At 41.0% G+C, this 122412-nt stretch overlaps 3 protein-coding genes across 10 annotated transcripts; 2 read left to right on the top strand and 1 right to left on the bottom strand.

The window, feature by feature from the left end:
- Nucleotides 1-17269: 17269 nt before the first annotated feature.
- DIRAS3 (DIRAS family GTPase 3) lies at nt 17270-25203 on the top strand. Of its 3 annotated transcripts, none has more exons than XM_089518691.1 (2): nt 17270-17500; nt 23909-25203. In XM_089518691.1, exon 2 carries the CDS (start codon nt 23975-23977, stop codon nt 24569-24571), a length of 597 nt encoding a protein of 198 aa, XP_089374817.1. In that variant the 5' UTR covers nt 17270-17500; nt 23909-23974; the 3' UTR covers nt 24572-25203. The 3 variants fall into 3 exon arrangements, with proteins under 3 accessions (XP_089374817.1, XP_089374819.1, XP_089374818.1); XM_089518693.1 differs by lacking the exon at nt 17270-17500 and adding an exon at nt 19860-19930; XM_089518692.1 differs by lacking the exon at nt 17270-17500 and adding an exon at nt 23545-23720.
- Nucleotides 25204-49681: 24478 nt separating this feature from the next.
- Nucleotides 49682-108814, top strand: GNG12 (G protein subunit gamma 12). Of its 6 annotated transcripts, XR_016280486.1 has the most exons (5): nt 49684-49879; nt 72903-73004; nt 100520-100637; nt 103133-103333; nt 104108-108814. XR_016280486.1 is itself a non-coding variant. In XM_089515412.1 (4 exons), exons 3-4 carry the CDS (start codon nt 100542-100544, stop codon nt 103256-103258), a joined length of 222 nt encoding a protein of 73 aa, XP_089371538.1. In that variant the 5' UTR covers nt 49682-49879; nt 54486-54802; nt 100520-100541; the 3' UTR covers nt 103259-108814. The 6 variants fall into 6 exon arrangements, 5 of the variants coding, with proteins under 5 accessions (XP_089371538.1, XP_089371534.1, XP_089371537.1 ...); XM_089515412.1 differs by lacking the exon at nt 72903-73004 and adding an exon at nt 54486-54802 and having other exon boundaries at nt 49682-49879; nt 103133-108814; XM_089515408.1 differs by having other exon boundaries at nt 49685-49879; nt 103133-108814.
- A 5276-nt stretch (nt 108815-114090) lies between these two features.
- Nucleotides 114091-120409, bottom strand: GADD45A (growth arrest and DNA damage inducible alpha). Its single transcript, XM_089518690.1, has 5 exons — nt 120394-120409; nt 118602-119032; nt 117197-117298; nt 116163-116382; nt 114091-114788 (listed from the first exon to the last, which is right to left on the bottom strand). The coding sequence occupies exons 2-5, from the start codon at nt 118643-118645 to the stop codon at nt 114675-114677; spliced, it is 480 nt and encodes a 159-aa protein (XP_089374816.1). The 5' UTR covers nt 118646-119032; nt 120394-120409; the 3' UTR covers nt 114091-114674.
- Between the last annotated feature and the right edge of the window lie 2003 nt (nt 120410-122412).

Below are 122412 nucleotides of genomic sequence, written 5' to 3'. Positions count from 1 at the left end.
TAAACAAAATCTTTGTGGCACTTTAAAGATTTGCACATTTTAAAGAGTCTTGCAGCACCTTAAGGCCTCACATATTATAATTTTTCTGACATGAACTTTTTAGACTACAGCACGCTTCAGAAGCATGAAATGTTATTCAGAGTCTCAGATAATAAATACATTACATGAGGTAGGGGAGTGTAAAAAACAAGGAAATTAAATATGAGCAGTGATAATTTCTTATCAATAGTAACCACTCACACAAAACACATCCTTATATTGCTGACTGCATACAGGCCTCAATAATAATAATTTCTTACTCGCCTCTCCCTATGGATGGTTATTACAATCCTGTTATTACTGTCAACTAGAGTAGACCCACTGAATCAATGGGATTTGCCTATTTGTTGACTAGCCATGGAAGAATTGGTTTAATAGGTCTAACATAGAGTAAGCAACAGAATTCTACCCATAATGTGGTTTTAAATTTGTTAAAACTTTGTTCAAGCCCCAGGAGGTGAAGTTGAACTTCGGGAAATTGCAGTTCATCTGTTTCACATTGCAAGCTGTCTTTGAAGTTCCATGTAAGAAAGGCCATTGTAATGTCAGAGACAAAGTGTTCTGGGAGGTTGGTTTTTTTAAAAAGAAAAATGCTATTTCATATGTCACATTTGTGTCTGTTTATTTTTTTTTCCACAGAGAACAGCCTGTTAGTCTGGTGTAAACTGCAGTTGGGGCATTGCTGGCAAAAGATGGCATATCTCAAATGAAAAGATCAGCTGCAGTCCTAGTAGTTAAAGAAGAAACCTAACTCCTTTTTCCTAGCACTAATATATGGCTACTTGCTATCCCTATTCTAACTGAAAACATTTGGGGATGGTTTGCTGCTGAATGGGCAATGAAGACCCATTAGCTTTACAAAATATACACACTTAGTGGAAATGAAAGCTGCTTGAACTGGTTCGTTAATAAAGAGCTGCCTGCATTTTGCTTTGGGGACAGTCTTGATGCCCATTCTCATGCTATAACTGCAAGGCAGTCCATGCAGAGCTTCCTGTATTTTTCCAGAGCAGTAGATGCATGACCTCTTGCTGCTGCAGTAGCAGCAAAGGAATAACAACAGTCTGATGAGCACTTTTATCTGTGTCTGTTTTAACTTATAAGCTGTCTTGAGTCCCAGCACTGGGGGAAAGGTGGGATATAAATAAAACAAGAACATTCCAGTGCCTTAGTGGCTCACAATAATAGATCTGTTAGTCTTTAAGGAGCCATCGTACACCTTGTTCCTTACCCCTACAATCTGCCTAAGCTGGACAATCGACAATAAATGTGTAGGTTCTTATAGGAAGTTACGGTCACTTCTCCACTGCATGTTGGGAGGCCCCTAGTACAAATCTAATTCTGGCATTAATAAGACATCTCTCAGTCCCTTTCTAAATAATCACACAAGAATAAATTCATTAGAACAAGCCTGTGTTTTTCTCAAGCATGTCATCTTTCCCACATCAGTTTGGACTGGCAATGCAGCAGCAGAGCTCGAGTAAGTTACCGTTTGTACTTCAACTTAGAGAACTTATTATTTATTATTATTATTATTATTAACCTTTATTTATGAAGCGCTGTAAATTTACACAGCGCTGTACATGCAATCTTTTTAGTTAGACGGTTCCCTGCCCTCAGGCTTACAATCTAAAAAGACATGACACAGAAGGAGAAGGGAGAGGTGACGGGAAAGGGTAAGAAGTCCAGCAGTTCCTCTCAACCTCCGAGGCCTGGACCAAGGCAGATGGACAGGAGGGAGGGCTTGGCTTCAAAATGGAAGGTTAATCATTATCCAGGGAAAATACATACTCACAAGTAGGATAATACATATACAGTACATAGCAATACAGGAAATGGATCGATAAACAGTCAACAACAGAACATCAGATAGTAAGCGACAATTATGCGATGCCTGGGAAGGCTTCTCTGAACAGGATGGTTTTCAACTCCGTTTTGAAGCTGCTTAAAGAAGTGATGACTCTTGCTTGTGGAGGAAGAAGGTTCCAGGAGTGAGGGGCAGCAAGTGAAAAGGGGCGAATCCGGGATGGGGCAGAGGAAATCTTGGGCTGGGACAGGAACCCTTGACTACCAGAACGGAGGGCCCTGGTGGGAAGGTGAGGAGAAAGAAGGTCTGATAAGTAAGGAGGGGCCAGTCCATGGAGGGCTTTGAATGTCGACAGCAGGAGCTTATACTGAATGCGGAAAGGGAGGGGGAGCCAGAGAAGGGATGCCAACACAGGAGAGATGTGGTCAGAGCGGTGGGTGGAAGTGATAATGCGTGCAGCTGAATGCTGGACAGAGATTAAAGGACGGAGGTGAAAAAGAGGAAGCCCAGCCAGGAGGACATTACAATAATCAAGTCGTGAGATCACTAGGGCATGGACAAAAAGAATCTACAAGCCTTGGCTGTGGTCTGGATCTGAGGGATACACGACAGAGAAGAGTCAAAGATAAAGCCAAGACTGCGGGCTTGCTGGACTGGTTGAATGGAAATGTTGTCCACAGAGACAGAAAAGGAGTGTTGAAGGTTGGGCTTAGGAGGAAAGACAAGAAGCTCCGTCTTGGACATGTTGAGCTTCAAACGCCGATGGCGCATCCACTGTGAGACAGCTGTAAGGCAAGACAAGACTTGCTGTTCAAGCCTTGGAGAAAGGTCAGGGGCAGAAAGATACAGCTGGGTGTCATCGGCATACAGATGGTAGGAAAAACCAAAAGCTTCCCATCCAGCATGAGATCCTGGGAGTTGTAGACTGAAAAGTAACTATCCAAGCAATGGGAGGGGGACACCTTCACAAGTCCAAGGTGGAATTAGTACAAACTGTCTCTCTGGAGAAAGCTGTCAGCTTCTCAGTTGGTGAAGATGCAAAGACTCCACTTGCCTCAAAATCTGTTCCCTGCAAGGGAGGCCTGCACCAGAGTTGATAAGCAGCTTCTCCATCATTATTATCTATTCATTTATTGAATTTATATCCTGCCATTTTCCCAAATGGGATTTAAGTCATCTTACAAAGATTTAAAAGGTATAGCTAAAACATTAATGTACAAAAGTTTAAAAGGAATTAAATATCATCATCATCCTAGAAAAGCTAAAACACTTAGTTGTTGCTGTTGTGTGTTCCTTCAAGTTATTTCTGATTTATGGCAAACTTACCATAGGGTTTTCTTGGCAAGGTTTGTTCAGAGGAGGTTTGCCATTGCCTTCCCCTGTGGCTGAGAGCATGTGATTTGCCCAGTGGGTTTCATGGCTGAGCTGGGAGTCGAACCTAGTCTCTAGAGTTGGAGTCCAACACTCAAACCATTACACCACACTGGCCCTTAAACTTAACCTAAATTTAAATTTAAATGTTTTAAACATATTTAAAATGTGGTTTCAATTAAAATAAAACAAAAGGGTTAGAAAACATCACACACACACTACAGCTCCATCATATTCACAGTTTAAAAGCCTGCCTAAATAAAAACGCCTTCTTTTGCCAGTAGAAAGACAGTAGAGAGGGAAGCCAACTGAACCTCCCATGGAAGGGGGTTCCACTGTGGGAGCAGCCATGATGAAGGCTATCTCCTGAGTCTTTATCAGTCATGCCTGCAAAGGTGGTGGGACTGAGAGAAAGCCCTGCCCTGGAGATCTTAAGGCTTGCACTCCTTTATATAAGGAGATACAGTCTTTGAGATAGCCATCACAAGAACCTTAACACCCTGATATAATCCTGTCTTTACAAAGTGCAATCATTTTCTCTTAAGTGGAGATTCTTATGCACCAAAAGGAGGCACTGGCCAGCAGATTTTAGAAACCAGAGTTTAGAAAAGTATAACAACGTTTGACAATACATTTGTTACTTACACAGTATCTTACTTATATCTATGTATCCTTCCCTCCAGTAAGTTCCTCACAATGTGAGGTAGGTCTAACAGAGAGTGTATGTGTGCTTGGGCCAGAATCCATCACCAGGTTTTTTTGGGTCAGCAGGAACTTGATCCTGATCTCCAAAGTTCTGGCTCTAATCTCTACCCTCTTCACTCTCAAAATATATTTAGGAACAGCTCTTTCCTCCCATTATACCCTAGTGAGGATCAAGCATGTCCAGTGAATACATAATACTAACTGGTGTGGGGTAGGGTATTGCAGGAGCTCTACACACTACAACATCATGTTACAGATCCCACACTTTTTGCCCTAAGAATGTAAAGAAAGACTGCAGGATCAGAGTGAAAGTCTATCTACCCCAGCCTCCTGTTCCCCAGAATGGCTAGTTAGATCCCATAGGTCAGGCTTGAGGAGCAATTTGTGGGATTCAGAGAACGACTGTTGCTGGATTGTTTTTTTCATTGCAGCTTCCAGAATTCTCAGTTAGCATATAGTCTAAAAAAGCTCTGCACATAGCATCACTAAAAACCCATTAATGGCAGTTCTAGGAAGGGAATTCTGGGAATTCTCTACCTGTATATTCTGCTAATAAACTCAAGAATATATTTTAAAACTTAATAAGAAAGCAGCCCTGGAGTTTTCTAGATAGCCATTGTTATTAACAGCCATTGATAGACCAATCCTCTATGAATATGGCTAGTTCTCTTTTAAAGCCATCTAAGCTAATGTCCATCATTATGTTCTTTGACAGCTGAAAAATGCCGGACATATTGTGGTTTGTACATTTGTTATAGTCACTTTCTTTTTAGTGTGTTCCAAAGTTTTTACAAAACATCAAAATGCTCCCATTAGTGCCAAGACTCAAGAAGCACTATTATTGCTACTGAGCCCAAGGGATGGAATACACTATGAAGGGAAGTAATAATCATTTTATCCCCCAAATATCACAGGTAGGTAAGCCACCTTCCATGTATGACACAGCTCTTAAAACAGCGACTTGACACCATTATGGGTAAATCGCTGTAGGCTTTAGAAAACTATAAATGAGATCTGAAACAATATGTTGTAGCATAGAGTGCTCCTGTTCAAAACAAATTCCAGACAACTGTGCCCCTTTCCAGGGTACTTCCTTCCATTTCTTTTCCACCCATTTTATGTCCCCATTCTGCCCCAGGAGTCAATCAGTCTTCCATGTCTATTGAGCATCCATCCATCCATTTCTACACTTTTTCTATTTCTGCAAACCTTGGGCTCCCCCAGACATAATAATACTTCTGTCCTGTGCATGGGATTGAGGCCTCTTTGGCTACATAAGCAGTAACACTCACCGTATGAACCCCAGAAGTCAAAGGAAATCACATTCCATTACTGATGATAGAGAAGATGGGGGCAAGATACCAAGCCTTCATTATACACATATGATTTTATTCTTTCTGGTACATAGAGAAAAATTCTAGGACCTACAGAGGGATTCTTAACCTACAGAAAGATCAAGCTCCAGTTAGCAAGCTGCCAAAGAGGCTGTGCAAACTGCCCCTGAAGGGTGCCCTCAGCCACCTCCAGCTGTACCAGATTGTGGCCACAGCGCCAGATCAGGGCTGCAGCAATTGCATGTCCCGGCCCCAATCTGTTCTTTCCAGGGCACAATAGCTGCAGCTTGAAGGTGTTTCTTTGGGGCTGCATCATGTAAACGCAGCATCAGAGGAGTGGCACATGCCACCATAAAGGTGGAGTCAGGCCATCATATGAATGCTACACCTCGACTCCAACCCCAGCCGGCCTTAATGGCCAGTCTGCACAGCCCCTAAGTTTCCCAACAGTGTATTTGCACCAGCCAACAGGATGGGGAGACTGATCCTTCTTCTCGTTTCTTTTCCAGCTGTGCACCAGCAGCTGGGGTACTCCAGGTTGCAGCTCTGTCTCCCAGCCATCAATTGGCCATGGGGGCAGAATATTACCTTTTCTGAAGGTAGTAACCTCAAAGAATTATATCCTGGTACATTAGCTCCTGCTTGTTAAAGTTTCTCACTGCAGCAAAAATTTGTTTGGCCATGCAGCAAAATACAACAAAATCCAAAAACCCCAAAATAGCAACAAAACTCTTTCATTTGGAGGACATGGTCAAGTTTTATTTATACAACACCTAAACTTTTTTCTAGGTGCAAAAATGCAAAGACTACTTGAGAAATTAAATATTTTCTGCCTAAGAAAGGAGCGGTCAACCCACACAGGATGTACTGCCCTTTCTCCCTGGTCCCAGCATGGCCAAGAAGGGAAGTGGCATCTGCTTGCATTGAGATCCCTCTAGGAAAATGGAGCAGATAATGCAGTAGGGGAAATGCAGCACAGAATAAGGAAAGAAGTAGTACAGGAATACCTGGTTAATCTAAATGAATTCAACTATCTAGGACCAGATGAACTACATCCAAGGGTATTAAAAGAACCCTCAGAAGTAATCTCAGAGTCACTAGCAATAATCTTTGAGAACTCCTGGACGACAGAAGAAGTCCCAGCAGACTGGAGGAGGGCAAATGTTACCATTTTCAAAAAAAAAAAAAAAAAGGGGGGGGGAGAAGATCCAAACAATTACTGCCCTGTTAGTCTGACATCGATACCAGAAAAAGATTCTGGAGCAGCTCATTAAACAGAAAATCTGTGAACATTTAGAGGGGAATGCCATAATCACAAAAAGTCAACATCAGTTTCTCAAAAACAAGTCATGCCAGACTAATCTTGATCTCGTTTTTTGACAAAATTACCAGCTTGGCAGATGAAGGGAATGCTGTGGATAGAACACATATTTGTTTCAGTAATAATAATAATAATAATAATAATAATAATAAATTATTTATATCCTGCCCCTTTGAGGTCAATCGGGGCGGCTAACAATAATAAAATACAATATATATCAAAATCTACTTCCCTCCACCCCTTAAAAAGTTATTAAATCAATTATAATTAAAACCAACAAATTAAAACAACATCAACACATACACACCATTACACTAAGTAAGGCCTTCAACAAGGTCCCCCATGATATTCTTGCAAACAAGCTAGTTAAAATGTGGGCTAGACAATGCAACTGTTGGTGGATTTGTAGTTGGCTGAAGGGCCAAATCCAAAGGGTGCTCCTCTTTATCTTGGAGAGAAGTCCCACAGGGTTCTGTCCTGGCCCCAGTGCTATTCAACATCTTTATCAATGATTTGAAGGAATAGAGGGCATGCTTATCAAATTTGCAGATGACACCAAATTAAGAGGAGTAGCTAATACCCCAGAGGAAAGGATCAGAATTCAAAATGATCTTACTAGATTAGAAAGTTGGGACAAAACTAACAAAATGACCTTCAACACAGAGAAATGTAAGGCACTATAGTTAGGATGAAATAAATGAAATGTACAAATATAGGATGGGGGACACCTGGCTTGTCAACAGTACATGTGAAAGGGATCTACGAGTCCTAGTAGACTACCAGTTGAACCTGAGTCAACAGTGCGATTCTAGGCTGCATCAATAGAAGTATAATGTCTAAATCAAGGGAAGTAATAGTGCCAATCCATTCTGCTTTGTTCAGGCCTCACCTGGAATATTGCATCCAGTTCTGGGCACCACAGTTCAAAAAGGATGTTGACAAAGTGGAATATGTCCAGAGGAAAGCGACCAAATTTTTAGCATTGAAAAGAATGGAATATTGAAACAGTTCACACCAAGAACTCTGATATTTGCTGTGTTCACACTCCCTTGGTAGCTTTGCTGCCCCTTTTCTTTGATGCTTAAAAATCTATCTTCAAATTATCAACTAAAGTTTTGAGTTACTACGATGCTAGCAATTTGGAAACTGAAGGAAACTTTATGGGAGTGGGGAATTCCTGTGTTGAGGAGCAATGCCCTCACTTTGTTACCTTCTCCCCAAGACCACAGCTTGGAATATATGTTCTGACTAACTGTAGTGGCACAGGGAAGCCAGTGATGTCTGATTTGTCTTCCTGTTGCGTACAGCAAGGTAGAACTGTGGGGACTAAAAGCAATTAATCAGTGACTCAATATGGATGGGTATGTTAATACACATGTGTGTATACATCAAAAGAATGGGATATGCCAGCAGCCTGCTGCCAACAAATAGAGATGTTCTCTATTCCAAGGGCAGGCGAGACAGAGGCTTTCAGTCACCATGGTTATGTACGTCAGTCCTCTGGGGAGAATGCCAGCAAGTGCATTAATCTGCATTGATCATGAGCAGACTTTCAGAGCTCTTGCTGTCACACTCCTTAAGCCAGCCGATCACAGGTGCTTTCCGCCATGGTCAAAAGAGGAACAGGAATGAAGATGAACTGGAAATGTAGGTCCCTTCTCATCCCACTGGTGAAGTTCAGGTCTTAGCCCTGTGACACATTTATGGTCCATGGAGGCAAATCCCAAATCTGTTAGAGTAACTGCTCAGATACCACCTGTTGGTATCTCTGAGTTTTCAATCTCTGCTTTATGAATGAACAGTAACAGCTGTGTTTATCCTAAAGAGGAAAACATCAAGAAAGTGTTTTGAAAGATTTTTTTCACTGCTAGTTCTCTCATCTGAATATTTTCCTGGTGTCTGCATTATGACAAATACTCTGAACTGCTTGAATGGTGGCTCTTATCTGTGTTGAACTTCCTCGTGATGTGTGTGGCTCAGAGCTTGGAAAAGCTATTTTTGACTGCTAGCCCCAGAATTCCCAAGAAACATGGCTGACTGGAGGATTCTGGGAACTGTGGACCAAATCAATACTCCCCCCCTCAATTCAGATGTAGCTCAGGCAGCATCTGCTACCCATGATACACTAAGGCTGACTACTTTCTACAACTATGTTCTTTGAAACCGTATTCATCTGAAGGGTGTAAATCTTCATTTTAATGCCACCTTTGTACATGAAAAAGGAGGAAAGGACTGAAAAAGGAGGGAGGAGATCAAGGTCAATCTGGCTGGCTTCAGCTCACTCCCACCATATGTGACTCTGGGTGCAAAATGCTTGTTTGGGATTAACATGCAGTCACTGAAGTTGGGAAGTTGATAATTCAACAGCATCTGGAGGGCCACACATTGCCTATCCCTGAGCACTTCCCTGTTAGGTAAAAGGATCTGTGGCTGATTTAGCCAAGAGCCTCTCTGCCTTCAGTTTAAATCCCACTGACATTGATGATGCAGTTCCCGTGGGCTTGAATAGATCTGAACAGCCCCTCTGGCACAGACTGATTGCTAAGATCAGTCTCTGGTGATGACTACCTTCTATTCCTGTTCCAATATGAGCTGGGAGTTGCCTCTGACTATCATGTTGCCTTTGATGAAATTATTCTCAGCTGCTGGTGCTTTGCGACATTTGGAGAGGGACCAGGAAATCTTGCAGTAGGTGGGAACCTCTTTGCCCATGCTATTAGACAAATAATTTATTTTTAATTTGAAGATATATGAAATATAAAACAGTGCCTATGACTTCATCCCTTTCTGTAGATCTTTTCTAGAATCTGTTATTTAAAGCCAATTAAGCCTTTTCAGAGTTTGGAAAAGTTGTCTTTGAGAGTACAAGGGTTTTTTAGATGCCATTTCCCACAATCATCCAGTCTATGGTAATACTTACTGAGGGGGTCTGAGAATTATATCCAGTGGGTGCTGATAGCTTCCATGTCAATGGTGCTGTGAATCCACTCTAGGTTTTAGTCTGAAAATTTAAAGGGATTACCCATGATGCTAACCCCTACTCAGTAACTTGGATAACACCTTTCAAATGTGGACTAAAGTTCAGAATAGACTTACTGCCCCATTGACATGGAAGATACTCACCTGCCTTAGATGAGCAATTCTCACTAATAAGCTCATTGAGAAGATGTGGACTCTACCTCACTTTAGGCCTGTTCTCTGGCACTCACACTCACCTAAGTCAAGGTATATAGCAGGGGTAGGAACTGAGTGGTCCATCAGAAGCTGACGAACTGTAATTTCCCAGCATTGCTCACTATTAGCTATGCTACTAGAGCTCCTAAGAGATAGAGTTATATACAGAAGTACGTTATTCCCATCCCTGATCTAAAGCAAGCTGGATGTTTTTGGCACTTAAGACCTAAAATCCCAGGTGAGCTAACAATCTGCTACCTTGTGAGGACATCCAAAATCTCTGCCTCAGGCAGATACCAAACTCTCCCCAATTGTAGGAACAGTCCTGGGTGACTGCCTACTTGGGAACGGCATCCTATGGCAGTTTACAGACTGCCCCTTTGGGGTGGCCTGTTCCCACCCCTTTCCCCACTGGATCGGGGCCTCAGCTGCCACAGCAGCAGCCTCTGAGGCCCCAATCCGCCGCTTTCCAGGCCACAGGGAAGTGGCAAAAGGCCACTTCCCTGCAGCCTGGAAAGGGGTGTCCTTGGGGCTTCATGCCCCAAGGACACCGGAAGGCAGCGGGGACAAAAAGAAAGGGGCCGCTTGGCCCCTTTCTGAATTGCGACGCTGGCGCAGCCATCTAAAGGCTGCGCCCAGCGACGCAAAGCTGGAAGGAGCTCCATTTCAGAGCTCCTTCCAGTGCCGCGGAAAGGGTGTCCCAAACACCCTCGCGCGGCACCAGCACATCACTTCTGTGCCGCTCCTTTTGGTGGCGGGGTGGTCGTGATGTCCCAATGGTGGCGCCCATGTAGAATGTGCGCCACCATTTTGTACGCACTAGGTACGTACTAGGGTTAGGGCGTCTGGAAAGGACGCCCTTTCCTAACTCTAGTACGTACCTAGTACGTACTTTGCGCATGTCTGGAACGCGCCAATGTTAAGAAAAAAATGAAAATGTCCTTGTGAACATTCTTAGAAGAGATTTGTGCCTCCTCTGGAGTAGCTGACTACTCTGTGTAGTCATGCTACACTTTTGTTTTCCAACAAAAGGCAACAAACTTTGATGGTTTCATTGTAATAACATTGTTTTTCTCCACTTCATTCCCTTATGACTATACAACAGGGGAAGGATGCAATAATGCACTAACGATTAAGTGCTCCTGCTCAAGACTCCACACTGATGCACTTGACTGTGGTCTGGTGAAAAAAGCAGATTTCTTTGAGAAACAGTCAGTGCTGCAAAATATAAACAGAAGCTTTCCATTTGTTCCCCAAGGATAGACTTGCACTCCTTTTTGTGTGGGATGAGTGTGAAAGTCAACTACCAAGCACTGCTTCCTCTCAGAGGTATAATTAAGTAGGTTCCTTCCTTCATTCAGGGCAATTATTCTGCACTCCTCCATCCCACAGGCACTCAGAATGGCTTTTGTATCAATAAACACAACACAAGCCAGTCCCTTTCTTCAGACATGCAGACTAAAAACACAAAAGGAGAAGGGGTGGAGTGGAACAGGAAAGCAAGAAAATTCAGGCATAAAATCTTAACGTTCATGCCTTATGAATCTTTACTGAGCATACATTGGCCACAATTATTTATGTTTGCTGGCTTGCATTCTTTTTCAAAAACAATTCAATGAAGGGTACATTTGTTACCCTTATGTGCTACACTTGCTACTGCATTCCTGATACCTTTCAAACCATAAAGTTTATAGCAGACCCCTGAACCCATTGCTTAAGGACTAACCCATGACAATTTGTTGCCAGAGGCAAAAGCCAAGATGGTACTCTTTCCTTTGTTGTGAATGGAGGCATACTGCTTTGATGTATCTGTCTCTTTAAAAGAAAGCTATTAAAGCTGACTTGTTGCTCAGCTACATTCTCTCGATTTCTCCCCATTCAGTCACACAGACTGGTTAGCTGGTAAATACAGTAATTATAATTATAATCCTCTTGAAGCCCTCTTTCAACTCTAATCATTTGCAAGCAAGATGATAATATGCAACTCTAGATTCATGACAACTTGGGTAAACATGTACTGTACATTGAAAATGTAGAGGTGAATGTGCATCCCCATTTAAAACAATACAGCAAAGGTCATGAATTGCATCAGATTTGGTCATATTTAGAACAGACCCATTGAAATAAATGGAATTTAAGCTAGTCATAACCAATTTAAGTCCCATTAATTTCAGTGGGCCTGGTTTAAGTATGGGCTGATTCCTGTCTGTATTCATCAGAGCTGGCAAGTAACTTTTTTTCCAAAATAAGGAGTTATCTATAATTGCTTTTTTTAAAAAATTAACCGAGTGATATTATGAGTATAAAATGAGGGGAAACATCACTCTTTCACAGTATAACTGTAAATATTTTAGTCACTTACTACTTAGAAATATTTTGTGCTACAGGCCCGCACTTTAGAGCATTCTGATATTCTTTTTCTTAAGTAACTGCTTAGGTATTTTTGATAAGAAAGCAAAAAAAAAAATACTTTTAAACAATTGCAGCTGTAATAGTAATTAATTAAGGAGATACTTGGAGGTGGGATAAATTGCTTCTTAAAAATAGTTTTCCTAGCTTTTATCCTTGTATCACCTGAATGTACACTCAGCACTGGTGTATCCCAGTCCTACACATTATTTTCATGCTTTCCTTCTTTGCTGGATCAGGGTGTTTCCTTGATTTCTTCATGTGAAGGCAGTTTCTTGGACATTGAATTACTAGAAAATGTGCTTCCTGAATTCAAAAGTGACTGAAAGGCTACATATTTTCCTCTCGCAGGGCTTTTTAAAATGAGACCATGGTTCTGTTAAAGACTTTTATAAGATGGTGTAGCTTTTTTTATGTGAATGTGGCTTTCAGGCTGTTGAGTAACCAAACAGGCTCTTTAACACAGCGCTTCACAGTCATTCCTAGCAGTTGCTCCTGAATAGGGCTGCCATAATTGTCCACTTTTACCAGGGACAAAATGTAGGACAAATTCAAGACCAAACTGTAGGGCAACTGTAGGACAAAACTCAGCTCAAAATGTAGGACATTTAAGGTCCACCATTTTTCTTCAATGTCCTACATTTTGGGCTGAGTTTTGTCCTGCAGTTGTCCTACAGTTTGGTCTTGAATTTGTTCCACATTTTGTCCCTGGTAAAAGTGGACAATTATGGCAACCCTACTCCTGAATCATCTTTCCAAAGCCATCTATGAATATATTCTTTAATATAAATCATTATGACCTTGATGTGTTTCTGTCTTTCAGGCCTGCTTTGCTGAGAACATCATCATGAAGATGTTGAAGTCTTGAGTAGTAATGTTCAGCTAAGAAGAGAGGAGCTTGGTACTGTTTATCAGCGAGTAAGACTACTCCATTGAAATATTTTAAACTTCTACCCAGGACTAGTGCTTCTATTCTGCATAGTAAGGCAGCCACATCACGGAGGGGATATGAGGTCAGAAATTGTTCATTCTTTACTATCTTACCATTTAAAAAAAATTATAACATCATCCTTGCTCCCCACCCCCAATATTGATACACAAAATTATTTATCAATTAAAGAGCAACAGGATAATACCAAAATAAAAGATGTCAAAAATATTTCTTTACACCAGCCACCAAAAAGACTTCAATGACTTTGGAAATCCAACATTATTTCTTCCCCCTCATATAGTCAAAAAAGCAAGTCCAGTTCGCAATAATATTGTGTTAATCTTTCTTCCCTTTAGTTGTTTGAAGTTGGTTAGTTAATCTTTCAATCAAAGCTAGTTGTCATACCAGGTCATCATAGATATTCCCTTGAAATCTTTCCAAAATCAAGCAGTGACCAACCTGAATAACCAGTTAGAAGTCTGTGGGATACTTTTGTATTGTCTCCTTGAAAAAAGCTGAGGAGTGCCAGTTCTGAGTCCTTGTATGCCACTAGTTGGCAACATTATTTGTTTCAGAGAAGAATGAATCCCAGAATGTAGACACTTTACTATGGAATCACCATAAATGTTGACTATATTTTTACTGCCAGGAATGGGGAGAAAAGTGGAGGTTTGGATTTCCAGAACTCAAATAACTTGGCTCATTTTGGGTTGTCCTTGGTGGGTAAAAGAAGGCATTTGTTATTCTGCTAGGCGGAGTTCGGGAGAGGTACTTTTTTGGACCACAACTTCCAGAATCTCCTAGCCAGCATGGCTACTGGCTTGCTAACTGGGGGCATTCTGGGAGGTGAAGTCCAAAATGTAATTTTTCCAAGCTCTGTAATGTAATTTTTCCAAGTTTGTCCCTCACCAGGATGATCTATCAGGCTCACACAAAACCATCTGAAGTTGCCCCACAAGTAAAAACACCATGGTATAAAAACTGCTGCCTATTGCCCTGGAGATGAGTGGGATCAGCTGTATGAAAAGATTCCTGTTTCCTAGCCTATAGATCTAGATATCCTTAGATATGGATACTTGGATATGAATACTGCTACCTTTTGTCCCAATGGACAAATTTTTTTGACACTCCCACTTTCTGAGGTGTTAATGTCTTTGGACTTCCTTTGGGTGGACTTGGAGCTACTTTCATTGTCGATGATATTTAGATTCCGAGCATTTCGGAATAGGCTTCTCAGTTGGTGCAAAATAAAATACGTTGCCTTAGCTTGATTGCAGAAATCACCAGCATAAAGTCTGTGGCACAGGGAGGAACCAGGGCTGGCGAGTCTGATTTCAAGAATCTTCTGCAAGTGTGACACTGCCCCTTCTGTGCCAGCCTTTGGGTATGAAAAGAGAGAGAGAATGAAGGAGAGAGAATGGAGTAGCAGAAAGAGGAACGGGGAAGGATGTAGCCCTCTTGCTATGCCCAACACTGGCTTCAGCCATCCCAATCACTGCTGGAATATGGGTCCCAACAATTGCCCCTAAGAACCATATTCCTCAGCAAAGAAAGGAGATTCACTATCGAAACTGTAGCATGACATCAGCACAGCTTGGCAAAGTTCCTTTTTTAGACAACAGAATCCCACAAGCAGAATACAGTATAAGCCTGGGAGATTCAGGACCATTAGACATGTTGGAATCCAGCTTTTTAAATGGCCTTTGGTGTGACTGTCCCTGCATAGACTTGGGAGTGAACACTGGAGAACACCTTAACTGGAATCTCATTGAATTAAAAAATCCATAGGATCTTGTATTTCCCATTATTCTTCTTTTCCTTTGATCTTTTGGTGATGGAAAAAGTTAATAGTTGCCCTAACTCTCTCTTACGCACTACATTTATTTTTATTATACCAAATCATGTTGAAAGGAAGTGCAAAGAAAAGAAATAAAGAAATAAAATTATGGGGGAAATAATTATTTTCAATACTTGGAAGCTGTCTTTATATCTACTCAGATCATTTGGCCCACATAGCTCAGTATGGCCTGTACCAAGCATTGGCAAAGTTGTTGATTCAAGTGTCTTGTGCCAGCCATATCCACAATAATCTGTCCATGTCAGGGTGCTCTGGAAGGCAGAGGAGAAGAGTCAATTAGAAAGGAAGCAATCTGGACAAGACATGAAACATGGAACCAAGTTTAAAAATAAGGACAAGGACTGAAAAAGGTAGATGCAGCATCTCTGTTTTGAAATGAAGTGGCTAGATTCCCTTTGCAGTATGTAAGTTGCTCCATACTGAATGATTCATCTTCTTGAAATGATTCATTTTCTTTCTTGTATTGTGGTTTTGGGGGGGAGCATTTATATATGCAGCATCCCCATTCTCTAGGGAAAATATAACCAAAATAACTGCTTTTAGCCACTGCAAAAGTACAGCTGGACTAAACAATACATGTTGAAGACATTTCAACATAAAGTCAAGTTATGGATCTGTAATTAATTTGTCTTCTTTTTAGATATAAATAACCATGAGTATGAGTCAAAGGAAAATAAGCTTTCCAGCACTGGATTCCCATAAGTTCAGGAGAAGAAAAATATATGCCTTTTGATTTTACAGTCGGCACCTGTCTCCACGGATTCAAGGCTTGAAAATATTTTTTTTAATTCCAGGAAGAAAATCTTGATTTTGCCATTTTATATGGGGAACACTATTTTGATTCACCATTGTACATAATGGGACTTGAGCAGCTATGGATTTTGGTATCCATGACAGGTCATGGAACCAAAGCCCAGTGGACCCACTGTAATACAGAACTGTAACAACCTCCTTTCTTGTTGGCTTATTAAGAAAAATTGAACTAATGAAATAAAGGAGTCCCCAGTTAAACTGCTTCAGTCTGGATGGGATTTAAAACAGGATTCTACAGCATGGAGCCATGGCTGTTAAAGAAGTATCAGACTGCATTATTATTTGCAGTGTAGGTGCAGCCTTTGTTCAATGCCTTTAGCAGCAGAAAACAATGAGGAGATTCAACAAGTGCAGCACACATACATAAGTAAGCCTGGAAACAAGAAAATCTAGATTCCCTAATTTCTCTGTGAGTGTCAGCCACCTGTTTGTTGAGACTACACAAACATTTCACTACTTCCACCCTTAGCTTTAAGGTGCAGCGGTTTGAGTGTTGGACTAGGACTCTGGAGATCATGGTTCAATTCCCAGTTCAGCCATGAAACCTCTTGGGTGCCCTTGGGCAAGTCACACTCTCTCAGTCTCAAAGGATAGCAATGGCAGGCCCCCTGAAGAAACCTGCCCCCAAAAAAACCCCAACATAGGTTCGCCTTAAGGTTGCCATAAATCAGAAATGACTTGAAGGCACACCACAGGGTGACCAGATGCCCATTCTCCTTTTGCAGGACATGTCCTCAATTTCCACCTTCTGTTCAGGAGGAATTCCAAAATGTCCTCTATTTTGAGCATGACATGTCCTTAGTTTTTCTTGATGTCCTCCATTTTGTGGTGTTTGGTCCTCCTTAGTGGTGAGGACCGCTGGGCACCCTGGTGGGGCAACATTTGGGTCTAGGGGACTGGGGTGCTTGCCTGGCCTTCTGAGTCACCCCTGTGCTCAGATTGGGATAGTCACCCCTATGCAGAGCTCCTCCTTTTCCAGGACATGGCCTACATTTCATGACTTCCTGTGCAGAGGGAATTAATCCCAAATCTTCTCCAGTTTGAGCATGACTAAGAAGCACGAATTTCTATTTCTAGGAGCGTTTTAAGTTTTGTTTTTCTGTCCAGGTCCAGGAGGAATTTCAAAACCACCTCCATTTTGAGCAGGGCCAAGAAGCACGAATTTCTATTTCCATCAGTGTTTTGAGCTTTTATTTTCTGTCCAGGGGGAATTCCCAAACGTCTTCCATTTTGGGCAAGGCTAAGAAGCACGAGTTACTATTTCTTGTTTTGCAGGTTTTATTTTCTTCTCCAGGAGGACTTCCCAAACGTCCTCCATTTTGAGCAGGACTTTCTATTTCTGTGAGGGATGTCAGCTTTTATTTTCTTCTCCAGGAGGAATTCCCCAAACCCTCCTCCATTCAGAGCAGGGCTAAAAGAAGCAGGGATTTCTCTTTCTGGGAGGGAGCTTAGCTTTGCTTTTCTGCTCCAGGAGGCATGTGGAGCAGGGCTAAGAAGCAGGGCTGGCCATTTCCAGGGGGGTTGGGCACCTTGCCTTTGGCCATGCCCTGCTGCCTGCCTCCCTCTCGCTGGCCCTGTGTGGCTGGCCAAGGGACCAGTGGGCTGGGCTGCAGCTGGCAAGGGCTGCCGAAAGGAGGATGCTGCTGCTGCTGCTGGTGCTTGGCAGCCTGGCAAGGGCTGGGAGGAGGAGAGGCGGCGGTGCCTTGGGCAGCCTGCGCAGGAGGAAGACCTACTCCAGGTGAGTAAAGATGGGATGTGTTTATGGGGGGAACAGGGGGACCAGGCACCACAAAATGGAGCCCCTTGCAAGGAAAAGAAAGAAAGAAAGAAATGGTCGGACGGGAGCCAAGGAAAGCCACCCAAGATTCCTCGAGACATGGTCCATTCCTCCTCCTTAGTCCTGCTCCACATGGAACTGGGCATGCCTCCTCCTGGCCAGGAGGGACGGAATGGAGGACACGCCCTGCCCAAGGAGGACCTGGCTGAGCCCCCACTTTGGGCGGGAAAAGGGGGCCAGGCCACCACCTCCTCAGGGGGGCTTTCCTGGGGCTTGGAGGGGCCTTTGGGGCTCTCTGGCTGCTCCCCAGAGCCTGGGAGGAAAGGGGGGGGGGAGGGTGTCCCTAAGAGTTTTCAATACCGTTTAAATTTGAATGCATAACTTTTAACTTTTTCTTACTGTTAGGTTTATACATTGCAATGATTTTTAGATTGTTTTAAATTGTATTGTTTCAAATTAGCCATGCACCGCTTGGAGTCCTTAGATTGAGAGAAATATGTCATATAAGTTAAGAATAAGAATAATTGTTGTTGTTGTTGTTGTTGTAGGGGGAAAGGCATACTTCACACCGTTTTTCTCTTGGTCGGAGAAGCTGGTGGAAGGAGCCTGCAGGCAACTTTACCTTTCCTACACAGGAGTACGGCTGCATCCACACTGCAGAAATCATCTATTTTGACGCCGCTTTTACTGCCATGGCTCAATGCTATGGGATTCTGGGAATGGTAGTTTGTTTTGGCATGGTGCCACAACAAACTACCATTTCCAGAATCCCATAGCATTGAGCCATGGCAGTAAAAGCGGCGTCAAAATGGATGATTTCTGCAGTGTGGATGGACTCAAGAATGTGAAGGTGCTGCCTTGGCGATGCTGTGGTTATGGTCCCTCTTACCTCAGGACACGGACTTCGGAGCTGATCCAGATGGTATCTGTGGCTCTCCAGAGGTCCTTGGACTCCATCACTTTATCCCAGTTGGACTGGGTCTGATGGGAACTGGAGTCCAATTGCACCAAGAGGGCAACAGGTCTCTCCACCTCAGATAAGATCACCCATTGTTGTTGGGTGCCTTCAAGCCATTTCTGACTTACTGTAACAATAATGGTGTTTTCTAGGTAGGATTTGTTTAGAGGATTTTTGCCATTGCCTTACCCTGAGGCTGAGAGAGTGTGACTTGCCTAAGTTCACCATGTGGGTTTCCGTGGCCAAACCAGGATTGAAACCCTGGTCTTCCAGAGTTCAACACTCAAACTCTACACCATGCTGGCACTCTTATGGTAACTCTATCATAGGGTCTTCTTGACAGGTATTAGAGGTATGCCATTATCTTCTTCTAAGGCTGAGAGAGTATAACTTGCCCTTAGTCATCCAGAAGGTTTCCACGACTGAGTGGAGATTTGAACCCTGGTCTGCCAGAGTCCTAATCCATCACTCAAGCCGCACTGGCTCTAGATCACACAAACACACAAAGCTTTCGGATTAGCAGCATTTCTGATTAGTGTGTTAAGTGAGAATGTGTGTGCCCTATGAACATCTTTACATTGCGTCCTAAGCAACAGTTACTTTGGAAAAGATGCTTGTGACTTTCAGTGAAGCCCAATTCAGTGACAGTGAAGTCTGGAGTGTGGACTCTTTAACTAGCCATTGTCTTGAAGTGATTATTCAGTTTTCAACAGGATGGCATGGTGGCAAGACTCATCCTTGCTCCTATTTTACAAAAGAAGTCAAAGTTGCATTAGTAAAGAGGCTGTTTTGCAGGCAGGAGGTTCAAGTTTCAGTTATCAATCACTGAAATGGGTCAGAGAGGGTTGGGGAAAGCCAGTTTAGTATGGCATAGTGGATATTTTTGGCTAGTTCATACTGGAGGAACCTTTGTTATGATACTGTATTATGATAATGTTGTTATTAACTTTCTTTATTCCCTTCCTTTTCCTCAAACTTGGCACTGTTTGGGACTTCAGATGCCAGATTACCCGCCAAAATAGCCAATGTGAGGGATACATCCAACAATGTCTGGAGGGGTACTGTTGCCCATTACTGTACTAGATAGACACATAGTTTTCAGTGCTCTTAAAACTGCCTTTCCCTATTAAGTACACCTCTTGATGCCACTTGCTGAGGAATATGTGTGGGAGGGTGCTGTGCTCATCACTTGTTATGGGCTTCTCACAGGTATCTTTTTAGCCATCATGGAAACCTAATGCTAGACATGATAGGCCTCTGGTTAGATCCAGAATGACTCTGTTCTTATGGTTGTATTTCCAGACAGAGATTGCCAAAACCTGGAGAAAAGGGGACAAAAATGATACCAGGAGCGATTGTATCTACAGATTGGATTATAGTGGAATTATACAAAAGCTCTAAGAAACACCTGAGTAGCCTGGCACCTTTTAAAGGTGATGAACAGATGTTTTGTACCTTTAACAGCTACCTGAGCAGAGAACATTCAACAGATGAAACTTCTCCGGCATATGGATACTGTAATAACAAGCTTCACCTGCTGAATTTTCTCCTGTTACAGACTTGTTAAAACAATTGGGAACCCTGCTTGTTGGCAACAATTTTGTTTCTTGAAGTATTCTTGCTTTCTCTGTCCAAATGATTTTTTTCTTTTATCATAAGAGCAATTATTTCTGTTTGCTGTTACCTCCTTTCCCAAATCATTACCTCTTCCATGGCATGTGAGTAAACATTATAAGCAGAGGGACAGAAAAGAAATTCTAATCAGAAAAACTTTGGGACAGCTCTTATTTGCAATATATGGAGATTTGGTTATGTGGTTTGCAAATATTGAACTTCACATGCTTCCATAAACTATATTTTCAGTAGAAAAAATAGTATTAAATTTACCATGAAGCCAACAAATATGTTGAAAATTGTCTAATAACATTGTAAAAATAATGATTTATGACTGAGAATATCCATTCAACCATTTACTGGCATAAACTCTAAAAATCTCCTGAAGTAGAGTATCTTTTGTCCTGGCTCTAGCATCGGGCAAATAGTAACAGGTAATTGGGAGATAGTAGTCAAATACTTGCTAATTCTGGTGTAGTGTTTTAAACTCAGGACTGTGACTCTTGAGCCCAGGCTTTGAATCCCCGCTCAGCCATGGTAAACCAATGGGTCAAGCCACTTGGACAAGCCACACACTCTCAGCCTTAGAGGAAGGCAAAGGCAACCCCCTCTGAACAAATTTTGCCAAGAAATTCCCATGATATGTTTACCTTAGAGTAAGATACGACTTGGAGGCACACAGTAACAACAGCAGTATAGTTTCCCATATAAAGTTCCACTCAATTCAGTGAAATTTACTCTCAAGTAACAATGCATAGGGTTGTTAACTATAGCTGGATTGAAAGGTACTGTGAATGAATAGAAAGCAGCTTGAAGTGAATGTTCCTATGTTAGGTTGTGCATAGAACCCCTGAGAACTGGGATGAGGAGCCAGTGGTCCTTCAGATATAATTGGAATAAATATCCTACCACCCCTGAATACTGGCCATGCAGATTGGGGCTGGTGGGATTCAGGAGGACCCTAGACTTCCTATTCCTGACACAGATATTGAGGGCAGGGAGGGGGGAATCTGTCCTGTCAGTTGAGGAAATAAAATGTGGGAGGACATGTCTCCCTAGTTGTGCAATTCCCTCCCGCTGGAGGCTCATTGGCATAAACACCGGAATCATTCCAGCTCCAAGTTAAAACCTGGTTTCTTATAAAAGCCCTTGGGCCTCACTGATTTTATCCAGGCTGCACGTGCTTTATAGATATACCATTCAAGATTGTTTTAACAGATTTTAAACTGGAAAATTACTGTATATACTCCTGTATAAGTTTAGAAATTTTAGTCATTGGTCCAAAAACAGTTGGTCGACTTATCCACAGGTCAATATAAGTACTGTACTTTAACCCTTCTCAGAGTAGAGTGGTGAAAGGAGGGGACTTAGTCCATCCCAGGAGCACCTAAAAGAAGCACTGATCCCCCTCTACTCTCTCGTCCACTAAGCCTTTAGAGTAAGCAGAAACAGTTATGCCTGCCATAATTTTATAGGTTATTTGGCATCATTTTCCTTTGCTTTGTCTTTTATATCCTTTGTTACAAGCCCCTAAGTCTCACCCTCAACTTATCCATGGGTCATATCAAAATCCATAATTTTACCCCAAAACCTGCCCTTGGCTTATACATGAGATCGACCTATAGTTGAGTATATACAGTAATATATTTTAATGTGAAGTTGAAGGTTTTGACAGCTGGCATCCATAGCCATGCAGCTGTGGACAAATCTACATAGGGAATACCGAACTCAGTGTTCAAACACAAATCAAGGAACATGAGAGACACTGCAGAGTGAGTCAGCCAGAAAAATCAGCAATAGCAGAACATGTTATAAACCATCCTGGGCATAAAATGCTGTTTGAAAATCTGGACCATGCCAACAACTGTAAGTTCAGAATGCACAGAGAAGCCACTGAAATCCATAAACACCTGGACAATTTCAACAGGAAAGAAAAAACCCTTAAAGTAAATGAAGGTTGGCTACCAGTCCTGAAAAACACCAAAATCAAGGGCAAATGCAAATGAAAATCACCCAGGGTGAGGGGGGTTTCCCAGCAGACAATGAATCATTAATTAAATAGACACCTTGAGGCCTTGCCATTCAACAACAGAACAATGCACAGATTAACATGTAAATCGCTTCCTCTCAACCAACAGTATATATACCCCACTCTCTTCCATGCCAGCATTCTCTGAAGATGCCAGCCACAGCTGCTTGCAAAACATCAGGAATAAACTGTTTAGAACACAGCCTCATAGCCTGAAAAACCCACCAAAAACTATAATATATTTTAAATCTTTATAATTATTCATTCCTTAATTTTATTTTATTGTAAGCCACCCTGAGATCTTGAATAAAGGGTAGGAGTCTAAATATTTTAATTAATTAAATTATTGATCATTTAGGTCAGGGGATTGCAAGCATGGTTCTCAAGTTATCCATTGTTTAATTCTCTAATTCCCAGGAGTGCCAGATGGTATAGACAGTGAGATTATGGGAGTTATAATACAAAAAGATATCTAGATATCTTGCCTAGTGAATTCCCTGTAACAGGCTGAAGAACCAGAGGAGGTGCTTCTGCTTGGAATCCATTATCCCCAACCCCAATTTTAAATCTTAGTCCATTCCATGTGGCAGGGACATGCTTTAACAGGTATGTTGATGCAGTTGTGTGCCTTCAAAGCATTTCCAATTTATGGCTACCCTAAGGTGATCCTATCATGGGGTTTTCTTGGCAAACTTTGTTCAGAAGAGGTTTACCATTGCTTTGCCCTGAGGCTGAGAGCATGTGACTTGCCCAGGTGGATTTTCATGGCTGAGTGGCGAGTTGAACCCTTGTCTCCAGAGTCATAGACAAACACTCAAACCACAATGCCATAGAAAGCAGGGACACTAGTATGCATGCATGTATTAGTATGTTTCTTCTGTATGCAGTCAAATTCCAACATGCAATAAAAATGGAGCCAGTGGGTGATTCGAATAACAGTTAAAATTCCACAATCTCAAAGCCTAGGTTAGGTGTAAATCACACCAATCTTCAGGCTAAAGATTTGTGCCCATTTTTTTGTTTCCTCAGTGAGGCTGGTATTGAAAAATCACCTTTGCCCCAAGGCAGGTAAATACTTCCCTTGTCTGCCTGCAGCTGTCATGATGCCAATAGGCACAAACTGGCACTGTATGTATTCACTTGCATCCGTCATTCTGACTAATGCAGCCGAATTGCTGTGCCTGTTGCTTCTTGAGAGCCAGCGTGGGCGAGTGCACAAAACAGGAGAATGGAAGCAATAGACCCATGGGATTAGCAGGCAACTTTCTCCCACCCCCACCCCAGAAGCAGAAAATGAGCATAGCTGATCGCAGAAACTAGCAAATAGGAAAGGGTGATCCTGGGCAGGTGCCAACAAGCTTGGGTGCTCTGTTGCTTGGGGATAGAAGGCTGGCTGATCTCCACTCTGATGGACAATTATAGCCTTATTTTTCCTGATGGAGGAGCTTTTGGCTGCAAGCAAATTAGATATTTCACTGCTAATAGAAGTATTGTCTACCGAGTGAGAGGTTTGCCTGGCTGTTCACTGCAGCCTCCCTTGATGTCGGTCTGATGCTTTGGACTTCAACTCTTATTTCCAGGTAGCGTGGGCAATGGGGATGATGGGCTTTGTACTCCAATACATCTGGAGGGCACTACACAGGGAGAAGGCTGCTCTACTGCTAGTTGGTAATTTAGATATTCACATGAAGGTTTGAGGAAAAGAAAATGTTTGTCAGATTTGGATGTTGGAACTTCTTGTACCTAAGCTGCTGTCTTTCTTCAACAGGTCTGCTCTCCAAAGGAGTATGTAAACACTCAGGACTCTTCCTTGGCTCTCAGGTGATCAAGAATCATGCCAGAACAAAGCAATGATTATAGAGTAGTTGTATTTGGAGCTGCTGGTGTTGGTAAGAGTTCCCTGGTTCTTCGCTTTGTGAGGGGAACCTTCAGGGAAACATACATCCCAACTGTTGAAGACACTTATCGCCAAGTGATCAGCTGTGATAAGAACATCTGCACCCTTCAGATCACAGACACCACTGGAAGTCACCAGTTCCCTGCTATGCAGAGGTTATCCATCTCCAAAGGCCATGCATTCATGTTGGTGTACTCTGTTACCAGTAGGCAGTCGATTGAAGAGCTTCAACCAATCTATGACCAGATTTGTCAGATCAAAGGGGACATCCAGAAGGTCCCAATCATGTTGGTAGGAAATAAGAGTGATGACACACAGCGAGAGGTGGATACCAATGAAGGAGAAGTCCTTGCCACCAAATGGAAATGTTCCTTCATGGAGACATCTGCCAAAATGAACTATAATGTGCAAGAACTTTTCCAAGAACTCTTGAATCTTGAGAAGAGAAGAAGTGTAAGTCTCCAGGTAGATGGTAAGAAATCAAAGCAGCAGCGTAAGAAGAATAAACTGAAAGGCAAATGTTCTGTCATGTGAAATACTGGAGACTGGACCTCCTGTGTAGTTATGAGGTGGAGAGACTCATTCAGAAAGCACATTCTCATATGCTGTGGGAAACAGTTAAACACAGAGGCTTTTCATGGGCCAAGGATGGTTGTTTTCTTTTTCTTTTTACAATCTTGCTCTTAAATTTTGGCCAGGTTATTTAAATATTTACCTGAGAAAATTTGGGTTTTGCATGGTTCATTCTGCAAATCAGGTGTTAAAAACCATCCTCCATTACCACCATGCTGCAGTAACCAGTATTAAACAGTGTAGTACAGAATAATATGCGTGTAATCCAAAGCAAGACAACTTTGCATTTTACCATGGCTTTTTAATCTGTCTTCAGCTTATCAGGTACCCTCCATTTATCCAAATTCTTAAAAGACTGTCTGGTTCACAATGGGACACTAGTCAGTAGGTCAGAAACAAAAATCATACTTTGTCTAATAAGCAAAAGAAGTAACATAACTTGTTTTTAGAGTGATACTTAACCAGGCGAATACTGACTACTGTAAATGTTTATTCATTTACTGTAGTTCTTTGAACATGTATTTGTATAAGGGGAAACTGTATTCCTTAAAAAGATATGCTAGTTGTTCCATATTAAAAGCTATAATTTTGAATGTGCTGGTGTATATTGGCAAGGATTTTATGTGAATGATTAAAGTGATTTGAATACCTAGAGTGCATTCATTGATTTATTGGCTATGAAAGTTCCAAAGCTGTCTATCCTAAAAGTAGAATCAATGGATTTGGTTCATCAGAATATTCTTGGCAATTTTAAATTAGAGTTGTTGAGAAAAGACCTTTGAGTTTCATTGTCTCAGGTCATTGTTTTGCCATAGGGCAGTATACAAATTATTATTATTATTATTATTATTATTGTCTAGATTAGAACTAGTCTCATTTAAAAAAAATAACATAGAACTATTCATGTTCTTGAAGACTTTTTATAGAATTAAAGACAGAAATATAGCATAAAGATCTTGGTTGGATCCAGATGTAATGCTTGGATTATACAATGAATTCGATAAGACTTGATTTAGTTACAACGTATGTCACTGATTTAATAGCTGTAAGTATCACTAGATTGGGATTCAACTATTTGTTTAGAGACGTTTATTTGAATCCAAATCCAAGGCTAGATTAAGTTACTTCGATGTCCACTTTTACAACGGCTGCATGTGCCTGATTTTAGATTGCAACCACTTCCTGACTAGTTATTTAATACAGAATGGCCACATGACACACTTGCTCACCCTCAGAGGAGGGTCATATGAAAATCAACAATTTTGGCTCCAAAAGTTGACCTCGGCTAATAATAATAATAATAATAATAATAATAATAATACTTTTTATTTCTATACCGCTTTTCCTTGAGATCAAAGCAGTTCACATACAGTAAAATTATATGACATATGTCATATTACAGTAAAAGCAGTTACAACATCTAATAAAACATATTTAAAAACAACATATTAAAACAGTCAAGACTGTAAAATTTAAAAACATCATAATCTGATTGGGGAATACTTATACGTGAAGCCAACTTATAATCGAGTATATACGGTTGTGCAAAAACATTTTCTGCTTAAAAATATTAGTAAACTACTGCTATAGTTTACATCCTATATACCAGTGGTTCTCAACCATTTTATCCTTGTGATCCCCTTTACATCTGCACGTAGACGTTGAGCCCCTTCCCCACTTGACATAGTATAAGAATAAAAATTGTGGAGTCGAACACCCCACAAAAACTATGAATAAAAATTGTTTGTATAGTGTGTGTATTTTTATTTGCACATTCATTTATTAATGAATATTTTAACATTTTATAAAGAAATAACATCTTTCAAATTAGAACAGTTTTATTTAAGTAAATTCAATATTTAACACATGTGTAAATTTTACACATAAAAAGTTACCCCAGTTGAATCTCTCCGTGCCATTTTAACCCTGTTGCCGTTCACATTTTCCATCATATCGAGTCATTCCCAGGACGCACTACTGAAGATGTGGATCATTGCAGCCCTTTAAAAAAGAACTATTAAGGGGTCCAGTGCCAAATGCACCTGTTTAAGTAGGCTTTTCAGCTGTCCACCCGCAAACCATCAATTGCTGTCAGCGCGAGTGTGAATGTCACAGAAATAAACTAGTTCCAAACTGGGTTATTTCCATAGTGTGAATGGCCTCCAAATCTATGTTTGAGAACCACTGCTATATACAGTACAGCTTATCTGGCAGCAAATCCAATTGAAATAAATGGGTTTCATTTTGAACACCACAGTTCCCATTGTAGTATTTTAAACTATGTTTTTAACTTGATTAAACTTTAAAATTAACTTAATTTTATCTTAATTACAATAATTCTAATTTTAATGCCTATTTGATTGCTGACTACTTAACTGTTTGTGCAGAAGGACTGATTAGAAATTAAATAGATGCAAATGAAAGTATTACTGTCTACAACACTTAATTTTTTAAAAAAATAGAGTTAAAAAACTTTTTCTGGTTACCACCATTTTAGCAACATGTTTTTCCCCCAGTGAAACACCTCCAATCTAAACTAGACTTCTGGTTTTGCTGTGGAGGGAATGTCATATAATTGGCCCTCTGTATCCACAGATGCTTTATCCATGGATTCAAGCATACACTGCTTGAAAATATTCAGAAAATATATCAATTCCAAAAAACAAACCTTAATTTGAGCTTCTTCCTTCTTGGTCTGCTGAGGGTTTTTTTTATTGTGGGTTCAGCAATGATTGAGGCTCCACTTAGTAACAATGATACAAACTAGATTTGTTGCAATAAAGGAGGACACAACTTTTATTGGTTACAGCCATAGAGGCTTGGCACCAGCATGCATTGGGATCCAGCCTTTGGCCACCCTCCCTGCCAACTGACGGGAATCAACTCACCCAGGCTGCCTGCTGGGTATAGCTTTGGAACGACAGACTTGGGATTCCACATGGACACAAACCACTATGTGGTTCTCCTGCCACTTGCAGGTAAGATGGATCAGCTGGCCCTGAGCTGGGCATGATTCAGATAGCCCACATACCCAAAGTCCCATTACGGGACCCCCGACGAGGCCTGACAGGACCCCATTCCTTGTTTACTCCCAACTGGATCTGGGCACCATGCTAAAACCACCCCAAATTATGACAAAATTAAATATACTATAAAAATCCATAAATGCTAAAAAGGAATCCACAAAACCAGGAACAGTAACGGGGGAGAACATCAATGCTGACTTTTAAGGGGAATGCAGAACTGGAGATTGGCTTCACCCAGTTTTCAGACCAGATTCAAGGCTCTGCCAGTCACATCCACAAAACAATAGGAAGATCCTGATTGGCAAGTTCCACCCCCCAACCCCACCCCACTTTTCCCAGAGCCCAGGAAATTGCACAGGCTTCTGTAAAGAAGCCACCATCATGGAGCCCTTGGCTTGCTCTGCCGCAATGCAATCTGAAAATGGTGATCCCTGTTAAGTCAGGGAGTGCTCTTGTCACTGACTTTATATGTCATCATTGTAATAAATCCACAAGAACTGACAAATGTATAAAGAACAGTAATGAAGAAGCAACAAATGGAATTAAAGTGGCATGACTTCTTGCTTATTTCCTTTAATCATATCTTCATTATGGGAGATTATACTGGGTCAAATAAGCAGGAGATCCTCCTTGCTTCATCAAGCACTTCAAATCTCTATAAAAATGTGTTGTGCCTATAAATTTGTATGAGAGGCACGTAAAATAAAGGACAAGTGTGGCGAAGCGAATCTGTTCCATTTTGGTGTGCGATGTCCTGTGAATTCATTTTACATCTCATTACAAACTGAGCACAGAATCTAGTTGCTGCTGACTGCAAAATGAAATCTGTTTATAGATATAAAGGTTTTTAGAAGACAAAAGCATCCCAGTAATTCAAAAATGCTAACACTATACACTAATAGTTTACACCAATAGGAGATGTAATCTTTTCAATAGACATTGGGTTAGTTCAAATATATATATATATACTCTGATGGAATACAATAAGCAAAAAATAAAACTCTGGTGGAGTAAATGCTTTTCCAGTGTTATCACTACTGTCATGATTCTGCAGTAATATAATTACTAAGCAACAAATATGTAGACACCAAAGGCTTCAGCAGCACACAACCAACCAGTTTAATTTTAGTGGCTTGGTGGTATAAAAATTGTACAAGACAGAGTATTTGGTCAGACTTAGGCCTGGTACACATGGGCAGTGAAATGCTGTCCTCTTTGCTGCGCATCTGTACAGCAGCATTTGCATGCTGCAGCACAGATGCACACTCAAAAAGGAGCCGCTCTAGGCAGTTCCTTTTTTGCAGCGTCATAAGGGCTGCAACACAGCCCTATGATGCCGCTTCTGCTGAAAGGCGTCTGCATGCTGCACCACACCTGCACAACTGGCGCATGCCGTGTAGACAGGCGTGCGCACCTGTGGCGATAGTAGGGCTGGGCGTGTCTGGACACCCAGCCCTATCCAGCCCTAATTTTGGCCCCAGGGCGCCACAAATCACCCATCTGTATCGGCCTATGGTTTGTAAAGTAGGGGCAGTTTCTCCACAGTGATAAAGGGTACAGATGCTCCATTTCTCTTCATGGCAGCTCCCCACTGCCATGTATTTTCAGCAAACTCCACTCCAAATTCTCTCTTTCTTAGGCTTTCATTAAGACAGAGATATTACCCATTTGCACTATTGCTCCCAGAATCAGAAGATGTAGTACAAAATACTAATATCCTCTAAGCTCTAATTGAATCAATAAAACCATGCTGAATCAATAAAGTCAAGAATTAATGATGGGGGAATGAGCTGCAGATCAACATGTCCCCTTCTTGCATGGCCCGCTTCTGCTATATCTGAATATCTATATATTCTTGTTATATCTGAATTGGGAAACTATGGTTTAATCATGGCTTATATAACATGATATGAAATCAAGATCTGATCTTTTTTGCTGCAACAACAACAAAAATGTGCAAAAACTTTCCTTGTGCTGTAAACAGTGCATTACGTGGGAGATATGCAATTTTTTACATGAAAATGTTGTTTTGGATCAAGGCCCATTATTATTTTTATTGGTAGTAATATTAGTATTAGGATTATTAGATATGGAGAACTGCAATATGGCAACTTTACCCTAAACCAATTCCCCTAGAAACTGATATGTTTTTTACCCTCTTCCTAGGACAAGACTCAAAGGATTTCTCTATGTCTATGTGTTGTAATCTAGAAACTACTATAAGCGGGACATGAAGATGCCACTCCCCCTGTGTGGTCCAGAGCCTCAACTCTCAAGCAAGGAAAGGGTGAGTCCCCAACCTAATCCCTAAGGAATGTGGAGATGCTTGCTGTAAGGATATTTATATATGGCGTTGCCTCTGTTTGTTTATATGAAAGCTTTTGTAAAAGTAGCCTATGTGACATATTAGCTGTAGTGCAGACAATAATGTATTGTTTTGGGGAGCACAGGGTAAGGTGAACAAGACCTAGAACTCCAACTAAGGGAAATCTTGACCTTCTCTTTGCTTCTATGGTGCTATCCTATGCTTACTTACCTACAGTAGCTCTGTCATGTGGAAAGTTGTTCCAGACCCTACACTGCTGCTGATAGGGCCTGTACAACAAGAAAACTCAGGAACTGTATTGCTGTTATTCCCCTTACTACTTTGCTCCAATGGGCACAAATGCACACATCCATCACTTCTCTCTATAGTTTCCTTTCATGTCTGGCATTTTGGTGCACATACTTTTGTACTAAGCTGGAGAGCCATGGGACTAGCTAGGAATGGATGGAAATGGATGCCAAGCTTTAAATCACCTTACCCACAAAGATCAAGCTTTTTGGTCCTCCTTTAGTGCTGCTTATCCTGAGGTTTATTTTCCTGCCTCCAGACCCAGAGAAGCACAATTCCCTGAGATTTCAGCTGGTGCTCTGAAACCTGGCAACCTTAATTACGTACGTAGGCTACTCTGCTTCAAACAGAGTACAAAAGATTACAGCTGATGATTCACAACACTGAATGTAAAATTTATCCATACACAAGGATGTTCAGTATCTGCCCAACTGCTCACATAAATTCTTTGGCTGAATTAAAGAAACTTTGTTTGGTAGTCTGCCTTTGGCTTAAACACTGCATCCTGTGGAACTGGTTTTCCTAGCTGTGGCCATGTGTTGGAGCAGTCAAGGAAAAAAAGCAAGAAAAACTTCAGTTAAGAGTTTAGGTCTGGATCAAGTGTGAAAAGAGTGATCTATGTCTTTTCCATTTCTGAGTTATAGTAGGATAATAAAACATACCTTTAGCCTATACAATAGTGACTTTTCTTTAGCACAGACCACTATCAAGACGGAAGCCTAAAAGAAGGGATACATGCTGAGTTTCAGCATGTATTTGCACACTTTCACTTTCATTGCTGCACAGACTTACCAGATATCCTCTTGATATCAACAAAGCTGAAGAATGCATAGTGGATTGTCACACCCTTTTCTGCCAGCCTTCCCCTGTGTAGTGTCCTCTCTCTTATTTTATTTAAAACTCCCATAAGCCTCAGCCAATATGACAAATTTTGGTCCAAAATATCTGAAAGTCACTACATTGAGGACCCTGCATTCTGCACTGTTCAATTTAAGTTTGCCACCACTAACTGCACAACCTGTCATGACTCCTGAAGTGCTTAAATACATGTGTGTGTCCTATCTACACTGTACATTTTTAAGTTGTAAATCCATATAAGATGTCTGCTGGATCCCAATAAAGGACCATCCATTTTATTTCTATCCACTTAGAAGCCTCTAAGGTCTTCAGAGGCAAGGCAGGAGAGCAACATTCCATGTGGCTAGAAAATATTGCATAAGAAAGAGTCTAGGGATCTTATTAGACCACAAGCTAAACATGAGTCGAAAGTGTGATGTGATGGCCCCAAAACCAATGCAATTCTGGGCTGCATTAATAGGATCAGCCCAGTGTCTATATCAAGGGAAATAATAGTGCCACTCTATTCTACTTTGGTCAAGCCTTGCCTGGAATACTGCATCCAGTTCTGGGCACCACAGCTCAGGAAGGATTCTGACAAGCTGGAAAATGTATAGGTCATCTTGATGGACAAATGGCCAAACTGGAGACTGAGCTCCTTAAGAAACAGCTTAGGGAGCTGAGTATGTTTAGCTTGAAGAAGACTGACATGATACCATTTTAAATATCTGAAGAGATGTTATGTTGTAGATGGAATGAGCCTGTTTACTGCAGAAACCAAAGGATTCAAATAATGAGAAAAGAGATTCCACCTAAACATTAGGAAGAACTTTTTGACTGTAAGAGCTGTTCAGTCGTGGAATAGACTGCCTTGGAGAATGGCTGAATCACTTTCTTTGGAGGTCTTTAAATAGAGGTTGGATGGCCATCTTTTGGAAGTGCTTTAGTTGTGTATTCCTGCATGGCAAGGGCTTAGAGTAGATGGCCCTTGTGATGGTTTCCAATTTTATGATTTTTTGTGTTTAGGAAATGTAAAACCTACAGAATCTAGAAGGTAGTTATAACAGGTATCATAGGTATCTAGAACAGGCATAACAGGACTGACAAGAATTACAATTCAACAATATCTGAAGGACCATGAATTTCCTGTCTAGCATATACAGCAGGAGTGTGAGATGAGTGTGAGGGTTCCCAGGTCTGGAGTTTTAAGACCCTGAGATTTCAAAGCCAGAACATACAGTATTAGACAAAACCTTTTATGATGTCACAGGGGGATAGTCCCTTGTGATGCTATCAGAAGGATTTTTACAAGGGAAAGCCCATGCTGATGTTATTAAGCATGATGTCTTAAACAACACCACAGTTGCACAGAATACCCATTCAAATACAAAACATCAAGTCTAAGTAATATGGAAAATATACAAGTACTTTTCAATGTGATGTGCCCCTCCTTGTGAGTTCACCTTCCTTTGAAGATGAAGCAGAAGTACCTTTGGAGGAACCACACCTGATAGCCCTCCATTGTTTCAGTAGATTGGGTCAGGTTCAGAGCAGGAAGAGGAGCTTGAGGAGAAGCCTCCGAGTCCCAGAGAAAAGTGAAGGCTTGGGTGTCTGGCTCAGACCATCCACCACAGACAAAACCAAAGCCAAAGGCTACAGTGAAGGCATCAGGAAGAGCACAGCTGTGGAATGCTCCCCCTAAATACTGCTTGGGATCAGGGCACTGGCTGAACCGGCTACCTATATAAGAATATTACATCCTGCAGCCAAGTTGCTGAATACAGCTTCACTACCTCTTGACTGCTCAGCTCTTGCTAGTGTTTTAAACATATTTAACCATGGATTATTTATTGATTTGGCTACCTCTACTTCCTAGAACTCTGTCTCTGATTTATGGATTTCTTGACCCAGGACTGTTTGACACATCTTGCTTCTACCATTTCTGACTTTGGCACCCTGAATTCTTGTTTGAAGTTGAGAGCAGATCACAAGGCAATGAAGTTTCCCTGAAATTCACCCCCTCTCCCCGAGGACCAAAAGAGAAAGTCTCAGGGCCAAGGCCTGAAATCTAGCAACCATGAATGTGGCTGAGCAAACTAAACTCAGTCCTAATGAAATGTAGGTCCTGTAAAGTGGAGGTTCTCTTGATTTACGATGGGGTATTCAACCTATTTTGGATGCAATTGCTCTGCTCTTTAAAAACAAGACGTTCAGTTTTACATGAAAGTGGTCATCAGTGGTTTTCAGCACCATCTTACCCACCATGTCCTTCTAGGAGAAAACACTCAAACCATGAATATTTGTGATCGAACACAGTCCTCAAACAATTGCTTTTCAGACATGTCAGTCTATAACTCACCTCAGTCCAGTCCAAACTGGCACACCCCCAAGTATGTTGCATCATAACTCCCATCAATCTCAGCCTGTGTGGTGGTGATGATGGAAATGGTAGCCCATCATTTCTCAAAAGTGCCATCTTGGGGAAGGCTACCCTATATTAAAGTTAGGACAGATTACATAAATATGCTCTGTATATCAGGCTTTCTTTGAAAAGAATCAGGAAAACTGTAATAATCAATAATACAGAGAACATGTTGTTGGGTGAATTATTTGGACAATCTCTCCCTTCCCCCAACCTAGAAGTGACAATTGCTCCAAACTTCTATGTACACTTCTCATCCAATCAAGGAGCCATAGGCTGTACTTGGATAAATATTACCGAAGGCATGAAATGTGTGAGAACCTGCCTTCACGTGCAGTGATAAAAACTTTCATTTGATGGGAATCCACTCCAGACAAGGGTATGAATTGCCCAGACAAAACAAAGAGGCGGCCAGTATTTTTGATTCAACTGTTTCTGATATCCACAAAAGTAAAACATAGTGAAAGCAGGACAGATTCTCTGAGATAGGATGAGCCAAACTTCCATAAAGGCAAAAGAGAGCCAAGTGATGGGATAAAGTGCAAATCCTATAGATGCCATTTAAATCTTGAGAGTATGAGAAGCACAGGTGTTTAATTATAAAATATTTAATAAGCACTCCCTATAGCAGCATCCATCCTATGCATAATCTTATGACTTCAAAAACATCCACTCTCAGGGACAATGTAAGATGTACAGTATACAGACTACTATAGAATAATAATTTCATTTAAAGCAGACGGAGAATAAAAATATTTAAATATCATTCAATGATTTTAAGTATAGGTTTTTAAAAATTCATTAGATGTAACTAGGCTGGGAAATTTTCCACCTAGGCCTGTTTGTCTATTGTTTTTAAATGAGTGCATCCAAACGTAAATCAATATTTCTGACAGATTGATTTAATGATGAGGCACCGACTGAGTTATATTTCAGCTTTATGTGCACACTGTGCTATTATTTTACAGGCTCTGGTCCCTTTGATACACTGCAGCTCATAAACATGAATCAGACAGGTTTTCTCCAGAGGACTGACTTATTTTTGAAGCTTTCCATGCTTCCTCTTGGACTTAGTCCCTTCTAACTGTAGCATGAGCCCTCAATTTCAGTCCTAGGGTCTTGTCTTGCAAACAGATTCTTCTACATTAGAAAAAATGCAACAGAAATACTATGAAAAACTGCAGCTGGAAGGCTGAAAACTACAACTGTGGACTGTTTGTTGTGTGCCTTCAAGTCATTTCGGACTTATGGCAATCCTAAGCAAACCACAGGGTTTTCTTGGCAGGATTTGTTCAGAGAGGTTTTGCTTTTGTCTTCATCTGAAGCAGAGAGAGAGTGACCTGTCCAAGATTACTCAGTGGATTTCCATCACTGAGCAGGGATTGAACCCTGGTACCCAGAGCTGTAATCCAAATCTTAAATCACTATATCACACATGCTCTTCCCTTTGAGAATCCTGCATTTATAATTCAAAGATAAAACAGAGCTCTAGGAAAATAGGAGATAATGGAATTGTGGCCATTTTTAAAAGCAAGGTCATAATTTAATTGCTTTTAATAAATGTTGCAGCAATTTTCTAGAACTTGTACATAATGACACTTTCATTCATACAGTTTCTTGCTATTATATGTTCTCACATTTCTCTTCTCCATTTTTGGGTTATATATCTTACTGATGTAAAAGAATATGACTGATAGGCTAAACATAGAAAGGCAAGCTTTTATCAGACAATATATGTGTTGCTTTCTTCTGTACAGCCTAGTGATTGCCAAATATGGATCTCAGATTTTGTTGGACTTCAGCTCCCAGAAGCCTAGCCAGCATGCTTAGTATGGAGGGATTCTGAAAGTTGTAGTTCAACAATATCTGAGGAGCCAAGATTGGGAACCACTGACAAAGCAGAACTACCTTTGATCAAAAGGAACATATTTATTTCATTTCCCCCCACGGTTCTCCAGCTTTTAATCTTCATTTTTCAGCGAGCATTGTGTTTGAGCATTGGATACAACTTTGGAGACCAATGTTTGAATCCCTACTCAGCCATGGAAATCCACTAGGTGATCTTGGTCATCATCTCTCAGCCTTAGAGGATAGCAAAGGCAAGTCCTCTCTGAACAAACCTTGCCAAGAAAACGCTGTGATAGATTGACTTTAATGTGACCATAAGACAAAAATGACTTGAAGGAAAACAGCAACATCATCTGATCATGTTTATGGCCTCTATGTTTTTAATATAATAGCATACAAATGCATCCATGCACATGGAAATGTTTACCAAAGAAGGAAGAAGAAGAGAAAGAGGAGGAGGAAACAGGGGTTTATGAAATACTTTTGCAGAATTATGAAGTAGTTCACACTGTGCAAAGTCAAAACTATCTTTTCAATTTTTTTTTAAAAAGGGTTAAAAATGACAGATGGTTTGTACAGATGATGGTGAGGGTGAAGAATAGGAGAGGTGAACATGGTGGTAGTGGTGGTGATGATTATGATGATGCTAAATGGGCTTAGAAAAGAGAAGAAAGCCCTGCCAATGAAAGGGATTGGATAAAACAATGAAATGAAAGTCATTCAGTAAACAAAGTGGGCAGGGACAATCAACAAACAAGATAAGGTGCAAACTTTAATATATGTGCTGCTGAAGAGAGCACAAGGTGCAAACTTCAATGATCTCCTTTTAGGGTTTTTTTTAAATTCATATATTTCATAGAATCATAGAGTTGGAAGAGACCGCAAAGGCCATCCAGTCCAACCCCCTGCCATGCAGGAAATCTTAAATCAAAGCATCCCCGACAGATGGCCATCCAGCCTCTGCTTAAAGACCTCCAAGGAAGGAGACTCCACTACACTCCGAGGGAGTTTGTTCCACTGTCGAACAGCCCTTACTGTCAGGAAGTTCCTCCTAATGTTGAGGTGGAATCTCTTTTCCTGTAGCTTTCATCCATTGCTTCGGATCCTAATCTCTGGAGCAGCAGAAAACAAGCATTTAAACAGGGCTATCATATCACCCCTTAACCTTCTGTTCTCCAGGCTAAACATCTCCAGCTCCCAAATTCCGACATACTCCAGATATATATTTGGCGCTTTGCATACCCTGCAACATTTCACATATGAAAACTGGGGCACATGTGACCAAGCAACATCAGTATGTGGTCAAGATAGTAAAAGTTATTAATGAAGATGAACACACAAGCTAGGAAATGCTGAAGTAGTTTGCTGTTGCCTGTGTCTGCTGGGAAGGGCCTGAGAGGCCACATGGTGGATTATCACTCTGTAGACCGGGTTTAAATCCCCACTTAGCCATGGAAACCCATTTTGTGATCTTAGGCAAATCACACTCTCTCAGCCTCCTGGGGAGGCAAAGTCAAGACACAGACTGTAAAACCTATCAGGAAAACCCTGTGATAGGTTCACCTTAGAGTCAGAAATCATTTGAAGACACACAGCAACAACAGCAAATACAGTTTCCCATGAAAGTGCTCAGTAAATATTAGGTCCAAACCAACTTGTAGGTACACAACCACTGGGAGGCACATGATTCCACCTCCTCCTCTCCTCAACTCCATATTGAGCATTATAACTGAGTGCAAATTACCTGTGCACTGAATTCAGTATACAGCAATTGAAGTAAACTATGGGGAAAAAGGAAAAGTATGGGGAGGAGACAGAAACTGGAACATTTAAAAGCAATTGAAAAAGTGGGACTGCAGAAGATTAATTGGAACTGTCCTTGTTATATTGGGACAGTTGGAACATATGGTTGTATAGATGCTAGATGGATTGTGCATCATTTTCATGAGGATGGCATGACTAGTAATTTTGCAGGTGGCGTTGTAGACATTAGAAAGAATTAGCAAGAGAGGTTGAGGAATGAGCAGTGGCAGAAGAGGAGGTGAAATTCCATATAACTAATTTTTATAACTTTCCTAGATCTACAAATTCCATGTATCTCCATAAGATGTCCAAGTTCTGGGCTCCAGGAGCATACCTCTTCAGTTTCTGTACTGAAGAACCCTGTATATGAATTTCTACAAGGCATGTTTGGATGAGGGAAATTTTGCTATAGTCCAGGGAAATCAACTATTTGACTTCCATGTTGTCTTCAGTTGTATACTTTTATGATCCAGCATCAGGGAGGTGGGAGGGACAACTGGCATCATCGGAACTAGTCACGGAACATCAAAGTCATAGGATGAGTCAAGCTCAGGGAACAGCGAGTGATAAAAGCCATTCTATTTTTGGCACTGAAACCTGTGGGGAAGGAACAGCCTCTGTCAGCTTCTTCACACCAGAAATCGTGCATATTGTAGTTGGTCCTTTGTGAATCAACCACAATATGCACAACCCCCCTGCCAACCTTTTCTGTGTCACAAATAGGTTACACTGCATGGTACCATTGATGCTGTAATGGTGCATCCCCCATGCTGATCTTTACATAAATTCAATTGTAACTACAGGCTGAAACAAACTGCAGAAATAATCCACCTTGAAACTGCTTTAATGGCCCTGACTCAGTGCTAGAGAATTTTGGGAACTGTAGTTTGTTGTGGTACCAGAGCTCTCTAACAGAGAAGGCTAAATGTTTTACAAAACTACATTTCCCAGCATTCCCTAGCATTGAGCCAGGACAATTAAAGCAGCCTCAAGATGAATTATTTCTGCAGTCCGTTTTGGCCCAAAATATGGCACCAACCAACTTTACCACACAAGGAAAGATTTGGGGCTGAAAAATCTTTTTACATTCTCTGATTATTTGTTCTTGTTAACTGTCCTCAAGTCAACCTCGACTCATAGCGACCCTGTGGATGAGACATCTCCAAGACCCCCTGTCCTCCACTGCTCTGCTTAAGTCTGGCAGATTCAGGCTCATGACCTCTTCAGTTGGGTCCATCCATCTGGTGATCAATCTTCCTCTCTTTCTACTTCCCTCTACCTTTCCTAGCATTATTGTCTATTCCAATGAGTCATGCCTTGTCATGAAGTGGCCAAAGTACAAAGTACATATCTGCGAAATGTTGAAGAGTATGCATCTGTTTGCCTTGAAGGTGCAATAACACTCTTGTTTTTACTTTCACAGACCCTGGAAGGAGTACGAGCTGCCTAAGCCCTCCCTAAGACTAGGCTATGGGAGTGAGTCCCCACTGAAATGTTCTAGCAAAATCGCACTACATAAGTCTCCTATGTAGCTGAGCCTCCTCACAAATTATTGATTAGATGTGTACTAAATGGTCAAGTACTAAGAAACATTAAAACAGCTATTGTCATTCAGCATTCCTAGGAATAATAAAGGCTGCCTGCAACATCACCCTATGCACATTTCCTTGGGGGTAAGCTATATTGAACACATGGAGAGCACTTCTCCGTGCACTGTGTGTTAGTAAGAGTCTTTATATTTTAGGATGTTTCAGTGATAATGGATGAGAAAAGAAATTTGTCTTCTCATTTCAAGTACCTCTACATAGGCAAAATTAATAACTGCCTGCCTGCTAGAGCTGGGCCCCCTCACATTGAAAACAGTTCTGAGGATCCAATTGCTATTCATGCAGCAATTATCATGTTACTGGAATATTTCTGCCTCAGCCACTCTCTACTTTGAAATCACTTCGCGGGCTGCTATACCAGGGAAAGGAAAGATGTGACCCTCCAGATGTTGCACCAAGGATGAAGGATTATTGGAGTTACAGATCAGTAATATCCAGAGGCCCTCATGTTCCCCATTCATGTGCTCTACTGTGCCACTGTGCCTCTAGGCCTGATAAAATCCAGCCTTTCCCATTTGCAGAACCATTCGATAGTATTAGCTCAAAGACCACAAATGTAAATGAAAAGGAATGGCTTGGGGGAATTGATACTCCTGTCACATTTCTCAAAGCTAAACCAAAGCACAGGTTTTCATTCAGAGCCCATTTTGTATTCTAGACTATAGCATGTTCTCATTTACATCTACGTTTATATTCTGGTGACAGTAGCAGTAAATCATTTTGTGCAAAGAGCCAATAATATTCTTGAAGTCAGTTAAAATTGAATCTGAAGTTCCTGCAAATTTCTAATTCCACAGCTGTGCCTCTTTAATTAAACAGCACAGAAAGTTATTTTACCTTACTTCAATAAGAACTTTCCCAATCCACTTCTAGGTTAGTTTTCTTTCCATGAATTCTTTACTGAAGAAGTGTGCTCTACCTTCTTCTTCTTGTGTTCATTCTTATGTGGAAGAGAATGTGAAATGATTTAGAATTTCCTGCATTAAAGCAGAATGTCCATTTACACTATCAGACAATGCCAAAAATTTCAGTCTTCCTACTTGAGGCATACAGCTCTCCAAGACAGAATATGAAATCAGTGTCACGTTTTGGCAATGCAAGAGCAAACTAAATATGAAAAGGAATGTTTATTCCCTGTGATTTATCTGGGATTAAGGGAATCATTTAGAGATAAATGCTTCCGTAGTCAGATCTGCAAATTAAACTCTTGTTTACCAGGGACCAATCACAGAACAAAGAACATTAAATGTCGGATATGTAAGTGAAGAAAATCATGTTTTAACAAATAGATGTATTTTATGGCTTAGCAAAGCATCTCTGTACACAGCATGATCAATGTACCAACGTGTTTGTCTCGCTAAGCAATAGGTGTCTGTGATGTCCCCCACAATATTCTGACAAACAAACTAGAAAAATGAAGGCTAGACAATGCAACGGTTAGATGGATTTATAATTGGTTGACCAGCTGAACCCAAAGAGTGCTTGCTCAACAATGGCTGAGAGAGGGAAGTGACCAGTGGGCTGCCACAGGGTTCTGTCCTGAGCCCAGTGCTATCCAACATCTTTATCAATGACTTGGATGAAGGAATAGAGGGTGTGCTTATGAAATTTGCAGATGACACCAAATTAGGATGAGTAGCTAAATACCTCAGAGTAGAAGCTCAAAATGCAAAATGGCCTTAATAGATTAGAAAGCTGGGCCAAAACTAACACATTGAATTTCAAAAAGAAGAAATGTAAGGTACTACACTTGGAAAGAAAACATGAAATGCATAGATATAGGGTGGGGGACATCTGTCTTGACAAGACTATATGTGAAAGGGATCTAGGAGCCATAGTAGACCACAAGTTGAACATGAGCCAACAGTCTAATGCAGCAGCTATAAAAGCCAATGTGATTCTAGGCTGCATCAACAGAAGTATTAATGTCTAGATCAAGGAAAGTAACAGTGCCACTCTTTTTGGCTTTGTTCAGTCCACACCTGGAATACTGCATCCAATTCTGGGCACCACAGTTCAAAAAAGATTTGACAAGCTGGAGCATTTCCAGAGGAGGGCAATCAAAATGGTTAAGGGTCTGGAAACCATGCCCTATGAGGAGTGGGTTAGGGAGATGGGTATGTTTAGCCTGGAGAAGAGATGGTTGTGGTAAGATAGCCCTGTTTAAATATCTGAAGGGATGTCATATTGAGGATGGAGCAAGCTTGTTTTCTGCTGCTCCAGAGACTAGGATACAGAGCAATAGATGCAAACTACAGGAAAAGAGACTCCACTTAACATTAGGAAGAACAACAGTGGAATACTCTGCCTCAAAGTGTGTTGAAGTTTCCTTCTCTGGAGGTTTTTAAACAGAGACAGATGGCCATCTGTCAGGGGTGCTTTGGTTGTGTGTTCCTGCACTGCAGGGGGTTGTACTGGCTGGCCCTTGAGATCTCTTCCACCTCTTTGATTCTATGCTTATGCCATGTGCAGCAACCAAGACTGCATTCACACAGAGAAAAAGTCTTACTAAAGGCAGTTGGCCTTTTTCTTAGTAGACATGTCGCATCTAGCACTACTGCTATTTGAATGGAAATAAACCAAATGTCAGGGCTGAAGAAGTTTTATTCTTCCCAATGTTGTTGCCACCACTTCTGCTGACCAATGCTGAGGCAATAGCTGGAGAACCCAATCCAAATCTCCCACTTGTTGTTTACGTTCTGAAAAATGCTGGGACAGTGAGGAGTAGGGCTCTCAAGGGTTCATTCTACTTGCTCAGCTTCCCTAGGGGAGGTGACAGGGATCTCTGGGTGTGATGAATAATGATTTGTTGTTCCTGTTATGTGCCTTCAATTTATGGCAATCCTATCACAGGCCATTACTGGGAAGATTCACTCAAAGGAGTTTTGCCTTTGCCTTCCTCTTACTCTGTTCTACCCAATTAGATGGCATCGCAGGCTAGTGTAGAATTCAAATCAGTATGAATGCATATTCCTCAGTTGTCCAGATTTGACAGGGACAGTCCTGATTAATCTTCTGTCTTCCCACTTTTTCAGTTGCTTTTTAAATGTTCCAGATTCTTTCTCTTCCTCCTACATTCCCCCTTTATTGCTGCAAACTGAATTCAAATTCACAGGTCTGAGGAAGGGAGAAGACCCTTTCCATTAGATTCAGACAACCTTGCCCTTTCCAGTAGACCCAGGCAAAAGCAATTGCTACTGCCTCTCCTAGGTTGTGAGTTCTTCCCCATTAATAAATTTTACTATCTTGACCATACTCTGATGTCACTTGGTCACACATGTCATCTGTGAAATATTGGAGGTATATAAATATGTTAGAGGTATATACATAGAATTTTTAAAAATTAAATACATTTTTTCAAAAATTCAAAAAAAGTTAAAACAGGTTAAAACCACATGTCTTAACATTTTAGAGAGAACCACTTATTATACCTTCAAGGTTTCAATGAACAGCCATGTCTTGGTACCTAAATTAAGCCAGGATTGGTACCTATATGAAGCCATCATTGTAAGTGTATGATCATTAAGCTTCTGGAGGAATTCTTCTGTGATAACTTTGAAAATGAAATTGAATAATTTACACACTCACTCCAAAGCTATGACTGAAGACAGACTGTCTCTGGCATATTCAGATGTTGTATTTTAGCTTCATAAATAACAGTGACCAAGTTCACAGCCACATTTATGTCCTATTAAAACCCACAGCCTTAGCTGTCCAGGTCTAGGACTGGCTAGCCAAACTAACATCTAAACACTCCATGTGCTTCTTGTAAATATAGAGGCCTCTCAATCTTTCTTTTTGTGCTGTAATCTCACAACCTGTACCCATGAGAAGGGAGGCTTTCCATGAGATAGGAAGGGCTTCCACTGGAGAGGAAAATGAGCATTCCCCATCTCTCCAGAAGGCCTATCTGTATACTAGGAATAATAATCATTGTGGTGCTGTGGAAGGAACAAGTGTTAATGTCTATATATACAATGACAGGTGTCCCTGGAAAAGGTTGAGACAAGATCTATTATCCCTTAAATCAAACAGAGAGAAATTTGACACTAGTGTTTAAGAACAAAATGTTTCCCACTTCTGATTTACATTCAGCACTATACTATTCTCTATTATATTATCCCTGCACAATAAAGGCTGCTATAAAAGTTTATTGGGGATGTGAAAAGTAAAATGCAGGGTTTGTTGTACCATCATGTTCATTATAAGAATAATAAAAAGTGATGAACTGTTTATGTATCTCTGCTTAAGAACATCCTCTTGCTAAGCATCCTGTTTTACAGAGTGAATGTTTCAAATGCAGTGCACAAGAGTAATTCTGGAGTATATAATTCCCTTCTGTTATTTCCATCACCGTCAAGTACTATACCAAACAATCTAGGGGGTTTATCACACAGGGGAGAAATTGGTAGTTTAAATGGTGACTATCCTGTGAAAATCATGCAATCGCGATTAAAATATGATTAACATTTTCACACACAATGTGATAAAAGAGCCATTATTTTAGGAATAAGCAGGCAATAAACAACAACAAATACTTCAGCAACAAATTTCCCGTGAATGATTTGTTGCTGTTTATTACCTGGTTATTCCCAGGATAATGACACTTTAATAGCTTTTCATCATAACATCATGTAAAAACCTTTATCGCTATTGTGTGATTTTCATGGGAGATTCCTGGGATAATGGCGCTTTAATTGCAACATCGTGTGAAAATCTTAATCACGAATGTGAGATTTTCATGGGATAATCACCGTTTATACTTCCAATTGTCCCAGTGTGATAAAGTCCTAGGACTGTTAGCCTATTCATACCACCTATATAATTAATTTGCATTTGTAAAAAGGGAACTTTCTTTTTAACCACAATTCTCAAAATGACTGGGGACTATTGAGAGTTGCAGTCCAACATGTACCTTTTCATACTCAGCTAGTGCAAGTCCCTATATTTGGATAGTTTCTCAGCGAATTAGGAAGAATTTCGCTACTGTGTATCAACAGCATTACGACAAGTGTCTATTTAGTTATGATGAAACATTACATACAGTCTGGAATCCTGCTGGTGACAAAGGAGATTTTCAGACAGTTCTTAAGCCCTGGTAAAATGAAGCTAAAACGTTTAGGAAGCGTGCATGTGTGAAAGCCAGGCGCACTTCCTAAACGTCAGGGAATCGTCGGTAATTTCCGTTCAGAGGAAATTGCCTCTCTCCGAATGATTTGGGGATGCTGGAGGGGAGCAGATGATTTCCTGACGTTTAGGAAGCGCACCAGGCTTTCACACACACGTGCTTCTTATACATTTAACAGCAATTTAGCAGCATTTACCCCATGGTAAGTGCTGGTATGAAAATCTTCATACACTTACTTAACCCTCCTTCTCCAGCATTACACTATCACAGAATCATATAATCATAGAGTTGGAAGAGACCTCAAGGGCCATCACGTCCAAGACCACCACCCCCATTCAGGAGGACACATTCAAAACACTCCTGAGAGATGGCCACCCAGCCTCTGTTGAACAGCTCGTACTGTCAGGAAGTTCTTCCTAAGATTTAGGTGGACTCTCTTTTTCTGTAGCTTCTATCCATTGTTCCAGATCCTGTTCTCTGGAGCAGCAGAAATCAAGCTTGCTCCATCCTCAATGTGACACCCCTTCAAATACTTAAATAGGACTATCATACAATAGCTATTGTATGTAATTGACATTGTTTTATTTGAATACGTTTTATTTGTATATAAGAGTAAATAAATAATAATAAAATAATAGTCTCTGGAGCAGCAGAAAACAAGCTTGCTTCTTCTTCCATATGACACCCTTTCAAATATTTAAACATAGCTATTATGTCATCTCTTAACTTTCTCTTCTCCATGTTAAATATACCCAGCTCCCTAAGCTGTTCTTCATAGGGAATGGTTCCCAGACCATTCACCACTTTGGTTGCCCTCTTCTGGACACAGAATATTAGAGTCATAGAATCGTAGAGTTAGAAGAGACCACAAGGGCCATCCAGTCCAATCCCCTGCCATGCAGGATCAAAGCATCCCTGACAGATGGCCATCCAGCCTCTGTTTAAAGCCCTCCAAGGAAGGAGACTACACCACACTCCAAGGGAGTATGTTCCACTGTCCAACAGCCCTTACTGTCAATAAATTCCTCCTAATGTTTAGGTGGAATCTCTTTTCCTGTAGCTTGCATCAATTGTTCCACATCCTGTTCTCTGGAGCAGCAGAAAACAAGCTTGCTCCCTCCACAATATGACCAGACCAGTCCCAGGTCATACACATTGTTTCAATTGAAGCAGAAACATGGTTCAGGCAGCCTGAGCTCCAGATAGGAAAAGCAGTTCTGAGAGGCCAAGAAGCCAAGCAGCCAGAAAAATGATCCCAGGATACTTAGTCAGAAGTCCATAAAGCTAAAGGTCAGAAGTCCATAAAGCCAGACACATCAGAAAAGGTTCCAAGGGAGTGTCAAAGCTATTCATTTATGTCAACAGAATAGCCTTGGTTGAGATCATTTATAGCCAGCAGTAAAGCATCCTAGCTGGCCTTAGTAGCTCAGCATTTTCTTTTTAAAGTGGAACAGAGCATTTCCTGTCCCTTTGCAACAGGCATTTTAATTTATAAATGCTCCACAAGGTAAGATAGCTTTGCATCCTCCTCCTAATCTGCCGGCACTGTGTAAAATGGACACCTCTGCCACTGTTATGACAAGACTATCAGCCTCTTCTGGAGCCTGGTATCTTGGCTCTCTTTCCTCCCTTCCTGCTCAAAGGATGCCTCCTCCAGGAGGACGTGACAAGAACTAACTGAGACACTTTCTTTTTTGGTTCCCTGAACAGATCACCCACAGACCAAGGCCTCTACTGATTAGGAAGGAAGATATATCTGACTCATCAAAAATGGCCTGGATTTGTTGCCACTGTTCACTAAAGAACAGTAACAGTCATGAAGGACTGTGGATTCCAAAGAAAGATTTTAAAAACAGTAGGAGTGTAATTGTTTTTGTTAAAACATAGTCCTCATCCGAGGAAGCAATCACATTTTTTATCCCATGTGGCCACTCTAACTCTGGCGTTTTTAATTCACCAAGATAGATTTGGATACAAAGAAGCAGTTTGCTTCAGCCCTCTAAATAAATTGTTTAGCCTCAGCTTGGATGGGCTGAAATTCATCCTTCATAGCAATTCCAGACAGACAGAGCCATAAATCCTGTTCTATGGGGTTAGAGACCATCTCTTCTGGTGATAAGGAAAGACGTTGCTTATGTCTGTTGTTGGGCTGGATGGCCCTTGTGGTCTCTTCGAACTCTTATGCGTCTATTCTATGACCCTAAGGTGACCTTCTCATGAGTTTTCTTGGCATGATTTGTTCAGAGGAGGTTTGCCATTGCCTTCCCCTGAAGGTGAGAGGGTTTGCCTTTTCCAAGGTCACCCAGTGGGTTTTTGGCTGAACTGGGAACTGAACCCTGGTTTCCAGAGGCCTAGTCCAACACTCAAACGACTACGCCACACTGGTTGCTTACGTACCATATTTATATTTTTCAAGATGGTTAGACTGGTGTTCCTAAGGGTAACTTTATATAAAGAGATGGTGCCATCTATTGGCCAAGTGTTTTTATTCTCATCAAATACAAGCTACAAACTTTTAGAGCAAATATACAAATTACTATAGTAAAAGCATGCAAAAAAAAAAAAAAAACTTTAAACATTCTTTAGACAGGAAAACAAGAATAATAGAGTTGGAAGAGTCCCTAAGAGCCATCCAGTCCAAATCCCTGCCATGTGGGAACTCACAATCAAAGCACCCCCGACAGATGGCCATCCAGCCTCTGTTTAAAAACCTCCAAAGAAGGAGATTCCACCACACTCCAAGGCAGCATATTCCACTGTCACACAGGTCCTACTGTCAGGAAGTGCCTTCTAATGTTGAGGTGGACCCACTTTTCCTGTAGTAGAATACAGTTGATACTGCACTTTTGTGGCTTTGACTTTTGCGAACTTGAGTATTAATAGATTTGATTAATATGTTCACTCTAGGAATATCTAAGTCCTCCACTGTGACTTTATGGTCAACTTCCACCAAAAGTCATGCTGGAGGAGCTATAGATTCCTAGAGAGAAGACTTCTCTAGGTGTTGTAGGTCCTCCAGTGCCATTCTGTAGTCAACTCCCAGCAGATGTTGACCATAGAGTTGCCCTGCTAGAGGACCCTACAGATTATTAGGGGCGTATTGTCTCCGGTTAAAAAATGTGTTTTCTTGTTTGCGTTTTTTTACTTTTACGGGGATCCTGTGCCCCTAACCCCAGTGAGTGTAGGGGGTAAACTGTACAATATGTTACTACTGATCCATAGATAGGTGGCATGACCACATAAGGTAACTGACAGCAACAGAAAAGTAACTGAGAGCAACAAAAATGAGCTATCTCAGCATGGCTTTCATCATGCGCAGTGGAAACTGCAGAATTTTGACCAAAATGGACTTCTTGTGGTGCCACTTGCAACCATGTATGGCAGTCCTTGTCCAATAGGGAACACATCCTTTCAAAGATTTCAAGTGGAGCACTTTAAACACCAAGATGAGCACAATCTTTACTTTTCAGGTAGAATAGTTGCTTGCCTTTTGTGTTGTTGCCCTTTTTTCTAAAACAGTTCTTCAATCCATGCCTGCCAATGTGTTAGACTATAATACTCATCATCCGCAGCCAGCCATAAAATGCCAAATGTGCCCGTTCTTCTCATGACATGCAACACATTGTTGATCTTTCCTATATATTCTACTTAGAAGGGCAGTATCTGCATTCTCTTTGGAGATATTGCCCTTGTACTTTGCTTCTGGGCTGCCAGTGAGAGTATCTAGTCCAGTGATTCCCAAACGTCGGTCCTCCAGGTGTTTTGGACTTCATCTCCAAAAAGCCCCAGCTTGATTGGTTAAGTGTCAGGAATTCTGGGAACTGAAGTCTAAAAAAACATCTGGAGGACCAAAGTCTGGGAATCACTGATCTAGTCTGATCCAGCTGTGACTTATGGGTACGAGTACAAAGCAGTTCAAGCAGTTGTGCCTGCCTGAGATAGTTGCTGCCACAGTGCAGAATTAATGCATTTGATACCACTTTAACTGCCATGGAACCGAGATCTGTAGTTTGCAGTGGCACCAAAGCTTTCTGACAGCAAAGGGTGCATACACCTTTTCCAGGACATGTACTACATCATTTCAACCTTTTGTCCAGGATGAATTCCAAAACGTCTTCCATTTTGACCATTAATTTACATATATATCTGTTTCTAGCCTTTCTTTTGATATATCATTCCTTTAGCTTGAATGCCCTACATTTTGCGATGCCTTTTCTTCCTTGGTGGTTAGGACATCTAGTCACCCTGAGCTTAAACCATGGGCTGGCCTTAGTCAAGTCACACTCTCTCAGCCTCAAAGGATGGCAGTGACAAGCGCCTCTCAAGAAACTTGCCAAAAAAACAACCACCCATAACAGGTTCCCCTTAGGGTCACCATAAATTGGAATGGATTTGCAGGCACACCACAGGGCGACCAGGCATCTTCCTTGTCCAGGACATGTCCTACATAATTTCAGCCTTCTTTTTATGAGGAATTCCCAAATGTCCTCCATTTTGAGCAGGACTAAGAAGCATTAATTTATAGTTCTATGAGTGCTGTTCACTTTTATTTTCTGTCCAGGAGGGATTCCCAATGTCCTCCATTTTGAGCAGGACTAAGAAGCAGGACCTTTTATTTCTAGAAGCGTTGATAGCTTTTATTTTCTGCCCACGAGGAATTCCCCAAACACCCTCCATTTTGAACACGACTCAATAAGCATTAATTTATAGTTCTAGGAATGTTTGGTAGCTTTTATTCTTATTATTTATTTTCTTATCATCTGAAGGCCCTCATTTTGTGGTGTCTGGTCCTCCTTGGTCCCCTCAGAGTTTCCAAAGGAGGCCTCTCCTCTCAGGCCCCAAACACACCTCAGAAATAATCCAGTTTGAGATCTCTTTAAGGACTAGGGAATCCTGGGAACTGCCGTGCTTATGAGACATATTGAGCCTTCTCTAGAGGGAAAACAGGGGAGAGCCTGAAGTCCAAAACACTGCAGAAATAATCCAGTTTGAGACCACTTTTACTGCCCTAGGGGATTGTGGTAAGTGTCCTCCTGATTGTGCTCTTTAAGGGATTTTGGACTTCAGCTCCCAGAATCCCAGACCATTGGCCAAAGTGGCTGAGGCCTCTGGGAGCTGAAGTCCCCAAAAAAAAAAAAAAATCTCTTAAAGGACACAGTATGGGGACCACTGAGCAAAATCCCAATCTTTCCCAGCTCCAGCTTTAAGGCACTGTTTCCAACCTGACACTGAAAGTCTGCATTCTTCAACCCCCCTTCACTATCCTCCCAGTGCTGCTGATGTTGCTTAAAAACATTCCAGCTAGACAGAGGACGAGGAAGAGGAGGAGGCACTCCTCCACTTATTTTGGACCAGAGGCTTTGTTAAATGAAGTGTTTTGAAGCAACTAAAAGTATGTTCCTGATGCAGAAGAAGGCTGCATGGGTTTGTTTGCGTCTTTTAAAAGCAGCACTTCCCAAACTTTGGCTCTCCAAATGGACTTCAGCTCCCAGAATCCCAGACTATTGGCCAAGGTGGCTGAGCCTTCTGGGAGCTGAAGTCCAAAATACCTGGAGGACTAAAGTTTGGGAATCACTAATGTGTCTATATCCTGCCTTTCTAGCTAAAGGCCCTCGAGGCAGCTGAGCAGTTCTGGGAACAACACTAACAAAAGGGACAGAACTTCAAATCCCAGAATCCCAGGCTATTAGCCAAGGTGCCTGAGGCTTCTGGGAGATGAAGTCCAAATATATCTATCTATATACAGTATCTTAATAAAGGGCACAGTTTGGGGACCACTGCTCTGGGGGAGACAATAAACTACAGCTTCCAGGATTCCCTAGCACTGGGTCTGGGTGTGTTTGGGGCCTGGTCAGCCTCCCTTCCCGAGGCCAGGCGGAGCCATAAGCCGAGAGGAGGAGGAGGAGGAGGAGGAGGAGCAGCAGCAGAGGCCTCTCGGTGGCCCAGAGAGACGGAGGGACGGAGGAGGCACGGCGGCGAAGACGGTAAGCGCTGAGCGGCCTCTGAGGGAGGCGCCGCCACAAAATGGCGGCAGGGCTTCCTTCGCATCCTGAGGGAGCGAGGCGTGGCTGGCTGCTAGGCCCCTGCGAAGGAGCATGGCCCGGGCACGGCTCTGTTATGAGGGGTCCTAGGGAGGAGGCTCAGGGCAAGACCCTGCCTGCTTCCACACTGCGTTAACAATCCGCTTTAATACCGCTTTAGCCGCCCGTGGCGACAGGGATCTGTATTTCCTTGTGGCCCCAGAGCTCCTTGGCACAGAAGGGCTATCTATATATATGTGTGTTTCACAAACACTACAGGTCCAGGGCACACTGCAGAAATAGCCCAGTTTGAGACCGCTTTAACTGCCCTTCTTTGGCTTAGTGCTAGGGAATCCTGGGAATGCTGTACTGTCCGACAGAGAAGGCTAAACGCTTCACAAAAACTACAGTTCCCAGAATCCCATAGGGCAGTTAAAGCAGTGTCAAACTGGGTTAATTCTGGCAGTGGGTTTTGGACCTACAGTTCCCAGGATCCCAGGACAATTGAGCCTATAGTCCGCTTTGACACCGCTTGAGCTGCCATGGCCCAGATATGTTACAGAAATCTGGGAAGGGTAGTTGGTTGTGGAGACAGGAATAATCTGGTTTGACACCGATTTAACTGCCATGGCTCCATGCTATGAAAATCTGGGTATGGGAGTTTGTTGTGGCACCAGAAATAATCCAGTTTGACACCACTTAAACTGCCATGGTTTAATATGCTATGGAAATCTGGGATGGATAGTTTGTTTTGGCACCAGGAATAATCCAGTTTGACATCACTTTAAGAAGTTAAAGATGATTATTTCTGGCGCCACAACAAACTGCCATCTCCATAGTTTCATAGCACGGAGCCATGGCAGTTTGTGGTGTCAAACTAGATTATTTCTGGCACCACAACAAATTGCCATCTGCAGAATTTTAAAGCATGGAGGCATGTCAGTTAAAGTAGTGTCAAACTGGATTATTTCTGGTGCCACAACAAACTGCCCTTCCCAGAATTTCATAGCATGCAGCCATAGCAGTTAAAGCAGTGTCAAATCAGATTATTTCTGGTGCCACAACAAACTGCCATTCCCAGAATTTTATAGAATGGAGCCATGGACATTAAAGCGGTGTTAAACTGGATTATCTCTGCAGTGTGGAAGCATCCCGTGTGAACACCTTCCACTTCATAAATAGAGCACAACAGGATCCCCACATGTTTCCCTCGATGGGGTGCTAGAATTTGCAATTTAAGGAGGAATTTTTTGCCAGAGAGAGAGAGAGAGAGTTCCTCTGTGGCCTCCAGGCAAACTGCAGATCCCAAAATTCAATGGGTGTGGCTGTGGTAGTTACAGTGGAAGCATAGTACTAATGTGCAAGAGGATCCAGGTCAAGGGCCTCCATAAGCTAGTCTCTTGTTTCCCACATGGAGATCAGACAGGTTGTTGTGGTTGTTGTGTGCCTCCAAGTAATTTTTGGCTTGTGGTGACCCTAAGGGGGACCTATCATGGAGTTTTGTTGGCAAGATTTGTTCATAAGGGGTTTGCCATTGCCATCCTCTGAGGCTGAGAGCGTGTGACTTGCCCAAGGCCAGCCAGTGGGTGTCAGGGCCAAGCTGGGAATCAAACCCTGGTCTCCAGAGTTGTAGCCGAACACTCAAACAACTACACCACACTGCTGTCTGGAAGCATAGTACTGTGGTTGTATAGTGTCAGAGGACCCAGGGTCAGGTCAAGGATCTGTATAAGATAGTATCTTGTTTCCCACATGGAGGTCAGATAGGTGGTAGTGATTGTTGTTGTGTCCGTCCAAGTCATTTTTGATTTATGGCGACCCTAAGGGCAACCTATCCTGTGATATTCTTGATAAGATTTGTTTAGAGGAAGTTTGCCATTGCCTTCCCCTGAGGCTGAGAGAGTGTGACCTGCCCAGGGTCACCCACTGGGTTTACAAAGCCGAGTGAAGATTAAAACTCTGTTCTCCAGAGTCGTAGTCTAACGATCAAACCACTACGCAACGCTAGGTCCAGACAGTTTTGGGAGTAGTGTTTTGGCCTCTCATAAGAATTCTGCCCTCTAATGAAATTTTCCTTCATTCTCCAAATTTCTAACTTGGCAGTAACTTAGAATGGAATAGAATAGCAAAGACACATAGCATTAGAAGAGACCCCAAAGGCTATCTAGTCCAACCTCCCACCATGCAGGAACTCACAAAGCATCCTCGAAAGATGGCCATCCAGCCTCTGTTTAAAGAACTCCAAAGAAGGAGACTCCACCACTTTCCAAGGCAGTATGTTCCAATGTCAAACAGCTCTTATTCTTAGGAAGTTCCTCCTAATGTTGAGGTAGATTGTCTTTTTTCCTGTACTTTGAATGCGTTGCTCTGGATCCTGTTCTTTGGACCAGCAGAAAACAAGCTTGCTCCATCCTCAATATAGCACCCTTTCAGATACTTAAACAGGGCTATCATATCACCTCTTAACCTTCTCTTCTCCTGGCTAAACATACCCTGCTCCTTAAGTCTCTCCTCATAGGGCAAGATGGTTTCCACCCCTTTCACAATTTTGGTTGCCTTCCTCTCTAAACCTCATGCTTCCATTTGGACATATTCCAGCTTGTCCACATCTTTCTTGAACAGTGATGCTGAATTTAAACCTTTTGAGCATTATTTTAGAAGCAACTGGATGCTCAGTCCCTCAAGACATTGCTCAATACAATGACAGAATAAAATTATATCCCTTATATCAAATGACAAAATCAAGGCTTGCTTTTTGGAATTAATATATATATATTTAGTATTTTCAAGCTATGAATGCTTGAATCTGTGGATGAAGAATCCATGAATACAGAGTGCCGACTACAGTTTAGGTACCCAAAGAAAAGGGGCAGGCAAGGCTACCAAGGGAATTGAACACAGCTCATGTAAGAGGTCCAAGTGTGAGTGACTTTCAGTGTCTTGCTGTCTGCAGTGCTAGAAATTTGGGGTTTGAAGGAAAAATTAATTGGGGAACAGAACTCGTATTTGGAAGGGCAATGCCCACAGTCCCCCTCCTTCATACTGAAACAGGTGCTTCGAGAAAGACCACAAGCATGAAAATAAGAGAAGGTCACTTGCTAGTCACTGATGGTCTCTAAACCTCATGCTTCCATTTGGCTGTGATGAGATATTAAACAGCTGATGGTTCGTTCCTTCATGATGTCTGGTCTGTTGTTTAACAGATCTATCCCTCACGATGTCTAGTCTCCTGTCTTACAGTGCTCAGTTTTAGAAATTCATTACCTATTCTGGAAAGAAGTAGAGCGGTATGAGGTTGCCACCGATTTGACTGGACTGTCCGTGTTCCAGAGCCATAGGTGACGGAAAGAGATGAAATGGACCAATATAAACCATTAGTGAAACATTGTAGGGTTCGGGCACTGTGTGTGTATGTGTGTGTGTGTTAATTGATGTTTGTTATGGTGTTTAAGCTACCAGTGAGATATGGGGGAAATGTCAGGAGGAAACAGTGCTTCACTCAGTCCAGCTTCAGAGTGTCCTTGTTGTACAGTTGGCCTTCTGTATCCACGGATTCAACCATCCACAGTTTGGAAATATTTAAAAATATAAATACATTCCCAAAAGCAAACCTTGATTTTGCCATTTTATATAAGGGACACCATTTTAGTCTGCCACTGCATATAATGGGACCTGAACATCGACGGATTTTGTTATCCACGGGGGGGGGGGGGTAGTTCTGGAACTAAACTCTAGCGGATAACAAGAGCCCACTGTATTATCTGTCCCTTAAAAAGCCTTGCTGTCCTGGTTCACAGCAGGGAAGTATATACTAGGTTTGAGAACATTTGGCCTGAGGAATTGAACTCCAATTCCTTTCAGCTCCAGCCAGCCTGGCTTGAAGAGTCAGAGGTTCCTCAGTCCTGCTATAAGCTATAGATTAGGGGTTTCTTGTCGAATTCTGTTGTTCTTTGGTTGGATGCATACATTGTCCCTTGTGGAAAGTCAGAGAATTTGGTATGTGACGGCTGCTTAACCTATATACTACATAACATGCTGGGTGAATAGTATCTGATTCTTATGAAAAACATGATGCTTAAGTAGGACTACTGGTAAGTGGTACCATTCAGTTCACCAGTGCAGCTGTTACAGAATACTGTGGCTGCTCCTGGTTAAATGAAATAGTTGCTATAGTGGCTGAAAGGGGTGAATGATGCTGGCTTGTGACACTTTGTGTTCATTTTTGTTGTTAACTGTCATGTTGTGGTTTGTGCCCTACTCTGTCTTTGCTTTGGAGAAGTTGCTACTAAAGAATAGCAGGAGTAGCGCTTTACGTGTAGTATTTCAGCTTTATTTTATTTTTTACTTCATTTTATTCTTTTATTTTGTCAAGCAAATGCCTGTATCCTTGATGGTGAAGCGTCAGAATGGCAGAATTTGTCAATGAAAGCAAACAGTTGTTTCTTACAGATGTGTGGGAATAAAAGGCAAACAATCCTGAATAAAGGGTGTGTGCAATGTGGTTTTTCAGTTTCTGCTTTTCCTCAAGCCTCTTGTTTCATTTCTGCCAAACTCCTGTGTGTTTTTGCAGGAAGGTTTGATAAAACTCCACCCATCTCTTGTCCTGATGCTGTTGCAACAAAAAAGAGGAAGTGGTTGTTCCAGTCTGAACAATCTGTGACTGTGGACTGTGAGTCGTAGAAGAAGAATAAACATTGCATTCCCACCATTGCTGGAAGTGCAATGTTCGCTGGATATTAACTGAATTTTCCCCAGAGGAGAACAGCGTGATTGTCAGGAGTCTATACATTTTTTATCTTGGCATTCCCAGCTGACCATAAGTTATGCGACCAGGTTTTTAGAAACTGATTGGGATGAAGTTTAATGTCATACAGTGCTGTTTTTAAGGTTTGTATATAGCCTTCTAATGAATTTTAATGTTTACTGTTTTAATGTTAGAAATGATTTATTTCCTTTTAAAATAGCACGTTTGTAGTTCTATTTGTTTTGTTTTTAATTTGTATTGTTTTTAAATATGTTGTTAGCTATCTGGAGTTCTCCTATTACTGAGAGAAAGATGGGACATCATAATGATGATGATATGATAATGATAATGATAATAGCAGCAACCATAAAGCCTCCCTTCTTCATTGTCCTGAGAATGTGGGAAGTGGAGAAGCCTTTTCTATTGCACTCAGTACACTTTTTGTCTATGCCAGAGTTCAGCACAGCAGGAGAAACACACCCTTCTCTGGCTGGAGAGAAGAGTAAGTTGCATCTTGTTTCTGCCTGCAAGCTTAGGACCATAGCAAGGTTTCCTCCTTCTTCTCTTCTCCTCTCTCCCTCTCTCATCTGAGAGAAGAAAGAGGGTTTCTCATATTGCACTGAGGCCTGCTAACCAGAAAGCCTAGTCACAAGCAAAATGTGAGGGCAGCACATATAGGAGTTATTGAACGTGTTCTGTCATGTTTAATGTAAGTCTTGCTTGTGATGGAAATACAAGGTTTACCACATAGCAAAATCTTGCCAAACTGGCTTAAACTCTTCTTACTCATTAGCTGCTTCAGGTCAACGCTTTAAAAATTTATCTTCAGCAAGAATATTCTGTTTTGTATGCATATGCCTTGTTCGATTGCAATCACGGGCTCATTATTCTTTCATCTGACATGAACATATTTTCTGTGTTAACGCTTTGGGGGTGTTACAGTTTTGTTCATTTTTGTTCAGCTCCACAGCTGCAGGAATTAATATTCTCATTAGAATTTGAAGCTAGCTTTGTTAGTAATCCATCAGTTTTGGCTGTTTCTTATTTATGTCTTGCTTTCCCCTTAAATTTAAGGTCCATTTAGAACCCCCCCAACCCCAGATTAAAATGCAACTAACAAAAATGATGTTAAAATGTAATTAACATAGAGTTAAAATTATTTTTAAAGTATGCATTTGAAACACTACAAATAAAAATAGTACAGCACACTATTAAAAGCTCTTTCCTTATAAACAATCAGTTCTCCAAACAAAGCCTGTCAGAACAGAAAAATCTTCACCTGTCAAGGGAAAGTTCACAAGCTCCCAAGAAAGGGAATTCAGGCCTGGGAACAATCACCATGAAGGATGTCTCCTCACCAGATTTGCTTTTGAAGGCAGCAGGACTGAACCTTACCCAAATACCTCACTTTACGGAGATTCATACTGGAAGATAGGCTTCTTAACATGGCCTTGACCCAAGCCATACAGAGCTTTGTAAATCACTGCCAGCAAATCAGTTTTGTGGAAAAGACTTCCATAGGTCTTAGCATAACAGTGTTGGCTTTAAACATGCATGTGCTGTCAACTGATTTCCTAGAGATTCAGCAAATTATAATTTTTAGGAATTGAACTACACTCATTAATTTAATTTCTTTCTAAATTTAAAAAAATATCTCAAAGCTTTAGGAAGCATGATGACAGCATTCAATGTTCATGTCCATTCATTATGATTAATCATTCATTTTTATTTGATCGATTTTCAATAAGGAAATGAAAAGCAGTTTGGAAACTGAAAGTTACTTCATTCTCATTCTAGCTCTTGTCAAGGTGGAAGTCTTTAAAGTCTAGCACTTTAGTGGCAATTGAAACCACATTTACCTCAGAATATATATTCTAAAACACAGTAGCACTTACTTTTGAATAAACTTACCATATACATGGTTGTGTTGCAGTTTTTTAAAAAAAGCAAAAGCAAATCAGGTAGACCTCAGTTAATGAAGTAGCTGTGCTCCTGGGCAATACTTCTTTAGCATAAACTTTGGTACCAAGAGACAGAAATAATGTAGAAGGAAATAATGGGGATAAATTCCTACACCCGTTCCCACTATGATTTAAGGTAAATCGCAGATAAGTTTATATGACTGTCGTTCCCATTTGAAACTGGTTCCGATCCTATTTTGATCTATTTCTGTTGTGATAAAGCGAGGCAAATGCAACCCCCCTGCAAACCCCTGGTTTTTCCAGACACATTCCAAAGTTTCTTAGCGGTTCTTTTGAAAATAATCGATACCAAAATGGGTTCAACAAGTGGGAACAACAAACCTAAATCGCATCATTCTTGAGGGGGGGGACTAATGACAGAGGGGTGTTTACTATCCCACCTCGGTTTTTGTTAGATCCACCATTTCCCCCCCTCAGAGCTGCCTTTGTGTTTGTGATGTGACCTATGGGCGCATGGTGTATATTTTTAAAATAAAATTGATAGAAGATTTGATTAATTGATTTTGTAAGTAGTTGCAAAACCAATTAATCGAATCTTCTATCAATTTTTTAAAAATAAAAGTGATCGAAGATTTGATTTTGCAACTACAGTCATCCCTCCATATTTGCGGATTTGATATTTGCGGATTTGATTATTCCTGGATTTGATTAATAGGTTCTCTCTAGGAATATCTAGGTCTTCCAGTGCAACTCTATGGTCAACTTTAACTAAAAGTTGCACTGAAAGACTTAGAGATTCCTAGAGAGGATACACTACTAGGCATTTATGGTCAGTATCTCTCAGACGTTGGCCACAGAGTTACCCTGGAGGACCTAGAGATTCCTAGAGAGGTGCCCTTTCAGGTAAAAACATGGTGTTTTTGTTATTTGCAGTTTTTCCATATTCACAGGGGTCTTGTGCCCCTAACCCTAGTGAATATGGAGGGACAAGTGTACTTGCCTTGCTGTTTGCAAGTAGTTGCAAAACCACTGAACCACATCTTCTATCATTTTTTTTTAAAGTTCCCAAGCTGGGCTGCGCTGGCTGCAGCTTATGCCGCTGATGATGCAAAGATGATTGACATGCATTTTGAAGTGGCACAAACTAGTGGGAACGACAATCGTGCCAAAAAAGAAGCTATTATAAGGCGATAACGAAAAGATCCACTTTCATAGTGGGAACGATGGACCTTTTGGAATTGATTACCAACACAGAGCAAAGGCAAATTGGAAATTGGTTTAAAGTGTATGTGGGAATGAGCCCCATGTTTCAAAAAACCTTTTATCCAAAACTAACAATATGGTCAGGTGAAATGAAGTAGCCAGGCCAGGTAAGCCTTTCACAAGAGACCACTTGAAATCTTCTTCTTGTCCTTCCTATTTTCCATCACCAGCCAGCACTTTTTTAAAAAATAATTTCCATTTTATGCCCAAATGTATAGCTCTGTGCTTTAAAATGCTGAGCGTAGCTGGTGAGGTAAGCTTATCTGCTTTTCCTCTTTTTCTCTGTTTTGCTGTTCATACATGCCCCATAAGGGATTCTGGAGCCAGTTGCTGGTTGCCTTACCTGTTGCAGTCAGGTACACACAGCAACAGAAGAATCAGCTAGAGCAGTGGTCCTCAAATTGTGCTTTTAAAGGGATTTTGGACTTCAGTTCCCAGAATCTCAGACTATTGGCCAACATGGCTGAGGCTTCTAGGAGCAGAAGTCCAAAATCTCTTAAAGGACACAGTTTGGGGACCACTGAGCTACAGCAAAATCCCAATCTTTCCTAGCTCCAGCTTTACTGCATTGTTTACAATCTGACACTGAAAGTCTGCATTCCTCAACCCCCCTTCACTATCCTTCCGCTGCTGCTGCTGCTGATAATAATAATAATAATAATAATAATAATAATAATAATAATAATAATAATAATATTTATTTACTTATACCCCGCTCTTCAGCCAAAAGGCTATCAGAGTGGCTTACAAATTGTTAATTGGACATTTCCCTGCCCTCAGAGGACGAGGAAGAGGAGGAGGTGCTTCTTTCCCTATGGCTTTGTTAAATGAAGAGTGCCTGTAATTTAAAAGTATGTTCCTGATGCGGACGACTGTATGGGTTTGTTGCTTCTTTTAAAGCAGCACTTTTCAAACTTTTGCTCTCCAGATATTCTGGACTTCAGCTCTCAGAATTCCTGACTGTTGGCCAAGGTGGCTGGGCCTTCTAGGAACTCAAGTCCAAAATATCTGGAGGCCCAAAGTTTGGGAATCACTGTTTTAAAGTATCTATATCCTGCCTTTCTAGCTAAAGGCCCCCAAGGCAGCTAACAATAAGACTGAGCAATTATAAGAACAAAACTAACAAAAAGGACAGAAGAGTAGTCCCATACAATAGGACACAACTTTGCATGTGTTCGTAAAACCCACGGAAGCAGTCAGGTTTTTACAGATAATTGAAGGACAAGTGGTAATGGAACCAATCTGGTCTCTTCTGGGAGGGCATTTCATGCAGAAGGTTCCATGACTGAAGGCAGTATTTCTGCTGTGTGCTTTTGTCATGCCTCTGGTGTTAATAGGAAAGGTGATCCTTAAGCTGATTGTTTGGGGTTTTAAGGATCAGAGGTGAAGGGGACTTGGGAAGTCTAACCCCTTGCCTCAGGACAGAATATCCAATGCAGGATGCAACTACAGATGGCCACCCACCTACTGTTTAAATGCCTCTAGTAAAGGAAAACTCACAATGTCCTTAGGCAGTCTGCTCCAGTACCTAAAAGTTCTTCCCGTTACCATTGCCCTAATGTTTAGTTGAAATATGTTTCGCTGCAGTTTCCGCCTACTCATTCTACTGTAGTTTTTTGCTCCAGAACATGAGAGAACATTTCTGCTGTGTCTTTTGTGTGGCAGAAGCTTTCCAGAGACTGAAAGACATCTATTTTATCTACTTTAGTCTTCTTTTATCCATGATAAACATAACCAACTCTTTCAATAATTTCTCCTAACATTTGGTTTTCAGTCCCCTCAACATCTTGGTTGCCTAAGACTTGTTTCATGTGCATTGCTGCCATTACACATTTCCACCATTTTATGTGCGCTTCATAATTTTATTTTGTTGTGCAGCCCTTCACACTTCTGGTGAATTTTATTTTGTCGGTTTTGGTCCTCGATTCCATTCCAACAAGATAATTTTGAATGTGGTTCTGGTGTTACTAGTGATCTTGAACGTCATCTACAAATCTGATAAGCATTACCTCTTCTAGGTAATTTATAAAAATGTTGAATAGCACAGGGCTTAACATAGAGCATTGTAGCACTCCATTGAAGACATCACTCTAGGCTAATTTGTTGTTTGTTGTTGTTGTGTATTTTCAAATCATTTCCAACTTATGGCTACCCTAAGACAAAAAGGGATTCCACCTAAACATTAAGAAGTACTGGTGGTAAGAATGGTTTGATAGTGGAATCTCTTAGTATGGTGGAGTCTCCTTCTTTGGAGGTCTTTAAACAGAGGCTGGATGGCCATATGTATTATTTATTTATTTATTTATTTTTATCCCGCCTTTTTCTGGGACCCAAGGCGGCTAACAACATATATAAAACATATTAAAACAGCAATTAAAATTGTACAATTAAAATCATAAAACATATAAAAATTACAAATATAAAATTTTAAACATACAAAGTTAAAAATAATAATCTAAAACCAACCCCCCTCATCTCCCAATAAAACCAATAAATAAAAATGTCTTCGCCTGCCGGTCAAAGGCCAGCATTGAGGGCCTAGCCTAGTCTCCCATGGAAGGGAGTTCCACAGGGTGGGAGCAGCCACTCTCTCTCATGCCCTCACCAGGCAAGCCTGGGATAGTGGTGGGACCAAGGGAAAGCTCTCTCCTGAGATCTTAGGTCTCTAAGTGGTTTGTATGGGGAGATACGATCTCTCAGACTGGACCTAAGCCATGTAGGGTTTTATAGGTCAGGACCATCACTTTGAATTGTTCTCAGAAACAAACTAGTAGCCAGTGAAGCTGATTCAATACAGGGGTTACACGTTCCTTGTAACTGGCTCCAGTCAGCATTCTAGCTGTGGCATTTTGAACCCGCTGAAGTTTCCAGTGTCCAAAGGCAGCCCCACATAGAGCATGTTACAGTAGTCCAAACGGGATGTAACCAAAGTATGTGTCACTGTAGCCAGGTCTTGACGTCTCAAGGAATGGGTGCAGCTGGCGCACAAGTTTTAATTGTGCAAATGCACTCCTGGCCACTGCTGAAACCTGGACATCCAGGCTCAGAGTTGAGTCCAGGAGCACACTCAAGCTGAGCCTGAGATTTCAAGGAGAGGCTGAATCCCTGATCTGCCTTATGACTAACCAGGAGCACCTCTGTCTTGTCTGGATTACGCTTCAATTTGTTTGCCCTCATCCAGTCTATTACTGATAGCAGACACTGGTTTAGTATGGATATAGCTTCCTTGGAATCAGATGGGAAGAAGAGAGTTGGGTGTCATCCGCATACTGGTAACACTGCACCCAAAACTCCAGATGACCTCTCCCAGCAGTTTCATGTAGATGTTAAACAGCGGCCAAGAAGTCAAACAGGAGTCTCCCACCACCACCTTCTGGGTCCGTCCCTCCAAGAAAGACCAGAACCACTGCATAACAGTGCCACCAAGTCCCATCTCAGAAAGGCGGCTCAGAATGATACCATGGCTGATGGTATCGAAAGCCACTAAGAGATCTAACAGGACCAACAGGGACACACTCCCCATGTCCAGTTCCCTACGAAGGTCATCCACCAAGGTGACCAAAGCTGTCTCTGTGGCATAGCCAGGCATGAAGCCAGATTGAAATGGATCTTGATAATCTGTTTCATCCAGAAATCCCTGGGAGGCCACTACTTGCTCCAGAACCTTGCCCAAGAATGGAATATTAGAGACTGGCCGATAGTTATCAAGGATGGCGAGATCCAGGCAGGTCTTTTTCCGAAACTGCTTCACCACAGCTTCCTTTAGGCAGGATGGAAATTTGCCTTGCTGTAGTGAAGCATTCACCACTCCCTTTACCCACTCAGTAAGTCCCCCTCTAGCTAATTTCAAAAGCCAGGAAGGGCAAGATTCCAGTATGCACACGGTGGCCCTCATTTCTCCAAGGATCATATCCAGATCCTCAGTCTGCACAAATTGAAACTTATCCAATAATATGGGACAAGCTGGTGCTATGGTTACATCCACTGGAACTGTCCAAACTACAGCATCCAAGCGAGCTGTTGGGTGGTCTTTTGTTTCCCTCTTGGGGTCCAGAATGTAAGAGGCCCTTGACAACTCGAAACACCTCTGCTGGATGACACTGTGCAGACATAATGGTGGCAAAAAAGTATAGTTTCTTAGCTGCCACCACTGCCATGGCATAGGCTTTCCAGTGGGTTCTAGCCCGTGTTTGGTCGGATTCACTCTTGAGTCTTCTGCCAAACTATAGTTTCCGTCCCACTCGTTTCATCATCAGCTCCCTGGTAAACCAGAAGGCACGTCTAGCTCCACTTTGTGTGAGAGGACACTTAGGGGCAATTGCGTCCACTGCCCTGGCCATTTCCCTATTTCAGATATCAGCCAGGGCTTCGAGAGGTACTGGGGATGTGAATATGTGGCTCACCCAAGTCACCCAGTGATTTTTCCATGGCTGAGCAATGACTCGAACCCTCGAGTCATTGTCCAACTTTTAAACCACTACACTACACAATACAGAGCCATTAATGAACATTTCAGTGAATATGGTTGTTCAACTACTTGAGGATACATACAATCATTTATTGGGTAATCTATATTTTAACATCTTATCAAGAAGATGCTGAATGGAGGCATGTAGTCCTTTAAGTTGGTAGAAACAATCTTGACTCCTGCTGCAACTTGCACCTCCAGCAGCAATATCAGAATCAGAGGCTCCTCAAGTTGTGAGCCTGTATTTTAAGAGAGACTGCAATCTCAGTCTTGAGGAACTGCTGATATTTGAAATATATAACAGAATCTTGTCATCTTGTTGCATGCCTTCAAGTCATTTTCATGCCATGGTGATCCTAAGGCAAACTATCACAGGGTTTTCTGGTAAGATTTGCTCAGAGGGGTTTACCATTGCTTCCTCTGAGGCTGAGAGAGTATGACTTGCTCAAGGCCATCCTGTGGGCTACCATGGCTGAGCTGGAATTTGAACCCTGGTCCCTAGAGTTGTAGTCCAGTGCTTAAACCAATATATTATGCTCTCTCTTTAGTTCATTCTATCTAATGTAATTACAGTATTGCTGGTTTTCTCAGTATAAATATCAAATGGGCAGGTAGCCATGTTAGTCTGTCTTTTGACACCTTAAAAGACTAACATGTTTTGTCTGGTATAAACATACAGCTGATGAAGTGAGCCATATTACAAGAAAACCTATGATAAATGCAACTTTTTATTATTTTAAAGTACCACCAGACTATTAGCTGTTTTTATTAAAATGAATTCATTAAAAAAAAAATTCTGGAAGGACAACATGAACACAAACAATGAATGGGTAACTTGAATTGGGAAAATGTGACCCCCCTCTCATAATAGACACAATAGCTTGAGGAAAGAAAGCTGGATCCTGCACAAGAAATAAGCAACAGATGTGCAACTATTGTGCAACAAAAATCTGTAAAAAAAAAAAAGTAAATTAATTGTGACAGTTTGGTTGATTCCAGAGCTCCAGAAGTTCAGAGGTCCTGAGGTTAAATACACAGAGAGAGAAAGAGAAAGAGAGAAACAGCAATTCTATACCAGTTTACTTAGAAGTAAGTCTTACATTTTTCAGTGGGGCTTACACTCATGAAATTATAATGAGGATTGCAACCTCAGTCATGCCTGATTTTCCTTCTGGTAGGTTTCTACGTACAAGATACCATTTCCAAACCTAATAGTGTTGGCGCAAAAGTCTTCTGTATGGACTGTTGGTTACACGCAAACTGTTAGTGTAGTTTTATCCTCTTTTGTACCAATAAACAAACTATAATATCCACGTGATTTGATGAACCATGAAGGGCAGTGTGGCTTGTATAATTTTTCAATGACTTATCTTATTTTTATCTTGCTTCAAATTGTTTCCATATTAGCCTATCAAAGGGGGGAGGGTGGCTTGATGTAGCTATGCAATGCATAAAAGCAGTTGTGTTCAGATTAATACCAGACAGCTGTGTATACAGGGTTATCTCCCTTCTGGAAAACTGTGGAATCAAGCAACTAGTAGTTTCTTATTTACTAATTTCTCATTTTCAAACTCTTTAATAATACACATAACCAATAGATACTTGCCCGAGGACATTAGTGATCACCTGGTGCGTTGGTACAGCAAATCCCGAGAGAATTAACAGCTTTTGGGTTTGAGAGCAGAATATAATTTTATGCTAATAAAATGCCTATTTTGTTATGAACTCCAGTCGCTCCAGTTAAAATATCTAGTTGGGAAAACAAAAAACAAAAAAGAAGAGCATTTGAAGGCAGGTACTACATAGTATGTTGGGGACAGATAGTTTCTTGACATTGCTTTTTCTAGCTATGCAGGGATTTAAAAAACGTGGGTTTTCACTACCCAGCCTGACATTCTGTTCTCCACATGAAATACAGAGCTGAATCTCTAAGTAGAAAATTCATAGCAAAGGGTAATTAAACCGCTCTGTGTTGAGGTAGTGCTTAAAGCAGTGGATGGGAATTAAGCAGCCCCCCAGTTATTGCTGGGATGCAGCTCCTAGCATTGCCTAAACCTTGTCTTGCATGGCTCAGAGAACAGGTAGTGTCTGTTAATGAACTGTTCTCCTGTTTCATGGTCAACCCCTTGCTAAACCAGAATTGCAGCACTTAACAAAAAGACGCTATACGTGATCTTGCATTCCTGATTGATAGTCATCTGTGAATGTTTCTGCAGCCAAGCAAGTAAAGCCCGTGGTTATAGTTTACTTTTCCTAAAATGCCAGTAACTTGGAGGAATACAACTGTGTGTGTTAGATGAAAACAAATAATGCCAGGTTATATATATCCATATCCATGATCAGCTGTGTAGGGTTCTCTGTGATCTTTAACAAATTGCTGTGAGCAAGTTGCAAAAGTACAGAAAAAGTGTGCGCGCATGCACACATGCACACACACACACACACATATACACACATAAACACATACATGACCTGTTTTGCATACTACTGTACCACTTCAAACTGATGTACATGTTTGAATGCAGTAAGGAGTTAGAAACTTTCAATATATGTGAAAGTTATCATAGAGAATGCTAACCTAAATCTTTTAATCTGCTGACTTTGTGTATGCTGGCATCGTCATACCCTTTCCTTCAGGGTAAAATGGCATAATTTCCGGAGGAAAGTGTAATGTGTATTTTAGATGCATGTTTACTAGTTACAATTCAAGATACTTTAGTATAGTTTAAGACACTATAGGAAAAGAGTAATGTATCCAATAACTGCTTCTCAACCCAACATCATTCATACACAAACACACACACACACACACACAAATATGGAGTGATATTTTCAGGAGCAGGTGGAACTATGGTAATGCTGCTATATAGTATGGGTTAAAGTTTCTTTTATCTGACGTCTACCAGTAAAATACTCTAAAAACCAAATAAAATAAAATAATTATAATTAATCGGTGGCTGACACATTTGCTTTCTGGTGGTTCAGTGTACACAAAAGATGTACAAGAAATATAAATGAATTTTGTGTTTAGACTTGGGTCCCATCTCCAAGAATCTGATTTATGTAGGTATATGCAAATATAAATATTCCAAAATACAAAAACGTCTGAAATACAAAACACTTCTGGTCCCAAGCATTTGGATAAGAGATACACAATCTGTAACAAGCAATTTGTTGGCAAGAAAAGAGATTAGCTGACATGTTATTGTACACAGGCATGCTTTCATTAACAGCGCCTGACAGTGAAGCTCCATTGTATAAAGAATTTGTATACCTGCCCAGCCCCTACATTTCTTCATCCTCTGTCTAGCTAGAAGTATTTAGCAGCATCAGCATTTGGAGAATGGTGAAGGAGGGTTGAAGAAACACAGATTTTTGGTGTCAGGTTGTAGTAATATCTCTTCAGCTCAATAAAGAAAGTTTGAGATGGGAAAGAGTACTCTAGCAGATCCAACTGTATCCATGTGTGATGCAAACAGCAGCAGCCTCTAGAATACTAATCATGCATGAACAGCAAAACAGAGAGGGCAGGCAAATCTGTCTCACCAGTTCCCCCCACAGCATCTAAAAAAAAAATCTTTACATTTGGCCACCAAAATGGAACTGATAAGATTATGAGTCACAGGAACAGAGACAAGAGCCTCACACCTCTGAAGGAATGGAGGCAACCTTGATGGGTTCTATGAATGGAAAAGCTACTGTCAGGTCCCAGAAGAAGAATAGATGTGTAATAGTAATAGGTGATTCCCTGTTGTGAGGGGAAAAAGCTGTGGTGTGTGGGCCTGATAAGATGTCTTGAGAAGTGTGCTGTCTCCCAGGGGGTGAAGATGTGTGAAGTAATAGAGAGTCTGACAAGACTCATAAGCCTCGCTAACCACTACCCCTTTCTTCTAATCCATGGTGGAACTAATGAAATAGCAAAATATAGCCTTCAGCATACTTCAGGAGACTAGAAGAAGCTAGGGAGGAAGCTAAAGGACCTTGGTGCACAGCTTATTTCATCACTCCTTCCTGTTAAAGGACGGAGCCCAAGAGGAGAGAGAAAAATACTAGAAGTGAACAACTGGCTCTGCCAATGTTGCCATCAGGAAAGATGTGGATTCTTGGACTGTGGTCTTCATTTTCATGAAGAGAGATCTGACAGGAGATCAGTTTCATCACACAGCAGTTGTGGGGGGAGAGTATTTTCTAGGAGTTTCAGACATCTAACAGGAGGACTTTAAACTGAGGCCTTCAACACACCAGCAAAAAACGCCAGTGTGAGGGCAGAGTGGGGTCGTGGTGACCACATGCCCTCACACTGGCATCACACTGCCTGACCAAACACATAGCAGATGGTGTCACGCTGCGTCTTTGGCGCAGCGTGTAGACATGCTGTGCCAAAGTGCCGTGGAAAAGCTGTGGCAGTACTGGAAAGGGCGCTGTTTCTGTGGCACAAAAAGAAGCCGCTTTTTGTGCCTTCTTTTTGTGCTGGATTGGGGGCTTGGCATGTGTTTGCCGCATCCCGAACCCAGGGCTTCCAGGGGTGCTGCAGTGCTGACTCTTAGCAGCAGTCTGCTGAGTCCCTGAGTTACGTGAGGGGCAAGAGACGGTACTCCAGAGAGCAAGGGGACACCAAGTACTGGGAAAACTGGCTTTAATCATATAGGAGGGATTGGACCTAACATGCATTCACCTCAGTGAAGTCCCATACATTTAAAATGATTATGCTAACATATTTTGAAGTGAATGGAAAAAGCAGAAGGGCAAAGCTGAGGACCTGATTCAAGTGAAAAGGTTTTCAGTGGGGACTAGTTTCTGCAGTGAGGCTAGTGGCTTATCAGTCACTTATAACAATATCTTTTAGATCTGTGTTAATGCAACAGTTGTTATGTGCTGTGGTTCTACTGTTTTTCATATGGTCATGTTTATATTCTATACTGTGTAAATTATTGATTGTAAGAAACTTTGGATAATGTTTTTGAAAGAATTGCAGGACAAAGACGATTTGAGAATTCCCATCTTGTATAAGGTATTAAGGTCTGCATATAACTGTTATTAAGACAGTCTCAAAATCTCTCCCCCACCAAGTTTCTAACCCTAATAGGATATGTTTAGATTTCTGTGTTCTTTGTTGGCTTTAATCTACAGTTATATGCTGCAGAAAAAAGTCAGTGTTTATGAATTTAAATCCCTAACATTGACTGATCTACACAAATCATCTAGTTACAAATCATACCAGGGCAGCAGGAGTGAGGAAAGCACACCAAGTTGCCTTACACCTAATAAAACTATGGTTCCAGCTAATTTGATATGCTGTCAGCTGGTTATGGCTGCCCAGGATCACAGATAGGCCTCTTTCCAGGCTTGGCTGCCTTCTTTCTTTGCAGTGAACCCGAAAAATTCAGCATGGGAGGCACATTCTCTGACATACAATCATGACCCCTTATCCTCCATGTTTGTTATAACTATATTTTCTCAAAAAATGGTTCAGAATGCCAAATGTAGAAGTCTGCAGTAAGATTTAGGCAGAACAAAGGGGGGAAAATCTTATGGGACAAAATGTGAAAATCTAATGAACCAAAATTGGACTGGGAAAAATAGTTTGATTATTCCACTGACTTTCAAAGAGATACTGTAGCTTTGTTAGTCTATTTCAACAATTCCAACGTTGAGCGGGATGAAAGCCTCAAGGAATCAAGCAGTGCCCTTGAGACTGATTTATTTTAGCATGAAGGAAACAAGAAACATCTTTGAGATTGATTTATTTTAACAAGAGAGTTCATAGATACCAATCTACTTCTTCAGATGGACCAGTATCTTAAGATATCCATCTGAAGAAGTGGATTGGTCTCCATGAAATCTCTTGCTAAAATAAATCAGTCTCAAAGTTAATGTTTGATTCCTTTATTCCTCAACCCTTTTCCCTTATACAAATTGGATTTGCATCCTGTGTGAAGATTCAGATCATGGTATTACTCTAGGTTATATTAGACCAGTGGTTCCCAAACTGTGGGTCGGGACCCCTTTGGGGGTCGAACGACCCGACCCTTTCATAGGGGTCACCTAAGACCATCGGAAAACACATATTTGCATATAGCAATGAAAATAATTTTATGGCTGGAGGTCACCACAACATGAGGAACTATAATAAAGGGTCACGCCATTAGGAAGGTTAAGAACCACTGTATTAGACCAAGCCAACCAAGCAGGATATTTTGATGTTGGATTGTGTTAAAGGTTCCCATTACCAGGGTGGGTTTTTTTTGGCGGGGTGTGTGTGTGTGTGTAACATGACAGTACCACAGGCTGTTATTTTACTTTCTGGCTGTATTATTGTGCCAGGAAACTTGTGTGACATTTTTAAAGCTAGGACACACAATCACTCTGAGCAACATAGCCTGTTAGAGACCATTTCATACTTTATTATTATTATTAACCTTTATTTATAAAGCGCTGTAAATTTACACAGTGCTGTACATACAATCTTTTTAATTGGACGGTTCCCTGCCCTCAGGCTTACAATCTAAAAAGACACGACACAGAAGGAGAAGGGAGTGGTGGTGGGGAAGGGGCCTGTCTAGTAAGATAATACATATAAAATACATAGCAATACAGGAAATGATTCAATAAAACAGACAACAAAAGAACAACAAAAAGCAAGTGACAATTATGCAATGCCTGGGAACACTTCTCTGAACAGGATGGTCTTCAGCTCCGTTTTGAAGCTGGTTAAGGAAGTGATGGCTCTTGTTCGCGGGGGAAGAAGGTTCCAGGAGTGAGGGGCAGCGAGTGAAAAGGGGCGAATCTGAGATGGGGCAGAGGAAATCCTGGGCTGGGACAGCAGACCTTGACTACCAGAACGGAGGGCCCGAGTGGGAAGGTGAGGAGAAATAAGGTCTGATAAGTAGGGAGGGGCCAGCCCATGGTGGGCTTTAAACGTTGACAGCAGGAGCTTATACTGAATGCGGAAAGAATACTAAGTTTGGCCTTGTGATCACAGTGAAATCCTGTTTATAATGTTTTGTCAGATGATTGGTTCATGTATATGAATGAGCAGCCTTGCTTTTTCTTCAATTACTTCCTCCTTCTAATCCAGCTGTGCTCATACAGTCCTGTCAGATATGCATCAGTACTGTATCAGCAAACAGTTTAGTGCAGGGGCTATCTGGCCACTCCTCTGCTTATCACACTATCATCAGTTATCTGACAGAGCCCTTGTTGCCAATTTTGGTTTCAGAATTGTGTGCACAGTACCTGTTTGCAAGAGTGCTTGCCAGAGTTTGACAAAATTACCTTTTTGGGTCCACATCTCTCAGAATTGTGAGGATTCTTTGACTTTGGGATTTTTTCCCCATTCAGTAAGAAATAGGGATGTGGAAGCTTTTGTTTCCATGTTAGTATTGACTTCTGCCTTACTCAGATTAGCATGTCTCTTAGTTTATGTGCTGTGCTGCACCTTAAATTAGACATCTATCAGCACATGGAGAAATCATATATATTCTGTATCTTAATTTCAGTATTTCTGGTTTCTAATTTCCTCAGCTACCTCCTTCCTTGGTTTTTCCAGTATTAATTTTTGTTGCTGCTGCTGCTGTTGTATGCCCTTATTTCATTTATGAATTATGGTGACCCTAGGTCCAGTCTACCATGGGGTTTTCTGGGAATGAGAGTGTGTCCCTTGCCCAACCTGTTTCCATGGCTAAGCAGAAATCAAACCCTGGTGTCCAGGGTCACAGTGCACCACTCAAACCACTGCAGCACACTGGCTTTCTCTTGTGTTAATACACAGATGTCATTGAAGCATACATATTTTTGTGGACATTACAGAAGGAGGTATCAGATACCTCCTGCAAGGCCCCAGCTGTGATGCACAGTAACATCTGGAAGGCTGTTGTGCACAGCTTCATCTCCTCAGACACTGAATCAGCAGTGAGGGTGCATCCAAACTTGTTCTGTCTGTTTGTGGCTACAGACAGAAGAAAGAGTAGCCTTATGCTGCAGGCAGAACTTGCTCTGGCTGTCCTCTGTACTCAGAGCAACTGATACAAGATGATGCACACCACTGTAGCCAGTCAGTGACCAAGGACACAGAGATGCCCCAGGAACAGGATGACCAGATGTCCTCCTTTTCTAGGACATATCCTATATTTCCTCCATTTTTGATCATGACTAAGAAGTGTAAATTTATATTTATATTAGCGTTTGTAGTTTTCAGTGTTCTAATTTTTTCTTGAATATCCTACATTTTGCAGTGCTATGTCCTCCTTTGTGGTTATAACATCTGGTCATCCTTCCGGAAGGTCTCCAGCAATCATTATGTGGAGGGGCAGAGCAGCCAGGCAGAGGGAAAACCCTCTACCAGCTCCTGATGTATGCTTATGGTGAATTGCATTTCTCCAGGATCTTGACCTTTGTCTCCTCTTTTCTCTCTGTTTGTTTAAAGGAAAAATGATGCCATTAAGTAGAGAATCTTTAATTGTCAATTCCTTTTTCTTCATATTTTCCCCACTTATTCATGTAAGTTAGAAGATGATTTTTATGGAAAGGACAAAGTGAGAAGTCCTAATCAAATGAAATTCCTGGGGTATAAATGAAAATACAGTTAGCCTTCCACATTTGTGGTTTGACTTTTGCAGATTTGATTACTCACAGATTATATGCTGCCACTTTTGCTGCTCCCTTATGTCATTTTTAATCAGGGCTGGAAGCCTTGCAAGACTGAGAGACTGCAAACAAGGCTTGTAAGTCCCTATTAAAAATTGCATAAGGCAGTAGTAGAGGCTGCGGCAAGTCCTGGCAGCTGGTCACTTCTGCCTTGTGAAGGAATCCCACCTCCTTGAAGGCATTCATGGTGGTTTGAATCTGTAGATTCAAACTTTTAGTGTGTGTTAAATATGGTTTTAGTGGGGTCTAGAATTATTTGCGGTTTTCCACTTTTATGGGGGTCCTGTGCCCCTGACTGTACATCAAACTAATTTGAGACATAGGAGAGGTTAGCATCCAAGTATGAAGGTGGGGACATAATACTGTGCCCACGGAGCTGGGATAAACCTCACATGTTTAGTGGGATATATATGAATTTAGGGTACAAATGTATGGATTCCTACCAGGATGCGTTTGAACAGGCTACAGGTATTTTCACATGGAAATCTTAAACAGTGGTTTCCTTAAACTACTTGGAAACTTCTGTCAGACTCTTTGTTGGAATACATGGGCATTGTCTATCATGGAGAAGAGAAAGTAGGAGGAAAGCAGGTGTAGGTTTTGCATTCACATTGAAGCAAACACCTATTGACACTTTCTACATGAGAAGCCCCTGTGTTTCAACAGACATTTTCCCAGTTACTAAAACTAGAGTATCAATGTTGAATCACCTAACTTTCCCACAAACAGAATGCCAAGCTAGCTACATCTTTAGTGCATATATAGTGAGATTGGTTACAAGTGCTGTTATATTTGTAGTTTATTAAATACTAAATACTTCTGGTGTGCCAAACAAACTAGCATTAACTGGGAGGATTTGTCTGCCTTCAAGTTGTTTCTGACTTATGGTGACCCTAAGGTTATCCTTTCACTGGGTTTTCTTGGCAAGATTTATTCAGAGGGGGTTTGCCCAAGTGGGTTTCCTTGGCTAAGTAGGAATTCAAGCCCTCTTCTCCAGAGTCATAGTCCAGTGTTCAAACCATTACACCATGCTGCCTCTAGGGAGCATATACAGTTAACATAATGTGAGATCTACCTTTTATCACAGGGGTAGGCAACCTTTTTGAGCCGGGGGCCGGGTTGCTGTCCCTCAGACAACTGGGGGGCCAAAGCCAAATAATAAATAATTAAATAATTTTTTTAAAAAAATTAAATAAATAAATAAACCGGGACAAATGTAGGACAACATTTTCAAATGGTGGACACTTTTTTTTAAAAAAGTGGAGGACATGCAAAAAAATTTGCTGATTTTTTAAAAAAATGTTAATATAAATGCATGTTTCTGAGGCGTCTATAGACAATTGCCCCCCTTGCCCCTGCGTGCGAGAGGCCAAAGGCCCTGGCGGCAATCGGCGGCAGGACCGGGCTGGGGCCGGTCCCAAGGCCTCGCCGGGCCACATCCGGCCCACGGGCTGCAGGTTGCCTACCCCTGTTTTATCACATGCGTTTTGCAGAGTTTATGTATAAACTCTGATGGACTCTGAAAATACATTGAGATCTCTGAATTTCTGCCCTTATGATTTCAAATTCTGGCAAAGCCCATCCTTTGAACCCCAAAGATTAATTTAACTTTTTAGCACTGTGATTTTTAACCCTTCCTGCTCTGTAGCAACATGATCCTCATTGTTCCAGAGTATCAGCCTGCCCACAACTACACAACCTTTATATATGAGAAGGCAGTGGGATCCTGTAAGGTCCATGACCTGTCCAAAGTATTGAAAAGAAAACAAAGGCTGCATGTGAACTGTATCTTGTAAAAATGTTGGCAGATTCGTACACATTAAGAAATAATAATAGTTTGCATTTTTACTTTAGGAAAACATAACCTCTCCTGCCCAAAGATCATTATACACATTTTGCTCACTATTAGTCCAGTTTACCCCCTGGATATCTTCTGTTTTCCAGATTGCCAAAAGACAAGCACAACCTTTGTGGCAGAACAAGAATTGGAAGCGAGGTTACCACTTTCAGTGCTTTAATAGGACAGATTGCTCCTGTCCTTCCAAGGTACAGTAATAGGTTTTCTTAACTCTTCTGTTTAAGGCCAGATGTTTGTTGTACATTCAGCCCTCCGTATCCATGGATTCTTTATCCACGGATTCAAGTATCCACAATTAGAAATTATTCCAAAAATATATATAAATTCCAAAAAGCAAACCTTGATTTTCCCATTTTGTATAAGGGACACCATTTTACTATCCATTGTATTTAATGAGACTTGAGCATCCATGCATTTTGTTACCTACATGGGTCCTGGAATGAAATCCCAGCAGATACCATGAGCCCGCTGTACCTTAATTCAGATTGTTCTGTTCTGAAATGAGTTTTACATTGCCACCTGGTGGTTACAAGTAAATATTCACAGAAATTTAAGTAAGGAATTCCAAGTTTGTCTTAACATTATGCAAATACTTAATCTGTTTGCAAAGTACTGCATATGAGTGTATGTATACTGTACATATAGAATTCACAGAGTCTACTGCAGTTGACTGACAATTGCAGGCTTTAGGTTGAAGATTAAGCAATTTATTCTGGTGAGCTCCTAGTTCCATATGAGACATCCCAAGCTTGATTGTCCTTCCTGGGGTTTGCTGCCTTCCTGAGGATAGAAAGACTTGAAGAGTCAGTTCCCCAGCCTGCAGGTTAGCATTCAGTCACCCCTTTCCTGTTTCCTGCTCAGGTACTGGACAGATCAAGGCCATGGTGGTGACTAGTGTGCTCTGGAACTCAAGGCTTTTGTATTATTGGAGTCCCAGTCTTGCACCTATGCCATTGGCTTTCTTGTTTAGTGTGTGTGTCCTGGTGGCTACACATACTTATGTGTGTTATGACAGAGGCTACAGAGCCAAGTCATGACACTTGAGAGCATTTCCATGTGGCACTTGCTCCCTTTTCCGGAGGCTCTTGTGCTCCTCAGTTTCAGGTAATTGTAGTTTGCTATGGCATCCAAGTAACTAATGCTACTTTTTGACTAGGAATTGAAATAATTTCAAACCATGCTTACAGTTCTTAGTTCTAAAGCATGCTATAATTAGTGGAAATTAGGTGTCACAACAATCTGCAGTTATCTCTTACTGTGGATGGGAAGGAAAGACAATTGTACAGTCGGCCCTCCATATCCATGGATTTTTTTATCCACGGGTTCAAGCATCCACAGATTGAAAATACTCCAAAAAATATAAATTCCAAAAAGTAAACCTTGATTTTGTCATTTTATATAAGGGACTCCATGTTACTCTGCCATTGTATTTAACGGGACTTGAGCTTCCATGGATTTTGGTATCCACAGGGGCCACTGTAATTTATGCTGCTGTTACTGATCATCCATCATTGATTTGGCAATCAGATCTGACCTCTGAATTGAGTCTTAAGAAGTTTTCTTCCTTTTTTTAATCAAGCAGGTGATGTATTACGGAGCACGTCGATAAATACACATCTTCAAAATCTCTTTGACATGTGGTCAAATGTATTCTTATCTGTCCACATATTTAAATAGAAAATGATACAGGCATTTTCCTGCTTTTTGACAATCAACTCTTTTAACTATTCTGTATTGCTATCTAGTACCACATATTCGATGTTTGGTCCACTCTTTTGTCACTGTTTTCACGATAGTTTTGCATCTTTGTGCTGCTTTCTTTTCTTCTCAGTTGACTCAATGCCTCCCCCCCCCAGTTGATTCCGCACCATTTTATGATGTCCACTTTTTGACAGTGCTCTAGTTCCTAACCTGTCCAATAAACAGTTATTGTGTTGCTGTGTGCCTTCAAGTCATTTCTGACTTATGTTGACCCTATCATGGGGTTTTATTGGCATGATTTGTTCAGAAGTTTGCCATTGCCGTTCTCCTGAGGCTGAGACTATATGCCTTGTCCAAGGCCATTCAGTAGGTTTCATGGCCAAGCTGTGAATCAAACCCTGTACTCCACAGTGATAGTATAACACTCAAACCAATAATAAAGAGCTAATAAGCATTGGGTGCCTGTATTTAAATTTATCTAAATTCTGCTGAACTGTCTCTTAAACATTTGTCCACTAGAGGTCAATCCTGTGCTGATATTAAATTCATCAATAATAAGAGACTAGAGTAGACTGTTGGGCAGAATATGGAGGCTTATGCCTAAAGAATTGTTATTTCACAATGCAAGGTTATGTGCATTTTGCCAAAAAGATCCAAAAACAGGGTTGCATCTAGCATGATGTTTCTGTTTATAGAATGCTACATGATAATTTTTATCAGCCCATCATCTGGTATCTAATCATTCATCTGAAATCACTGGCCAGTAATCAAGCACAATCATTGCACTCAAGGAGCCAGTTTCTTCAGATGGATGGTATGTAGTCTAACCTTTCTCCTCCTCTAGCTCTCCTAGCTACCCATGCAATCTAAACAACTTTTCCAGTGGGCTAGAAAACTCTTTGATGAAGATTTTCAGTGCTGGAAATTGCTGCAGAGCATGGGACAAAAATAACCAGTGTTGCTGTGAGAATCATGCTGGATTATGCTAGCCTTATTAATTTGCAGCTCTATATTTTTATCCTGCATTGCTCTTACAAAATGGCTTACATCATTGTTTTGTTTTGTTTTTTGCTAAAAGAGAGAGAGAGAGAGAGAGAGAGAAGAATTGTCGTCAGTTTTCCAAACTAAAAAATCCCCAACAATCCAAGACACACAAGCGAAGGAGAATAGTGGGAAAAGGTGAAAGAGGGAGATCAAAGTCACAGTGCCAAAATATGGTAGTATATTAACAATCATTGGCATGCAGTTGGGACTGTGCCGGTCTTCACTTTCTGGTGGTCTCATTCAGAGCAGAGCTTGGTGAAGTTATTTTTGGACCACAACTCTCAGAATCCCCAAGTCAGCAGTGCCAGAAAGGATTCCAGAGTACAACAATAACTAAGTTTCTGGGACAGAGGTGAGCTAGCAGTCTCTGTTCGGGCAGATAGCAGAGGTCAGGGTGTGTTTCCTCTCACTTCTGCAGGGTAGCTGATAAGTGGAACAGAGTGTTCTTTTTGGAGGCTGGGGTGGCCAGATTGATCTTCTTCTTGTTGTGTGTAATGTTCTTCCTGGGAGGCAGTAGGTGCAACCTCCTAGCACCTGAAGGTCCCTTGGCTGATGGTGGACAGCATAGATTGTTTTCTTTCTGTTCTGGAGTCCCAAGGCAACTTGTGATTGTGACAATTTGTGGAGTGAGCATAGAACACTTTCAGAGCTTCCAAGCCCGAAGTTTTTAAATGATAACCTATAATCTTGAACAGATTTGTTTAAACTCTTGTTCTTGCTGCTGCTGTTATGTTTTTTTCCCTTTTTTAATTTGGAGACTTTCCCACAAACACCGATGAGTTGATCTACATCAAGACTTTTATTTTATGAAATAATCAATTTTGATGTCTTTACCTTTTTTTAGCATGTAGTTGAAGATATAATTGTTTTTAAATTGTTTCAAAATAATCTCAATGAAATAACAGTGTTTAAGAGAGCTGTAAAACTGAGGATTGCAAACAATATATTTCTTTCTCTTTTAAATTCTTTTTATGAGTGTTGGACAACTAGCATGAAACTAGACATTTCCCCCCCGAGATAGTACTTGCTGCCTTCAACCCAGAGCATAGGAAGATACCAGTGTGGCTTCTTATAGGAGTGCATGAACTTCTCACTTTTCATAGAATGGCACAAAACATGTTGCATTCCTAGAGTTAGAAATATACAGTCTTCTCTCCAGATTCACAGGGGTTAGGGGTGGAGGACCTTTGCGAATATAAAAAATTCACAAATAATAGGCGGGGACTAGCACGCACGCCCATTTCCCTTCCAAACTCTCAAACAACTCTAGCAAGCTGTTTGAGATGCTGGAAGGGCATAGGAGCGCGTGCTAGCAGCTTCTTCCTTCCCTCCCAAGACATGAGATAAGTCGGGGATCTCTCTCAGGCTTTGGGAAGGAAGGAAGGAGGGTGCGTCTGCCACTTCTCCCTTCCCTCCAAAGGCTTGGGAAACCTCTAGGGACCTCTCTCACGCCTTGGAGGGAAAGGAAGGAGGGAGCGCCTGCTGCTTCCTCCTTCAGTCCAAGACTTCAGGGAGCTCAATTATTCCCAAGTCCCTAGCTGTGCACACGCACTGTCCTGGCTTTTTCGTCACTCCCAGGGAAAAGGCCTGAGAGGGACGGAGAGGGAGGAGTGCACATGCGCACAGCTAAGGACTCACAAATAATCAAATCTGCAATTCCCAAAACTGCTAATTCGGAGGGACAACTGTAGATGCAAGATTTTCTGCACATCAAAAGAGAATTTTCCAAATGGCAAGATAGAAGACATTATTTTTTTTTTAAATCCTTGTGTTAGGAGTATAAAATGTTTCCAAGTATATTCTGACCTCCAACAATGAGGAAACATTTCGTATAGGAACTGTTTGAAAAATGTAGAGTCAGAATTCAGAATACCAATTCCAGTTATTAAGCCTGACATAACAAGACTTGTAAGTGAATGCAGCACTAGCCTTCTCATTAATTAATTAAAATTAACAAGTAATACAGTGTTAGGCGATGGTTCGGTGTTCAGGTATTATCATCATCATCATCATCATCATGTATGGAATCAGTTCAATAAATATATAATAAGATTATGTGCATTTAATTATTTCTTCCTTCCTTTTAAATTTGAAGACCCTTGATAAGCAACTAAATATTTAAATAAATGGTTGATTCATTTTAGGGTTCTAAATCTTGAGTTGGTGGTCAGCGGCAACAAAATATATTTAAAAGGGGTCCGTATTGAAGAAGTTAATAACCACTGCTGCAAGATATTGCACCATCCACTTGAGATGTTTGGATATGGAGGACTTCATGTTCATGCTAAAGTCTGGTCTAGGTTGCCTTTTGTCTTTTGGAGTCCATTAAGTGTCAGCTAAAATTGTTTCAAGGAAGTTATGAAGCATTTGAGGGCTTTTGGAAATGGGTCATGTGATAGATTCAAGGATTGATTAAAAGGTAACCAAAATCAAGAAGTTGGCATCTACCTCTAGTAAGCCAACATTATACTAAAGAGTTTTCAAGTTGTCTAGGACAAAGCACAAAGTATGTAATCCTTGAGAAAATAAACTACAATTTTCTGAGTATAAATACATTTGATCATTATTGAGAGAGTCTACAAGAATCTGAAGTTAGCAGTTAAATACTGTATGGAAAATGCAATTGAAACAGTAAGCATAGTAGCAGAAGTTTTGCAAAAAATAACCTTTTCTGAAGTAGAGATACTAAAGTACCTGCATCTTCTGTATACCTTTGTAATGCATGTAATTACTGTATAAGTAAAACAAGTTGATGGTTCACGATTTAGAAGTGTCAGTACTTAGAGGAGACTTTAAGCAATGGAGAATAAGGCTTAAGAGGCATTTGCCCAAAACACTCAGCAGGAATTCTTGACAATTCTGGTTTGTTGGTAAAAAGCAGGGTGCACAAGCAGAAACACCTCAAATAACCAGACCCTTACCAGAATGCAAAGGATTAGTGCTGAACTCCTGCTTCTCAGTTTTCTAACAATCCTTCACCTGAGAGCTAATTCAAACTCTGGTTTCAAAGTCAGGACACAGCATATTAATATACCAGTGTATGGAGTGTAGCTCCTGGATTCAGGAGCACCCACTAGCATGCATAAATTGGATGTGTGCTGCAACTATTAAGACTTTCCCAAAGAGCCAAAAGAATGGTGGTTTCATGAGGGTGTTGGAGGTTCTGTACTGGAGATCCCCACCCTTTAAAGAACAATATTTCATTATCAAGAAGCTTTTGACAGTTGCATAGTGTGGGAGTGATGGAATGCCACTGCTTGCATCAGTGTTGCAAGATTCATTTGATTAAATAAGGGTAAAGCTCTCTGACTCATCTCGCATTACACACTACATATGTTGCTGTAGTCTTAATGTATATTTTTGCCAAACCATTGGTTGGGGTAAGAAGGCCCTACATTCAAATTGTCTTCTTCTTTTGGGTGAAGGTTCCCTCTTTCTTTTCCTGAGCTGCATTAATAAAGTTACCCAGATGGGATAACTTGTGATTACTATCAATCAGGAATTGGCTGCAAGTCATAGGTCTGTATTTACAATTCCAGTCAATCCAGCAAACCTTATCAGTGCAAAGTGGGAAAGTAGGGAGCAAATGTGGATGTAAGAGGAGAGTTTGGAGCAGGGGTGGGGCCAGTGTGGAAGGCTAGGGGGCTACAGGAATCCTTGGAGAGCCACACACACGCACACCACGTGTACCTACTCCTGCAAAAAATAAATGCATAAATAAAAAAGTTTGTCCCCTAAATGCTACCCACATCCTCTAGGGGACATGGGTGCATTCTCACTGTTTTTGTCCTTTCCTGGTCCCGTAGAGGGAATTTTGAGGCAAAAAACCCCAAAACAAAACCGGGGGAGGGGGATTGTTTTGACCCAGGCGGGTGTTCATGGGACTTCCAAAAGTGATGGAAATGTGGCCTCCGCCACTTAGAGAGCATTGGGGCATTTTTGAGATAGAACATTTTTTTGCAAAAGAAAAATATTTTTGACCCCTTGGGGACCCTGGAGGCTACAGAATAGCACTGGGGGTGACATGCAGACTGCAGGCCACACTTTGTCCACTCCCTCTTAGAGTGTGCAAATCTGCAGAAGCCTCTTGGTTATTTAATGTTGGTTTAGGGAGCAGTCTGTATTGAATTGCACTTACTCTTAAAAGGAAGGATTTAAAATTAAAATCCTTGGTAATGTCACTCATTTGAATGTTGGCAGGGTGCTTTTAACCAGCTTTGGTTGGTATGCCAGTTGTGCCCCTTCATGGGGAAGTCTGATATGGCTATAGACATTCATGCCTTAATAACCTTGAGACATGACCTGTGAATCTACAATCTGCACTTAAAAGGGTCTGGAAACTTTCGACCAGAATTGTCTGGGGTTGGCTGGAGAAAACATATTATTCCAGTATTTTATGAACTGAATTGGTTTTCTGTGCATTTCTGAATACGAGTGAAGGTGCTGGTTCTGATATGTAAAGTCCTAAACAGTTTGGCACCACAGTATCCAAAAGGACTAAGGACTTTTTTGGGGTGGTTGTGGGAAATAAAATGCACCTTCCAGTGCCAAAGCAGTTCACATAATAGCTTTTAAAAAGTTAGGACAAAAACAGGTTTGCTCAACAGAGTCACAGTTTTCTGTACATGCATCTGAGGAAGCAGGTTCAAGTCTATGAAAGCTCTTTCTACCAACATCTATATTTCAGGTAGACTCAAAGGTGCTGCAGTATCCCTTTGCATACTAGTTTTCTCCCATGTGTGCTACTTTGGCCATTTCTATTAACAGCTGAGGTCCAGTTGCAGGTGTGTTACTGATTCAACTTGGGTAGGTGACTAGAAAAGGCAGGGCCCTTTTAGCTGTGATGCCAATATTGCAGAATGCCATCTCCAGGAAGACCCACCTTACTCCATATTTGTGGTTTTTGTTTGTTTTTTGACAACTTTGCTTTTTAAGTAGACTGTTCAAGGAGACTGGTTATTTTGCTAGACTGCATCAGTTTTCACTGCTGTTGAATCCCTTTTTAATTATGCAGGTAGCTGTTTTTATTGCTAGATGGTCAGTTCATAAATTGCTTTGACCTACTTGCCATTTTTTAAAAATGCATTACATTATTTTTTGTAAGTTGCTTTGAATTCTTTTTAAAGTGTAATAAATAAAATGGTTTGGCAGTTGGGCAGATTAATGTCTGCATTGTGGCAATGTATGTCTGGTATTTGTTACAAAAGAGAAGAAGTTATATTTTAATCTTCCAGTAAGCTACTCAGCCATAAGTTACACATTCCACTCTTACTGACAGCTGTTCAGTAGTCCAAATCCATTTATAAAAGAATGTGAGCTGAGTATGTCTGTTAGGCTATTAACTCTTGCTCAAAGGTTGATTTGGAGTCAGGAGAGTGAAAAGAGAGAAGTTAAAGGTCAAAGTAGTGCAATGAACTTTAACCAAGCAAGAAAAGATTGGGAAATGTAACCCCCAAAAAGTTGTTTAGATGTTAGGCAATGATACTAATAAACTTCTTTAATTTTCTATTCAGACCCTTAATTGTTTTCATAGAAGACTAATTATAGCCCTTTACAATAATCCTTCCCTAAATAATATTAAAGAGAAGTAGGGAGAGATTTGCTTAAAAATAAGAATTGTATTGCAGATTACAAATGGGGTGAGTGGGATATTGTCAGTCTAGACTCTATATGTATGCCAGCCACTTTATGCAGTAGCCCTGTTGGTAGCAACTTACTCCAGTCTTCTAGCGATATTTCCCACAGTACTCATGAACATGTGATGGGTAAATATTCATTCCTTAGAAGTTTGAGGATACACACTGAGGTCTTGATTGACCTTTCATGCCATTCATACTTTCCAGCAGGAATGTCATCATAGCTCCAAACTGCTGTTTAAAATATTAGCCAGCAGTTATAACAACACTCTATTCTGCTTTAGTCAGACCTAACCTGGAATACTGTGTCCAGTTCTGGGCACCACAATGCAAGAAGGATGTTGACAAACTGGAAAGTCTCCAGAGAAGGGCAACCAAAATGGTGAAATATCTGAAACTGTGCAGCTTAGGGAGCTGGGTCTGTTTAGCCTGGGTATGTTTAGCCTGGGAAAGAGAAAGTTAAGAGGAGACATGATAGTCCTGTTTAAATATTTGAAAGGATGTAATGTGGAAGGAGTAAGCTTGTTTTCTGCTGCTCCAGAGAATAGGACATGGAGGAATGGATTCAAACCATAGGAAAAGAGATTCCAGCTCAACATTAGGAATAACCTCCTGATGGTAAGAGCTGTTTGACAGTGGAACACACTCCCTTGGATCTTCTTCTTTGGAGATTTTTAAACAGAGGCTGGTTAGCTATCTTTCGGGGCTGCTTTGATTGTGAGTTCCTGCATGACAGGAGTTGGACTGGATGGCCTTTTGGGTTTCTTACAACTCTGATTCCGTTAGTTAGTTCTGCTGCATTTCTTTCTATCTTAAAAACACACACATAGAATTGCCACATAGGAGTCCTTGTTACAGCTTTTTATTTGCTTCACATCCTCTTTTAAAAAGGAGCATTACTTGCAAGTTTAAGTTGTTGTTGTTGTTGGGTGCCTACAAGTTGTTTCTGACTAATGGCAACCCTAAGGTGAACCTGTTACAGGATTTTTATAGCAAGTTTCTTCAGAGACCATTTGCCACTGCCATCCTCTAATGCTAAGAATGTGTGAATTGCCCAAGATCATCCAGTGGGTTAACATAACTGAGGCAGGATTTGAACCCTGGTCTCCATAGTCCAACACTCAAACCAGTAGGCCATTCTGGCTTAATCTTAAATTACTAGACATTCACAAAACTGACTGTTGAATTGTGCTTAAGGCTAATTGTAGCCTGGGCTGGGGTTAAGATGTGTGAGAGCAAGACTCAAGTAACCTTCACTGAGGAGAAAATGTTGGCAGGTGTAGCTTTTTCTATCCCAGCATTGCAGGTTTTGGAAGGCTGCACCTTATTAAATTTCTGAACTGCAAGAGTAATTGAAGTACCGGAATCCTGTCTTCCTTTGTGTCTGAGTACCCTGTTGTTGTTGTTTTACACTTCCCTTCCTTTAGGTGTTTCATTTAATACTCAGATGTGGAGGAATAGTAGTTTGTGAATTGTAAGCCAGAAGGGGAAAGTGGGAGTTCATAGGTTTATTCTTGACTTCAGAGGTTTCCTGTGGGATACAATGAGTCACTTGATTTCTTTTTGAAATGGACAGTTCCTGTCTGCTTGCCAGAAGTATTTTTTTTTTTTTGGGGGGGGGGTAGTAACCTAAGGATACTTACCAGACATTTCAGAATCTCTTGACCAGTGTGGCCATCTCCTTACTGGCCAAGGATGTGTAGATATACATGGTGGAAAAATAAGTACGGGAGCATTTAACTCTTACAAATTGTCACTGGATGTACATGTTAGAAGCAGATCTTCAAGTGTGGTTTTTGTGGGTTTTTTTGGCTTCCTCAGTACTTTTGTCTTTTTCCCTTTCAATTTATGCAGTGTAAGTTTTATACTATAAGAGGGAGAATATATATGACTGTTTAAACACTGAACATTGATTTGTTTTCTTCTGATACTAAAGTTTGGAGAATTGATCCATCCAGATGAAAAATAGTAAGCACAGGCAAGTTAAAAGAATGGTAACATTTTGGCGGGCTATAGACCGCCCATTTGGGGCGGTCTGGACCCGCCCCTTTCCCCGGAGTATCGGGGCCTCAGCGTGCAGAGCGGCAGCCGCTGAGGCCCCGATCCGCCGCTTTTCAGGCTGTGGGGAAGCAGCAAAACGCCGCTTCCCCGCAGCCTGAAAAGGGGTGTCCCTGGGGCTTCAAGCCCCAAGGACACCCCGTGGTGGCAGGGAGAAGAGAAAGGGGCCGCTTGGCCCCTTTCTCTTTTAGTCCGCTGGGCGCAGCCGTCTGAAGGCTGTGCCCAGCGGACTAAACCAGGAAGGAGCTCCGAAACGGAGCTCCTTCCTGCTCCGTGTTCAGGGCACACTAAGCGCCCTGGCGCGGAGCAAGGACGTCACGTCCGCGCTGCTCCGTCTAGAGGCGGCGCGGCCGTGACGTCCTCACGGCGGTGGCCGTATGGAAGGGCCGCTGCCGTTTAGTGCATGACGAGCACGCACTAGGGTTAGGGCGGTGCGGAAGCACCGCCCTTTTGTAACCCTAATGCGTGCTCATCACGCACTAAAGTGCCGGTCTGTAACCGCTCTTTGAAAAAGTTATGTGACCATCTTCAGGCTGAATGCTTTTACAGGTAAAGGGCTATTTCTGGTCTTTTGGACTGGTTTCATCAGATCAGCCTTGCAGTAATGAGCAAGTCGAAGATGACCAAATCATGCTGAGTAATGCATGATGAGAAACAGCATGTGAATTACCTTATATAGAAAGGCAAATGGTGCAGTCATAAGAAAGTAGCACAGTTGCATTCATTTTGCTTCAGTGGCACTTGACTTATCATCTGTCCTTATAACCCAAGCAGTAAAAGATAAGGGTTACAATCCAGCCAAAGGTAAGCACTTTTAGATCCACAAGTTCTGGGAAAAAGCATTCAGCTTTGGCTGGATCATGCCCAAGCTTCATTGTTCTGAGTGTGCAGAGTAGGTCACCTGTTCTTTGAAGAGAGAAAAAGGGAGGTGACAAAACTACAGCTTTTAAGTACCTTTATGTACATTTAGAAGTATATCTTACCTTAATATCACAACATGGGTGTAGACTAGGGGAAGGTAATTGTTGAATGACAGAGGGCTACATTGGCTCCTGCCAGGGCAATTCATTGGAGTGTTGTTGTGTGCCTTCAAGTCCTCACACTCTTTCTCTTCAAACTTGGCTGTGTTGGCCCCCAGCAATACTAATCTCTTCTCAGCCTTTCACCTCCTAAGGGTCCGTGGCAAGAGGTGGGCAGAGAGTGGTTGATAGGGGAGACTGCGCTGGTAAAAGGCTGCACTGGTAACTTGTTTCTGAGGCACACATCAGACTCTGGAGTTGCTTCCCTCAGTAGCCTTGGTGTCCCTTTTCCTTCTTTCCAGCTGAGCTGAGCTGAGACAGAAGCCAGAGGAAGCAGAAAGAGGAGGTGACTAATTAGAACCTATCTGGGAGCATTGTTGCCACATGGTTGCCTCCTGGGCCATTTTAGGTGCAGGAAATGCCTTTTTTACAATAGGAAGTAACCTGTTCAGTCAAAGTGTGCTTTTATTTTTAATTTGTGTAGTGTAAACTATTGTTGCTGTTCATATTGAAAGATTCTATTACTGGTCAAAGGAAAAGTGAGTGTGTATATATAAGATGTAAACTAAATGAAGGGGCCATTCAGATGCTGTTGTTATTAGCGTGACTACACAAATAGTCTCACTCGCTTATTCCCGTTTTGTTGTCCACAGTGTTTTTTAAATCAGAACCGCATCTGTGCCCATCTCTGCAAGTTCTGTTGCTCACACGTGTCAGCACTCCAAATAAAAATGACTTCAATCATGCCGATGTACTGTAAACACATTCAAGGCATGTAGAGTTTTATCCTAATTTATCCTGGGTCTATTAGCATCGGTTATTCACACAGCCACCAGTGTGAATCTTTTAGGAAAACCGGGGGGGGGGGGGGGAGGACAGGACGACCCCAAGATTGATTATCCTGGGTTAAGTGGGTTTTTTGGCAGCCCCCTTCCCCCCCCCCCCAAACTAAATCCAATGCATTCAAAATGCATCTTGGCCTGAGAGGGAGCGATCAGGCAGACCCAGCAACATCAGGGATAGCCTGAAGGAAGAGGCTCCTCCCTCTTTTAACTGTCATCTTGGCCTGAGAGGGAGCGATCAGGCAGACCCAGCTCCATCAGGGACAGCCTGAAGGACGAGACTTCCCCCTACTTTAACTGTCACCTTGTATTTTGTATTGCATTGTATTGCAATTTTTACTGTACACCGCTATGATCATTGCGGAATAGCGGTCTATAAATAAAATGTATTATTATTATTATCTGAACAACAAAGATTTCCCCAGATTCTACCAGGATTATTTTCACTGTCTAAATAATCCTGAAAGAAAATTATTTGGATACATACAGTGAGTGCTTGGAAGCAATTAAAAAACCCCCCTGAGATCCAGTATCCCAGTTGGTGAAGTATCTTTTCATGAAGGGATACTTCACCAACTGGGATACTGGATATCAGGGTTTTTAAAATTGCTACCCAAGTACTCACTGTATGTCACCTGCTAATCAAAGCTAAGTAACTTTTTAAATCTATTCTGTTTTGAAAGAAATAGTGATTACACGTTAATAGCTAGTTAGCTTTTGTTAGAACTGACTTTTCTAGTTAATTGATTGAAAACTATTGTATGAACCAAACATATGTAAATGAAGTGAAAGCAGGGTACCTACAAAGTAACACACAGACTAAACTCTCTTGTATATTTGACATTCTGACTTAATTGCTTTTCACTCAGCAGGTTACTTAAACATTCAGAGTTTATGATAGTGAAAGGATATATTCAGAGTTTAAGATAGATAGTGAAAGAAACTAAATCAAGCTTAATTATCTCAGTTGGAGCTTACCCTTTAAAACTGAAATGGAAACCTGTAGTTTCCCAAAACTAGTGCATCAAGTTCTATTTTGAAATTCACCAAATGAACAGACTAATATATATGTGTGTTTCCCCCCCCCTAAATACAATGTTGAATGCATAAATATGATAAGTAGTTCTGACAGTGGTAAACAAAAGAGATGATGTTAACTTGTGTTTTCTGTGCAAGTGGAAACTGTTCCTAAAGATTAAGTGGTAGGGTCGCCACAAGTCAAAAAAGACTTGAAGGCACTCAAAAGCAGCAACAACAAGTAGCTCAAATATAGTTGAATAGAGAGAATATATCAATTTAAAGACCAAAACAAAAATGCATCTGACCATGTTCTTGACACACAATCTGGAATTATTTTGTTTTGGGGAGGAGCAGCTACTGTGATGCTGTTTCATTATTTAGATTTTCATCAAAACTCACAGTCCACAATTCTTTCTTTTGCTTTCTTTTCTTTGTTATTTTTACTTTTTAAAAGAAGCAAGTAGGGGCAATATGCCTTCTCGGTGTTTATGCTACAAAATCCTAATAGATTTTTATGGTTTAGTTAGGCTTTCTGTAAAGCTATCTTAGCAAGTTGCCTTTTGTAAGTGAAGTGTACAAATGCCTTCAATGGGAATGGCATAATACCAAAAACTGGTGTGAATGAGCCAATCTTCCCCACTTCCATTTACTATTTTGTTGTATTCAAATAATAAAAAAGGGAAACAAGGAAAAACAGGAACAAAAGGAAACAGCAAAACAAAACAAAAATCCTAAATCAATAGAAAAAAACCCCGGAATGAAAGTAAAAACACAACAGTGAAAAAAACTATGCCTAAATTTCAGTTAACAATTGCAAAATATTCAGACAAATATCCATGCCAGATTGCATTGTGGAAGCAACGCTTTGAAAAGTGAAAGAGTTTAATGTCCTTAGTCCATTCAGCAGCCCAGCCAATTTGGGGAAATGGACAAACGGTATGTAAATTTTGAAACCACTTCAAGAACTGGTTGCTTTTGAATGAAGACTTGTCAGAATATTGATGACAGCAATTCATCATCTTCAGTTACAAAGACAACCCATAATAGTTTCACCATTACTGTATATATGTTATCTGTAATGCACCTCATTCTGGATTGTCAGATTTTGGATTTAGGAGAAGGCCCAGTATATATTGTGATGGGTGGTTATAGTCTCCTATTTTTATTTGTTAATATAAATATTTATATCCTGCCTTCTTTCTTGAGAATGGAGGACATATCTTTTATAAAAAATTAATTATAGCACACTTTAAAAAAATAGAATTCAGTAGGGTAAAACAGTGGATGGAAGTCGCAGCCACATAGACCAGAGGCAACCTGTGGTCTTCAAGAACTAAAAGCTTAGATGAAGAACCAAGTTTTAGCTTGGTGCCAGCAAAAGGGCATTGGCAGCATCAGTCATGTCTCCTAGGGAAGTGCATTCCACACTCAGGAGGCTACTGCCAAGACATTTTTCTGCTGGTTCTTTGTGTAATGCAGTAATCCCACTGGTGGAAAACTGGAGCCCCCCCCCCCCCTTGTCAGAAATCAATGTTCAGGCAGGAATATTATTGCCATGCATACAGAAAGTGGTCATTTTGTTTGCCTGTTTTTATTGGTAATTAAAATCTATTAATATTTCCATTATAAAGATAAGTTGGAGGTGAAATTTGGCAACTTTATAAGGTTTTAGAAGTCAAACCTTGAGTTGAATGAATTGATTCATTATCATCATCATCATCATCATCATCATCATTTTTAAAAAGACATTAGAAGTCTTTCTACATGGCTAGGGTTGCCATAAACCAGGACCTCCAAACCGGGACAAATGTAGGGCAACATTTTCAAATGTAGGACACAGTTTTAATAAATGGAGGACACGTGAAAAAATTGATGATTTTTTTAAAATGTTAATATAAATGCATGTTTCTTAGCCATGATCCAAATGGAGGACATTTTGAAATTTAACAGAAGAGGACATGTCCTGGAAAAGGAGGAGGATGTCTGGTCACCTTGTCTCTGGTCCAAAATACACTGCTGAAATAAAACAATGCTGGACTGAAATGCCCAGAGTTCCTCACCAAAGCTGCATCCACACTGAGGGAGTAATCCAGTTTGAGAGTGACTTAACTGTCCTGGGTTAGTGCTGGGGAATGCTGGGAATTGTAGTACACTGAGGCCCCAGAGCTATCTCTGACAGGGAGTCCCATACCCCTCCAAACGTAGTTGAACTGCAGTGCCCAGAATGCCTCCCCAGGTGCATCTACACTGAAGAAATGGTCCAGTTTGAGACTGCTCAGTGCTGGGGAATCCTGGGAATTGTAGTCTATTGTGGCCTCAGAGCCATCTCTGACAGAGAAGTCTCAATGTCTCCCAAACACTCGCATTCCCAGGATTCCCTAGCACTGAGTTAAAGCAGTCTCAAAGTGGGTTATTACTCCTGCAGTGTGTGAGAGAGATAGAAAGGCTAGGGACTGGATTCATTCATTAACTCACAAAAGGAGGATATCTGTGTCCAAAACACACTGCTTGGACTGCCAGGGCTCAGTGCTATGGAATCCTGGGAATTGTAGTTTATTGTGGCACCCGAGCTCTCTGACAGAGAGGGTTAAATGCCCCACAGACACCAGAATTCCAGAGCACTGAGCCCCGGCAGTCATAGTTAGAAAAAATACACAGGGGCAACATAAATATTGAAAATGGCCACGCACCACCTCCTCCTCTTCTTCATCATCATCATCATCATCATCATCGCCTCGGTGCCAAAGGAAATGGCCCTCTCCCCCTGCTGCCTTGCTGGGACCAGTCCACGTGGGGAACAAACAGAGGAGGAGCTTCTTTTCCTGAGCCTGGCAACCTCCTGTTGCCAACAAGCCTCGAAGATAATTCCCCAAACGTTTGGCCAAAGCTCACCAAATCCCCCCCATGGCCATATCTCACCAAATATTCAGTCAAAATCCCTGAAAAGTCCCTGTAATGTTAATATGGCAATAAAACGTAGCCCTAATTGAGTAAAAATAATTGGAACTTATTTCAACTCTCAAAATTACCATTAAAACCAACCACCAAAATCACACCAAAGGCTCTGAAAAGTACCCATTTGGGTGTGAAAGCCACCAGATTGGCAACAGGCCGGGAGTCAAGGAGGAAACCATGCAGGGACGCCCCCTAGTGGTGAAAAACCGGGAATGTCCCACCGGCAGGAGGGTTATGGCAACCCTATACATGGCCATACTGCATGAGATTAGTAACCAATGAAACTTTTTTGGATCTCAAAATATGAATAGAGCCCAAAAGAGACCTGGGACCCTGTTCCCAGGTATGTTTGTTTGTTTGTTTTTAAAAAGGAAAGGAAAAATAGTTCATGAATCTTGTATAATCATTATATTGTATCTGGCCAAGAACCATATGTTTATTTGGAAATACACTTGTGTTTCTTATTGCTGGAAATTGATTTCATTTCCAGCTGTACTTGAGTCATATCTCTTGCTCTCTGGCTTTTTCCACTTCCTTTTCAAGGTGAAGTCATCGGTACTTGAGCAGGAAAGACTTTCCTTCAGAAATAGTACTAGAAACCTGTATCCAAAGAGTTGGTGTATTTGTTTAAATCAGTGTAGCCATTCAACCTCCATCTTATGGTTCTGTCATCCCCTTTAGGGTTGCCAAAGCATAATAACAATAGAACCTACATGTGCAGAATTCTCTGATCAGGGGATAAACACTCTAGGCCAGGAGTGTGAATGTGCAACTCTCCGGTTGCGGCACCCAGTATCCCTTACCATCTGCTATGCTACTAGTGTCATTTGCTCCCCTTCTTTAGATTAGCATCTTTTAGTTTTTCAGTCTCAGCACATCCAAACTTCCATTCCCTAAGAGATTCCACCTAAATATTAGGAAGAACTTTCTCACAGTGAGAGCTGTTCAACAATAGAATACACTCCCTTGGAATGTGGTAGAGTCTCCTTCTTTGGAGGTTTATAAACAGAGACTGGATGGCCATCTGTTAGGAGTACTGTACTTTGATTTTATATTCCTGCATGGAAACGGGTTAGACTGGATGGCTCTTGTAGTCTCTTCCAACTCTATATTCTATTTGTTTATTTCCTGCCACTAGTTTCTTTCCTGCCACATATTCCTGCTTTCTCCTTGGCTCCCCCCCCCCTGCTTTCTTCTATTCTTCATTTCCTCTATCTGTTGTTTCCTCAGGTTTTTGAATTTCCTTTCAAGTACCCTATCCTGTTGTCCTTGCATTATTTGTCATTTTCCCACCATCCTCTCTAGTCCCAGATGTGAAATACTGTAAATGTTCATCACCCCACACTTAATTAGTCTTCCCTTGCCCCAATTCCTGCCTCCTCTCCCACTTTCCTTAAGCCTCATGTCTATCCTTCCAGGTTTCTTGTTATGAGTTGCACTGGCTACATGGTACCCTTCCTGAAACCTCCATGACTTTGGGATTCCTGTCCATTAGCTTCCCTATGCCGCCTTGAGTCCCTGTAGTGGGGAAGAGGCGGGATATAAGTCAACAACAACAACACATCCTGGGACTTTCCCATCCCTCACAATTTCCTGAGAAATTCACTATTCCATGCCATTATATTAGTAGGGTCAATTCAGTGTCAGAGTCTTGGTTTAAAAGCAGTTCTACTGTTGGGTCATTTCACTAGGTAGGTCTCTGACTAAGCACTGAGATTTGGCTCATAAAAACATATGCAGATTTAATTCTTAATATTGCAGATATGCTTTTCATCTCCTGAATAAGTTAAGAGTTGCTAGTTCACATTGTGGAAAAATTGCTCTTTGGTGACACATTTTCTTAAAAAAAACCGGACGAAAATCTTTATTAAATACTCCATAGTATTTACAATAATGCATAATAAATAAATTGTTAATGTGGATGTTATAATATTTAGTTTAACATACTAACCAGGTTCACTGCCTTAAGAGACTTATTGTTTCACAATATTATGTACAATGGGCCCTCAACATTTGCTGGGGTCACTGGATCCCTATGAAAGTGGAAAAACCACAAATAAAAAACCACTTTTTTTTTAAACTTGAGAAAAACCTCTCTAGGAACCTCTAGATCAGGGGTAGGCAACCTGCGGCCCACGGGCCAGATGCGGCCCGGTGAGGCCTTGAGACTGGCCCCAGCCCGGTCCTGCCGCCGGGGCCTTTGGTGTCTCGCGCGAGGGGCATGGTGGGGCAATTGTCTATAGAAGCCTCAGAAACATGGATTTATCTTAACATTTTTTAAAAAATCAGCAAATTTTTCCGCATGTCTTCCATTTTTTATTTAAAAAGTGCCCTCCATTTGAAAATTTTGTCCTACATTTGTCCTGGTTTATTTATTTATTTAATTTGTTAAAAATTATTTAATTATTTATTTTTTTGCTTCGGCCCCCCCAGTTGTCTGAGGGACAGCAACCCGGCCCCCGGCTCAAAAGGGTTGCCTACCCCTGCTCTAGATCCTCCAGCACAACTCTGTCATCAACATCAGTTGGAACTTGACCATAGAATAACACTGGAGGACCTAAAATGTCTAGAGAAATATCTTCTCTAAGAGTGTCTAGGTCTTTAAGCGTGACTCTATAGCAAGCTTTCAGCAGAGTCACACTGAAGGATCTAGAGATTCCTACAGAGAACATAGCGGTAAAAACTGCAAAAGTCAAAGCCACAAATGTGGAGGGTTGAATGTAGTAAGAGACAAGGCTTAAAAATGTCGTATTATATCACTGTCCTCAAGTTATTATTCTAATTTAAATTTTCATACTGATAATTTAAATAATAATAATAGCAACCAGCAGCAGCCTAGCAAAAGCTCCACTCATGAAGTACTCCTGTATAGTCTTATATGACACAGTTGTACTCAGGCATAAGTCTTATTGAGGTCAGTGAGACTTACTCTCTAGATAAGTGTACACCTGATTTATTTAATGGATGTAAATTCTACTTTTTGAGTAGTCTCCTCAAAGGAGCTGAAATGTAATAGATATACCAAGAACCACAGGAAAACCTGAACAATTCAACTAGCTCTCTGGAGCTACAGGTAGTCTCTCTTATGTGCAATGCTTGGGACCAGAAGTGTTTTGGATTTTGAAATACCTGTATTTGCATATACATACATAATGAGATATCTTGGAGATGCGACCCAAGTCTAAACATAAAATGCATTTATGTTTCATATACACCTGAAGGTGATTTTATACAATATTGTCAATAATTTTGTGCATGAAACAAAGTTTGTGTACACTTAGGGTTGCCATAACCCGGCTGCACCCGGGAATTTCCCGATTTTGGGGGCCCCGGGCCCCTCCTGGCACGGGTACAGCCCAAAAACCGGGACCCCCCCCCCCCCGGTTGCAGCTGAGTTGCTGCGGCCTGCAGGGCCTCGCTGCCCTCCTCCTCCTCCTCGGGGAGGCAGGGAGGAAGAGGAGGGCAGCGAGGCCTGCCTGGGGCGGAGGAGGCGCCTCCCCGCGCACCCGCACCACCTTCCTCCTCCGCCCCCTCGCCCCCAGGCTTCGTGCCCGCCCGCATGGAGGAGGCAAGGACGGACGGAGCCAGCGCCTCTTGCGCGCGGGCGCGCGGGGAGGAGGAGAAGAGGGGGCGGAGGAGGCAGGGGAAGGTGGCGCGGCCGCACAGGGAGGCGGGGAGGGTGGCGCGCCCACACGCAAGAGGTGCTGGCTCCGTCCGCCTTTGCATCCCCGCGTGGCCGCGCCAGTCACCTCCTCCTCCGCCCCTCTTCTCCAGGCCGCGCGGCCGCGTGGAGGAGGCGAAGCTGGAGGCGGTTCGCCTCCTGCGCACAGCCTCGCACCATCCCTCCCCTCCTTGCGCGCAACCGCTTGCCACCCTCCTCCTCCACCCCATCCGCCCCAGCCCCCAGGCGAATGGAGGAGGGGGAGAAGGAGAAGGAGGAGGAGGTTGGGGAGGAAAAGGAGGAGGGAAAGGAGGTGGTGAGTGAGTGGCCAGAGAGGCCTCAAGGTGAGTTTTATGGGGGTGCTTTTAATGCTAACAAGTCTCCGTTACTTTGACAGTGATAGTGTGGTGGTGATGATGATGATGAAGATGATATGAGTGGGTCAGCTTGAGAGGCATGCACACACTGTTTCAGAAGCCGAGAGAGTGTGACTTTCCAAAGTGCCTTTTCTGTGTGGTTTTGGTTCTGAGGCCTGGTCAATGTAAATTGCTGTGATTTTTACAAACTCATGCACAGTGAAGAAAAACCAAAGTCCCTTGACACACACTTCTGAGAAGTACCCTTGGTGCAAGAACGGTGAAACCACCTTGACATGTTCAATATGCATAGCCATGTTAAACCATGCTAAGTGTTAAACCCAAGGGGTTTGGTTATGGAATAAGCCTCTGATGCAAGAGGCCATGTTCAGTAAAGCCATGTAAAATGCCCAAATGTGCTGTTGTGTGTGTTTTGGAATGGAGGTCAGGGGTGTTTTGCCAGAAAGGGAAGTCCATTTCTGCCATCTGTCTAGAAATAATGCCCAAATGTCCTCCATTTTGATCATGCCTAAGAAACAGGCATTTATATTAACATTTAAAAAAAAACGTCAATTTTTTCGCGTGTCCTCCATTTTTTTTTTTAAAAATGTGTCGTACATTTGTCCCAATTTGGAGGTCCTGACTTATGGCAACCCTATGTACACTGAACTATCAGAAGGCAAAAATGTCACTATCTCAGCTACCCATGGGAAAAAATTTGGTTTTTGGAATATTTTGGACTTTCAAATTCTGGGTGAGGGAGACTCAGCTTGTAGTGACTATTTGAGGCTTCTGCTCCCAGGGCTCCTTCTCACAGAGTCTTTTGGCACTGTGGGTGCATGCCATGGGTGAGTGGGTCGGAAGAATAGTTCAGATGGAGTAAGTCCTGATGGTGTCTTTGCTTATTCCTGCTTTCTTAATACTTTCCTCCCAGCAGTGCACTTTATAAACTGCTATATTATCTTTGTGTAAGGATGCTTTAGAAATCTGTCAATAAGTAAGTAAATTTTAAAAAATTAGATGCAAGGATTGAATTTCTCCCATTGATATCCCTGGAATTAAAAACAATGCTGATCTTTTATTGTGCCCTATGTGTTTAGAGTGCTGCATAAATATTGACTGGGCCCTGATCATGATTTTTCTGCCCTGCGTTTCTTTAATATAGTTGACTAATCACTATCTGGCAATGTTTACCCTCTTTCTCGTCTATTAGGAATGTGTCTTTTAGACAGGAATATAGCTGAGGCCAGTTAGCAGTGTTACTGGTAGAACTGCAAACATCACATTTCGGGTGCTGCCTTGGAGACAGTTCCAAGGGAACTTTGGCAGTGGGCTATGTGCTTTCTGGTAAACAGTCTTTTGAAGACCATACTGATTACGCACATATTCTTCAACAAGGCAGACTGTATCCAGACTTCTATTTACTTAGTTTCACAACAGGAAATATGATCTTGTTCTGGGAGTGTTTTTTTTTTTAGTCTATGAACTGCATGCCCTCCTCTGATTCTGTGGTACTCCAGTGTTTGGTAGCAGAACTTCTGAAGCTAGTTAGTACATGCCAGATTCTAACATTCTCCCCCTTTTGCTTGTTGTGTAGAGAGAATAATGCATTTGTTCATGACTAATAGGGTTTTTTAAATAAAAAAATGTATTGGCTTTCATCCTTTTACATGATAATGAACAATTTTGCTGATGATCTAAATCTGAGTGATAAAGCAGGTTATTCATTAAGATGGTAGAATCCTAATACTAGCACAGTGGTATAAGCTGACATCTGCCACCATACCGGTATTTGGCATCCAAACCTATATGCTGACTGTAGGATCACTAGAGTCAGGGGTTGCATTTAGGATTCTAGGCAACTTGTTCCCAAGATCCTATATTGGCATGGGTCTCTGCATGTACAGTTCTGTGTCCTCCCACCACCCAGTAGCTGTCAAACCCCTGGAAGGGCCCTGATGCTCTTGCTTACTAGTGGGAAAATGGGGGAATGGGAGACAGTTCAGACCATGGATGGCGGCTGGTCTTAATTTGGTTGTGATGGGAAAAAATGAGGATTCACCCACCTTTTCTTTCCCTTGGAACTCAGAGCAGCCTATCTTCATGGTCTGAACCATTTCCATTCCCTCCCCACCTCAAGCATAGGAGGTATTTGGACATGTTGAAAGGGCAAGAGAATAGCCCTCTGCCCCATCCAAAATGGGACTTATGTACATGTAGCCTGCGCTTATAATTATGTAAGTCACTAATAGCATGGTGACCCAGACAGACTCCCAATTCAGGCAGCGCCAGGATTTTTAGTTTTAAGAATAATTTATTACACCTCTAGGTTTATACAAAAGTTTCAGTGGCAAGAAGGGGGGAAGATTATTTTTCTTCTGTGTGCTACCAATGAACTTGTTCACCAAGTGCAGATCCCAATGTAGTCAAAGTGGCACCATCCACACTTGAGGGAACTATCAGAAGTTCAAGAGAACCCCAAAATTTTCATAAGCATAAACAAAACTTCAGAGGAAAACACTAAGGGACGGGAAGGCCATTGAAAGCAATGGGAGGAAAAGCAGGAGATCTTGGGGAACGGAATATCCTGGAAGGAATTCCGAATGGGAAACTTCAATTGTGTACATTATTCCACTTGTCCATCTACTCTTCTTTCTTTCCTGTTGTTTGGATCCCTCCTTCTTTTGTCCTTCTCTTTTGCACTTTACATTGCACCATTTTGTTGCAGGTCTCACTTAATCTCTCTTCACTCAGGTAACATGACTAGAAAACATTAGAGACCTTAAGAGCAGGTTAGTGAAAGTAAATTTTATTGAGTAAAATGGACCAATGATCTCAAGATAAAGCACCATGGTTCTTACCTGTTTAATCAGTTCTGTCCTACTTTGTTTTAACTGCAAGTGCCCAAGCCTCTGTTAAGCTTAAAACTACAATATTTTAAGTCTGGGCTATACCTTCCTTAAATGTTCAAGAGGAAAATTTTGATTTTGTTGTTTGAATATCTCTGCTATCTTTTTAAACTTTAGAGAGACCTTCAGACTAATTTCAAAAGGCCTCTGTAAACTGTCAGCTCAGACTCCTCCAGAAATCTACCCTTTCCCTAACAACTCTCTAGCCTAGGTGAGGAGGAAGAGGGACAAGAGGAGGAAAATGGATGGGTTTCACTGGTTTCAGTCCCATCCATCACTGGAATGCCTACCATTTGTATGCAGCTCCCCCATCAAATTATCCCCAAGAGCATCAGCGTAGCCTTGACATAAATTGGAATAGCTGTTCCTTTCCAAAATGGCCATGTTAATGGAATGAGATTTTAATATTACGCTTCCTAATAGTTGAAAGTGTGTCATCTTTCCTTTCGAAATAAACTTCTGTCATGTACTACATAGTTCCCCCCCACCTCAGCCCCCAGACAGACTGGCTTGCTAGGGAGGGTAGGAACTGAGTTGTCTGCCAGGAAGCTTTAATGATGACACAGTGCAGTCTGGCACAAGCCTTTGTAGGGCTCTGATACAGTAATAGCTATCTCTGCAGCAGCTGATCCATTTAATACCTTTTCTTACCACAGGTTTTAGGTGACTCACTTCTAGACATTCTTTCTAACGGATTATTTTGGCTGTGTACTTCTCTACAGCTTTTGTTGTGAACCCTTGCTAGTATTTTATTAATTTCATACATACAGAATTTGCGCATATTTTCAACAAATATCATGGACATCACACTGCTGATTCCTGCCAAATTTTACAACCAGATGGGAATTCTGATCCAGACTTCAAAAAGCTTAGTGGTAGGCTCAGACCTCAGGAATCACATAAAATTTAGAAATACAATAAAAATTGTTCCTTATTTGTTCACTGCATTATTTAAAAAAATTGGCTCACTCATATTTTCTATACAAAATATTAACTGTGAACAAGAATAAGAAACCTATGAGAACGGGAAAGAATGATTTTTTTTTAAAGTTAGGATTCTGCATCTAATTTTTATTCATGTGTTACTCATTATTTATGAGAACTCCTCCCCGCAATAGCATACTATTAAGCAATGCTGGTAGGTGTATCCTGTGTGCATTACTTTTAGGAAATGTTTTCTTGCAACTGCGGTTCTTTAAGTAAATTCATACCAACAGGTAGGTCCTTCATCTTCAGTTAACACACAGATAAAAGTATGATGGAATGAGCCTTAACTATTATAATATTGCTCATGAATAAATTCAATAATTTGTTGCATGTCGGGTCTGTGAAGGAAATAATTGAAAGAAAGGTGGTAAAACTGCTTTTAAAAACCAGAGGTTTTCATTTCCTCTGTGCTGTCCCTTAACCAAAATGGACATGTTGAAATAACACTACAGCTTCTAACATGCTCTAGAATTTCATAACTTTACAACATTCAGTGTTTTACTGGAAAACAGATATAAGATACCATACTTCTGTGGAAATAGTGATGAAAGAGTTCTCAAGGCCTTGGTGGTAGACATTTAGTGTAAACTTTGCAAAAGGTTGAAAATGCGAGCTTGAGCAGATGCTCAGAGGGATGAATTATGTCTGTTGCAGTTCAGTTTGGGCAGCCATTTTAGTTTTTCTGATCATAATCCGAGTCAGGTTTGGTGTTGTTTACAGATTTTCTTTGCTTGTTTGCTTGCTTATAAGAATCTCATTTACTGATCTTTAGGATTTGGCCACAACAGAATGCCTGTGTATAACTATCAGTAAAACATTCCACCGTGTGGCTCTGTTTCAGAAGTGATCTGTTCAAGAGTTGTATTTCAGACACTTAGATGGCATCATGTAGGTTAAAGAGCCAACCCAGCAAAGCCATCATGTGCTACTGTAGTCAGTCTTTGGCAGAACATGATGATCAAAGTCACTGTGATAGTTCACTGGAAGGCATCCAGTAAGTGGACTGTGACTCAGATCCTTCTCTGAACTATTGTCCCAGGATGTAAAGTGCAACCTGTGCCAAAACCAATAAGCAGTGCAGTGCCTGAGAAAAGGGACGTGATCTTCTTCAAGACTCTTCCTGCTGCTTTTTATTCACTTAAGGAGCAATCTGAACTGACCACTTCACATCATTTCCCTTTTCCTATGCACGGTAGACCAGCCATCAGATTTACTGGTATATATAGACTATCACAAAGAAGCAAATGTGCTGATAAATACTGCTCAGTTACTCCTGCCCAGCAACTCTTGCTGACAGCTAAACAAACTAAAATACACCTGTCTAAGGATTGTTTAGAGTTACATCCAAACCAGGGCCATTGGCTCATTGCTGTCTTAACAAGCCAAAATCATAAACCAAGAACAAACCCTGGCATGGGTTTGGCTTGTTCTTCTAATCCAAACAGATTCCTGTTTGATTGTAACACTACATAAACCACAGAAAGAGGCTTTCCTTATTTGCTATTGCTACTGCTGGCTATCCAGTATGGGTGGTTAAGCACTTATGCCTGACCTGGTTCAGACATGTACCATTTTTAGACACACTGAATTTGAAAACATTTGGAAGATGGTGCTTTTAGATGGCTTATGAAATGTCTTGGATGCACAGATCTTTAAGTGGTAAAAAGCTCTTTTGTAGCAAGGGATCAGAAATAAACACAAATGACCAATGCTGTGATGATTATGATGATGATGATGATGATTATGATGATGATGATGATTATTTATAATACCCTTTTCACCAAAGGGTGGTACATCAGAACATATACAATCAAAAATGAATTATAAAACACAACACCATAAAATGTTAAAATACAAAAATATAATCCTAATATGATGAAAACAATAATACAAATCCAGTGGAGTTCCTTCATTTTCTGAAGAAATAAAAAAAAAGGATATTTAAGAGGAGACATTTCTGTCTCCCTAGCATTTGAAGAGAGAAGAGTTACAAGCTTTTCTTTTTTTTAACTGCAAGGGGAAATCCCTGGCATGATTTCTGCCTTCATTCCAAAAATGTGTAAAGAGAGCTGGTTATACTGTAATTCCTGTTTTTAATCCTGAAGGTGAAGTATATCAGAGGAATGCAGCTCAAAGGGAAAGTACCAGTGCATGGAAAGATTAATTATTTAGACAATTCACAGAACCTACATCCAGCATAGCTAGTTGCCACGCTGGCTGGGGAATTCTGAAAGTAGTTGTCCAGATAAGTAACTTGTTCAAACACTATTACTGGGTATTTCAGCTTCTATTCCCAACTGCTGAGCACAGTAGAGGTTGATTAATTGTGCTGCCAGACTTGCATTCAAAAGCATGTAAAGTTGCAGATATGCCACACGGTGTATCCTCTGCTCCCTGGTTACAAAAAGACTTTGGTCCCTTCCATATTATAGTTTCTGGCCCATTACATTTGGCTGAATGAGAAGGGAGGGAAAAACCCTGAACACTCACAAACATAATTTCCCATAATAATTTAAGAACTGTAGCAGAACAAAGCAAATCAGTTTGTACATTAATGCTGTATATAATTTGCAGCTGTCAAAAATTATTATACAGTTGGCACATTTGCTGCTTTGACTTTTTGAGGATTTGATTATTCACAGATTTAATTGATATGTTCTCTCTAGGAATCTCTTAAGGTCCTCCAGCATGACTCTGCTGGAAATTGACTGTAGAGTCATGCTGGAGGATCTAGAGATTCCTAGAGAATACACTTCTCTAGTCATTTTTAGGCCCTTCTGTGATTCTGTGTGAGTTCCTGCTGATGTTGACCATAGAGTTGCACTGGGGAACCCAGAGATTCCTAAAGAGGTATTCTCTCAGGTAAAAAAAAAAAAAACAGTGTATTTTTTTTACAGTGGGCCCTTGGTTCCAGGACCCCCCAATGACCCTACCAAAATATTTGGATGCTCAACTTCCATTAAATACAATGACATAGTAAAATGGCAAAATCAAACTTTGCTTTTTGGAATTTATATTTTTTTGGAATATTTTCAATCCATGAATGCTTGAATCCATGGGTTAAAAAATCTGTGGGTGTGGAGGGCTGATGCAATTTGTGGTTTTTCCACTTTCACAGGGTCCTATACCCATATCCCCAGTGAAGATGTATATCCCCACTGTATATTTTTCAGATATTGTAATGGATGTGTGTGTGCCTTCAAGTTGCCTGTTGACCATTGATTTCATAGAGTTATCTTAGACAAAGAATACTCAAAGATAGATTTACCAGTTCCTTCCTCTGAAATATAGCCTACAGCATCTGGTAGTCATTGGTGGTCTCCCATTCAGGGCTGACCCTACTTTGCTTCCAAGGTGAGATGGGATTTTCCTTTGGAAAGTGTGTGAACATGAATGCTCTAATCCATGGTTATGAGCTGGAATGACTTCTTTTTAACATTACTGTACGTCTGCAGTGCAGATTGGCAGCTATTCTTGATTGCTAGAAAAAATAACTAGTTTTCTTTTCTTTACAGTGATTGAAAGAGCACACTGAAAATGTCTGGCAAAACATCTGGCACAACAAACAACATAGCTCAGGCCAGAAGAACTGTTCAACAATTGAGAATAGAAGCATCTATAGAAAGAATAAAGGTAAGAAGAGTTTCTCTCTCTCATACTAAGTGACCAATATTTATCTAAAGCTAATATTTTTAAAGCATCTTTTCAATAGAGATTCTTCTCAAATGTTGTAATTTGGTTTTTTCGAACAAGGCCTCCACATGTATTGGTGATAATGTATTATTAACCAGAAAATATACTCCTGGTTCATCTCTAAAATATCCAGTAAATGTACACAATAGCCCATTTTTGTGCACATTCTTCATTTAGTTCTCATTAACCCCAGCACAGACAATGTATATTTTATATAGTTTGATAGTTACTATTGTCCAGTGATCAAGAATAATTAAAAATGTCCCACCATAATGCTGGAAGGGTTGCAAACAGACTGGCTCCTATGTTCATATGGAGACAGAATGTCCTAAAGTTAAAAATTTTTAAACAGTGGTCATAAACCAGATCTCACTTCTCACTAAACAAACCATCCATTTTTGTCCTGCACTTTTATTACTCCTTTTGTATACAAAAGGAAACAGTGCTTTGAAACAGAAAGCTTATCACTTTTCGTCTGGCTGCTGCAAGATCTGAATTAGCTGCATGCTGGAAGATGGGAAGATTTAACTAGCAAAAATGATGGGCTAGAGTTTGGAGTACATGAAAATACCTGAAAAAACTTCCTACACCATCAATTTTTGTAATGGACAGAAGAAAATCATACCCCTTTTATGAGGACTGATCAGCTCTTATTATGTTACCACTACCTCACATTTGCCCAAACCACCATCAGGAACTGGTCTTATGAAGAGACTCTTTCTGCTTGAATCTGACCCTATCACGAAAGGCTTTGTCAGTGAACGTTTGTGCTAATCCTAATCATACAATGTCATGCATATGGGTTCGCATATGGGTTTTTCTGTTAACTCATATCCTAAGCTTCTTTGAACATTTTTGATTTAGTACTCCTTGTGAAACTGAAGTAGAAACTTGAAAAGCAGTCTGTAGAAGTGAATTCATCATTCAAAACTATACATACTAGCTGGAATCAAAAGTACTATATTTTCCATAGTCCCTTCTTGTGAAGGCCTCACATACACCTTTGGAGTCAGCTGGACTTCGTCTGTACCTCTTGAAGTATAAGGGGCTTGCAACATAGATCAGCCACCCCAGATTTTCACATAGCTTTGCTTTTTCACCATGTATAGGACTATCCAGCACATACAGCTTTGAAATTAACATTGCCCTTTGGTGAAGTATTTTGTTCCTTGTTAAAGTTTTACTGTAGAACAGAATGTAAATAATTATATGAATATTCATACAGTGCACTCCACATACGTGGGATCAACATAGACGGCTTCAGTTTAGGCATAGTTGGTTTATGGCATGATTTGTTTGGGGAAATGTAAGAATGATTTATGAAATCAAAATTTATTGTGAACATGTTAGAAATACCATCCACATAACCAGATCCATTTATTGTCAACAGATAAAAGACATATATGTTCAGAATGAGCCAGATAGTGTACAAGGGCCTAGGGCCTATGGAGACCTCTCACTGTGTAATCCTTGTTGAACCCGATTTTTTTTTTCAAATAAGCATCCAGACTATATTGTGTTTCTTGGAAGCTACAAGTGATCACATCCCTTACTTAATATAGTGATTAAATGACAAAATCTTACTTTTCTTTTTAATAATGTTTACTGATTTGTTAAGATGTATGTGAATGAATTTGCTATCCTGATCTGTATCCTCTTGGTTAGTCTCCAAAATGAGTAGACCCATATAATCAGTTGTTGAATGGTGAGTCAACAGATATGTAAATGCCATTGATTCAATGAGTCTCCTCTAGGGTCTGTGTTTAGCATTGGTTTATATTGGGGGTTGTCCAGAAAAAAAGGTCAAAGACAATGGCCCCTCTGTTTAGAGTCCAACCTCTATCATTTATTATGTTTCCTCATTCATATGTCCAATAAATCCACTTGAAATAGTGTAAAATTCTTTATCACTCATCTTATTTCTCTTTTAGGAAATCTCTGCCTTGAATCCCTATACTGGGAGGAAGGCGGGATATAAATAAACAACATCTATTATTATTATTATTATTATTATTATTATTATTATATCACAGGGTTTTCCTGGCAAGATTTGTTGGTGGGGGGGGTTGCATTTGCTTCCTCTGAAGCTCACAGAGTGTGACTTGCCTTGGATCATCCAGCAGATTTCCATGGCCGAGCTGGGATTCAAACCCTGGTCTCCAAAGTCATAGTCCAACTCTAAAATCATATCAAACTGTCTCTTATCTGCATCTGAATTAGAGTTGCCAGGTGACATAAGGGATAGGGCTCCTAACAATATTAGTTTACAATAATTTTTTAAAAAAATTTTAAATTAAAATTTTAAAAACACATTGCAAACATAATTACTAGTAAAAGATTAAAAATATAGCACATATCTTTGCACTCATATTTGTGTGACATAATTATGTATGATTCTGAATATTTATGGTTCTGGACATTTTTCCCATCCTCAGGTGTCCAAGGCATCGGCAGATCTAATGTGCTATTGTGAGGAGCATGCCAGGAAGGATCCTTTACTAATGGGTATACCTGCTTCGGAAAACCCCTTCAAGGATAAAAAGACCTGTACTATCCTATAGGTGAAGCAGCAAAATGTCTTCAAGACCCTCCCCTGCAAAACCAACCAGGAAGATTCTGAGAGAAGAAACCTGAAGGTCACCTGGTACCAACTGCATAAAACCACAATTCATTTACATATCGTGTATAATTGAACTTTTAAGTTTTCTAAAAAAAAAAGTTTCTTTTCTTTATAGCATTCTCTAACTAGGAATGCAAGATTTATCAAGTTACTTCTTGTAAATGAAATAGTTTGAAGAGCATTGTTGGGAACTGAATTCTGTTGGTGTTTCTGGGATGAGGTTGGGTTGGGTTCTACTTTAAAGTGCAATGTGTGTTCACAGTCCCAGGTGTTAGGTTGAATAATCAAGACCAAAGTTGCCTGAGCTTCATTTACAGAATAGTGGGGCAGACAAGCATAGAGTCCTAATCAAGCTTTCTTTTACATTTGATTTTATACCAGTGTAGAGCCTTGTGTATGTAATTGGTGTCTTTATCTACGATGTGTATGTATGTTTGTTTTAGGTATATACACACATTCCCAAGTGCATTTTTCAAGTGCATCCTTCAAAGTTAATTGCTGCATTTATTTGATAAATTCTTGCAGTTCATGCCTTTACCATTAAGTATGTCTTAAGCTTTTTCACACTGTCTTAAGAATCTATAAACTTATATCTAGCTTGAATTCTTGTTCTCAAAGCAATGTTGAAAGGTGACCTTTGGTTTATAACTTTTTTTTTGCCTGTCTCATATTTTCTCTGAAATATAGGCTATACTAGCACATAAATTCTGAAAATAGCATCTAATATTGAAGTTTATTTCCTTTCCATTTGATTTTAATTGGGAATTTGTCTTCTACCTTTCCTGCATAGTTCCTACAGAACTGCTTTCTGGAAGAATCCAAGATATTCTGCTAAACTCACATTTTAACAAATGCCAAACGATATGTCAGAGGAATAGGAAAATCTGAGAGCAGTCTGTATTGTTGCTTCCTGTCCAAGGCCTCCTGAAATCAGCTGCTGTGCTGTAGTAATCTTGAATGATTGTAACAGTGCTCAGCAACAAAACAAATCTCTGATCATTGTAAACTTTGTTAAATATTTGTATGCACTTCAGGTATTAATGAGATACTGAATGGAAAGAAACAGTATTGGCTTTAGCCATCTGTATGTATCTGCATTCCATTTGTTGCTAGCCCTTTAATGGTTTGATTTTTCTTTCTTTCTAATGTTGTGATCTGCCATAACAGGGGCTGCTCCACACATAAAAGACCTGAGATGTGTGGTTAAGTAGTAGAACCTAACTGCATAGAATGTATGCTGTTTCCAACACAAGTTCCAGAAGTATTGGTTTTCAGCCAGCCTAATGAAAGTCTCTCTTAATGGGAAGAGCTAGTTTACTTTTCTTTTCTTATTTTTTAATTAACAGTAGTTGTATCTACTTCAGGGCAGGTAAAATCAAACCAAACCCAGAATACCTGGTTTCACTGTGACTACATTGAGAAGCTGGTTGCAGAGCCAGCAAGCCAAGGTTCCTGTCCCACCAACTGGTGCTCTGCATATTTAAACTACAGGATCAAGCTCTTGTTGAATTCTGCCTACATTAGTACATCCTGGAAGATTATAAGGACCATTTGTATTAGCTTTCTCTAACATTGTACACACTCCCCCCCCCAAAAAAAAAAACAAACCCTAGCTTGGAAAGTGATTCACTACAAGAAACCAACCATCAACATTGTCTTTCACCAGAGTGCCAGGTTTTCTCTTTATAAGTAGAATACCATCCTAATAGCAACTTTGGAAACAGTAAACTATGGACAGTCACCATCATTTTGTTTTTCGTACTTCTGTCTGCTCTCTCAGAATGAATGTACAGTTCATAAAGAGTATTAATTAATTTGATGGTTTATATATCTGTATTTTTGCTACCTGTTCATGGATATTTTTGTTTGCTATTGACACATAGCCCATTTAGGACCAGAAAAACAGTTTCTTCTCCAATATAAAATCCCAGGAACATGTTTAAGATCCTACTTAAAAATAACTTGGTTAGCGTATTTTAAGATATTATTTGTCTGAAATACACAAGCCTATCTTTCTGATTGCTGATTCATACAACTTTTATTGGATGGCAACAACATGGTTTGTCTTGGATTTTCTGTTGTTGCATATATGTTGAATCAGTTTTGTCAATTGTTCAGCATGTGTTTGGATCATTACTTATCCTACATATGAGAATCTTGGGAACGGGTGTTAAACCTGGGTGCTGTGACTCAAAATCTGGAAATACAGTGAACTATTCCTAGAGCTAGTTCACCCAATAAAAATCAGTGGTAAACATGCATTGTTGATTTTTTAAAGAAGGCTGATTTACATGACTGTAAGTAGTGCTCCAGTAGGACATGAAAAGCTTTAAAACTGTGTCCAAGCTAAAATGTGACAGCAATACTGTATTTTTTCTCACAACAGAATTGGCCCGTGTCCCATTAAGCCTCTGAATAAAGTGCATCTGCATTGGTAGAGCTGCCAATGGCTGTTCCCTTAGAAAGTGTTTGCTTCTAACACTAGTCCAAAAGAGGAGGGAAATCCACAGTGCCTTGTTGCCAAAGTCTAAAAACAAGATGCTGTCTCAAAAAAACAGACACACAAAAACAACTTTATGTTGATTCCCAGTACCTTTCCTCACCACCACCAAGCCCTCGCCATGTCTGTTAACTACCTACCCTCCTCAGGAATTAGAACTTTTTTCTTTCTTGAACTATTTTCATTCATGACATTAATGCATTTTAAAGAAGTCTCATGCTTGAGGCAGTAATCAATTTAGTACTTTCATATAAAATGAATTTATCTTTTAAAATTGCTGGATTAAATTATTAATTTTATACAGTATGTGAATAAAGAATTTTGAATGTTCATGCACTACACAGCCACCAGCAAATGTTGCTTTTTACATTACCTTAGAGAAAACTTTCAGACATGTTCTTTTATCATGGCCAGTGAGACATTTGCACCAAATACATTGCTCCCTGCCTTCCTTTTAATTTCCACTTTACCTGAGATTAGTAGGTCAGATTAGTACTGAGATTAGTAGATTTTAAACATTAAAATCAGATCACACTGGACTGACCTATGTAGTTATAGCTGCTTTAAATAGGTTTCTTCAAATTATTGGCTGCCAAACCAGGTAAAGCTTTGACATTACAGGAGCATAATGCATCTGTTGTCAAAGGCAATGTCAGCATGTGGTAACCTGTGCAGGAAAGATTGCAGGAGAAAAGAGAGGGAAAGCATGTGAGAGGGAAAGCATGTAGATTGTGATGTAACCTGTTTTATAATCTACTGTTTCCTTTCCTCTTCTTTTCTCAATAAGTTCCAGCATATGACTGGAGGTATGGGTTCTGATTTTTTAAAAAACAAATCCATATAATTGCTATTATAACCTATTGTATATACTCATGTGTAAGTCTAGAAATTTTAGTCAAAAAATTTACCCCATAAAACTGGGTCGACTTATCCACGGGTCAATGTAAGTACTATATTTTAACTCTTTCCCTTCTCTGAGTAGAGGGGTGAAAGTTCATCCTGGGAGCAGCTAAAAGAAGCGACAAACCACTCTATTCTTTCTACCATTATGCCTTTTTGATTGCTTGGGTGGGAAAATGGCAGTGGTGGCACCTCTTTGGTGCTTCTCCTCAAAGGAGTGCCAAAAGAAATTGGGTTTAAAAGGATCTGAATAAAATATTTCTGTATGAAGACAGTAAAGGTTGTCCTTTACACTCTTTATTACATCCCTCTAAGTTTTATCCTCAACTTATCCATGAGTCATATCAAAATCCATAATTTTAGCCCCAAAACCTGCCCTCGACTTATACATGAGGTCGACTTATAGTCGAGTATATATGGTAATTTTTTAAAATTTTTTAATCTGGTTGACAGTATCATATGTTTCACCCATTAGACAAAATAGGTTGGATCCAAAGGTGTCCTTACAATTATGGCAGAATTTCATTTCTACTCGTGGAAGGACTGTTTACACTCCACATGGATGAATAGTCCAAGAAATCATATACATGTTTATGTGGGATTTAATTCTGAATGGCCATATACAGGTTGAAGCTATGAGGCTGCAATCCCAAATGCAGTTCCTAGGCAGTAAGCACCACTGGACATAGTGAGATTTGTTTTTGAATAAACATGTAATAAACTGTCTGAAGACAAGTGTTCAACTTGTACAAGAGAAAGCATGGCAACTGCCACGGAACTTAGCTGCTAGAGCCTTCTTGTAAACCATTCTTTTAGTGTTTGCAGCACAGTTTATTTCTACTCATGGAACGTTGGGTTCAAACCAGTGTTTTCACCAGCAGTATTTTAGATCTTGATTACACACGTGTATTTTACTAACTGAAGGGGAGTATTACACATATGTCATAAACTGCAGGGATGTAATTTTAATCAAATAAAAATTGTGCCAACTTTGTATTGTAAAAAATGCCTTTTGACTTTTACTCTTAAAACCACTAGGTCAAGAGCCTAAGTCCTGTTCAGATTCTTTATTGACTTAAATTACCAGTTTTCAGTCACAGCAATTGTAAATCTAACGCCAAAATACCACTAACTGCCTGAGGTCACTTTTGTCTGATTTTAGATAACCACAAGATGCATGGCCATTTACTACCACCACCACCCCAGCCTTCCAAAATATATTATCATCTTGAAGAATCAACACATGAAGACTTTGCTCTTATTGTGCAAAGCTGACTTTGTGATAATAATGCAATTATAAAGAAAGGTGTAGAAAATGTTACTTTAGTATGCAGCCCTGCTTCTTTTCCATTCATTTTGATGGGATCTGAATGGAGGTTATGCAGCAATGGTGCTTAGTCAACTGAATCCAACAGAACAACCTTTCCTAACCTAGCACCGTCCAAATATGTTAGGACCTCAACTCACATAATCCCACAACCAGCACAGGAAAAGGTTGCAGTAGAATAATAATAATTAAAAAAAACCCCTAAAACATCCAAAAGGATAACTCTTAAACCACTGTCAGGTTTCGAAATTTAAGAAAATTGTATTTAATGAATTTTCGGCAATTGTATCACTACACTGCATCTTGGTGCTTTGATTAGAAATGCCTCAGAAGTAAAATAATACTCCATAAGATCTTTGTGTCTTTTATTTCCTGGGGGGGGGCTTTAATATATATATTGATATATATTCTGCTTACTTGTTACAGGCACACCTCTGGATTTTTCTTCAAAGTGCATTTGCAAAATATTGTTTTGTATTAGCATTGTAATTCTACATTGAAAAGAATGATGCCATAATTTGCCTTTTTTTTGGGGGGGGGGAACAATATATGAAATTATTTCAATAGTGTTGACTTGTTTTTGTCTTTCACAATCTCTGATAATATTGCATACATTGTGCATCGGCATATGTTGTGATCTTTTTTTTGGAAGCTGGCTTCTTGTAGTCATGAGAAGGGTTAAAGAGACCTGCAGTTAAGATTCCTGTTCACAGCTAAAATGTTTAGTACCATGGATATGAAACACTTTAATTAAATATCACTTCTTTTCATACTGTTTTCTGCTTTTTATTTGAAGCTCATTTGACTTAAGTATTTAGAAATAAGATAATTTCTGTCCTATATTGGGTAATAATGTTGGTTTAAAAATTGTTGAAGTCTGGCAGATTCATTCCAGTGGTACCTATCTATGATGACAGGAACATGCTTTCTGATACCCCAGATTCCTCTACAAATCAAGCCATGCAGCATGTGCCTGGTAGACAACAAAGGGGGCCTTCAGTAGCAACCACCAGTGAGAAGCCAACTGTGTCTTCTCTGGTTGTCACCTTCAATTTCTCAGGGCTCTTGACATTTCAGAGAGCATGGCAAGCAGCAGTGTATCAGGTGCAGCTGTACCCACCATAGAAGGTGAGGCAAAACAGCACCTGTTACTTCTCTGTTGTCCAACTTTCTCAAAGCAAGGAAACTGTGCAGGAACAGAAGGGTGTTCTGTGATGATTTCAGAACTCAAACATCAGTACAGGTTGAGTCTCCCTTATCCGAAATACTTGGGACCAGAAGTGTTTGGGATTTGGAATTGGGATTTATTTATTTGGATTTTGGAATACCTATATTTGCATAAATGTACAATAATGAGTTTTCTTGGCAATGGAACCAAGTCACAGAATTCACTTGTGTTTTGTATATACCTTATACACATAGCCTGAATGAAATTATATACAATTTTAAAAATAATTTTGTGCATGAAACAAAGTTTGTGTACATCGAACCATCAGAAAGCAATGGTGTAACTATTTCAGCCACCCATTCAAAACGTTTTGGGGTTGTTGCTTTTTTTAGTATTTTGGACTTCAGTATTCCAGATAAGGGAGACTCAACCTGTACTGTTTAATAAAAAAGATGACTTTGACAATAATTCTTCCGTTGGCTGGCATTTCCCTCCTGTTTGCTACTGCTGATAGTGGTTCTCACAATAGGACACATCTAGAAGAAATGGGTGCAGCAAGTTCACTGCCATCAAGGCAAAGGGTATATAAGTCAACCATGACCACCCTTCCTTCCAGTGCATTCAGAGGGTAAATATGCAGAGGGCCTTAGCAGCTCAGTGAACCTGTGAACCAAACAGACTAAAAATGTAGAAATGATTGTTAAGTAGCTTTTCAACTTCCAGAGCAATAGAAAATAACTGTCCATGGGTAAATTCTCAGAGTACTTATCATTTGGGGAGGTGGATGTAGGAGAGGAGAAAAATGCCTGCTTTGAAGTGTGTGTCTTTTCTTACAATAGCAAAGCTTACCTATATGAAATACCTTTTCCTTGTATTCAGTCCTCATTATGTTAGTGGGATCCACATTCCTGGTGAATGTTGATGTCTAGAATTTGGAGAAAAGTTACCTGTGAAGCAGAGCTGGAGAACCTCTGGCACTTCAAATTTCTTTCAGAGTTTACTTGCTAGAGGATCCAGCCAGCAAAGACAGTGATAAGGGACTGTGGAAGTTGTTCTCCAAAAATCAAAAGAGTCAAAATTTCTGCACCCTGCTAAAGGTTCTAAAAGAACAAATGATGCTCATTAATCCTTAATTGCTTTTTGTTTCCCCTGGCAAAGTATCTAGCAAAATGTAACAGAGTTTATATTACATAGTGGAAAGTTTGCACAATAACATTGCATGGCACAGTTTGACAAATCTGTACTCAGAACCAGGCCTTTCTCCTATCCCAGCATTTTTAATGTTTACAGGCTCAGTACCAGCACACAAAGTGAGGATAAGATGGTTAGGACTGATAATGTCTAGGTTTTCATTCCAGCAGTTTCAAGTGATGACTTAGCAAACTAGTTTTGATTTCTACAGCTGCACAGATACATTTTAACTGCAGTTTCATCAGCAGTTAGTGATAGATATTTAACTGTGTACAAGATACTGGGCCATCTGGTTCCATCCATTTGGGACTGACTACTGAGCAGTCTCTGTTCATTTCTTTCAGGCAAGTGCAAGATTTCATAGCAGCAGTCCTTAGATAATAATTAATCTACCCTTAACTGATATTTCCTCCTTACAGTACATCTTTTTAAAAAAATCATATCACATTACAGTTTTAATGACTGGCATTTCTGCCTCCTGGATGCTTAATATTAAAATAGAAAAAAAAAACCCAATCAGCCTTAATTGTAGATGTTATTTTGAAAGGCTAACACTTAAAACAGCATGGAAAGCAGCAATTCAAGGTTTCAAGGGAGAGTCATGTTTCATATAATGGCTTGGTTTCTTTCATTGTAATGCTTTGTTATCCTTTGCTCTGTTTTTAACTTGTTTTCCACCAAGGCTGGCTCGCCAGCTTGGGGCAATGTTTAGTTTCCTTTCTTTCTTTCTGGTTGTTTTTTTTTTTTTTCCCATTTGCCAGTTTTCTCTTAATAACATTGTTTGTTTCTCTGACTTAGCACTAATGCTTTCTGTGTTGGGTAAGTTCACAATAAGTTCTTTTCACCCTGTTCTGCCCTTCGGACAGCCCAGTTTCCTTGCATGGTGCAACACTCATGCCTGTCCTAGAACAGGATTGTAGCAATGTAAGGCCGCTTATGTACCAGGCTCTCTCCTACCAGAGGTAATTGCCTGTGGCCTGGATTGCTCTGTGGATTGCACCACACACACACATACACACCCACACTTGTAAGACTGCTCTATCTGGCCTACAAATAGACTCAGGGAGACCTTAATCCTTCCGAATAAAGGTTCCATGCACTCCTTGCTTTTCCCCATTGAAAAGGTGAGGTGTGTGCAATAACAGCTCTGCTTCAATCACCTTGGTATGAGCCTTGAAATGGTGGCTCTTGACATTGGCTCTGTAAACCTTTTTGTCCAAGTATTCTACACCAGTGCCTCTCGGGCTATCAGATGTTGAGCCAGAAATCCCACCCAGAGATCAATATATTTGCATCCATTGGCTATACCTTTTTTTCCTGGAAACTCACTGCAGATCAGCAGTCAGTAGCTCACATGCTGGCACCAGTCCACAGACTGCCACTAGAAGTGCCCTTTGCTGCTAACTGTAGCTGCTATAGCACCCAAAGCTGTGGTGAGAAAAGTGGGGGAAGTAGGTTTCCCCCAGAAATTGTTAGGCTGCAACTTCCAGCATTTCTCACCATTGGCTATACTGTTTAGGGGCTACTGGGAGCTGCAGTCCAATAACAGCTGGGGAGATGGACACACACAGTTCCTACATGTGTTACAAAATCCAAATATGCCCTATTGTAGACTATATACAACATGCAAGAGTGGAATATAGTCCTTTCCTTGAATGAGGCTCCTGGTACAGGATCAGCTCTGTCATTAAGCAGAATTTAGGCAGTCTGAAGCAGATGTCAGATTACGGGGTACCACTAAAGGGCAGGTATTAAAACATGTTTATCATCACGAGGAGCACCAATGTGTTTTCTGCTTCATACACAAATGATATATGCTAAGCTCATACTGACAATGAAGAACATCACTGTAGCCTTTGAAGTCACTCTTGAGTGGTCGTACCCAGAAAGTTGTTTGCAGATTTTACTACCTGCACAATACCCTCAATTTAAGCATCAGTTAAAATGTCCTGACTTTGTACTGTTTTTGTTTGTGAACTTTCATATTGTTTGATCTCTTTGTATGCTTGCTCTCAATCTTCTTGTGCCAGAATATTTCCATTTACTTTCATGGATGGCTGTAAACAATCTGTGCTTTCTTCTCTTTGGAGCACATTAAAGCAGTGTCCCCTCTTGTGTGTAATGTTTCCAGCAAGTCAATTGGTCCTTAAAGCTCATTGGTGTGAGAAGAAAGATAATATAGGCATATATGGATGCAACTTTAAACCAGATTGACCTATAAAGAAAAATACAGTGTTTAAACAGTCCTATTGGTTTTAGTGGCATATTTTTGTCTAGATTACAACCAGTTTTGGAAACAGTTCTTAATAAAGGCAGTGAAGTTTGTATTACAGAAGGTAGAGAGCCAGTTGAAATAGGCAGCAACTCAGATATGACCAAATTGAGGCAATGCAGGATGCTGCTTACTATGAGACTATCAGTCCTTCATAGCTTGTTGCCATTTCAGACATACAGGCGGGTTACAAACCACCACTTGGGACGTCCTTAGGACGTCCCAGTTTAAAAAAGGGGCATCTCTTCCAGACATCCCTATTCCTGTTACGGACTCTGTCCGTAACAAATGGTGGCAGCCGTTCCACACAGCCGCCGCCATCTTGACGTAACGGACACTGTGTGTCCACACGGTGCACAGCGCTAATGAAGTCGCAAGTGCGCCATTGGTGCCTCACGGCATCATTAGTGCGCCGCCAGAAGAAGCTCCATTTTGGAGCTTCTTTTTTGCTCCATAAGGGAGCAGCGCGGTTTGGCTGTGGCGGCTCCCTCGCGGAGCAAACAGCAGCGCCGGGAGACCGCCGCAAAGCGGCGGTTTGTAACGCCTCCCCTACTGTATTTAAATCTATTTCATTCCTCAACGTTGCACTGGTATTGCATTAACCCACAATTAATTGCCTGGCAAGCACATGGTTGGACAATATGGCAGGGCATTAGCATCAGAGGAAGGCAAAGGCACCCCCCCCTTTGGATAAATTGTGCCAAGGAAATCCTGTGGTAAGTTCACCTTAGGGTAGTCATAAATCTGAAGCAACTTGAAGGCACACAATACCTATGACCACTTTTTGTGAATAGTGAATTTGTTGTTGAGTTCCTTCAAGGTGAATTTGATTTATGGCTAGGTTTTCTTACCAAGATTCAGAGGTTTGCCACCCTTCCTTCAATGCTGAGCAGTATGGCTTGCCCAAGGCTATCCAGTAGCTTTCCATGTCTGAGCAGGGACTCAAGTCCTGGTTCTAGGAGTTCCAGTCCAATATTCAAAGCTCTACATCACCTTGGCTTTCCATTGGGGACTAATGCCATACTCATATTTCTGCCTCCAGTCATCCTCTTACATGCAGATCTCACACTACTGTAAAGAACTTCCAGAGTACTATGCAGCTATTAACATGTTGCTGGCCTAAGCCTGCACAAACTTTTTCTTGTAGTTATTGGCTTATATTTGACATTACATTAGTGCATGTCTTCTCTGCAGTCCTCTGGATCACTAATTCCCACCTAGTTTCAATCCCTCCTGCTCAGGGTTTAGGGATGTATCGAAGTAGGATCACCCCTCCCAGTTCCATTGAAGTAATCCCCTCAGCAAAACTCCCATATTAAATAGCTGCCATTATTAGATACCGACCAACTGTTTGGTGATACCCGCTCCTTGTATTGTCCATCAAAAGAGCAAAACCTGACTTTTCCATGGCTTTTAGATTTTTATTTCAGTGAACACAGTCCAATTTCAAACAATTCATTAAAAGGCTGTAATTCAAACATTTTAATACCAATGGTGCAAGTAAGATGCTTTTCCAAATCCCTATCATAAATAATTATTTCATCAATATCATAAAATAACTTAATATTTCTTAGAATAAAAACTTAAGAAATCACCATTTTGGAAACAAAATAGTTTTGAGAATAATGAAACCATTTAGCACTTCTTACAAGTGAAAGGCATTTAAAAATAGAAACTGAAAAGTTGCTGTTTTATAACTCCAACAAAGCACGGTACATGTATTCTGAAAAGAACTCTGCCACATTGCTTTCACAACCTTCCCACAGAGTTCTAACTTCCTCCAGTGACCTCCTATGGCTTCCTCTGCTTCAGGTCCGTCATCTTCCAGGAGTGAAGTCAAATGTCCTTCAGTTTCACACAGTGTGCAATTCAACCCCAACCTACTCAGTTACTGTAATCCTTGTGTCAAGGCTGGAAAAATACTTCCTGAGCAAACTACTAAAGTATTTTGAAACTTCAGTGCATTTTTTCCCTATTCAGTTCAGTTTCATTCATTCATTCACCGTTCAGGAAGGTTGATCACAGGGACCCACTGGTCCATATAGCGGCTTTCGCGGCAAAAGCAGATCAGCTGACTTAGGGCTGGATCCTTCCATTGAGAAGAATGTGGATTCTGAGGTGGAGGGGAAAAAAGATTTGTCAGCATAAAATACAATAAAAATACTGCTAACAGGAAATAAGTCTATATATGCCACAAGATGATTTAAGGCAGTAATACTGTACTGGGGATTAAATTCATCTGAACTCAGTAGCATGGGCTCTTCACTCTGCATGCACAGGATGACACTATTAGTTTCTTTAGATCAAAGGTAAGCAAAATGCTAATGCTGTTGATTGGCAACCCCAGCATTCCTGACTAGAACTGATGGGAATTGCAGTTCAACATCTGAAGGACTGCACTTTCTTCACCTCTGCTTTACATCAAGAGTTCAGCATATATCCTGTGTTTATTCTGTTTATAACATACTCTGCAGGCTATCTTGGAGTTAACATTTTCTTCTTTACAAGTAGGAAACAAATGGCTGCACTTCAAAGTAAACATTGTTCAACTTCAAACTCATGTAGGAAAATTACTCTGTAAACTGGTTCCTTTAGATTCCTCAGACTATCTGAGGAACTTACCGACAATATGGGTCAAGAAAAAGATTGTGGTAAATCAATAAAATGTGATTCCCTTTTTTTGCATATATAATGTAAGAAGCATTCACAATACCAATAAATAAAATAAAATGCCAGCAGGCACAGGCAAGTAAATGCTTGCCTGAGTACAGGCAATATTGTTTTGGAGACAAAATTGAGTTTTTGTTTCTCAGTGGAGTTAAAAATATATGTGAAAGTTTGCAGGATCAGGTTATTAGTTGTTGTTTTTAAATAAGTTTATCTTGTTCTGGAAATAAATGGGCCCACTCATTTCTGAATTCCCTATTTACATTTTTAGTAACTTTGATATAAAAAATCTGCAAAAGGGCCAACATTAGAAATGTATTATTTTCTGGACAATGGTTAACAATTTGGCTGTCAACAAATCCCATTCAATCCCATGTACAGATCAGCATTTAGTAACACTGAGCAGCGTTGAGTAACACTGACAGTTAAACTGAGGTACTGGATAATGACCTTTGAGCCAATTAGTAATAAGGAAAGACAAATATAGGTAGGGAGTTACTGTAGAAAGGTGAGTCATGATGTAGTACTCTCCTGTTGTCAATAGGATAGGACATGTTTGAACACGTCTTTACTTCGAAAATCCCTATGAGCAAAGCAAGAAATGTGATATGATTTGCACAGGGGAGGAGGTGAACTAAATGAAAGGTCAAGTGGATTTTCATTCAAACTAACGAGACAGATGCACTAATATGGGGATGCTGAACAAATCACTACAATAACTGAGCACAAAGTGCAGATTTAGAAAGCTGTGTAGCAAGAATGACGTCAGCTGGACCGGTAGCATTTACACCCAGAAATGTTAACAAAGTGCAACACTTACTGTGACAAGCACACAGTGCAGATCTGGTGGCTGCTCACCCCCTCCACCTGCCCCTAACAGCAGCAGCTCTGCCAGCCGACTGGGGTTGCTCACTCGGAGTATGTTGATGTCATTCTCACAGCAGAAAGCTTGGATCAGGGTGAAGTGAATTTGTAAAGCAACATCCTGATCGTCTTCCTCATCCGCTGCCAGCAGACAAAGCACCACATTATCTGGATCCCTGCAGGGATAAAACAATACCAACGAGGTTAGTCACCGACTGACCAGCTAACAATGATGCATTTTAAAATGTCAGAAAAGAGACAAAACAGGAACCAAAGTCACAGGATATGCTACAAATATATGCTTACTGCTGCCCCATACAACAATATAGATTTAAGGGCCCATTACCTGGTTTTCTGAGTGTTTGATCTTCTCACGTGGGCACACAGACATGCACAACCCACAGTTTATTGAAAATTGTTTATTTTAAATGTCCAGCAAAGCTGGTGGAATGTGATGAGGGATTATTAACACACACAGCCCACAGTTTATAGGAAATTGTTTTTAAGTGTTCAGAAAAGCTGGTGAATGCAATGAGGGAATTTTTTTGAAAGAGGATCTGATTACATTTAAGCACCAAACCAAAGGGTACATTTCCAAAGATGCTGATCAGGCATTCCCATTATGCCAACTGTCACTGGGCGCTTGCATTGTATGTAGGTAAATGGGAGAGGGATTTTTCAGAAAGATGGTCCATAAAGAAACTCCATGTCTGTGTGACACACACACACAGTGGACAAGCAAAAACATTTATGTGATTGTGACCACAGAACCAGAGGTGTCTGGAGAGTGCTATTTTTATTGATCCACATAACCTAAATTTCCATCTTAAGTGGACAGCAGATAGTTGCTCAGACCAAAGAGGGACAAGATGCACCAAGAGCCCCAGAAGCACCGCAGCTCGATGAAAGTGGTTGTTGTTATTACCATTATTACCACCACCCACCCACCCACCCACCCAATAAGGCCCCAGAGGGTCAGTCCTTACTTACACGTTGAGCAGCTTGGCAGCCTCATACACCCCCACAGTGATGCTTCTCTGAGTCAGGGCTTTGCTTAGGACTTCCTCCAAGGCATCTCCCACTTTCTCCATGCTGATGGAAAGTTCCCAAGAAGAAGGGACAAGGGAAAAAAGAACCTCATTAAACCATAACCCAAAAGTTAACAACAGCATTTGCACACGTGCACCATCCTGGCCTTAATTCAACCTTCAGCCCACCCTCAACATACAGAACTGATGCAAGAGGGCTAAGACACTAAAAACTGTCCCTAATCCAAAGAGAAAAGAGAGCTGCTTGGGGTTTAAGGTGATGGCCCTGTCAGAGAAATGCCACCATCGCCCTCCTCCTCTTCCCACCCCCAGATTTTCCACCCTTCTTCTTGTTTACCTTCAAGTCGTTTCCAACTTACTTTCCTCTGCATTAAAACTCCCCAGATCTCATTTCCTCCCTCCCTTCTGGGGCACTTTGGCATTTCAATGGTAATCATTTAATAATAACATTTTAATGGGTTATTATTTTACTATGCTTTATTTTTTATTGTAACCTGCCCCGATCCTCTGGGGAGAGGTGGGCTATAAATAATAATAATAATTTATTATTGTTATTTATATCCATGTTATGTTTTAAACAAACATCTGTTTTATTACTTGAATGCACCCCACTCCCTCGTTGCAGTATAAGACTATCATAAGGATTTGTTCTACTTTTGCACCACTGCTTTTCCTTTACACCCTCCTCCTCCTCCTCCTCCTCCTCCTCCCAGCTGTGAGGGAAGTAGGGTTGGAGAAGGGCAGCAGATAAGAGTTGTGGAAGCAGGGTAGCAGAAAGAGTCAGAGCAGAGAGGGTTGGAGGAAGGGTAGCAGGTAGGGTTGGAAGCAGAGTAAAAGGTAGGGTAAGAAGTGGGGTAGCAGGTAGGGTTGGAAGTAAGGTAGGAGGTAGAGTTGACTATAAAATAAGAAGTAGGGTAGCAGGTTGAGTTGGAAGTAGAGTAAGAAGTAGGGTTGGAAGTAGGGTAGCAGGTAGGGTGGGAAGTAGGGTAGGAGGTAGAGTTGACTATAAAATAAGAAGTAGGGTAGCAGGTTGAGTTGGAAGTAGAGTAAGAAGTAGGGTTGGAAGTAGGGTAGCAGGTAGGGTGGGAAGTAGGATAAAAAGTAGGGTTGAGAGTATGGAAAGAAGTAGGGTTGGCATTAGGGTAGCATGTAAAGTTGGAAGTAGGGTAGCATGTAGGATAGAAAGAAGGGTTGGGAGTAGGGTAAGAAGTAGGGTATCAGGTAGGGTTGGAGGTAGAGTAGGAAGTAGGGTAGGAGCCTCCCTGGGAGGAGGGGGATGCTGGGTCTCTCCTGCCTCTCCTAGTCCTCTCCCTCCCCTGTCAGAATAAGAGGGAGCCTCTGGGTACCTTCCAAAAGTCTGGTGCTCTCCAGCCAGCTCTTCCAGAGTCATGTTGCAGCTGCAGGAGCGGAGGGGTCTTGGCGAGGCTGGAGGCAGCCCTCCTCCCGGGCTTTGCAAGCGGGCTTTGCAAGTGTCACTCTTGCAGCCGGTCAGTCAGTCCATTAATCCACCCTTTGGCTTTGCTTCTTTCCTCTCGCGCCCACCCTACTTCCACGTATCTTCCAGGTAAAGTATGCCTTGGACGAGGAACAGCTGCGGCAGCACTAAGCCTAACCTCCTCTTCCGCAGAGCGCTCCAGCCGGTCTGAGGGACAAAGGCTTCCTCAAGCTGGAGTTATCCTGCCAACCCACAGCCAACCACCGGGCTGCTCATTTGCATACGGTCTTCCTATTGGCTCATGCAAATGAGCCGCCGCGCGCTCAGCTAGAAAGAGAGGGGCTGTTAGGGAGGGGGCGGGGATTGAGAGAGAAAGAGAGAGAGTTAGAGAGCGCGCGCCAACCAGGCTTCAACGGGAGAAGGGGTTCAGTCCCTTGGCCGTTGCTGATTGGAGGAAGCGTTCCGAGGGGCGGGGCTTGCACTGTGAGGGAGAACTGTGTGGTTCTCCTGCTTCAGCTGTTTTTCTTGTTGGTGGACATTTTCTCCCTCCCTCTCTCTCTCTTTGTTTTTAGAGAGAGAGAAAGGGGGAGGGATTGACCGTCAGAAGCATCTGTTTTGCAGGCCTAATGCTGGGCAGATCACCCTCTACACAATAAATAGTTGTTAGTAAGCAGGTTGTAAAAGCCTGTAAAAGGAGAGCTGACACACTTTTTTGTGGGGAGTTTTTAACCCACTCAGTCCTTGCCTGTTGCTTCCCTAGGCATGGAAATCACGAAGTACACAACTCCTGTGTCAGACACACAAGACATACCCCCCTCAGAAAACATACTCAACCCACAAAAGCACATTAACACCCAAAATCCACCCCAAAAACAGTTACACTCAATGCACAAAACACAAAATTTTGGTTGGCCCCATAAGGTATTGCTGTTTTGTGGGTTTGGGGTGTTGTTGTTCAGAGAATGCATCCGCACTGGAGAAGTAACCCGGTTTGGCACCACTTTAACTGCCCTGGCTCAAGGCTATGCCAGAAAAGAGTTAAAGCGGTGCCAAACCGGGTTATTTCTCCAGTGTGGATGCAGTCTTGTGTCCCCTGTTATCATTTCTCATTACTTACAATAACATCCCCAAATCCACAAAAACAATGATACCTTTATCGGACCAGTCACAATGCACAAAATACAAAATTTTGGCTGTTCCAATAAAGGCATCACTGTTTTGTGGATTTTGGATGCCGTTGTACTCTGTATCCTCATCACTATCACCATTATCTTAACAATAACACCCAAAATCCACAAAACAGTGATACCTTTAATGGACCAACCAAATGCACAAAAATACATGTTGCAAGCTTTCAGAGCTTCACTGGCTTCTTCATCAAACAAAGATGTCAAATCTTTAAATCATCTTGTTGATGTGATGTTGTGTACCTTCAAGTCTTTTCCTGCCTATGCGACCCTAAGGTGAACCTATTATAAGGTTTTCTTGGCATGTTTCCTCAGAGGATGGTTGTCATGGCCTTCCCCTGAAGCTGAGACAGTGTGACTCATCCAAGGTCACCTTGTTGGTTTCCATGACTGAGCTGGGATTCGAACTCTGGTCTCCAGGTCCAACACTCAAACCACTATGCCATGCTGGCTCTCTATCATCATCATCATCATCATCATGTCACTTTTTACCCAGATTGGGACGCCATTATTTACCATCATCAAGTTCCTCAGAGCACTGTGTTTTGCACTATAGAATTATAAAGAAGATATGATGCAGTGCCACTTATTTCTGAGAAACTGGGGAAATTGCTTCTTTTGGACTACAACCAGCTAGAGAATTCTGGGAATTATAGTCCACTAAGCAACATTTCCAGCCTCTGCTGTTTCTGGGTTGCATAGCTTCAGGGGTTATTTCCAAATTGCAATGACCTATATGACCTTAGGCAATACAAATTTTGAGGATTTCACCATTTGCTCTTCTAGACAGTAATCTCAGGGCAAATATCTCCTTGAGCAGATGCTTGGCACTTCTGTGAAAGCAGGCTTGTGTTGTAGTTTTCTTGGTGTCTTGCTTTCTGTGTTTTTTAACTGCAAGCCTTCAGATTATGTAGGGAAAGTTTTTTCTTCCTAATGATTTGAGTCTTCTCAGTGCATCAGCCACAGAATAACAACGGTTTAACAACTCAGGAAAAAGCTGGGATTGTTATTTTTATTTTATTTTTTTGACACCAGCAAGTCTGGGGCACGTCATATTTAACACAGAAGCTAATTAAAACCATGGAGAAGAGGGCTTGAAGAGATACAAAGTTCCCCCAGTCCCTCAGTGATTTATTTCAGGAGTCATGCTTAAGGCACAAGTCATTACAGTAATAGGATTCTCAAATTCTGGCCTCCCAGGTATTCTGGACTTCAGCTCCCAGAATCCCAGAGCATTGGCCAAGATAGCTGAGGCTTCTGGGAGCTGTAGTCCAAAATTACCTGGAAAAACATTTTTAATAATTATGTGTACGAAACAAAATTTATGTACATTGAACCATGAGAAAGCAAAGGTGCAGTCGTTCCCCCCTCCTGTATCCACGGATTCTTTATCCACAGATTCAACCATCCGTGGCTTCATAATATTTTAAAAGGAATATATATAAATTCCAAAGTGCAAACCTTGATTTTGCTATTTTATAAAACAGACATCATTTTACGATGCTGTTGTACTTAAAGGTACTTCCTCATCCAAGGATTTTGGTATTCATTGGGTTCCTGGAACCAAGCTCCAGCAAATTTCAAGGTCCCTCTGTATCACTCTCTCAGCCACCCAAGTGGATTATTTTGGATTTTGGCATTCCAAACAAGGGGGATTCAACCTATACAATACTGTAATGCTGCCACAGAGAGTCTCCACAGGAACTAAGTGCACGCCAGCTTTCAACCTCCGTGTGGTTTATATGGAGTTTCTATATTTTAGTAAATTCATCATGAAATCCGAGGCCCACATCAGGCTTTATTTGCAAAGCAAACTCCATATTCCACATAAGGCCATGTTTGTTTAAAATGTCTTTCCATGTGGTTGTGATTATGTGGAAACTCCTCCTTCAGCAGAAAAAAGGACTGTTGCCACAACAATCTGCTTCTCACAAACCATCTTGCACACTTAACCTTGCCCCGTGAGATCTCATTTCAAGGGGAACCACACCATTGTTGTAGGACATGGAGTATTTTGGAAGCCCCTGACAGGAGAGCAAGCTTAATGGCAATAGCGTCTGAGGCAGGAGCCGTGCACTTTGGTATAATTTGCAATAAGAATAGGTAATAAAGTTGTGAAAAACACCACACAAGCAAGACTTAATTTGAGCCAAATCTTGACTTTGGGGTCCTTTTTAGAATGTAAGGCCTCCTAAGCTTTGGAGTTTGCAATGATAAAACAGACTGCCTATGAGCATGTACAGTGTGCAGTGTCCTTGTCACTTTGTCACAACAGCTTTCTTCCAAATAGTTCGGACCAGTTGCAGGAAACCCACTGGGTGATAATGAGCAAGTCACACGCTCTCAGCCTCAGGGGAAGGCAATGGCAAACCTCCTCTGAACAAATCTTGCCAAGAAAACCCCAGGAGAGAGTCGCCTTAGCCGCCATAATTCAGCAGCAACAACAAAGTGACAAGAATTGCAAGTCACCTGGGCTTTGCATTAACTCCCAGATTGCCCATGCTCCCAGATAAATAAAGATATGGTCCTCCAATA

The sequence above is a fragment of the Sceloporus occidentalis genome, unplaced genomic scaffold, assembly GCF_023333645.1.
Source record: "Sceloporus occidentalis isolate IW3139 unplaced genomic scaffold, rSceOcc1.0.p SCAF_3, whole genome shotgun sequence".
Lineage (NCBI taxonomy): Eukaryota > Metazoa > Chordata > Lepidosauria > Squamata > Phrynosomatidae > Sceloporus > Sceloporus occidentalis.
This window is presented reverse-complemented; position numbering and strand designations above follow the sequence as displayed.

What these genes read in the sequence shown, in the direction of transcription:
- DIRAS3 (XM_089518691.1), top strand. Translation starts at nt 23,975, where the DNA reads ATGCCAGAACAAAGCAATGATTATAGAGTAGTTGTATTTGGAGCTGCT.
- GNG12 (XM_089515412.1), top strand. Translation starts at nt 100,542, where the DNA reads ATGTCTGGCAAAACATCTGGCACAACAAACAACATAGCTCAGGCCAGA. An exon ending in CATCTATAGAAAGAATAAAG is followed by an intron (nt 100,638 to 103,132) that starts GTAAGAAGAGTT and finishes TCCCATCCTCAG; the next exon opens with GTGTCCAAGGCATCGGCAGA.
- GADD45A (XM_089518690.1), bottom strand. Translation starts at nt 118,645, where the DNA reads ATGACTCTGGAAGAGCTGGCTGGAGAGCACCAGACTTTTGGAAG. An exon ending in GAGCACCAGACTTTTGGAAG is followed by an intron (nt 117,299 to 118,601) that starts GTACCCAGAGGC and finishes ACTTTCCATCAG; the next exon opens with CATGGAGAAAGTGGGAGATG. An exon ending in TGCACTGTGTGCTTGTCACA is followed by an intron (nt 114,789 to 116,162) that starts GTAAGTGTTGCA and finishes CCTCCACCTCAG; the next exon opens with AATCCACATTCTTCTCAATG.